Source organism: Saccoglossus kowalevskii, chromosome 2 (assembly GCF_978046115.1).
Source record: "Saccoglossus kowalevskii chromosome 2, keSacKowa6.1, whole genome shotgun sequence".
NCBI classification, from domain to species: domain Eukaryota; kingdom Metazoa; phylum Hemichordata; class Enteropneusta; family Harrimaniidae; genus Saccoglossus; species Saccoglossus kowalevskii.
Genome location: NC_140642.1, coordinates 26013051 through 26146594, shown reverse-complemented (window position 1 = coordinate 26146594; position 133544 = coordinate 26013051). Strand labels below are relative to the sequence as shown.

Below are 133544 nucleotides of genomic sequence, written 5' to 3'. Positions count from 1 at the left end.
GCTCCTACCGTTGCCCCTGAAAGTAATATACATCCACGTTTTAGTACTTCGCAAAAATGGCATCGGGAAAAGACTTCCAAAAATCCGTCACGCTACTAGGGGAACTGCAGGTGAACGGGACGGAAACAAGACCTGGAAGCAGCAAATCTGTAAAAACAACACAGAGACGTTCTTTAGATGAGAATCTCAGAAATTTAAATGTCAAAAATGTAACTGATCACAACGACAGGTATGTTTTTATTATGTTCACGTATGACTGTACATTATGATTATAGAGGTGTTGTTTTTTCCCCACTCCGAGTCGGTCACTAACCCCTGGATCCATGGCTTTGTTTAGTGGGCTTATTAATATTCGGTCGCTTGACTGCCCCCTCAACACCGACCGACAGTGGCGGATCCAGAGGGGGGCAAGGGGGCCATGGCCCCCTCCAAACGCATGAAAATGCATCTGGATTACGCATAGCATCGTCCGAATCGCACGGTCCCGTGTTTTCGACCTATAGGCCTGCCCCCCCCCCCCCCAATGCATTTTGCTGGATCCGCCCCTGGCGACCGATGTAAATATCGTCCGCTCGACACAACGACATGGGTCCAGGGCTACCCGGGCACTTGACGTAGTGATTCGCTTTCAAATTTCGCGTGAGGCCCGTATAAGTTACGTATAATACATACACGGGACAACATAAAACTAAGCGGTTGGTCACAGTCACATCAGATTGACCCAAAATACAGGACACATTTAAACAGTTTTCTTTGAGGTAGTGCCAGTATGGGTCACATAATTAGAATGCTCATTCGCCTCATCACATTCAAATTTGGTCTATTAGTGTTTTTAAAGGCAGATATGAACAAGTGTAAACATGCAATAATTCAGTGGGTGATGAAATATGTATGACCACTGAGTTAACTTGAGTTAATTATATGTAATTAGTAAATAAAATGAAAACAGTGATCATAATACATTTCGAGTACGAAAAAAAATAATTATCAGTATACAATTACTATGCATCAAGCTATTTTGATTGTTGATTTGTATCATTTTAATACCATTAATAAACCTACAAATTGTACTTATCTCACATATAATAATCGAAACACAACACAACACAAGCTAAATTAACATTTACATTTATGTAACTTTATTGCGTCTACAACGGTCGTTGGAGCGTCCAGGAAAGTGTCTGGGGGGGGGGGATGTTGCAAAGTCCCTCGGGTGCGGGACTTAGGTGTATGTAAATATCTTGCGTTCGCTGTAAATTTTTGAAACATTGGGCTGTTTGACCATTTAGTCTACATTTCAGCGTGTTTTGCTGACACATGGATAGTGAGAAGTGTCATATCATATGTACATTATCATCGATCTACAGCAAACTCTAATAATTATTGTTTACCGTCCTGGTATTTTTTTTCGCAGTTTACACTCAGGACAAACTTCAGGTGACACTCAGGCTGTCAAGAGAATTAATAATTGGGTAGATAATGTACTTGTCATGCCCGAAGAGTCAGACCATAATACATCGGACGCAAGTACAGATGCTGGGTAAGAGTTATTTTGATTATTTAAAAAAAATACTTTATTATGAGTACTATTAATAATGTTTCTGAATTGTATCATAATAATCTTACAATTAACACCGTGACTCCAATTCTAAGACAACAATAATGATCACGAACACACCGTCAGATTTTCCAATTGAATACAGAATCATTCGATAGTCAGTTTTACATGCTGTTGTTGACGCCATCGTCGTACATTATTTTAATATATGAGTTTTAACAGATACAAAACATGTTTCTTTTACGGATGTTCGTAACAGTGACGTGTTCTAGCTATTTTTAATTTCACTAGGGACGTTTTTTTTTGTGTTCCCGGCAATGCATCAGTTTACCCACAGTCCCTCTATCAGAGGGACTGTGGTTTACCCAACATCAATTTCTTTCTTCCCACATCACTGTAACTAGGCCTGAAGTTGCATCGCAAAAAAACTCCAGTAGTGGTCGTCGTAGGAACCGAACAGGCACTTCCCATGTCAGCTTTTAAGCCTCGGGCAAGGCCCGATGCAAAAGTTACAAAAGTATCCGAGCTTGTATCGCCTTTTCCTATTTTAAAGAAACAACATACCCAGAGCGTCGCCACAAATAATAAGTTTACAAATTGTACTAATTTCGCGTGTATATTCAAGCTAAGTTTGTATTTAACATTGTTGAAATATCGGAATGTTTAATACCACGAATCAATGGAACGATTACTTCTTATAAATTCTCTTCTATAGGCAGTGAATGAGTTGGGCTATTACTACGCATGCGTATGCGAAACGCCAAACTAATTGCAAAACAATGTACATGTGAAGACTGTTTTGACCCGGTATTTGACTGTCATCCAGGGGCGTCGATCCATTCTGAAAAGTGAGGGGGACACTTTTGTGTCCGCGTAAACGGCCAATGTCCGCGCTTGCGCGAACAGGGGGGTGTCTGAGAAGGGGGGACTGCCCTATGCTCCGACATCTCTATGTTCCGACACCACTATGTTCCGACACCCCTATGTTCCGACACACAGTATACTTGTGACAAACTTAATCTGACTAGCCGTGCGTGACCTTTTACTACCTTGATATAATCAGGATGTCCTGTGGGTTAATACTGGAAATCCAACTGTAGTGTAGTCCGGCCATGATGCTCGAAAGTCCGTGAAGGCGGGATCTTGCATAATGTTATCGGATAATTATCAGAGAATTATCAAACAATGTTGCCCATTGTATCATTCTAATACTTCGACAATTATTTGACAATATTCGTGTCTGTTGGACGTGGTTCCATTCTTAAATCCTCCGATTGCCTAACTATCGAAGTTTTAGATCGATAATAATCGGAGAATTATTTTACCTTTTTTATGAAAGTTGTACTTCGATATTCATCAGTCGCGGAATTGCAAGGTTGCCGTTTACATCCGGTAGCACCTTTCCAAGTTTATCTACATATTAATTAAAATCATTTATTTATTTATTATGCGAGAGATGAATAGGCACTGCATTTAGCATTCCGTAGTGTTTGCATACGTTTTTGAGATTGCCAAAAAATACAAAGGTTTCACACTATCTCTTTCCATTTCTATATTGTGTGTTTTCGCCGGCCAACATTCCTTGTTTACCTCCACACGTATTCTCAGAGAATTAAATCACCACCCAGCTGTAGACCCTGTCTAATATCAATCTAAAACATCGAGAATTATCAGATATTTATCCGATAATTCAAATGTACAATAGGCCGGCTTCCTCTAATGCGAGGATATTGCACAAGTTTACAGTACCTGCAAATTTGATGCATAATTCATCGTTCGAGGTTAAGGTCCATATTAGACAGATTTCCTTAAGGAAGTCAGAAAGCACTATTCTATTCTATTTTTCGTTGTTCCATTGCATTGTTCTGATATTCCTCTTTATTCTGAAAATATTCCCACATGTTACACTCATAAATTACAGTTGGTATAATACACAATTTAAATACTTATCCTTATATCTGCCAAAACATGTATATCCCGTATTTATACTTTACATTATTTCTTTGTCAATATCCTTTGTGTTCTGCAAATGTATTTGAAACTGCCTATTCGCTCCATTGTGCAGTCGTCGATTTTGTATTTTACGTTTGTGTAAATTACCCAAACTTCTTTGCTACATATGTTACTTATGTAAATATTAGGCCAGGCAACGTCTCGCCATCTATTTGAATTCCATTTTTATCTATATGTTATTTCTTGGCAGTGTAATAGCGTTCTCTTAAATAAACAAACAAATAAACAAATAAATAAATAAATAAATAAATAAATAAATAAATAAATAAATAAATAAATAAATAAATAAATAAATAAATAAATAAATAAATAAATAAATAAATAAATAAATAAATAAATAAATAAATAAATAAATAAATAAATAAATAAATAAATAAATAAATAAAATATTGAGAAAGCATAAAAGACTTATTTTCAAATAAATGAATATGCCATGACTAATTCATTTTATCATAGACAGGATTTTCCCAGAAAAAGCCATTTGATGATTTTGAATAACGTATAATAAAGTTAATGAATTCATAATGTCAATAAGTAATGGATTATACGAAGTAATATCCAACGTAATACTTGTACGCTACACCAATATAGCTTTAATTTGATATATAACATGATCATGGTGTTTGTCTGAGGTATTCCTATTTAATATGTGACAGGCTATTACGTAATTATATCTTTGTATAAAGTTGATCCCATAAAATTCCCTTTTATTTGACGCTGTGTATAATTTTTTAAAGCTAACATATTTACCCTGATTTTCGGGGGTAAAACGGCTCAGATTCTACAGCCAAAATTGACCAAATTAATTCCCATGTTTCTGTCTATTTTATGGCATGTAAATTTGACAGCCTTTTTTTAATTTTAATTGTACAGTCAATATTCTGTAACTAGACTGATCGCGCTGAACAGAGAAAAAACATGTAAATTGCGTCTGAAGCTTGATAGGATACATTGCGTCTCAATCTGATTAAAATCTGATGTAGTGTACGGACTTTAATTATTTTGGCTATAAACTTATTTTAAATTTATTACTTTTGTTATTAATGCCCTTTTATCTCATTATTTTACTTTGATTTTGATTTTGTGTTTTTTTTAATCCCGTAGGTAGGGCGGGATTAAAAAAAATCTCAAAATCAAAGTAAAATAATAAAATAAAAGGGCATCAATAACAAATATAATAAAAAATAAAATTAAAATAAGTTTATAGCCAAAATAATTAAAGCCCGTACACTACATCAGATTTTAATCAGATTGATCGCGTCTGAGAATATTGCCGACGATGATCACAAAAACACCTCCATGAAAGCCCATGGCCAGAAGAGTGGCAAGTATTATAATCCGGCATAGTTATTTTTTCATGTAAAGAAATGTAACATTGTGTTACAAAAGGTGAGCGTAGAATAATATTTGAAGAAGAATAATGATATTTTTTCTTATAGTAAAAAGATAAAAACGCAGTGAAATGTCAAAAACGTTTCTAAAATTTCGTAGGTGTCAGAACCTATTAGCATCTCAACATAGGGTTGTCGGAATATAGGAATGTCGGAACATAGGGGTGTTGGAATATAGGGATGTCGGAACATACGGGTGTCGGAATATAGGTGTGTAACCCCGAGGAGGGATGTGCCCCGTCAGAAGGTAGAAATATTTGAAAAATGAAACCAAAATGAAGTCATTTGGTGCATACTTAGGGATTTCCATTTAGTCTACATGGATAGAGAGAAGTGTCATATCATATATACATTATGATCGATCTACAGCAAACTCTAATAACTATTTTTTGATATTTTTTGTTTGCAGTTTACAATCAGGACAAACTTCAGGTGACACTGTCAAGAGAATTAAAAATTGGGTAGATGATGTACTTGTCATACCCGAAGAGTCAGACCATAATACATCGCCAGCTTTTAAGCCTCGGGCAAGGCACGATGCAAAAGTTAAAGAAGCGTCTTGGCCTACATCGCCTTTTTCTATTTTAAAAAAGCAACAGGCACAGAACGTCGCCATAAATATTACAGAGCCGAGAGTATCCAACCATTCAGTGACCTTTGATGATAAAACTCGCGTTTCAGAGTACGATACACAGGGTTTACTGAAATTAAAGTCATCCCAAGAACAAAGACAACAAAGCAAAACTACGATCAGAGATTTGTTGATTAGAAATCGTAGGTAAGTAAATGTTACTCTTACACTCGAACCTTTAAAACAATTAGTCTACCGATTATTACAATGCATGAAGTTTTAGCCACCGATTTTTTACCCGTGCCACGCGTTTTGCTGAAGGCCTGCAGACTATGTGGCTATGTGCATGTTTTAGAGAATTATATATTGATTTAAAACTACTGCAATTGGTAGGGCTTATGGATCGGGTTCCGTCCGTCCATCCGTCCGTCCGTCGCATTATCTCAAAAGGTCATAGACTGATGTCCCCCAAACCTCAGACTAGTAATACAATTACTAGCCTGAGCCTGAACGTGTCACATGGTTGATACATATATATACATATGTCCCGGATTCTTTTTTGTTTTGTGTTCACATTCAAAATGGCCGACAGGCGGTTTCGTGTCCGTTCATTCCCCTCTCCATATGTGGAGAAGGGAAGCTGGAACATTATACCTTGAAAATTCAAAATGTACGAATTAAGTCAGTATGTTGTCAAACATGCGCGTGGCGGACAAAATCCGCCTTCTGCAAAACGCATGGCCGAAAAGTCCGTGACAGAAACATCACAGCATAACATCTCATGGACCGCCAGAAACTTAGCCCCGAGTACAGTCCTGTATGTTGGCCTCCTTCCGCTGACAACCTACATGACTGTGCTCAGGGCTAATCAGAATCTATGCATACGGATCTACTCCTTCGCTGTGATCATGTTACCTTTTAGCCTGATATATAGGCGTGGTAGCGCCCTTGCCGGCCGAACCGTGTCTTGGGTTTGGAGCACCACGGAGGGCGCAACTCACGCGACTCGTCAAACTAGTTACCTTTCAAACTATGTAACATGTCACCTGTGTTGTTCTTGTCTTCGCCACATAGGGGTTCTGTCATTGGACCAGATAGCATTTATGGCGCCTCTTCCATTATAAACACAGCTGTGGGTCGTGGCAAACTTATTAATCTTACGTATCAACGCGGCACTGACTTCCATGCATGTCCCGCTTCACAAATAATTGTTGGTGACGAAAATATATCTGCAGACGATGAACGTAATGGTGAGTAGTGACTAGGAAGTGACTAATATAAACTCTCCCCAATGGGGTGGTAAAACAATCTACACAGAGAACAATTATGTTCTGTAAAAAATGCACACTAACATGATCCTTCCAAGAAGCATAAAAACTAAACATAAAAACACCCCTTCTATGGTCTCTAATGACCAACACTTTACAATACTGCAAGGTCTGTGCACCGAGTACAATCATACCCTACAATATATTTTTGGTCTATTACTGGTAGAACAAGTATGCGTTATTTATTGCAGAGAAAATTTCGAATTTGTTTGTTAGTTGCGATGTGCGTGGTTCATTTCACTCTGGAAAGTCTGCCCTAGCCTGGAGCCTCAAGCGGTCGGCGATAGTTATTGAGTCCCCCCGACGTATTAATTCAGACGCAAACCAGTTTGCGCCAGACTATTTCGACCCATGTTCAGGCAGCAAACCCCTGGGGCAAACCATTTTAAGTAAGCCGCAATCAGGACAATGCATAGTATCATTAAGTGTAATAATGTATACTGATCCTTCATTTTATTGTTTACATTATGCTCCATTTTACAGATACTAACCTGCAAACTGACAAACATGTAAGTCATAATATTTTCACACGCGTTGTATAATGTTGCATGGGACCCATGTCGATCACGCTTTACTAGTAATCAAATTCAAAAGTTTGTGTTTTGTATGATGGTACTTTGTCGTCGACCGATCTTATATGAATTTCATTATGAACACCAAGAACAAGCAGGTGTCCGCAGACTTTTAACACATTGTTGTTTCTTCTGTCAATTTAAAGCGGGAATTGAGTCCAGAGCGACGATAACAACACACGCTAAAAACGCAAAGGCTCATGGGCAGACGCGTGTTTGTAAACACGCTATGGCCATCTGGCGCATGCGCAGGTGACGACACCCCCGCTTTAAGTTGCGCTCTAACAACATTCATAGAGCTTTATTGGGGTCTTTGGATATTGCGCGCATTATTCCCGACATATCCAAAAGTGAGACCCAAAAAATTCAGACGCACAATCAAATAGAAAACCACTGGAATTTTAACGTTTTTTTGTGTACATTTCCAACAATTCGCGACACCAATTAATATTATCAAATATGTTACAAAAAATCTATATACATTGTGTTTGAGTGCAGCTCTGGTTTATTATTAAACATATTATCACGACTATAAACTCGTTCCAGCCAATCAACGAGCACTGTGCACAATGACGTCACGCTTTTACGAATATATATTTTATCATGTATGAGCTCAGCTAATCCTATGAATAATGTCTTCAGGTCACGTGGGCATCAGTGAAAGATATACAAATATTCCAATGTTATTCCACCGACCAATAGAAACCTTTCGTTTAGGGTTGAAATTCCTAAATGTTTATAAAAAAGAGTGTGTTTGTGGTCGTGGTAGTAAAAAAATGAAATCACAAAAAATAGGCGCTATTTTGAGAGTATAGTGTACTAAACATATTCTTTCCCCCACAGAATCCAAAGAATGACCGATATTTGAAACCGAATATAATGAGTGGCAAGTATTCAATAGGGGAAGGGGTCAATTTGTTCACCAAATAAGATAGGAAATCCTTGTTGTAAATGGCGAGCAACTTTCCCCACGAAACAAATACGGTTTTATACATTGAAATAAACGGCGTATGCCAGCTGCTACTGTTTAATACAAGGTAGACATTTCTTATCGTGAGAATTACGTGTATTTGTCTGTAGATTGAAAAAAGAAGTGTAAACAAACAGTTCTGGATGCATGTGTACGAGAAAACAATCCGCCCTGTTTGAACCCATTAATTAGAGAACTTTTTGCCCACTGTGATTTATTTATTTATTGCAACCCTGTTGAATCAGGAGTCACTATTTAAATAAATAAATAAATTGGAGTAGCATAATTTACAAATCAAATGCGGCATTACATAACAAATTAAACATTGACAAAAAATGTGTCTGGTTTCCATGTCATTGAAACGGCTTCCTTATCTGATTTGGTGAGCAAAATTTTGCTGACTACTTATCTGACCAGATATATCTTTAACAAAAATGGATTGTCTTAGGTGTCCAAAAATTCAGTTGGTCAATTTATAAACACCCGGACAATTGGTGGGGATGTAATGCTCAATCCGGTGTTAACCGAGAGCAACGACGGCACGCGATGCATCACTACGATAATTCATCACTCAAAACATTCAATTCTGTGTTTATTCCAGGCGTTGGTGGAGCTGGGACAATGCTGAATACTTTGAGAAAATGGCAAGGCAAGGCAAATGACAAAACGACTTCATTGAAAACCTTTGCAAAAGTGAATATACTATTTATATCATTCATATATATATATATATATAAGTTCATACAAGGGATTCTCTCCGGTACCTCTGCCCGATTATCCACACTTCAACATGTTCGCACAATCAGTTTGACCGTGTGACATGGGGATAATCAGACGGAAGACGTTAAGGTAGAAGCCTATTCATAAATTAAAAAAAAAAAAATGTATTCATTTTGCAATAAATTGTACTCCGAGGCAATATAAGGATATTGACCTAAAAAAAGTTGGGGGTCACCAGCCTTTTTTTCGAGAAATTGATGATTGTATTTTTAAAGTGGAAAGTCGCCATTTTGACACTATTATAACGATTTTACCACAGGTTTCTATGGCAGAGATATTATGCAATATCTCGAAATCTAGCCTGGTGACATAGGCTTAAAAAATCATATATTGTTAATGATGGAGTACTTTTTGTTGTTTTGAATTATTTAAAAAATTCGGGGGGGGGGGTAAAAAGTGTAAAAAAAAAGCAATTTTTCTTTAACATTGTGTTCTATGGAATTGTTCTAAAAATAGCAATTTTCAAGAAATATTAGGACACGTTTCTCAAAAAGCATAACTGCAACACACAAAATAATGCTTTTCCATTGTTACAGTACCATGAGACATTAGCTTCATCATTGTACATAATAAACTAATGAACATTATCATGTGATTTATGACCAATTTTGTCAAAAATTATGACTAGGCTTCTATGCTTACCAGACGTAATCTGTAACATGGTTCCAACTCGCGCACGTAAAGACTAAAGAAGGCATAATCTGACTCACTGACAGATATTAGTAAATTAAACAGTTTTAAAAAAAATGCTCTTCGATCACTCATTTGATTTCACGACATGTGTATATTTTAAAGGGCGGTGGTCGTCGCGCCACGCATGAGCGAGATATATGGGTCTCATATAAACAAAGATGGCGACTTTGACTGTTCAACGGGTACAACTGAAACTGAGACGTTACCAAGCTTTAATTAGACTTTTGTAGGTGGTTGAAACGTATCGAAGGAGTCGCCGACGGTAATTAGTGCAAGTCGCGCTCGGATACTTGTGATTTCTATTGTGGGAAAATCAATGTTTATCAACACAAATTTCGCACATGCGCAGCGCGACGACTGCCGCGCTTTAATTGAGATTTTCGCACGATTTAATATGAACGAGGATGGACAAAAACGGAGAAATCGATGACGTACTCTGACTAATCACTGAGGTCCTTAAATGAGTTGTCACTTCCCAAACTCACACATTGGTATTTGTTTTTACTTCAATCAGGATAAATACCACATGACAACCATTAAGAAGGAGTGGGACGACTTATCCTCGTATTTACCATTTCCCGTGATAGTTCAAGTAAAGAAAGAAGCCAAACCAGTTTTGCAAAATATCGTGAAAGGTACGCATGGCATCTTGTTTGTCACGTTCCAGTCAGTTGTGACAGTCATGTTATTATCCTTTATTACGTTTACATTGACTGAAAACTGGGTGAATAGACTACGAATTATGACGACACATGATTCTGGACCTGTCTTCTACATCATCTAGTCGCATCATGATACTATTAATGACGTAATATCACTATTTGTTTATGTTCATGATTTACAGAGTATCGGTCGGCATTTGGTCCAGAGCACAAACTAACACTGGAAGCCGAAGCAAAACTTGAACAACTCATAGGCGAGCTAAGTGGTCCGGATGTATGCGTGTAGGACATAGAAATGACCACGGCACATTTATTCGACAGCAAAAAATATTAGTATATTAGTTACATTGAAATATGTAATTAATAATAGACATACTAAAATAGAGAATATATTTTCTAGAATTATATACATAATTACATGTGGTATTAGATTTACTTTGTACGATTTACTACATATTCTTGTCGTTTGTGAACAATAATAGAAGCACAGACGAGTTATTTGCTTGCTTTTTTGTATAAGATATTTCTTTTTATCGAAATAAATTTTAACTAAATACATGTACATGCAGTGTACGATTTTTCATGTCCTGAAATGTATTAATAAAATGGGCACAAGTCATCTGAATACAACACAAAACGTAGTTCAAATTCAAAATCACCTAGTACACAAATCATGATGCAAATAGAACGCAAATGGCCGCCGAAGCCTCGTTGAGCGCGAGAGTGCCGCATGATCATAGTTTGTGTTTATTCTATCCCACCATCACGTCTCCTGCTCCAAACACCATGGTTATATAGATCTGGTGGCTCTATCGCACTCAACAAGATTTCGGCTGTCATATGCGAATACGGTCGTTTTATAAACAAATTAACCGTAGTTGTTTACGTGGTAAAAATGATGGTGATTACTCTAGTGTTTTATTAAAAAGGACACTTGACAATAAAACCAGCATGAAAGCCAGTTGTCCATTTGAAACATGAAAATGAGATAAACATAACCACCAGAAAAATCGGTCCAGTTATGCCTGGAAAACGGTTGATGATAGGGCACGGAAGAACAGAACGAAACGAACAGCATGTTGGTTACTTTGAATGGAATCCCGAAACAAAATAATGTGCATTAGTAACCCACCATGAGTGATGTCAATAGCAAGTTTGAATAAACTCTTGGGAAAAGGTTGGTGACATGTATTATTGTTCTTTGGTGTTTGATAATATGGCAGCCAGTCAAAGTTAACGTACCGATAAACCAAATGTATACAATATTTATTTTCTGAACATAAATGGTATGGGCATGTCCACGGAATTACGTCGGAGGGACGGGCGAAATCCGAAACATAAAGCCGTTCTTAGACTTCATAGGAGTTTCACAGGGAAATCTCTAAATGGTCCCCTTGAGCCAAATGGTCGTCGATTGTAGATCACATCACAAAGATTTTCGAAACTTTAATTTTTTGTTTAACAATTACTTCGGCAACAATATATAGAAAAAAAGATAGGTAAACGAACTAGTCCAATTTGAAGCGAAATTTTAACATCAACGTCAACCGTTTCTCGGACGTGCCTTGGCCAATTTATATAAACTTGATTTGAACATCGCACATGATTGGTTATTGAGACACATTAATCTCATTTCCCTTTTTTCAGCAACAAATTTTGCTGTCAGACGACCACAATATTATGGGACGATAATTGTCGCATTTGTCGTCGACATTTGTGTTCAAACATTGAGAATCCCACAATCGAATGCGCTTTTCTAATGAAATCACGAGTACGAGTTTTGACCTGGGTGCCACTTGCTGACACAATAGCTGTCAAATGGATACATGTTATCAATAGAAAATCAAAAATTGCGGGCATGGTATCAGATTTATTAAAATATATTTTATTAACTATTGTATTATTAATAACTAGATTTATTAAATGCACATGGAAATTACGACACTCGGTTAATAATATTATATCCAGTACTTACAAAATGAGAGAGTACTTTATAAACCCCCACCTTTCTAGATTGTATTTCAGAATGTACCTGTATTGCATTTCAGTGGGGTGATCATGAACCCTTTAAAAAAACCTCATCACGATGAAGAGTGCATTAGTACCGAGAATGGTTATCACTTTCTCCTTGAACGTATTTCAGTTTTTAATATCATGGTGTCCTATTTTCGTGCGAAATTTCTTCGTGTGCACTGCGATAGGAAACTTAAATGGAATATAAACCATTTCCACCTGTTATTTCTTTGGATAGTATAGTTGCAGGTGTGATTGAAAATAACCAATAGGCGCCCTCAATTCGAGATTAACGCGCGTCTATTGGGCGTTGTTTGAATGATCTTCCACATATAAGTACCGAAGGCCGGTCACATCAGTTTTGTTTTCTGTTAGGCTCCTATTATTTTCTGCCTGTCTCTGCGTTGTACCTTTTATTTTTGCTAAGGATGGCGTTGTTTTTTGTGTTGTTTTTTGTGTTGTTTTTGTCCCTAGCTGCCGTAATAGATGGAAACAATGAAACTTTACTAGAAAAATTGTCCGGATTTGTTGCAGATGTCAACACCGCCTATGCCGTGACGGAGAGCTTCAATGACACCATCGGCAGTCACTTTGTAACCGAAATGATCATTCAAAATCAAGTCGAAGAGAAACAAATGAAAGCTGGTGCAAAGGAAATTGCGGAAACCATTGTGCAACTGCCGAATATACAAACTCTTCCAGAGTACATTGCCACGTCGATGGACAAATTAAAGCATTTTGCTGAGCAGGTAAATTTTAGGAACATTTACCCTCTATAATTGTATTCCGTTTTGCACTAGATTCTAGAGTGTAATATTTTCATTTTCCATTAGAATAGTCAAAGGTATACACGGACTATTTGAGTTTTCCCCTGCATACCCACAAGATGCTTTCCAGGGAACAACGTACATTGCGTATTTCCTGGTTAGTTGTGTTGAGCTTTCCCCAGAATCAGATTTTGAACAGCAATGCATGACTGGATTTACTGTAGTGAAGACGATAACTTGGCCGATACACTGTACAATGCATCAGCTTTTGATCAATACAACTTAAAGATGCCTGCCTAGCCAATTAGTATTGTTGGATGGAATAGACCCTTATTATTTGAATTTGGTTCAATGTCGAAATGCCAGTCTTGCCAACCATACCGGTGGGAACATGGCGTTGGGATACTATTTCCAGAGATAGACTATCGTCAATAAATGTACACACAAATATAGCACATAGATAAATGCGAAAATATCCCTCTAAAACTAATTTCATGTCTGACCGAGAGCTATGTTATGACTCCACTACAACCTTTGTCGTGTTTTTACGATCGGTTTCACGCATAACGCGACATGCAGTTATTGAATTTCGAGAAATGGTCTATTCAATGTACTTAGCAGTGTGGTAACTATAATACACCAAGTAACGCAACTGTTTATTTTTCAGTTTCTTGGTACTGAACAAATGAAGATGCCTGGTTATGATCACATGAACAAAATATATTCTGCAATTAAGGAACTGATGCATGAACTAGTCAATACTGAACAACTTTTGATAACCGGCAAGTCCTTCTCGTATTGTAAAGTAATTCAGAATACTGAATATTAGTATTCAGAATACTAGCGATTCCGCTCAAGAGTAACAATAAATCCCTTGCTAAATGAGGTTTATACCGTTGCCCTAGTTTGTATTACTTCTCAAATTAACAATGAGCCAATGTGCAGAGGTGAAAACCAGATTTTTTTTTCTAAATTAGACAAATATTTGGAACTTGTGCTTTTAAAAACAAGTACGTGCGAGTGAAAAATTCTGCTCAAATCCCGTTCGTGATATTGTTCGTCTGAATGCTCGGACGATAACAACCTGCGCGTTTCGTTGGACGTAGATTCTTGGCATTTAAATACTGTACATGCGAACAAATGAAGAGATTGTACGTGGCGCAGCTTCATTGGCGCTTTGTCATTTCAGATATTTCATCATTGACAACGCAACAGTGCTTAATGTTCATGGGTGAAGACTATAATCGATTTAATGAGGCTATAGACCTTCTGTTGGCTAATTTAGAAGACGTGGAGAATCCAGTCGGAGACGAGTCATTGAGAGAAATTGGTGACGAAATTGACAAAATGCTGAGTGATTCAGGTTAGTGTACTGCTATACTGGAAGAATATCCCGAATCCCAGACTCCTTCACACAATCTGGTATGATAGTTTATGCGAACATGGTAGAACACCCAAAACAAGATGAGCTTCTAATCGGCACGAGCGTCAATATAAAAGTACCTACGATTTACAAATATTGTAACAATGAATTAATGACAATTGTGATCTTGGATATAAAGATAATGCAATTGCTGGTTCATGAGAAGCGGCTGATTTGATTTAGTCTAATCCTAGTTATGGGATGCATGATTTGGGATCTTGCGATATGCAATTTTTTGTCAAATCGGAAATGCATTACAACAATTTGCATTCTACTTCTTTCTAGTATGGAATTATGAATCCAAATGTACGTAGTTGTATAATTAAACGAATTCTGAGCGATACTGAGTTGTATTTTCAGTTGTATTCAATGTGATTATTTTCCTATAATGCACCAGAGTAGCTGCGTCAGATAACCAGTTCTCTACTCGCACAACAAACCCATTCTCGATTTTATACGTCAATATAAAATGGTTTGTTGTACCCAGCTTACCACTAACTTAAAAATGGATTATCTGTTTGCAGACCAAGCGAAATCGCTGCGAATTCAACACCAGTTATTTTACATGGAAAAGATGAAATCTACTATGGAGACTGTAACTTGTGAATCAGAGAATGGCCGGCGAGGCAGTCCACGTGAAGCGGCCAGCCAACGATCTGACATTTGCAATGGTAAATCCAGTTTCGACAAAGGGATGTGTGCACTAATGAATTCCAATATTCTTAGTTCTGCTGAAGGCAATCAACTTGGTCGTATTACAGGGGAAATCGAAAATGGAGCTTCTAAGGTGGTTGTACCAGATGACAAATTGCGTGTATTGGTTACATTACTACTTGGTGACAGCAATATTGAGGTGAAGCCAAAAGAACTAAGCCAACGATCTGACATTTGCAATGGTAAATCCAGTTTCGACAAAGGGATGTGTGCACTAATGAATTCCAATATTCTTAGTTCTGCTGAAGGCAATCAACTTGGTCGTATTGCAGGGGAAATCGAAAATGGAGCTACTAAGGTGGTTGTACCAGATGACAAATTGCGTGTATTGGTTACATTACTACTTGGTGACAGCAATATTGAGGTGAAGCCAAAAGAACTAAGCCAACGATCAGACATTTGCAATGGTAAATCCAGTTTCGACAAAGGGATGTGTGCACTAATGAATTCCAATATTCTTAGTTCTGCTGAAGGCAATCAACTTGGTCGTATTGCAGGGGAAATCGAAAATGGAGCTACTAAGGTGGTTGTACCAGATGACAAATTGCGTGTATTGGTTACATTACTACTTGGTAACAGCAATATTGAGGTGAAGCCAAAAGAACTAAGCCAACGATCTGACATTTGCAATGGTAAATCCAGTTTCGACAAAGGGATGTGTGCACTAATGAATTCCAATATTCTTAGTTCTGCTGAAGGCAATCAACTTGGTCGTATTGCAGGGGAAATCGAAAATGGAGCTACTAAGGTGGTTGTACCAGATGACAAATTGCGTGTATTGGTTACATTACTACTTGGTGACAGCAATATTGAGGTGAAGCCAAAAGAACTAAGCCAACACGCACGTTCAGATGACAGTTCCCAAATGTGAGTTAATGTGATACTTGGTCAGTGTATTAGATGGATGCAAGTCGGTCTGTTATTCCTTAGTATGCATGTGGACTGTCCATTGGATATGTGGTCCCAGATAGATTCAACAAAGTTACACCCACCCAACTATTGACTTGCAATCTGATGTTGGAATGTTTCAATGGATGATTGCCCATTATGGTATGCTCTGCTGACTTTATTTCTCTTTTTTTTAGGAAGAAACGTCGGTTCATTCGTGCTGTTGAATCGAGGAGATGTGGTTCACTGCATTCATATCTTGAGAGAAATGGCCATGTTGCCGGCGACATGGTTTTAAAAATGCAGCGTGCTATCAATGTAATGCAAAGAACGATAATGGTTTCATATGACCAGTTACTGGTATCGATTGGTAAACTAACGGACAAAGTTAGAGACTGGAAAAGTAATCTGAATCTGAAGATGCAATTTGACTCATTGATTGAGGATTGCCAATCTGCCATGTGAGTATACCCACCATGTTTACATTATATCATCAGTTTTGCAATGTACGAAAGTTTACATTCTACAGTGCCGGAGATGCCCATAACACTAAGTGATTTGTACTTGTATTGGTTGGTACGTCACCAGTGCAGTACATGCCTGTGGATACGTGTCACGGGTTCTGAAAATGTACATTCTCCAAATAGACTTGATAGGGTAGTGTCGTAGCAGAGAGTAAACCAAACTAACAATACTACTTAGTTCTTAGATAACCATGGAAATCTTAGTATCTCTGAATAGGTGCAACAAAAAAATGTGCTGAACTGCTCTCGGAGCAGCAAGGACTTTTTCTTTGCAAAGACATTGCATTTTGTGAAATTATTTTTTATGGGAAAAATGTTGTCAAACGTTTTGGTAAAGACGTCAAATTGGCAAGTTTTCCTGGCAAATTTATTATACGATCAACAGGTTGTTTTCACCACCAAATTAATGTCCATTTCCAATGGCTTCTTTTCAGATAATAATCAATTTCCCAAAATTACTTGTTTCTTGACCAGATTATTTTGTCAATAGCAATATATTGATCCTGACATTCTGAATTTATTTCAGGGCTGGACCATGAATGAATGTGTGTAGATTTGGACCCGTGGATTTAACTTTGTGGATATATGTATATACAAAATTTATGAAATAATTGTTTTTTAATGTTGAATATTAATTTTTGGTGTAAATAAAGATTTATATTTCTTTAATCCTGTGTTTCATAATCTGTTTTCAACTAACCCCATGATATTGACTGTGCCCCCCCCCCCCGCCCCCCGCACCAATGACACTTTTTAAATGCACAAATAATTCTTTTGCCTTTAGATTAGTAAACTAATGCATGTCGTAAATGTGTGGCCCAGTCCTGGTTTTTAGAAACTCGCGTTCCTAGTAGCACTGGCGTTACATTGTCCAAGTCCAGTTAGGAGTCTGGATCTTCTATGTTTAGCTAAACTTGTTCAGGATGGTCATGCCACAGCTCAAAGACAGTACATCAAATCGATTTCTCAGTGGCACTGGATCTGAAAGATGCTTGCACATTCCACTGCAACTGTTCAGCCAAACTGTTTTGATGTCATAAGGGTGAGATGACAATTCAAAGTTGTAGTCACTAATACTGTGACAACTAATGAGTGCAGTAGGAATATTTACATCTGTGTGCCTGCATACAACAATATTAATATGGCAGACTCTCGCAGCGACTCGGTTTTGATGCAAAAGAGTCATAAAACGTGACCTTAATAGCTATATTCTAGTTGAATCCGGGTGAACCCTGCTACTGCCAGTAGACAATCCAAAGATGCCCAATGACCTGAATCGTCTTCCATGGGAATATCTGCGGCTGATCTGCACTGGCTCGGAAGATGAATTCTGATTGGTCAAAAAAACTTGTGGCGTTGAATGCACGTTCATTGTCAGTATTGTTATGCAAATTCAAACTAGCTAATCATTTACAACCTTCCGAGCCAGTGCAGATTAGCCCAATATCTGCAATTGCAGAGCAGTTTCGTAATTTGTACAGGTGAACCTCTAGCATGGATTTCTAACCAAGCCACTGACATTCAGACTAGAGTTTTTAACAAAGTCAAAAAATATCAAATTTTCGTACCAAAGATGACAAAAAATATTCATCAAAATTAAAGATATAATCATGAAATGAACAAATCTAAGGGGTCTACCCAAGGTACATGTACACAAACTATCAAAGCAATCGGGCTAGTTTTCAAGAAGTCAAACTAGTGACTAGGCTGTCGAAATGGTCCGGTGTCCTACTAGGACATTGTGAGCAGCCTGCACTCAGTTAAGGTGTCAACTTCATCAAATTGTTCACAAAAATAACTGGCAGTGTACAAGTATTCAACTACAGAGAATAGATGTTGCCATCACAAAATGAACAAATCTGGCAGAGGTCTACTCGACGTACCTACATACAAAAGTATCAAAGCAATTTAGCTGGTAGTTTTCAAGAAGTCGAAAATGCAATTGACAATTAGTCGTATGGGAAAACGTACTTGACATGTTACAGTCACCATAGTTTACTTTGGAACACAAATGCACATCCACTGTATGACCCATGTATTAACTGATGAATGCTATTAATCAAAACACTTCAAAGATTGGTGTACACAGTGCATTTTATTTGAGATGAACTATGCGGCATTAATTTTCTTCTGTTATCAATAAAGAGCTATTGCCCAGACAGGCTAAGCATTTAGTTGAATATTTAATTAGGACAATGATTACCCAATACTATATCATATTGAATTGCATCATGGCAACCAGCAGCATGCATGTACCAGATTTGAGTCCTGAAATCCTGTTCCACAAAAACTTAATCTTGGTGCATTTTTATTGATTATGGCATCTGGAATCATGACGCGAAATAAATACATGTCTATAATATAGTATTGTAACATACTAAATACACAAAATTTGAATGCAATCTGAGCTTTGAAGCCTCGCTCATTAAAAGTAAATGGCCAAAAGTCGGTAAATCTGATCTGTGAAACAAAATGACGTGCATCATGTTCCCATAATGTATCGTGGTCCATCAGCACAGTCTAAATGAAATCTGTTTCTGGAATGGCAGAAATGCTCAAATTTGATGCATTTTCTGAACTAAAATGGCTGCCATTTTGAATTTGATAGTGAAACAAATGCTTGTCCATAATGTAAAATGCATGTGTGAACGTAATCTGTCAAAGCAAGTCTGAGATACAGGTGTGGACAAACAAATGACCATATATGGTCTGTAATGTTAATTACATGCTTCTCAGATGATATACGTAAAGCTCAATCTTTAAAATAATCTTGTACATCAGCATTTAAATTAAGCTCACAGAATTCATGCCCACCATCTTGATCAACTCATTTGTAGCAAAAAATTGGAAGGGTCAATACAAGATTCACTGGGCCACAAAATACATGTATCCTGTATGGTTTCACTCTGAACCATGCATTGATTTGCATAAAAGAGAAGGCATGTGGCAGGAAAAAAAAAACCTAATGCAAATATTTTAAATATAATGTAATCAGTTTAATATCGTACAAACACAATGTAATGGTAATTGAACATCATAAAAAAGATTTTTTCAGTGCTATTTGTCTTTGGTTGAATAATCGTCTTATCAGGAATACTGCTAGGACTAGAAAAACCATGATGATGATAAAATACAAAAGTTTTTGTTGGAACACTGGATGAAATTCAACGTGTGCATTACTGATTTGAGAATCAAAATCATCATAGGGACGTTCATTCTGGTCCTCTTCATTTGATTCAAAGTTCACTTGAAAACCAGGAGGTCCTGGATCAATGAAATAGCGTAAATATACTATCAATGCCGCTCCCGCTACAGACGTCATATGTGATTCGCAACCATCTATTGATAGAGAAAGATAAAAAAAAATGTGGAATGTAATTGTTTCAACACCAGATGTTTGATTTCTTAAGATAACGCTTTAATAAGTAAAGCATTGCAGGAAAAGTGTAAGTTGTTTCTTAGCATACGTTTTCACTAAAATGCTTTCATTTTATACCACAAAATTTACAATGATTCCAGACAGAACATGGAGCAAAAACTCAATCAGGTTTCCTTTAAAGCTGTTTTCTTTTAAAATGTAGAATTTCATTATCATATGTCCATTACCTTTCAATTCTTTTGTACGTAGCAACTTCCTGTCTTTTTTCACTTCTGATGACAACTTCTCACCAAAGCAACCATTTGAAAATTGCCAAGACAACATTCTTTTCAGCCAGTTGAGTTTAATAAAATCAATGTATCCCAAACTTCCACAAATAAATACTGTCAGAGGTGAAAACAAATTTGAATATTTTACCAGGTAAAACAAATAGATACTGTCAAAGGTGAAGAAAACTTTGAATATTTAATCAGGTAAGCATGTATCTTGTTTGTATTTGAAAACTTTCCATGAATTACAAAACAGTCCCTCGATCTAGAAATCAATATTTAAATTATGGTAGCATATGCCAGATTTAGAATTCAACATGTAAGCTCTGTACAAGAAGATTTCAGTTGTTTCACACACACGTAACACAGTCTCAAGTTGTAAATGGCTGAATTAACATTTGAGGACACCAAGTTATGTCTTGTCTTTGAACAAAATCTTTCGAGGCATGCCAGAAAAAGTCTGTTGATGACAAGTTCAATTTTTTATTCAATTGTATTTTCTTTTGACAAAAATGGGCACCATCATCAAAATCCGAAAATAACTGTGAGAATGTGTGTGGTATTCTGGGGTGGACCTGTAGCAAAGGCATGCACATGTACAGTACAATGACAAGACACAAACACGACCAAGGCTTATAGAATACTGACAACATTTTATTGAATTACATTTCTTTTATAGCAGCGCATGCCAGATGTACTGGCATACCAGGTGTACATTAATTAGCATATTAATAGTGTGTACAAATCACAACAACGTGCATCCTATTATGTTTTGCCCTGGTACTAAATTTTTACAAAATCTGTAAAAGTGGATCTAAGAAATGGGTAGAACACAGAAGAAACAAAATGGCTACCATTTGGTGATTTTTAACCAAATTGCCAAAAAAGCAAGTGATATCAATACCAAATTTGAATGAAATAAGTAAGTTATTTGAGTAAAAAGTACATGAAAGCCATGAGAGCACTTTCATTTCTAAGAAATAATGTGCCACTGTCTTCCGCCAATTTTTTGCCTTATTTTACATTACTGTTAACTTTGTTTTCTCTAATTTTTATCTAGCCTCCCTCCTCATTGGAAATAATGGTTCAGCCCACACACAACATGGCTACATACATCGTTTTTTTTAATACTTTTGTGTGCATTTATATGAAACTTTTCAACTCACATTGTTCCATGAATAAATCTTGTAGATGTAGAGGTATCCCTAGCAGTATGATTTTATGCACCTCTTTCAGCATAGATGAACACAACTCATGTTGAATTTGTAATATATCACCTCTACCATTTTGTGCAGCCATCTGATTCATACTCTCTGTGCAATACACCTAGTTGTAATTTACAAAATTCAAGAAAAAAATATCAAATCTACTATGGCTAGCTCCAACAAAGTGTAAACAGTTGTAATGACATATGCACAAATTGGTTTTATATGATGTAAAACATGGATGTGGTTGCCATGGGAACAGCCAATTCGATAGATTTAAACAAGTACCTGTTCAGCCAATGAGAAATATAGAACTTGATGCGTTAGAATATACATGTTTTGTTGGGGTGTCATCATCATCTGCCAGCATTTGTTAGTTATTGTGCACGGTGGATCATCAACGTCAGTTCCAATCAGCTTGGACATACAGATATCTATCTGGTCTTCATTTAAATCTACAGAAAAATCAAAAATATTTAATTTGGTAATCTGTGTGTGTGTGAGCACTCAAGTGATTGTAAGAATTCTGTTTGGCATGTGTACAATATCAAAAAGTATATGAAAATTATTTTAATAATAAATTTGTGACAGGCGATTGAATGACAATGCTTATAGCTTAAAAGGAGATTTCCAGCTTCTGACAGGGTCTCATGATCATGGAGAACAGGATTAAAATGTTCAGAATCTAGTGACAAATCAACACTGTCATTACTGACAGTGCTGTCATAGCGATCAATATTATTATCATTTCTTTGTACATTTCAGATTTCACCGCCATGGTCATTGATGAGTTGAAATTCAATATATAGTTGGATACAATTCACAGTTACATACTACCAGTAATCTAAGAAAGTTTCTTTCAAAATCCACTTTGTTTGAATAATGACTAAATTTTAAACAAATAAGAGAATACTTTTGAATTTCAGGATTTTGCTTTTGCATAACTAAGCAGTCAATAAGCAGTTACTAAATAGTCATTAAAGTGCCTGTGAAATGGCTGCTATTTTCATGCCTAAAATTATCCATTGATACATTATTAATATTATTAATTTTTATGTTTCTAAGCATGAATTATTTTTTTAAGTGAAAAAATGTGTTTTAGCTTCTCATTTGCATACAGAAATTCCCCTTGTGACGTCAGAAGGGGAAGTCGCATGGCAGCTTGCATTGCCGATAAGTGTGAATAAGGCAAATTTCTTGTGCAGTTTTCTCGTCTTTGACTAAATTGTCGCTTATGTACTTGTTCGTCGAGGAAGAATGGACCATAATGAACACATAGTATCAATTTTTGTTGCATGGGGTTGAGTTAGATGCGAAATATGTCCGTTCTGGTGTAGCTGGTCACCGTGATCGTCACCGACACCGGCACAAGTTTGTACACTGTCGCTGGACAAAAAAGAATTTGACGTTGGAATTATCTCGTGATTTAGCAGGTTACTAGGCACGTCACTACACTGTTTTATTTCATCGATCGTCTGAGTAAAACTTTCAAAATTAAAATAAAAGAGAACATATTTTGACATTCTAAACATTAGACTATAGTGGAAAACGACAAATCACAGTTACTAAATAAATGACAGCCGCGTGGAAATAAATTGACATTTTGTTGAAATAGGTAAACGCGTCGGGTCACGACGAGGGCAAGTGCGTTAAAAGCGGCGTTTAATTGGATAACAAAAATAATCGAGATCGACACACATACAGATAAATTCAGAGTGGATTCGAGTTAGCGTGATCCATGACGTGATTGTCATAATTATAACATCATATTAAAACTTTACTTGGTGGAAACACATTGACCAAGCCCGGATTCATATTTCATAAATTATTACGTAGATCAAGCTGCAAGCATGGAGGTGAAAAAAGAACAGAGGTGTGAATTCGACATTCAACACCAATCACCAAACAATTCAGAAACTTTTAGCCTTGGAAAATGAAAACAATTAGCAGTGTGTGTAAGGCTGTGTAATTTCCTGTTTGTCCGATGCTTCGTTTTCGTGTCACTGTCAAAATTATTGCTATTATAAAACGATAATCAGGATCATAAAAAAAGTCAACTCATTTGAAACACTTGCCGGACGTCTCTCTCTCTTTTCTGAAATCCGCCTCGGTGATCATGGGCTGGTCCATAATCTATTTCTTTCAAAAGTGTTGCGCCAGGTTTACGTTGTCGGCGTTGTTTTTTCATGGACGAGAACATTTTTTCCAACAACAAAAAAGAATCTGAGGTTTAGTGGCTTTCGTCCACTGATGTCGCACCTTCAGATCGACTAGAAACGGGTGAATACTTACACTATGACTATACGTTTCACTGCAACTGCCCACAACACAACATCTAAAAACTCCCTCTCAAAAAAAATAAAATAGACAAAAAAAAAAGAAGAAAACGCCGGCCGAAAAATGTACATGTATATCGTTTAAAAGTATACTGAATGACCAGTGTTATTACGGCTCAGGGGTATGACTTCCTCTCACATTTTGTCATTTGGTGGCGCACTTTCGGCGAGAGTCGGAAATCCGGAAACAGTCGACCATTTCAGGATAGATGGGCATGGCTACAACACGAGAAATATCCCAAATTTACTTGGATACAAGTAATCATTTTCAGCAAAAAAATCAATAACTGCCCATTTCAGTGGGACACAGATCTAAAATGGGAAACGTGAGGGTGGGCATTGCACAGGCACTTTAAGCAGTTAACCAACAGTCACTAAGCAGTTAACCAACAGTCACTAAGCAGTTACTCAACAGTCACTAAGCAGTTACTCAACAGTCACTAAGCAGTTACTCAACAGTCACTAAGCAGTTAACCAACAGTCACTAAGCAGTTACTCAACGGTCACTAAGCAGTTACTCAACAGTCACTAAGCAGTTACTCAACAGTCACTAAGCAGTTACTCAACAGTCACTAAGCAGTTACTCAACAGTCACTAAGCAGTTAACCAACAGTCACTAAGCAGTTACTCAACAGTCACTAAGCAGTTACTCAACAGTCACTAAGCAGTTAACCAACAGTCACTAAGCAGTTAACCAACAGTCACTAAGCAGTTACTCAACGGTCACTAAGCAGTTACTCAACAGTCACTAAGCAGTTAACCAACAGTCACTAAGCAGTTACTCAACAGTCACTAAGCAGTTACTCAACAGTCACTAAGCAGTTACTCAACAGTCACTAAGCAGTTACTCAACAGTCACTAAGCAGTTAACCAACAGTCACTAAGCAGTTACTCAACAGTCACTAAGCAGTTACTCAACAGTCACTAAGCAGTTACTCAACAGTCACTAAGCAGTTACTCAACAGTCACTAAGCAGTTAACCAACAGTCACTAAGCAGTTACTCAACAGTCACTAAGCAATTAAGCAGACTTTGCAGCTTTAAGCAAGGTGTAACAACTGATTCTAAGGGGTAAAGAAATTAGAAACTCTGAGGCCATGTAGAATTGAACAAAAATAGCATCAGCAAAATCAGGGAAACTAATTATAAACAGCAAATACATCATAGAAGAAAAACAGAACAAATACAGCACTCTATATACATGGTAACAGCATTGAGCAGAACACATACCTTCATTATTAATTTCTATATTAATTTGTACTTTTTGAATTGTGATATCAGCTATGCGATGACTGTGGAACACACGCCATGCACTGCCTATTAGAGGTGTGAACTGTTTAAAATAACTTGGGTCTTTCTCTTGAATATAGGGGAGTGCCATATTAGCTGTGGTTTTGGCTTCCAATTGGATCTTCTTTAGTTCTTGAAATAAATTATCTGGCAAGTGATTGTACAGACCTCTATTGTGTTCTTCTATTAGCTTTGAACAGAGTCCTGAAATGTGAGATGAGAACGAGTTACAGATATTAAACTTGGTGAGAATGTATGATATTACGCACACTAATAATAGACAGACTAGCAACACATATTGTTTATGGTGTTAATCTGACAAAAAAAGATCTGTTTCTAGTCTAAATTTTCTTTAAAAAATAATATGGTTAAGGCAACTTTATTTTTTCTTGCTTCCATGAACAAGATATTGTGCCACCAAAGGCAGACATATCTCCCCCACCCAGATTTTTTTTTTTCAATCAGAAACAGATCTAATTTTTCCAGCCTTATTGGAGATATTATGCCTTTGCTTCTTTTGTTTTACATTCTAAAGATGGACAAGCAATCCATTGAATGCAAATCACCAAACTCAACTTAAATGTATTATAAAAGCCTTTGAATGCTGTCACTACCAGTACTCAACATGTACGAATATATAATTAGGAAAGTAAAGTAATAATTTATCATGAATTTAAATTTTGTCAGACATTTTGAAACATTTTTAATGGAGGATGGAGGATGTTTGTCGTTAAGTCGACAGTGTTCACTTGTGTGGCATCATCTATCTTTTCTTAATCATAAATGGTGATGTATAATGTGATATGTATGATTTCAATAAACAAAAATATGTAGTAAAATGATTTCCACTGATGCACAGTGCACTGAGGATTTGAGTGCAGTCTAGACGAAGCAAATTCATGACGACCCACCCATCTAACTTGGACACAGTTACTAGTAAACTACTACCGGTAGTGCATAAGAAAGGGGCTGTATATAGTTATGCAACACGTATGCTTGCTGACTGATTATAGCCCAACAATGCTTGTTCCTCCGCGATTACAAAAACAAACTGTCAATACTTACCTTCGATCACCCGCAAACCAAACACGCCGTCTAAATTCATATTACGATATTCAGATCTATAAAAGTCCAATAAACCGTAAATTGCTTTTAGTGTCGTGTATACATCGATTTTCGATTCATCCAGTGCTACCGGGAAGGTGGGAATCAAACAAGAACAAATAAAAACAAACACTCCTATCTGCACATGGATCGCGGCCATTTTCCGGTCACAGGTCAAGAACTCCCGACATGCAACGCAGTAAATTAAACTTTTCAAACTCACATTGAGTCATTTCAGGGCTCATACCACTAATTGAAACTCAATAGAAGACAATGTTAACATGTGACGAGATTGCTTTTTTAAATAAAAACATGGCTCAAAAATGGGAAATCAACATGCCAGTAATCAGCCACATGAAAAAAACTAACATGTTGGCCAGCTCAAACTCTTACAAATCTCAAGACAAGACACACCTATATTACTATATTATGATTGCACCTAGAGAAATCACTGGAAAAACACCAAGATTAGAAAATCAAAATACACACAGAATAAACCCACAGGTACACAGCCACTAAGTAGTAAACAAAATACCACATGTTTTTATCTTTGACCCAGGTGATCACACCCTCAAACAGGGAGCACCTGAGAAAAAAAAAATATTTAAAAAAAGTCATTGGTTCTTGCAAGGCATTTAAATTGAGGGGCTATGAGCAGCCATTGGTTGATTAGTGGCATGAGACCTGTAAGGCCATGGTTAAGTAGACTCAAAATTTAATAATGTAAACTGAACTTTAAAAAATCAATTTACAATACCAGGTACTCTTGGAACAAAAGGAATTATTATTGGGTATATTTATTTTATATTTAAATTCTCATACCATACTATTCAGTAGTCAGAAAAGTTAAATTTGCAAAGTTTATTACAGCGTTTTCACAGAGAGGCTGACCCAATTGAAACATGTCTGTTCATGTTGAAAGATTGATTGAAGTTGTAACTAAAAGCAGGCGTAAAAGCAATGGGACCGACAACATTCAAGTTGATGGGAATGGGGAACAAGTTATAAAGCAGTTTTTCGTTGTCCACATCAATACAAAACTAATAACAATTGCCTAAATGCAATGTTTATAAATTTACTAATAAAGTTAAAGAGTTATACAGTGCATTTCATGAAGGCATGGGTGTGGCTTTTTTATATATAAATTAATTATAAATTCCAAATGACGGTTGAACACAACTTGACCAATCAAAATATATTAAACATTTAACATGTTAAACATGGTAGTAAAACGACCAATGATTGATGGGGATTACTAAATGGCTTCTATACACAAATGAAAGCATATTCTTTGGATTTCAATGAAGTTAGAAGGTCTTCCAGGGTAAATTTTTTAATAATAAATAATATTTTTTATAACAAACATTCATTCATGCATATATGAAATTTACTGCATGCATACGCTCATCTTTTAAATCCTTGGTTATAACAAACAAAAGACGCTAAAATTATAATTCCATGATTTATTAGCAGAACTCATAAAAAGTAATGTTTATAAATAGTGAATATTCCAGTGAAAAAGTTAATTGTATAAATTTACATAATACTGGATCAGTGGCAAATCCTGAAGGAACAACCTTTAAACACAGATTTAAATATTATATAATAATTTTTTTTGTGAAACAAAATACAAATAAAACAATGATACTTCATTGCATTTCTGAAACCAGAAACTATTATAGACCATGTATGAACAAACTCCTTCGGAAAACCACACCCCAATATTTCTGCTCACGTTGTTTCATCGTTGTTTTCTAGATGTTGTTGGAACGTGTGGGGTTCTTTTCTGTTTTTTATATCAAATGGTACGCTACGCAACTGACTAAAACTATGAAGTTAAAAAGATCAAATTGCAGAGTGTATGTATTAAACGGCAGTGGTCGTCGTGCCACACAGAGATATTAGTCTCATATGAACAAAGATGGCGACTTTGTCTGTTAGGCAGACTAACACGTACAAACTGAGTTTTAACCATGTAATTTCTTTCGTAATTGGAAGGTATCAAAGTCTCTGGTGGTAATTACCAGTAGTGCATTGTCACGCCTAGGTCATTTACATTAGAAGAAGAATGCATTGGATTGTGGGAAAATCAATGTTTATCTACACAAATGTCGCAAACGACCACCGCCTTTCAATCATTGAATTTCATGGTTCAACCAAAGTCTGTGTTCTGTAAAAAACAGCAACAAGAATTATTGCCTTGATCTACAGATAACAAGGGGTTGCATTCATTGGTTAAATATCACAGATCAAATGACATTATGGCTGTTTGAAGTGAAAATGAGTAGCACAATGAATGTGCAATTATTTTTTTTTTTTGCATATGAAACACCGCCTGTCATCTTTGAATAAATAATAAATATATAACGGTAATAAACACAAGAAAGTTAGAAATGCTTTTTAGCATTATCAATAAGCTATAACTACCACAATCTGATTAAAATCCGATGTAGGTATGAGGCTCCAATTTTTTTTTTTTTTTTAATACTTTTTTTTTTTTTATAACTCTTTATACTATATATATCTGTATTTATTTTGAATATGTCGATTTTTTTTTTGGTTTTTCTTGCCATTAATCAGTTCTTAAAAAATTGTGTCCCAGTCACCTCTAACTAATTCAAACTAAAATACAAATAAATATAATATAAAGGGTTATATATAAAAAAAAAAATATTTAAAAAAAAAAAAAAAAATTGGAGCCTCAATACAGGGTGCCCCAGGGATCAATATTAGGGCCTTTACTTTTTCTTCTCTACATAAATGATATTAACCACTCTACTGATGCTTTTAATTTCCGCCTTTTTGCGGATGACACTAATTTATTTAAATTCCTGCAAACTAACTCTATTGATCTTTCTAATATTAATAATGATTTTGAAAATGTTGTACAGTGGTGCAATGCTAATAAATTAACAATTAATGTAGAAAAAACAAACTATATGATCCTGAAAACCCCGCAAAGAAAAGTAAAAGTGGAGGGACAGCTCACAATCAATGATACGTTGATAGAGGGCGTGTCTAAAGCCACTTATCTGGGAGTAACCATTGACCCATGCCTAAATTGGAATTCTCATATTGAAAAAATTGTGAAAACCGTTAGTCCCAAAGTGGGCATTATATCTCGCATTCGTCACTATGTTCCAAGATCAATTCTCATCCTACTATACAACACACTTATTCTCCCACACTTAATGTACTGTATTGAATTCTGGGGAAACACATACCCAACACTTCTTGAACCAGTTCTGCTCTTACTTTGTAAATTACAAACCTGCCTATTTATCTTTGACCTTAAACACAACAGATATGCACATAGCCTCAATAAGTATGTTAATGATTACCCACATTGCTATCCCACAAGTTCAGTGTCTAGCGGTAACTTGTCAATTCCTGTTGCTCAACTTACAGTTTCACAACATAATTTTAAATTTGCTGCAGTAAAACACTGGAATTCACTTCCAGACTCCCTCAAAAACATCACCAACAGAAACAAATTTAAATATGAAATGAAACATTATTTGCTTTGTTAAATTCCTCGATTACCTCCCATTTCCCTAAATTTTTTTTTTTTTTTTCTTTTCTTCTGCATAAAAGTTTGTTGTACCAGCAGTTCGATTATATTATTATTACACATAATTTTTTAGTCATATTTATATCTAAATCATATAGATTACCTTTTAATTTTCGTTATGTAAATAGTAATTTTCCTTTCCTTTACCAGTAAATTGTAAATATCTACTTGACAGTCTGGGCCATGGACTGGACTAGTCCATAAGGACCATTTCCATGGTCCACGCCGGAATTACTACTATTGTATTTTGTTTATGAGTTCTGTTATAATGGTCATTCTGGTGAAATAAAATAAATAAATAAAAATAAAATAAAATACCCACATCGGATTTTAATCAGATTGTAACTACCATAGTCAACTGATCTACATGTAACCCCCAAATAAAAGATAAACATGTTTCTTTTCAGCTTTTTTTTCTAAACTCTGACAAAAAAAACAAGCAGTGACCGCATAATTTTAACCGATGACCAGAAACATGAATATTTTTTGTGCGAGTCTGAGGGTCAAGTGTTAACCCCTCACTACAGGAATTATTACAATGTAATAAGGATTATTAAATATAAATATGAATAAATTTTAAAAATTGTGATTGAAAAACATTAAGATTAAATGAAATCAACTTGATCTGATAATTTTTTTGAATCTACAAAATATGTCTTGAAAAATTATTTAATTATGAAATAAAATGATGTACATTGATAAGAAACACACACATGTATTACTGTTAAGTTTTTACAAGTTTGATCCAAAGCACTCTGATATGTTTGAAAAAAAGACACATTCTAACATCTGAGTTTTACGGCCTTTCAATTATCATCAGTTGGCCAAATATTTATGTGCATTTATCTTTGTCTTTGTGTCAATAAAAGAACAAATGAAGCCTAACAACAGTTGATGACATAGTCATGTTTTGTTGTGTTTTTTTTTCAATGAAAATGACCAACAGTTGGTCAAAATTTAACAAAAAATAATATCTTCATTCTTTTCTTTTTTGAACAACATTCAAATAGAATAAGTGATAAATAAACTAATTGATCTATTGGTGCAATACTATAATAAAAGTAATCAATATTGCTGTCCCTAATTACTAAGCTTCATTCAGTTTTAATTTTACTTCTATATTTCATTGACTGATCATTTCTCTTTTTTAGTGTCACTGAGAACACCTACTTTCACATCAATAGGTGGCGACAAATTCTTGGAGAACGTATCTGATACAGACTGTGGTAAAATGGAGGAACAAACAGAAAACAAGTTGTACAGTCCTCCACATCGATATTTAGCTTTGGGTTCCGTCGACAGCAACGCTTCAGTCACGGCATCAGATAGCAATATGAGATCATCAGTGGTAACTGATGGTGACGGTTTTGCCAAGGCCGCATCCATCATGTGCTTTAGATATGCTTCGCCATAAAGCTCTCTTTGTTCAATTGTGGCTTCTTGAAAAATCTGGCTCTGTAGGCTACGCAGTCCTGTCTTGGATAACATATCTGTGAGACAGAATGGAATTGATTGGTCAGAAGCATGCATATATACAATGTTTTATCTAATTAAGAAATTGTAGTAATTTATCCTTGCACACGGAACATAATATTAGAACAGTTGTGAAATTATTGTGATATAGTAGAATCTAGAATAATTATGTTAGAAATAATAATGAAGTAAATGAAGAATAGAGCCCCATACAAGATATACAATACAACTTATTAGCATATTTGATTATATTGTTATGCAAATTTGTCTGAGCACAATCCCAGTTTCCTGATATGGCAATATTCAATACAGATTGGATTCTCTTCCCACATAAGTGATTTTCTATAAATGTCATTACCTTATATTGGCATTCGTTAGCTCAGTGTAAATTTTTTTTTTTATGAAATTTGTTTCAAGGAGTTTTTTTTATGAAATTCCATGTGGAAAACTGCACAAAACAAGTTCACACAAGATATATGCAAAATAAATGTTGGTAAAATGTTAATACCTGTACCACTGAATGGTGGCTGTACAAGTGATACATAAACGCCCCATTTCTTCATTTCTAGCCTTAAGGAATGAGTAAATCCTTCAATAGCATACTGAGACATAGCATGGGATGAGGTTCTTTCCATCGGGAAATTACCTAGGCAACAATAGATAATGTATAATGAGTGCTGGAATAATATTTACATATTATTATTGGTACCATGGTAACAAATATTGCTAAGCTCAGTAATTTGACATGAATCAAAAAATATTTTGTTACCTAGGCAATAGTGTCCATGATAAATAAACAATGATTAAAAGTTTTTTATATTTTTAACATATACTGTATAACTAGACAATTAAGACAACGTGTAAAATTAGCATAAATTAGCATTCTTTAGACTTCAATCATGGCATCTTTGGCTATACTATTCGTCTTTGTTTCATGGATAATACAAGCCACCAATGACGTGATTTGTAATAATAATCATCTTTATTGTTATCGTATCCTCTATGGGACTTTGATTATAGAATTTAATAAAGGTATAGCAATGAAAAAAAATGAGATTAAAAGAGTATAAAACAAAGTTATTAATAAAATATAATAAATTAAAGTAAATGTTTTTTATTACTTTTGAGGCAGCTGGTAGTACTTTTTTCAAGTTGTTCTCCCTGATTTTAAAACAATCATCTATGTACTTAGCAATTTGAGGAGCTAATTTTTTACTACCATTGTTTAGTATTGCAACTATTTTTTCTTTGTCAGGAAATTTTGGAGGTAGCATCAAATTTTTGAGAAGCTCATTTCTTTCTTTTTTATAGAGACCGCATTTAAGAAGGAAGTGCTCTTCATTTTCTATTTCATTTAATTAACAAAACTGACATTTTCTTTTTGAAATGTCAATGTTTTTACGTCTTCCAGTTTCTATTCCTAACACATGAGCTCTAATTCTTAGTTTGGTCATGGATGACCTGTGGAAGGGATTTTGCACAGTTTCTAAATATTTTTCAAAAGTGAATTTTGTTTTTAGATGTCTGTATGTGCGGAGTTGTATCAGCCAGCTCTATAATCAGATTAGGCGATAACCCTATACCCCAGTACATTGTCTATCATATGATCAATCTAGTAACAAAAATATTAAGCTTTATTATAATGTACATAAATTGTTATATCAGCAACGTTAATACACTTGTTATCTGGGAAATTGCGTTACGATGACAAGTGATGTAATTTTAATGAAAAATAATTTTTGGTTCAGTAATTTACCGAGCTTGTAATGAGATATATTTGATGTGCAAAAATACATGTTCTTTTGAAGCATTTTTTATTCAGTGCGTACATTTTTTATGCTTGACGGAATCTAGTTTCATGTGAGGTTTAAAATATTTAGCAATAATTAATACACAATTAGGAGCTTTTTTTCAATTATTCACACAAGATATGCCCCCAGTCATCAATGATACACAACCCACAGTACCCTGCTTCAAGGAACCCACGTCATCACTCACTCAAACATACAAGCTCCATCAATCCTTTGCTTCAAAGAACACATACCACTCATTCAAACAAGCTCCAATAAGCCCCCGAAAAAAAACCTGCTTCAAATAACAGAAATATTTGCTGCAGTGCTGTACAATAGCAGAAATGTGTTCTGTGGTATTTCACACATACGAGGGGTGATCACTAAGTTGTCGGCCTCACCATGAAACAAGGGGCGGAACTCCTATTTTGGGGTATAACTTTATTTTTTTTTTATACTATAATTTTTAATATTTTAGCACGTGGTGCCCATTTAAAATCAGCAGGTGAGACAAAAATCACAAAATGGAACAGACAGAAGCTTGTGCTGTGATCAAGTATCTCTATAGAAAGGGGATGACTCCCAAAGAAATCCACAAAGACATGGTCACGACACTTGGTGAGGACTTCCCTTCTTATTCCACTGTAAAGAAGTGGGTTGCTAACTTTAAGCGAGACAAGGAGAGCACGAAAGACACCCAAAATCTGCCACCACAGACAATCAGGTTGACACCATCCATTTCATGGTAATAAATGACAGACGTGTCGCTATCCGACATATCGGGCATTAACTAGGCATCAATTTTGGCGCAGTTCGAAATGTTTTGTTGAACACCTTGGGAATGGCATGCTGTCTGCAAGGTGGGTGTCCATCAGAAGTTGGACAGGTTGGAAGTTTCAAGGACGCTTTTGGCCAGTTTCCAGTCAAATCCTGACAACATCCTCAAGACAATTGTGACCCAAGATGAGACATGGGTTCACCACTTTGATCCAGAATCAAAAGAGCAGAGCAAACAAGGCGGCAAGGTGATGGCTACTGTGTTCAGGGACAGCAAGGGACTCATCATGATTGACTACTTGCAAAAGGGTCAAACAATCAATGGAGAGTACTACGCTTCAGAACTGTGACAGTTAGAAGCAGCAATCAAATAGAAAGGGAGAGGAAAGCTTCAAGTTGTTGTGCTGTTGCTCCAAGACAATGCATGCACCTGTCCACACAGCACAGGTAGCAGTGGCAGCAGCAACCGAATGTGGCTTTGAACTCTTACCTCACCCTTCCTGTTCATCTGACCTGGCATTGTCGGACTTCTATTCTACCTGTTTCCTAAACTGAAGTCCCACTTACGTGGTCAACGTTTTGAGACTGATGATGACGTCATCCAAGGTGTTGAGGCTTATCTAAAGGATCAAGATGAAACCTTCTTCCAGCAGGGGATAGGAAAACTGGAACATCGATGGACAAAGTGAATTGAACTTAGAGGGGACTATGTTGAAAAATAGTGTAAGAAAAATCTTCCTTCTGTAACATTTTATGAGGAAGGCTGAGAACTTATTGATCACCCCTCGTATTATGATTCAGAAAAACAAAATGAATATTAGAAAGTTAAAAAAAATAGAAGAATGTATTATCATATATAAAAATATTTTGTGTGTGGAATATTTATCTAAAAATCTAACCTAAATTATTTCCAATAATATCCCAATACTTGATTAGCTATGAATTACCAACAGTTCAGTATTTGTGAATGTAAACACACTTATACTAAACTACCTGAGAAAGCAACATTGATGATTCGTCCTCGTGTGAATCTCAGTAATGGAATAAATTCTTTACAGATATTGACATGTCCCAATGCATTGATTTCAAATTCTTGTGCCATACTCTTCACTGGCAGGAGCTCAAAATCTGCAAGCTGAATAATAGATGCAGCATTCACAACTCCCCATAGACGAACTGCAATAACAAAATATATTGAAACTGGATATGCATCAATGAAAGCCACTTTCTTTAAAATGTGTTATCTCTGGAAATCATTTACCGGTAGTTTAGGGTGGTTACCCATTGGTATTCTGTATATGCCACGCCCATCTGCATGAAGATCAGTGATTTACCCAGTTTTTTATGATGCAGAGTTACAAAACATTACACAAAATATCTATGTTCACTTTGGTACATTGTAGTTGTTGGGCTAGAAACAAATTTGCAAAAATGAAAGAAACAAATTATTTTCATATTCAAAATTCAATAAAAAAAAAAAAATTATAAATTTATAAATTATAATTGTTATTCCTGTCAGTATAAGTATCAAATTTTAATGTGTCCACTAACCAAATGTATATAATTTATGTTCATAAAACAGTCTTTCTACAATAGTACAGGAATGTGTCATGAGTAGGGAAGAGGGAGAGTCGCAAAGGATTTGCATGTATACGTAGTCAAGTGTTCAAAAATGAAAAACAAATCTCACACTTCATTTCAAATGGTACATCACTTACCTCCATTGTCTAGATCATCAGTGATAAACTTGATTGACTGTGCGATGTCTTCCCTACTTGTAACATCCAATGGTAGAGTAACCAGTCTGTCAGAACACTGAGATTTCAGTTCCTTTTCACTGTCTCCACCATGACACACACATCCTGCATACACTTTGAATCCCATCCTGTCCAGATGACAAGCCAAAGAATATCCCAGAATACCGCTGTCACAGCCTACAATGACACACAATTCACATGCTTATTATATCATATTATTATTTTAATTATACATGCAATTGTCAGAGACAACGGTGTTGGAGGGGGGGGGGGGTTAAAGCAAATACTTTCGCTACTGAAGTGATGTACATGTTACACATATTTTATTTCTTCTATAATTATGCAAGATAAAAATCAGCTAGGTTACCATTGATACATGTGAGCTGGAAAGTAAGTTCCTAGAGTTCAAAGTCATATATCACACAAGTTTTATGACAATTTGTGATGTTTGACAAAAAATGAGAGAGCATGTTTAAAATCATTATGTTCTTAATAGACAAATTTAAAGGTTATTGGATACACATAAGATATGTGGGTCTTACCCGGTATATTAAGGAAAAAAAGGTCTATACTCATTTTTGAGAAAGTTGGTCATAAATCATGTGACAATGTTCGTTGGTTTATTATGTAAAAACTCATGAAGCTATTGTCCCATGGCACCATAAAATAGCATTATTTTGTGTGTTACAGTGATGTATTTTGTGTGTTACAATGATGTATTTTGTGTGTTACAGTGATGTATTTTGTGTGTTACAGTGATGTATTTTGTGTGTTACAGTGATGTATTTTGTGTGTTACAGTGATGTATTTTGTGTGTTACAGTGATGTATTTTGTGTGTTACAGTGATGTATTTTGTTTGTTACAGTGATGTATTTTGAGTGTTACAGTGATGTATTTTGAGTGTTACAGTGATGTATTTTGAGAAACTAATATTTCAATCCCATAGAACGCAATGTTATAAAAAAATGCATTATTGACACTTTTTAAAACTCAGATTTTCAAAATGTTTCAGGACAACAAAAAGTACACCATCACTAACAAGATATGATTTTTCAGACTATGTCACCTGTCTACATTTTTGTAAAAGTGTTATAATAATGCAAAAAATGCAACTATCCACTAATAAGATACAACTATTATTTTTTTCACAACATTATAAAAGAGTATTTTTCAATACACCACATCTTGCATGTACAGGTTGACATTTTAGTTTAAAATTGGAGAATTTCAAGTAGAGCTGAAATATATCTACAAATGCTCATTTTCCAGTTTGGCTATAAAAAGATACAGAATCGGTCTGAAAAATCATGGCAAGGTCCGGTTACCAGAAAAATAATATTTTTTGTATTTGGCTTCACATTCTGAAACACCCTTTCTCCATCACTGCAAGAGAACACACAGAGGAGTGGACTTATAATTGTATAGAAAGTGAAACCCAACGATACTAACATAATCTGCTAGAACACTTACCAGTGATAACTACAGCTTTATTTCCCACAGGTAGAAGAGGTCTTGGTATCTTCCAATAAACAGCTACACAAACTGCTCCAAAGATAGCCATTCCGATGAACACATTCAATACGGCGGAACATGCCACCCCTACGATACATATCACGGTTATAGATCGAGTCAGAGTCTTCCTAGAGAGTCGTATCTTGCCTTGCATAAATTTAACGAATAAGTACATTACAAATATCGTTCCCAGCGATGCATATATGTTCAGTTTACCACTCAACAGCTCCAACGTTACACCTGAAATATCGAACAAAAGTCACGTAATAATTATAACAAGTGGAGTAATATCATTCATGAATACTTGCCTCATCATTGTTCTGTTGAAGAAGCTGACAATGGATATATTAGTAAATTAATGTAAGTGAAAGTACGATGAGTTCTTCATTAGTGCTTCAAATACAAACCAAAAGTGCAATATTATTCACAATGAAAAATTATAGAAAAATGCAAAATTACAGAAAAAAATGCATCAAGAAATGAAAAAAACTCACTCATGTTGAATGTTAGCTGAAGCACTAAAAAAAACTGTCTTGTATGCTGTGATCAGCCTTTTAATTAATGCAGCAGCATTTCTATATGAAAATAGAAATTCAGTGAGGTTCCTGCAGCAATTCATGCATATTATAATTTAATTTTAATTTGTAAATTAATCATTCAATTCTACATCTACATTACTTGTAGATGCTCAGTTTAAAAATATCATATTGTAAGCCAAATCAAATATTCATGAATGCACACTCACTTCAGTCAAATTATTTTTTTCTTTGTAGTTTTAGATTTAAGTTATGTCTTTAATAAAATAATACCTGATATCCAATTATATTATTTTATTATCATTGTTAATTTGTCATAATATAATTTTGATGTATATAGCCTAAAAAATGGCGTGTTGTCATGGAAATATGATGTGACATAAATTACTTGCAGGTATACTAGTACATAATTAAAATAGCACTATTATGTTCTGTTCATTTTTAAATCGTTGCCATACATTAATTATATTATTTTTTATTAGCTGTTGTCTACAACATATGTATTCAAAATATAACGATAATGTTATTACGGACTCGAGAAATGCAACAACAGATATACATGAAAATATATGTACTACAAAAACGATGAATATCGATTAATCATAAAACGATAACAGTGGTACGAGGTCTATATGACGACGTCCTGCGCCCGGTCCTTCGCCCCATATCGCGATCTCGCGACGGAAACATCGTAGTACGGAGGTTACACTCGTCGTTTCCGTGCCAACGACTGACAACCCCGGGAACCAATGTGATTTTAACATAGGGATACTTACTTGACATAGTTGCTCACTGGTGGATGGCTGAAATATCGTCAAATTATACAACTCGGCACAGTAACAACACCGTAGCGCTAATTCCTTTGCTGCTGACCCGGCCATTCACACCGAAAGAGAAAGTTAATACCCAGGACGGGAAGAGGGCGCTGCACATAACCTAACAAGGAAAGCCATAACCACCTGTCACTGTCGGACTTAGTTCCACAGGATATACAAAAACAAACGATAGAAGCTATATATAAACTAAATTGCGCCGTGACATGATTTTTTTAAAGCGGCAATGTACACAAGAAACATGAAAGTGTGAAAAAATAAAGACATTACGATGCATCAAATTACAAATCATTCTCTTTGAACATATTGGAAAAATTTTATCAGGATCAAAATCATTAGAATAAATGATTTGACTTTTCTTTAATTGTTAACAATATTTGAATTCATAGTTATAATGAAATTCAAGGGAATTAAAAAAAAATGCCTAATGAACATAGAAAGTGGGCAGAAACGACATTTACATATAATTTTAAATTCAGACATCGTTAGTAAGTAAAACATTTCCCCTCTGTCCATAGAAGCTATGGTTCATGGTCCCTTGTCTGGTCGTATTTTATTTCAGGTTACTTGGTTGTGGGTATGAATCATAAGAACATTGTTCATAATATTACGTTTAACACCGTGTTCTAAAGTTGTCGTCGACTTCATTACGATCTTTCTGTTGGTATACCCACGGGTGCTTGCAACAGGATTTATGGTTAAGGGAGATAGGCTAAGGCTAGGAGATATGGTTAAGGGGATAGCATATAACCCTACCCAAGCCTATCTCCCTTAACCATGAATCCTGTTGCAAGCACCCGTGGGTATAACATGACAATTCCATTCAATACTCATGCTTCCGTATCTAAACATTGAACATTTAGTATAACCATAATGACTACGGACATAGTAATGATTTCAGTCTTCCAGGGTCCAAATAACTACATTTTTGTCACAAAGAAGCGAAATATTTGGTTTAATTATTACATCGATTAGCTTGATTAACCCATGGAAGGTAGTACCTTCTATGATTAACCCAAATCGCTCAGTATTGTCACCTGCCACCTTGTGACACAGGTTTCTTGCTATCCAAGACAAGTGTTATGTAAGCACACATTTGATCGTTATTATTGAAAACACTGATTATTGTATTATCGAAGTTTTCTTAAATACTGTGTTTGAGTACTTTTATATATTTGATTACATGCACCATTTTTGTTTTGAACCACGTCTATAAATAGACATGTTGTTGACAAGTGCGAAAACACCACTTTATTACGCATTTCTATAATGTTAACTTTCGACCAATGAGGGACATTCCCGCCTAGTGTTCAGTATCCTACGGAGCCTATAAATAGGATGCGCAAGTATTTTAGCGCCAGTCTTTACCGCGTTGTTGTGTTCAACGTTTGTTTACATATCTCTTTATGGTAAATTCTCCGGTGTATCAGTGGATATACTGTATTGACGTAATAAACTACTCTTACATGTTTATTACTTACGTACTGTAAAATGACTAATTTTCACTGGGCTTAAATTTCACTGATCTACCATTTCAGACATATTTAGTGGGTTTTAAATTCACGGTTTCGTCACTTAGATAATGTGTTCTATGCTAAATTTTACATATTCACTGTGTTTTAATTTAGCGCATGTTTCCAGTCAGCGAAATAAGCTAAATTAAAACACAGTGAATAATTACCCCCTTTACAGTATTCGTTTCCTGTGATTGATTTGTTTGCATAGCCTGGCATTTCTTACTTGTTTTGAATATAACCCAGTCACGAATCATAACCCCCACAACACAAGCCCCATGCCATGAATTGACAAATCGCTAATCGGCTTAAATACGAACAAATTACAGCAAATGAGAAAAAAATATTTTTGCTAAACTAGTTAGTTAACCATCTCGAATAAGCCATGGTCTGTTGGTCTATGAAGCAGCACAATTTCAAGTTTATCCAAAATTACATACAAGTTTCACACCAGCTTTATAAAGTGCATTCCCATGAGGTTGAATTTTGGAACAACTCTTTCATTGCATCCTCTTTTATATTTTATCCTTAGAGTATAAATTTAGTGAAAATGGAACTATTATGCAAATACTTGCAGTCCAGTTTGTAATGTCCTATATCAATATTTATGCATGACCTTTGACATCACAAGATATGTTACTATAGTGATGACTCTGTAGCATTATGGGATACCTAAACGGCATGGCCGCCATCAGTTGTCAATAAATATACGTTTATCAATACAGACGTTACATAGTTGTGTTCTATTCTGTTTCAATTGTCAGGCATTCAAATATGATAAACACATTGTTAAGTAACAGAAGGCGCTAGACATAGACAGAGCCCTCTCTAGGTCACCATTTCTTTTTACTTTGTTTTAATTATCATGTACTCGCGGGAGTCCAGTCCAAATCTGTAACAATGAACAAGAAAAAAAGGTTTCTCCAGCAAAAGGAAACCTTACAACTGTAGCTATGAAAATGAAATATGAAAGTAAGTCCCCGTCCAGCTTTTAGTGACTGACAATATTAGTGCCAAATAATTATTTACACTCATGTGATAAACATGATACAAAGTAGAGCCAGTTTTATTTGGGAAATTCCTTCCTTTATTCTGTCGATGACAATCGTAATTCATTTTAGCACGAACATTACGATCAGCCATCTTGAATCAGAATCTTAAACAGACGCCAGTGTTACATGATGTAGGTGTACACGCGATTGAATCCATAACTAAGAAGCTCACTTTTGTTGGTTGAAAATCATTACACCAAGACGCATATACATAAAAAATATTTTTTTTTATTCAATGTGACTGGAACACTTCATTGTACAATTATATAAAATCTGTGTGGACTGTGCTTATACAACTCATTATAATCTGTTAATTCTGGGGAAACAGTCACATTTAGACATTCTTGACTGACAAATTTCTTGAAACCAGCCTTGAACAAAATGACACATCTTCCCTATGGTAAATCTTTTTTTATGAGACAAATTTTCCCAAAATAGAAAATGACAAGTATTGTAATGGTGAATATTTAAGACTATGGTTTAAGAAACTTCAGAAGAAAAATTCTTCTTGATTGCCTTTTAAATCCAACAGTTTATTGTATTTGAGTGACTGAATATAGTGAAAATGCATCAGTGTATCAATAAATTCTTTATAATTCGACGTTAATTCTTAATTAATAATATACATCAATCATCACAAATATACGCCAAATTATTCGATAAAAATCTCACAACAATCTCTAAAAATCTATTTGTACATATAAATTTTTTATTCTAATGTTTGAATTTCATCAAACCATACAGCTCAAATTGGTGATCATTTTGGAATCTCTTGTTTCTATAGAAACCTAATAAGATAATAAGAAATAATCTAATTTAGTCATAAAATGCTAAATATAACAAGCCATGTATGGCACATTTTCCCATGGTTAACATTTCAGACCTACAGTGAGTTTGAAAATGAGATTGCATATGTGCGAAATCTAGTTCAAAACATTTCAAAAAGCCAGATTGTAGTGCATTTTAAAAACTATAATGGTGTCAGTAGCTACCTTTGATTGGATGACTGAATGTGCACGTGTATTTCATGATATAAAAGTACAGGAGGCAGAAGTACTCCTCTAGACATGTTTCAAATATAATGTACAAAAAAGCATTCTTCAAAAACACAAGAAAAAGTTGGCCTTTTTTAACCAAAACATGGAGAGAAAAAACTATGCATCAATAACTCAGCATGATCAACCAACATACCATATCTGCAGAAATTGATCAATGCACGTTCGTAAATAGTTTGGTGAAGAACTCAAATTATTATTATTTGTCATTTTAAATTGAGCTATTTAAATTAAAAAAAAATTATGATTGTCACTGTACCAACTTTGACCCAAATTGGTCAAAGCATGTTTGAGAGACGACTGGGGAGGTGCAAAATCATGAAACAAAATGGCCACCAGTCAGCCATTTGAAATTGAAACTCAAAGAAACAAAAACAGAACATACATACAGAACATACTTGGCTGTTCTACCAGAAAACAAGTTGGAAAAAGCATGTTCAAAAACAGTTTGAAGCACCGAAATTGTGATTTTTTTAACATTTTCAATGGCTAAAATGGCTACAATTCAGGTCAAAGAATGATCTGATCAAAAAAAAAATGTTTAACATGTGCAAATATGACCTAATTATGACCTGTCATAGCAAGTTTGAAACAAGTCTGTCAAAACCATGAAACAAAATGGCCACCAGTCGGCCATTTTTAATCAAAATGCAAAACAAAACAGAACATAAATCAGGGACCAAACGTATAAGACCATCATACAAAGTCTGAAACAAATTGGCTTTGATAACTGCTTTCATAAAATGTCCATTTAGGTGCATTTTTAGATCCAAAGTGGCCAGTGGTCGGCGATCAGATCATGAAATTAATGCAAATGCATATGTACCAGATAAGGTACTAGCTATGCGCAAAATTTTGATAAGAATGTCCAAGATCACCATTAGTCCCCTATTACAGACCTTGTACAGGGATTAAAAATCAGTGTATAACACAGGTGTCTACAAGTAAATAAAGTGAGACTAGAAATATTCAAATAAAGATAACATTTAAAACAACAAAAATCTTGCTGAGATACATGGCAGTTTGTAGTAAATTTAACAATCTACACTAATAACTCAGAAATCCCATGATTTATCAGTTTTCTTGCTGTGAATGCAGAAGAGAACACCTTTGGAAGATGCAACTGTAATACGATACCATAATACAAGTTAAAAATTTCACACTAAAAATCGTAAAATTCCAATTTAAAATCTGAAATACATAAAAATATTCCAATGATTTGTAAATTCTTGATTTTATTAAAAACAAACGTGACATCTGGTGACAAACCAGGATATACTTCCTATCGAAAATAAATCAGCACCACTATACAAACAGAAGTCTTATTGATTGTGTTGCGTTATCTAATTTCCCATTTGCTGACACTAAGGTGGTCCTCGCTTGGTATATTCTTCCTTACGTCTACATTATCGGATTTCCCATTTGCTGACACAGGCTGGTCCTCTCTTGGTATATTCTTCCCTACTGATACACATATTAGTAAATGCATTGAGACTTGCAAGAATACAAGCACCAAGGTAAGCTGAATGGTATCGCTCGGCAGCTGCATGCACCTGTGGTAGCAGAAAATAAAATAATGATCACGTTACAGATTGCCAAGTGCAATTTGAATTTGTCTCTTGAGAAAACCACTTTTATTGTTTTATGAGGTGGAGGAGTTCAGAGAGACACAATCATACACTGTATTTAAGAAATTGATCAATCTCAAATACAGATATATTTAAAAGAATTTCTTATGCTAATTGATTGCCAAAGTCACTTTTCACAAAATAATTCTACATAATAATCCCCCTCTCTCCAAAAATTGTGATCCAGATAAACATATGTCAATTTAATCCAAAATCAGGAGGTTATGTCATAACATGAGTTTAATAGTAAAAAGCACTGAAACTAGTCGGCTATTTTGAATCAGAACAAATATTGGTAAGTGTAACATGATGTAAAATTTTTGTGTAAAGTTTGATTGCACTCAGTCAAGGCATATCAGAGACATGGCTCTAGAACAGTATTCGGTAATACAAAATTTCTGTTATTCAGCCATTATCTTCAAGGACAACAAAGATAACAGAAATAAGCACAAAATGTAAACCATGCCACACTCGCATGAATTCACACACATTATGAGTACAGTAATATATCTACAACAGGCAAATTTCAATTCAGTCACTCAGTTAGTTGTCTGATGTTACCATATAAACGTAACGAATATAAACATGCAAGTTATGGTCAGAAAACAAATCCAGACATGAAAGCAGTAGTGGTATTAAAATACCTGTATGACCAATGTCTTTGGAAACAACTTGACAAGTTCAGCCTGAAGACGCTCAGCAAATCCAGGAGTGAGTGTGACGCCTCCACTAAGGTAAATACTCCTGCAAGACAAAATAAAAACCTTGGTCATTATAGCCAGGAACCATCACTGCCGGAAAAGTCTATTCACCCATATCATTCGCACCTTCGAACTGAACATTAAAGTCTATGGATTAAATGTCGCCAATGTTTTGACACAAGTCATAACATGTGATACCACCCCGTGTGTAAAGGGCACATCGATTGTTTACAGGAAATTCAAACACGTGCTACATGACAACTCCTCAAATAAAAGATATTCCAAAGAATATAATGATTGAATATAAATGAAATAACACACTGTTCCATGAAAAATAAAAATATTTTTATCAAATTTGCTTTTAGGTTTATATTTGGCAAGTCAGGTAGCCAAATTCTTTAGTTTATATATATGTTGATATATTTATTTTAACATCTTGTTAAATAAATTGAATAAATTTTATAAATAACTTTGTTTCATACTCTTAATTTAATTTAATTTATTCATTGTTATACCTTTACTGTATTTTATAATCATAGAGGATGCGATAACAAAGATTATTATTACATTGTTGAAATAAAGAATAACAAGCAGCCTATCGGCTGAGATAGCTCCGCTGTTAGCAAGGCACATTTCAATTAAAGAACTGAAGACATCATTAGAAAATGAACAATATGACTAGTATCAAAGCAATCGGACTGACAGTTTTTAACAAGAAGTCGAAAATATCACTTTTTACCAAAAATTACAAAAATATTCACCAAAATAAATTAGAGAATTGAAGATATCATCACAAAACGAACAAATCTGAGAGAGGTCCACATGTAGTACCTATATATGTAATATCAAAGCAATCGGACTTACAGTTTTCAACAAGAAGTCGAAAATATCAGTTTTTACCGAAAATGACAAAAATATTCACCAAAATTAGAGAATTAAAGATATCATTACAAAATGAACAAATCTGAGAGAGGTCCACATGTAGTACCTATATATGTAATATCAAAGCATTTGCACTTGCGGTTTTTAACAAGAAGTCGAAAATATCAGTTTTTACCAAAAATGACAAAAATATTCACCAAAATTAGAGAATTGAAGATATCATCACGAAATGAACAAATCTGAGAGAGGTCCACATGTAGTACCTATATATGTAGTATCAAAGCAATTGGACTTGCGGTTTTTAACAGGAAGTCGAAAATATCAGTTTTTACCAAAAATGACAAAAATATTCACCAAAATTAAAGAATTAAAGATATCATTACAAAATTAACAAATCTGAGAGAGGTCCACATGTAGTACCTATATATGTAATATCAAAGCATTTGCACTTGCGGTTTTTAACAAGAAGTCGAAAATATCAGTTTTTACCAAAAATGACAAAAATATTCACCAAAATTAGAGAATTGAAGATATCATCACGAAATGAACAAATCTGAGAGAGGTCCACATGTAGTACCTATATATGTAGTATCAAAGCAATTGGACTTGCGGTTTTTAACAGGAAGTCGAAAATATCAGTTTTTACCAAAAATGACAAAAATATTCACCAAAATTAAAGAATTAAAGATATCATTACAAAATTAACAAATCTGAGAGAGGTCCACATGTAGTACCTATAGATGTAATATCAAAGCAATTGCACTTGCGGTTTTTAACAAGAAGTCGAAAATATCAGTTTTTACCAAAAATGACAAAAATATTCACCAAAATTAGAGAATTAAAGATATCAACATGAAATGAACAAACCTAAGAGAGGTCTACCCAAGGTACATATACACCAAGTATCAAAGCATTTAGGCTTGTAGTTTTCAAGAAGAAGTCGAAAAAGTAAAACATTGACACGGACGACGACGGACGACGACGACGGACAATCACTCATATGATAAGCTCCGCTCGACAAAGTCGACAGCGGAGCTAACAAAGAAAAGCACATCTAATATAAGAATTGTATAAACACAGCTGGAGGACTACTAATTCTGATTGTGCCATGACTGATGCATGTCATTGGTATACAGCTGTGTTAAGGCTATATTTATAAGTCATGTATGAATGATGAATGCATTGTACATCATGATACTAATGAATAATCCACTCAACAGCAGCTGTGAAAACAAGTTTTTATAGGCAAATATACTCTTACTTTGAAATTATCCACAAAAAAAAAACACCCACACTTGTGGCATTAAAAATGTATTAATATATATATTCCCTTACAATTTTAGGGAGAAAAATAATAATAGTTTCAAAGTGTCCAGATGGATTAATTACTGTGTCTGCTAGCAATGTTGACTTGTATATATTACTGCCCAAATATGGGAGTTTGTGCTCGAGTGCAGGTGATCATTTTTTGCCCTCCTAACGTCGGGCAAATGATTTCATTGAGCGAGGGCACTAATGCCCATATTTGGGTTGTAATACTTTTATTACATGCCTTTAATAACATCCATGGGAAAACTATAATCACTGAGCTTTGAGTACATTTGAATCATGCCTCAGCATTTTTAAATGAGCTGAAAAAAGTTCAATACCACGGTACAAGAGTTGCTTAAAAGATAAGTTTCAAAAATATTCCTTTACAATTATTAAAATTATAATTAATGAAGCAATGGGTTAAATAGTGTGTTTAAAGGCTCACCTGTACAATACTAGCTACAATGTACCTTCAAGGATTAGAACACACAAGGAAATGTCCCACTTCTCAAAGTTTTAAAACTATTCACTGAAAATGACAGTACTTTCTTCAGTACTTTGTCAAAGTAATCTTCTATGAGCTAAACACCAGACAATCTCAAAAAGGGGGAGGATTACGTGTCAAATGAACAATTTCATGCAACTGGAATGATTTATTCATGCAGAAATGACCTATTTAAATGTGTCAATTGAATTTAATGAGGCTAATAAGATGGTAGATTACATCAGTAGAGTGGTGTTACAGTTGATGCTGGTGGTATGACAGCTGATACATTTCTTTACTTTATCTGTTACGAATAGACACTCATGACAGACATGATCGAAATAGAATCAGCTATATACTGGTATATGCGATTCATTCCTTTAATCTGTACATGACATTCATAGCACTAAAACTGCTGCCATTCAGCCATCTTGATTCGGATAATAAAACAAATGCATGTGCAAATGTGTGACATGTATGTGTGAAGTGTGAAAGTGGTTTAGCCATGTCAGAAATCACTCTAAACCAGTATTCATTGAAACAAAATGGCCACCAGTCAGCCATTTCAAACGGGATCTGAAAACAAGGTTTCATGATCCTCAATGTACATACTAAGTTTGAATGAATTCAATCCATGAGGATTGTGAAATGTTTTATTTTGATGCTTTTTTAGCACAAGCATGGCTGCCATTCAGCCATTTTGAATTTGATTATTAAATAAATAAATAAATAAATAAATAAATAAATAAATAAATAAATAAATAAATAAATAAATAAATAAATAAATAAATAAATAAATAAATAAATAAATAAATAAATAAATAAATAAATAAATAAATAAATAAATAAATAAATAAATAAATAAATAAATAAATAAATACAGGTGCTTATGTACGAAGTTTGAATGTGCTTGGTCAAGAGATAAGGCAAGGAAACTGCATTTGTTAGAACAAAATGGTTGCCAGTCGAACATTTTCAATCTGATCTGAAATAAAAATGACATGCACCAAGAACCAAATATATTCAATTGACATATGAAGTTTGAATGGCTGTCAGTCAGCGATTATGAAGCCGATCATGGAGGGAAAAAGGATGTTTCGTTGAGGACCCATTATTTTTGTTTAATGTACATATTGAGTTTGAATGAAATATGCACGACTGAGACTTGTTCCGGAATTGCAGAAATGCATTTTTAACATTGAAATGGCCGCCATTGATGTGTGATGCATGTGAAGTTTGTACATAATTGGCCCAGGTATGTCAGAGATACACGCACAGGCGGTTGGTTGGATGGATGTATGTATGCATGCACAAACACATGGTAAACTAATAACATGGATACACATTGCTTCTCACATATTAACTATTGAGGACCATGTCTATAAATCACCATGTTGTGGGTACTACACTACTGTACATTGTTCTCCTGTATATAAAAGGTTATTGGATACAAGACATACAGACAATTATAAAAACATGCCACCTTTTTCAACTTCAATACGTGAAGCCACATTAGTAGCAACAAAAGTTGAGGTTTATGCAGAAACTTGTTTTGAAAATTTTTTCATGATTTAAAAACACATACCAGTACAAATCAAATTTAGTTTGAAACAAATAAGTGAAATAAATAAAGATTTTTTTTTATGTTTTATTGTGTCTCACCTTTGCCCCAATTTGTTTCCCCCTCTCTGAAGCGAGCTATGTCACATATGCCAAAAGTTTATCAAGTTGTAGCAATGATGTTTAAAAATAAGACTACCGGGTACTTCAATTGTTTCCTTCTTTAATCACACCTCTGACTACCGGTAATTCACATTTGTTTTTGTTTACACTGACACCATATTAAACCAGCAATCTGCATGATCAAGCAAAACTCAACAAATCTGTATTAAATAACTATTAACAATTTAAACTATGAATAGTGGTTCAATGTTTGGTTAGACGACACATGTACCATAACTAAAGAAAGAATGTGAAGATTCAGATATGAGTTGTACATACCTACACATCTGCTTCCTGACATCAATACTACACGTCTGCACTGCTTTATGTACAAGCTTCTGTAATCCTATATTGTCAACACCCCACATCTCAGGATTAAATAATCCCTCTGAACATCGGAATCTAGCACTGTCAAATTTCATAACTCTATAAAGAAAAAGAGCGAAGTAAATTTAATTAAAGCTGTAAACAGCATCACAGAAATCCGAGTCCTATAACGGTTAGGGTAATATTGATTTGTTCAAACAAATGGAAGATACATGACAAACTTTTTAATTAATATTCATGTTTATATCATTCAAGATCTATTTACGAAAAACGTCAGTGAATTATAGCAACCTAGTCGCGCGACTCATCGCAATACACTTCTCTATATTTGATGCAATTGGTACAAATTTTAGATCAGTGGGGAAATCAGGTTTTGAAAGTGAAAATGATTTTCAGGTACAATGTAATATGGATTTTTTTGTTGAAAAATCCAATATGGCAACAAGTCTAATGAATTCTACAGTGTGTATTCATGCTATCATCCAAGATGGTGCCAAAACCACATGACAAATCATAAAATGATCTGCAAACTTTAATGGATTTGGTATACATATAGGTCAAATTTTAGATCAATGTCATTAATGGTTCTGAACAAGAAGCATTTTGTCATTTTTTGATAAATTAATTATGATGCAAAAAGTCTGCAATGCCCTGAAGTTTTTTTTATTGGTGATATATTTCAATGATTCTACAACAAAAGTTTTAAATCACCGAATCCCCCAGTAGTACGAGATACTTGAGGGTTTTCTTAAATCCAAATGGTCTCCAAAACCACAAGACCAATCTTTATAATTTTATCGAATTAACAATCGCAGTTTAACAGGTTGAGAGGTTTAATCTGAATTGAAGAATATATGTATTCTTTTCATTCTTTTATTATTAACAAGCAGCCTATCGGCTGAGATAGCTCCGCTGTTAGCAATGCACATTTCAATTAAAGAAGTGAAGACATCATTAGAAAATGAACAATATGAATAGTATCAAAGCAATCGGACTTACAGTTTTTAACAAGAAGTCGAAAATATCACTTTTTACCAAAAATTACAAAAATATTCACCAAAATAAATTAGAGAATTGAAGATATCATCACAAAACGAACAAATCTGAGAGAGGTCCACATGTAGTACCTATATATGTAATATCAAAGCAATCGGACTTACAGTTTTCAACAAGAAGTCGAAAATATCAGTTTTTACCGAAAATGACAAAAATATTCACCAAAATTAGAGAATTAAAGATATCATTACAAAATGAACAAATCTGAGAGAGGTCCACATGTAGTACCTATATATGTAATATCAAAGCAATCGGACTTACAGTTTTCAACAAGAAGTCGAAAATATCACTTTTTACCAAAAATGACAAAAATATTCACCAAAATTAGAGAATTGAAGATATCATCACGAAATAAACAAATCTGAGAGAGGTCCACATGTAGTACCTATATATGTAGTATCAAAGCAATTGGACTTGCGGTTTTTAACAAGAAGTCGAAAATATCACTTTTCACCAAAAAATGACAAAAATATTCACCAAAATTAGAGAATTAAAGATATCATTACAAAATGAACAAATCTGAGAGAGCTCCACATGTAGTACCTATATATGTAATATCAAAGCATTTGCACTTGCGGTTTTTAACAAGAAGTCGAAAATATCAGTTTTTACCAAAAATGACAAAAATATTCACCAAAATTAGAGAATTAAAGATATCATTACAAAATGAACAAATCTGAGAGAGGTCCACATGTAGTACCTATATATGTAATATCAAAGCAATTGCACTTGCGGTTTTTAACAAGAAGTCGAAAATATCAGTTTTTACCAAAAATGACAAAAATATTCACCAAAATTAGAGAATTAAAGATATCATTACAAAATGAACAAATCTGAGAGAGGTCCACATGTAGTACCTATATATGTAATATCAAAGCAATTGCACTTGTGGTTTTTAACAAGAAGTCGAAAATATCAGTTTTTACCAAAAATGACAAAAATATTCACCAAAATTAGAGAATTGAAGATATCATCACGAAATGAACAAATCTGAGAGAGGTCCACATGTAGTACCTATATATGTAGTATCAAAGTAATTGGACTTGCGGTTTTTAACAAGAAGTCGAAAATATCAGTTTTTACCAAAAATGACAAAAATATTCACCAAAATTAAAGAATTAAAGATATCATTACAAAATTAACAAATCTGAGAGAGGTCCACATGTAGTACCTATAGATGTAATATCAAAGCAATTGCACTTGCGGTTTTTAACAAGAAGTCAAAAATATAGTTTTTACCAAAAATGACAAAAATATTCACCAAAATTAGAGAATTAAAGATATCAACATGAAATGAACAAACCTAAGAGAGGTCTACCCAAGGTACATATACACCAAGTATCAAAGCATTTAGGCTTGTAGTTTTCAAGAAGAAGTCGAAAAAGTAAAACATTGACACGGACGACGGACGACGACGACGGACGACGACGACGACGGACAATCACTCATATGATAAGCTCCGCTCGACAAAGTCGACAGCGGAGCTAAAAATGTGTATTTTTGCACTGCTTTCTGTAGTGAAATTCTTTCTTCATATTTTGAAATTTTGCACAGTGACATGGAATGAAAAAGTCATACATTGTATTTGCTCTATAGAAACACTTCTCTAATAGAAGAACATAAAAAAAATGTGGTGTCTACTCAAAATAAAACAAACTTATGGTCACAAAAAGCTGCATGCACTACTAATAGAGCAAATACAGTATCATTATATCATTCCTAAAACATTTAATTAAATTGACATTTAACTTATAGAAAGTTTAATGCAATGATTAGTTTTCTATTATATACAATGAGACGTTCTCTCCCATAATGCATTGCTCATATATGCAATTCAAAATTGGAATTTGGAGCTTAATGTCTTTAAAGACACAGTACAACATACTTGTTTTTATCTGGTAAATCATAGGGTTCCAAATCAACACTAGCGGTACATAGCCCCACGTCTTCACTGCACTTTCTCATTTCAGCATCATAGTCTTCAGCTACATAACACACCTGAAAAAATATACAAACAAATTAATTTGGGAAACCACCCCTCACCCGCCTCCCCTCGGGACATCATGATGCATGTGACCAGCTATGCAAGCCACTGAACTACTAGAAAGAGTACCAGCAATTTAAAAAGTACATCTAAACCATAGGTGAGTGATCACAAAATAATATGATTGTATACTAGTAAAATCAGTTATGAGCTTCAAATTTCCTGCATAATCTAGATAATGTGATTTTTAAACAGAACATAAAATGAATAAAATCCATCCCCTAAATGGAAGGTAATCAATAATGCATGCATTCCTCATCCACTGCACGGAAACACACTATATGAAATCAACCAGCATTTTGTGTTGTTTATTTCAGGAACACACTTGCACATTACCATATGGTTATGTAAAATATATTGGTACACATTTAATTATACACATGTCATTGATTTATTATTTACTACATATTTATTTTATTTTGAAGGTTAGATAACCATTACTTAAGGTTTTATTGCATTTATTCACAGTTTCTGCATTTATTTTTCGGGTTTTGAATGTGTTCAATGAAAAAAGACAAAAAGCTGGTATTGAAAAGCGTCACAAATATAGATTAAGGAAAGCAAGTTACCTTCTCTTTCAGAAACCTTGGAATGAATGTTTCAATTTCAGTTGAGTATCTAGAATATATGATATTATTAATTATTATACATCTGTCACAATAATGCCACAAGTTACAGCATGCCATAATTTTGCGATAGTGAGTATTTTCATCCTACAATATTAGATAACGTGAATTCCAAATATGGAACGATTATGTGCATAAGCATCCTCTAATAATAAAAACATAGTTGAACTCTGGTGACCTTGCCCTTTGTTATATAATATAATTCCCCTTATCATAGTTTGTTTCAATATAAATATGCAATGTCATAATTAATTTTGAATACAAACAAGTTTTGGGGTTGAACCAACAGTGGGGAATCAGTCTACCGAATGTCCTTAAAGGATGTAAATATCTTACAAAAACATTGGTGCCTTATTTGTTTAATTATTTTAAGGGACATAATTTCCAGCTTTATTCAAAGTAATTCAAATATTTTAGTATAAAAACAAATGCCTCATCGCAAAAAAGAAGTGCTGCATTTAGACGTGAATAGATTCATAAAACATGCAAGATAACAGAAAATCTTAGCTGGCTTTTGTCCAAGTATTTTGTACAGGTGTCTGTCAAAAATTAATGATTCACTGAGACAAATATGAACTGCCTCATTGTGTAACTACTGTATTATATGAAAAGTAAAGAAAAAACACCCTTTATGAATAGCTATCATGTTGCAAGCTCTGCTTTGTATGCAAGTCAACTTAAATAGTTAGTTGGTGTCCAGTGGAGGGAGAGTACTGTTGCCTCCTGAGAATCTACATCTTCAAACACTGCAATCTTTGAAGTGCGTTCTAATAGCTGAAACATATTCCGCTGAACTGTCTTCGTGCATATCCTCGTAAAAACCTCATATTATTGAAAACGTAATTTTAACACAATGATAATTACAGAATTATTACTACACAGGCAACTGTTATTTTGTGATAAACATCCACCAGTCCATTCCTCATTTGAACTGGGCATGATTGTTTTATCAAAAATCTTCTATTTCCTCCCAAATTCTCTCATAAAAAGGTCAAAAACAATTACTTTTGGCAAATTTTTAATGTTGCAATTTTGCTAGGATGAGCAAATTTTTACTGGTCTAAGCCTTGAGTGACAAAAATATCTCAAAAAGATCACCTAAATAGAGTCAATTAATGAATGGAGAATGTTCATTCAATGTATTCACAACTTTAAATTAACCTCTGAATACAACTTAGCGATTGATAGCTTTCAACCAGATAAATCATCTTCACATCTCGGTGCAAGAAAACAGAATAGTTTCGTTTTCAATGACCTAAATACTGTAAAATGACTAACTTTCACTGGATATTTCAGGGATATTCAGTGGGTTTAAAATTCATGGTTTTATCATTTAGATAATGTGTTCTATGCTCAAATTTACATATTCACTGGGTTTTAATTTAGCGCATCTTTCAGTCAGCGAAATAAGCAAAATTAAAACCCAGTGAATAATTAACTTTTTTACAGTAATTACCCCCAAATTATCAAATTTTTAAAATAATCTTTGTTTCAAACAATGAGCCAAAACTAGACATGCAACCTGAGAAGAGAGGACATGGTCAGTCCAAAATAGATCAAGTTTTATTTCAAGTTTAGAAAGTTGTAAGATGTTATTGTTTTCTGAGTTAATGACATACATATGATAAGTACTGACTTTTTATCTGAAACAGAGCTTAAAAATATGTCGACTGATTAACAGCAGCAAAACAAAACAAAACAAAACATATCACAGACTCCTCAAAGATAAAACTGGTCAATAGCTATATAGCAGAACTTTTGCAGGCATGGCAATACAATGGCTGCAGGGATGGACCCACACCAGGGCTGCCAGGTAAAACTGGTATATGTTAACACAATGAATACATACTTATAACTCTTGTATCCTGTCTCAGTCAGCATTCTATTCAAGTGATCAGTAACATCGCGACCTCCGTAAAACAGTCTGCTCACACCACCTTCCAATACAAAGCCATCAACCACTGGTACTACATTCACATGTTCACCAGCATCCACTACAAGACAATCAACGCAAATAAATATTTTCAAAACATACCAAGGGATTCAAATTGACACATTTGGTGGTAAATCACAATAAAAGTCGGAGCAGTAATGGTTGAGAACTCCCCTTTTATTGATCAACTGGGGGCACACTGACCTTTTCTGGAGCACTCAATGTCAAAACCAGGTGAAGGTTATCTACTCAATGTTCAGTATGCCATAAATATTTGATTTATGGTTGTTTAAATGACTGTCAACAATGATGATGTGTTCTCATAAGGAGTAGGGCGGATGGGCATTTCTATCAACTCATTGATGATTGCGGCACCATTTTCATTTTTAGAATAATCACCCAAGTGTTAGAAGTCAAATACAAATGTATATTAATCTAATCATTTTCAGAATAATAAAAGCTTGATTTACCTATGATACCAGTTGTTGTGTTGTAGGAATACAAAGCAAAAATAGACTGTTCTTGAATGTAAATACCAGCAACATTGAAATGATTAAATAAAATATCTGCAAGTTTCACCTGTGAAAATAAAACTAGACTTTACTTGACTTAAATAATAATAAGAACTAGTACCACATATGTAGACATAAAAATGGTTTACTTTACAAATTTATATACGGTATATGGTTTACGACTAGGATAAATCATGTAATACTATACAAAGAAGACATATTCCTCAAGACATGCATGTGATATACATCCTAGCATTTGATTGGTTCAAGAGTACATGTAATACAAATCCCAGTATATGATTGGTGCATGGATGCATGTGATGTAAAAGTAGGTGTGAAATCTCAGCATACTACTGTCCAAATAATTCTCAGAATCACTGTAAAAATACAAAAAGCAGATATAACAGATCTAAAATTTGCAATGCCATAAAATTGTAATTGATTAAATCTTGTGGCTAAAAACAAATTTGGTTCCATATTGTCAAGTTTACTATTATTATTGTTAAAGCAGCCCAGGTTATAAATAAACCATGGAATTCATTTGTAACGACAGTGATAACTGAATTCTTTTTAAATTAATAATTAAGTTTCTTTCACTTACCTTTCCTTCAACTCCGAGATTTCTATGCGTTACCATGACAACTGTAAATCTGGAAGGATCAATACCAAGCTCATCAAATACTTTCTCCAGGATATCAGCTGTGGCTTCCAGATTTAACCCAAGCTGAAAAATCAAAATGTAGTAAGAATTGGTTTATTATCTCGGGTGAAAAAAACACAATGATTGGTTTATTATTTCTAAAACCCCATCACGCCAGATTTCATAAGGACGTGAATCTGCTTTATATAAAATATTTATAAATTTCAAATGCCAGTTGAAACCAACTTGACCAATCACAAGACTAAGTGGATGAGCACTGCCCACATAGAACTCTCTTGACACTCCTGGTTGCTTTTGTCAAACAATAATGGTGCTACCGGTACTTGTATTTGTGTTCTTTTAAATTTATTTCAGTGATTCCTTCACTAATTTCGTGCATTTCAAACAAATTTGATGGGATCTAGCTTTTGCGTTCATGGCAGTAAATCTACCAATGATTGAAAGACTTGTAGTTAATGGGCGTTACCAAAAAGTTTCTTTAGCTGAAGCATAATCTTTATATATAAATGAAGCACAAGCACTTTGGGGATAAAGTATTTTATGAACATTTATAAATGTCCATGAAACAAATTCACACATAGTATTTTTCACCAAAAATTACAAAAATATTTGCCAAAAATAGAGTATAAATGATATGGTCATGAAAAGAACAAATCTGACAGAGGTCCACTCAAGGTACCTACACACTAATATTAAAGCAATTGAGCTGGTAAATTTTTAAGAAGTCGAAAATGCAATTGTTGGCGGACAGCGGACGGACATACAACCATGGACAATCACCTACAGTATATATGAATAGCTCCGCTCTGTCATTTATGATGACAGCGCAGCTAAAAAAACAAAGATAGTACAATGTAGTGAATAAGATGAAATAGAAACAAATTACCCGATCCATTTTAACTGAATTCCTTATAGGAAAACTGATAGTTGAATTTTCTCTGACATGCGGTGATAAAGCCTCATATCCGTATAACTTCTTGCTGGGGTCATGTTTGTTTTTCGCACATATTGTCGGAAAGAATATCTGAGGTGCCGTGATTGGCCCATCCCCTTCTGGTAATAGACCAGCTCGTACAGAGCACGTACCAATATCAACTATTACTAAAGACTGTGTGCAGGAAAACAAACAAAAAGGTGAGTACACTCTTGCACAATGAACAGAGAGATGAGAGATATGTCAACACCTTGCTTCTCATAAAAAATTGGTGCATAATACATACTGCCAGTAGCGATGTCCATGCCACTTTTTACAGCAATTCAAATTGAACATTTGGTGCTACCATATTTTCTCTATTAGTGAATAGTTTATTAATAAGTAGCTCATTGAAACATAAAATTCCTTTAACGAATTAAATTGAACAATAAAATGCACTACAAGAAAAAATATCTGTGGTCAATGATTGCCTGCATGCTTACGTGTGCTTCTATTGGAGATGAGCTTCTAAATAAGCAAATACAGTATAATATAACTTTTAGTTTGTTTTGCTTGTAATTTTTAAACTTTTGTTGTTTTTGTTTTTTTGTGTTTGTTTTTTCTGATCTGTATCCTTACCATACAGCACCCATCGATGGTGCAGTTGTTATTATTACAATAATAGCAGAAATCTGAAGGATTATTTTAATTAAGTTAAATTAATTAATTAAATTATATAATATATAGAACTACCATAGTAAATATTCTGTTATAAAAAAAATAAATGCGATTTCTATTACAAAAAAGATTTAGGAATATCAGCAAATATACAATCTCCATGGAAACCAAAAAGGCCTTGACAAGTTTTAGTTTCATTTGCTGTGTGAAATCATGTATGTTTGCTAAAAAAAAAATTACTGCTACTATTTTACTGTGGAAAATGATTGATATTATTTTAATGGTTTAATTATTAAATACATATAACCCCCCCCCCCCATGTAAATAAATATAATTGAATTGTGCACACAAACTGAAATAATACATGGACATAATAAAAAAAATCTCTAGGATAAAATTAAACATCAAATTTGAAACCAATTTACAAAGATATCTGATTTACAAAAAATATTTATTAGTATTTAGGATCACCGAAAGTATGAAATACGAAAATTTGAAACAGAACATTTTGCTATGATCATGATAGAGGGACTGTGGTTGGACACATTGCATAGTGATTATAATTTTCAATTATTTATCTGACCTTGAGAGTTATTTTGAGGCTTTTTTTTTGCTTTTGGGATGCATAATACATTTACCTTTGTAGGAGCACTTGAAGCTTTCCAGTCCCCTTCTTTACCCTCTGCCAGCAGGGCCACTTTCCAGTCATCCAGTTCAGCTGTACTGCCAAACTTTAGAAGAATCATTCGGCCATTCTATAAGCACAAAAGCAGCAGTATGAATAAAGTACTTTGAGAGATTTGTATATAAAAGGGTCAGTGGAGATGCACAATTGAGGTGACAATTTCGTTAACTCATTGTTAAATTGACTACTGGTAATTTCAATTTAAATCCCCATTAAATAAGGCATTGATGTTACATACATCAATCTAGTCTATCGATTTTTTTTGGTGCGATAAAAACTTTCCCGCAAACAGAATTGAAAAATATTAAGGGTCTCATCAAAAATGACCTGGGGGGGTTGAAAAAACTCTGGAAAACTCGTGTCATACCTATGAGTCCAATAAAAATTATTATTATTATTACCTAAACCTAATATAAAATTCATGGAATGAAACAAAATTTTTCTGAATGAAAACTGTTCTTCAGTTTGAAATTAATCGTCTTGTACTTGAACTGTTATTCTGACACTTACATATTTTATTACAGAATTAAATGTACATGTATTTCATTTAGGTTATCTAAATCTTCACAGCTTGTCACAAGATTTCCCACTGTGTGATGATGGGAGTGGCATTCACAGACTATCAGTCATGCATACCAAGCACAACTTGTTGATTCATTCAACCATGTGTTGAAAGGTAAGTGACCTAACCCTTCAATAAGTGTACATGAAAACATCCAGTTACCTTAACTGAACTTTTTAACTGATTCTCCTTATTCTGTAGAACTCATTTTGATGGGTTATTTTTTCTAAGTTGCTACAATATGCTTTAATATTTTAACCCATCTTAATTTCACAAGCTGTAAATTTCGCAAATGCAAGTCATGGAAAATTTCACATTTCCAAAGTTTTGTTCAAACTCCTACAGTTAGTACTTACCAAGTCTCTAATTTCCAAAGTTTTGTTCAAACAATCCACTACAGTACTGCCCATTAGCTGCACAAATCCTAAAGGCTTCTTCTTTTGATTGTCCTTGGAATAAAAAACACCATCTTAGTTAATCTACTCTAAATACTATTGTAAAAAGGCCTTGAATACATGTAAGACTAATGCTGAAAACAGTGTCATTGATATACATGTATGGACCTAAAACTAGATTGTCGGCAAGTTATTCCATTGATAGTACCACAGTCCAATACGACTGTGATAGTACGCTGTCTTTGTGAAAAAAATCAATTGAGGAACTACTTTTTTAAGCAGAACATGTGCTTTCAAAAACGTTGTGTGTTTTATGTCACACTGTGATGAATGCCATTGATTCAGGTGTTTTTTGAAGTAATCTAACCCTAAGAGACTATTACATATGAAAGAAAGACAACATGGGTAAATATATTTTGAAATACTGAATTTGAGCGGGGGTAAAAATTTTAATGAATAAACATGTTTAGGGGTATGATTTACCTATAAATTACTAAGTTTTTTTTTGAAAAAAAATTAAATGCATCAATCTCAAGAAAAATTCATTTAAAACGTACTATACAAATTTAGGATGTCAAATTACACATACATGTAGCAAAGGGACTTTGGGTAGAAATTGAAACCCACTTTCAAGGTTGGGTACCCAACTTTTACCGAAAGTTTTGCAACATAAACAATTCTTAGGTTACTCGTGGTAAACATATACATGTATATATAAAACTCATTCTCATCTGTTCATAAGTTGTTTGAAAAATCCATAACTTTTGTTTTTCTATTTTCACAAATTTTGCAAAACATGGAAGTTGTAAAATTTTCACAGGGGTGCTTAAATCGGCAAGGATAAGGCTGGTGATAATGAATTTGGTAAAATTTAGTCCGATTGCGAAGACATGAATATCAATCACTGTGAATATCCATAGCACAGACATGCTGATTTATTATTCATCTTTTTCTTTTGGTATAAATCAACAAAGTTAAAATTTTTAAATTAAAATACATGTAAATAAAATAATTGCGATAATGAATGAGACAGAACTAGATATTTAGCTATTAAATGACCTGAGCTGACCTCTCACATGCATGAAGCTGATACCCCAGGGAGAAAAAACATGTGAAAATTGCTGTAAGTAACTCAATACAAGTCCCAGGTCAACCACTAAGATGATACAAACATCTACAAATATTTTCAATATGAGCAGTTTGTGTAGGAACCTGCATGCTAGCTTTACATTATAAAGCTGCATGACAACTAATAACGAAAATGAACCAGAACAAAGTGATGTTTATTGATGCATGTCTAAAAACCAGCCACACAAGTGTTGACTATACACAACCTTCACCCATACCTAATCACCCTCAGTCAGTGTTCTTGTATTTGCTTTCCAAAGTCAATCCAGACATGCCCACCCTTCGAGCAACATGCAGTAAAAATCTTGCATCTTTTGTCAACTTTCTCAAGTTGTTTTGTAATCAATTTGACAAATCCATCATCATCTTGATCAACATACTATGTTTGTCCAATATACTTGAGCATTACTGAATTACAAACATATCACATTTCCTTTCAGAGCATCAAGGGAATTTAGGAGGATTTAAAATAATAAACTATTTTTATAGATAAATAATTAAGCGCTAATTGTATATATATTTACATATATATAACTTCAAGTTTTTCCAGGTTTTCTTGGCTAAGTATATCAGTTAATTTGCATACCACTTGAATATGTTAATTACCTCTATTGTTGTCATTGTAATTATAATCTATTGTTTATCAACAAATTTTAGGAAAATGTTTTATATTCTGAAAACTATTCTGTAACAGGTAATAGGTCGACTTTAACTGTTTATAATAAAGTAAATGATAAATATATTTAGAAGCATCATTTAGGTAATTATTTCATTCAATACAATTTTTTTTTTAAATAACCAAACATCTCACAAGAATGCACTATTAAAATATGTCAATAAAAATTGAATAAAAAATAATAATAAAAAATGAAAAGAATTGAACAGCACATGACTATATTCATTAATAAATGCAAAATACCTCATAATAAAACAAATTTCCTTCTTTAGCTCTGAAGTATCTCCTCTTCCATCCTTTTATCAGTGACGCTTTGGTCTGTCCAACTGGTAATTTCTCGATATAACCTTCCATTCTACACGTAGTTGTAATGTCTTCTGACAATTCATGCAATTGTTGAGTCTCACAGTACATGTCACGAACTAATGGAGTCTACAAAGAGAAATAAGTCGATTTTATAAACAATTCTTTAGTAACCCCGATACTGTCTACTTCATTAGAAAAATGCATCATCACAGAATTTTGAAATATTAAAAGAAATCGAAATTTTCTACCTACTGTTTTCCTAGACTAAACCAGATAAGTTACAAATTAATATTAGTTTTTTCAAACCTTCAGTAATCTGATTCCATGTCAATATAGCACACAGAAATGAAAAGTTTCGAGCATTTTTATCGAGGCAAAGAAAAATTAAAAAATATTTGCATTGGTATCTATGGTGGAAGTATTTCAGTATAACTTTGTACAGTGATGTGGAATAAAACAGCAAAAAATGTTATTGCTAGGAATCACAATACAGTGAGTTTTGAAAATTAAAATAAAATATTTAAAATATCTTCATTGTATAAATTCTCAGGAACCAATTCCAATGGGTATAATTTCTTAATGACTATGTACCCCAAAATATGTATAAATCACTCAACTCTGATTAAGGTAGAGATGCAGTTTATTTTGCAAATTTTGACAAATTTCACTTTTTTAAATTTTTTATGGCATAGTATGAACATCTGTATTCTGTGAAAATTTGAAATTAAAATCATTAGTGGAACTCTGTTAAATCCAATGGTGATGTAAATCAGCATACATTTTTAGTTAACTATAAAATATGCAAATTAGCAATTATCTCAGCTTCTTTTTAGTGCACATCCCAGAACTTTAAAAAAAAATAGCTCCCAGATGCTTTGACCTTTTCTTTTGAAATTTTCACAAATGATTGACAATGTGTTTATCTTCAAAATGCCGTTGGAGCATTGTTTTTGGTTGAACAATGTTACAACAATCATACAGACAACTAGCTTTGGTGTTAATTTATGCATAAACTTGAATCAGTGAAATTTGAGCTGCTGCCCAGCAAAATTGACAACTGGTAGACAGTTAAGCTTTCCGAAAATATATAGTTTTGAGGACAAAGGAAGTCATCTTGGTTGCCTAATTAACATAATTAAAATATGTTTTATTCCATGATTTAGGATGTAAGTAAATTTAGTCTTGGTGTGAAAGTAACAATTATAATCCATTATTACATACATGTGAGAAACCATTCCTTTAGAATAATCAAAACACGAAATATTTTAAGTTCTTGTTTATAAGCCACTACGTGTTCTATTACAGCTGTACTTGTCATGGTACAGTAGAATGATATACAGCTGCGACTTACAGCACTTTACTGCAGAGAATGTAAGATCAATCAACTCGACACTATAAAAGAATTCCCAATTAAGCAGTACACCATATCTAATGGTGTGGAATTTTATAAAAGTCTTTGTTATTACACACACATGCCTCACTAGCTTTGGTATTAACTGGCAGAGATGAAGGAAATTTTAGTTGAACGAGTAACAGTTGCTGAGCAGGCAGTATTCGAGTTGATAATTAGAAACCAAAGATGGACAAATAAATGCAGGATGACATTTGAGAAGGACACCACTAAGACCGACTCATCCATTTCTGTTAGTGTATTTGCTTTAATAGAAGTGTCTAACATTTAGATAACGGTGCCATCGGTATGTTTCAGTTACAGCCTGGAGCTTTTGCACTTTCATTCACATTAATTTGAGATAATAAAGTAATTACGGTAAGTGTACTTTACATACATGTCTTGGTTCAGACACTTTGCAGACTAACAGAAAGGCAATTATTATTAAAAAGACATTTAAGAATCTGATAATGAAACTATTTTCAGACAATATGTGTCTGGATCAAAATAGAGACTAATTAAGGATTGTCTTGCAAAAAAAAAAGACGCAACAAGATTCCAACTGCCGTCCAAGGTTCTTATAATTATTGAAAGATAAAAATAAAATCTGTTGATAGCCTAAGCAGGTTGGTTAATACATAACAAGTGACGCCAAGTTAGGTATGGTATTGTGTCTGTAGGTTCAATATGAATTCAAAACAGAATACCAATTACCAGTAACATCACTAGAAAAATGCCCACAAATGCACGCCATGATTATTTCAACAAAAATGTCAGTCCAAAATCACATTATTATGTATTCTAAAACATATTTGTTAATTGTGTTGGCATAATTTAAATATCCAATTTTGCAAAAATAAAATATGGAACAACTTGTGAGTTTATGTTGTGTTGACAGATTGGGGCGCATATGGATTCTCATGTTACTGCTATCAATGGTTAACATGTATAATAAATGTATATTTATTACAATCATATAAATTTATATTTTTTTTATCATGATCTGATATTGATGACTAGGATATCCTTTTTTATAAGTCACTCCATTATTCAGATTACAATAACAGTATCCTGCTGTACCCTGTGGAGTCGCAGTGGATTCTGTGAATTCAAACTGACAATTCCACTTAACCATTTCCTACCATTAACTTGGGACAGCATTATTTGCATGTAAAATTGGAACCAATCAGGCAGAATTTAATATTTCCAAATATTCATGTGTATTTTTTTAACACAACAAGCTGATAGTAAACAAAACTATTTTGTAGAAAGTAATTAAAATAGAGCCGAAAAGAAACAAAATAATTAAATTAATACTCACGGGATCCCAGTTCTTGGCTCGTTCTTTTTCACTGAAATCAATTTTTACACCGCCTTCACTAAGGTCATTTTTATCAAATACCATTGATCCATCATATTTGTATACTTTATTTGCATCATCCTCATCATCAACCACTGTGGTAGCATTCAGCGGAGAAAAGTTCATGTCTGGAGTAGCAGTTTCATTTAAATACAATTGTGTACCGTCAGTAATGTTAAAACTTGGTACCCATTCATTTGATGTTGAGGCACTGCCATTCCCAGCTGGAACAATCTGAGACTTGTTGACTTTAGCATAAATCGGCTCCTCTTTAGGTTTGGAATCTGGGGTCTCCCATGAAACAGCATTAATTTCCGCATCTGTGTCAGCTGGTTTATCCCAAGAAATTGGAGCAATTTCAGCAACAGGTTTATTCCAGGATACAGGAGCACTCTCGGCAACAGGCTTATCCCAGGAAATTGGTGCAACATCCACAGATGGTTTATCCCAGGAAATTGGTGCAACATCCACAGATGGTTTATCCCAGGAAATTGGTGCATCAACTGGAGCAGGTTTATTCCATGAAACTGGTGCTACTTCAGTGTTTGTGTTTGGGTTGACGTTACTTGATGGTTTTATATCTGGCTTCTCAGTTCCAAAAATGTTTGTCCCTATACCCCCATCTCCAGCACTACTGGGTTTAAATACTATTTTTGCCTTAGTTTTAAAACTTTGTCCCTCCACAGTGCCAGGTTTCACACCGTTTGAGGTAGATAACTGCCCTACTCCTTGAGTAACTTGTTCCACCCCATTTGAGTCCGACATGATGACAGGGCCTTTATAACGGTCAAACTAAAATAAGGTCAATCAAATGAACATGTGCTCAAGGGAAGATAATATATTGGTTATCAGTGTCAGCTGACGTCAGGCACGCCCCATATCGATGGAATCAAACGAGGGTCAGTTTAATAGCACACCTGGTGAAAAAGAAAAAGCAGACTTTTATACATATAAAACACACGAAAATAAGGGTGCATAATACAATTACTTGTGGTGCGTTCACTTCCGTAAGTTCTCACCATGAGTCACCGGGGCTCGCATGAACAGACATTGTTTTCTGCTGACTGGTTAACCGTTACGATAAATTCGCCTTGTGACATTTAATTAATGCATGTGTATTTTATCTTTTCATGCAATTTCCTTTATATTAAAATGTCAACTCCTGGGTTCGATAAACGCTATTGTACAGTACTCGGGGGTTTAAGGTACGTTATTTTTAAATTCGAGAAACTACGACCGTGAACCCCCGTCTCTGTGACAGTGACAACCGCAGAGCAAACGTCAAGTATGTTTATTTATACGACAAATGTCACGCCGTGGTTAACCACTGTGTACACATATTGTAATATAATATACTGGATATTCGTGACAACCGACAACCAACGTCGTATAAGACTGGCTGGAACTTGCAGCGACAGAAGAACACGCTAAACTCACTATGGTATGGGGGATTCCAGTACGAATCGGTCATCGTCACAAATCGGACAAATGTCTACTTTTTTTGTCCGCACTGGTTGTATTCTAGACTGTGGCTAACAGCGATTTGTTGAGTTAAAAACAAATTCGCAGAAATCTAAGGCGGAAAAGCTAAAGTTTTAATGACAACTTACCAGTCTTCGACGAGAAAACTTGACAATACCTTCGCCACTTCTTCTGTGTCTTGACTTCAGTCTGTTATGACAGTTCACTGGCCTGTCTGCCAGCGTCAGGAAGTGCTTTATGCCAAAATCGATGGGGGCGCTGTGGTCTCAGGGCGTGGTTTTAGTCTAAGAATAGGATGACCAGTGTCCAATATTGATATTCGCAAAAACGTGATTTACTACATCACGTATTATGCGCCTATAGTATCATACTTAAAACTCATTGGCACGTGGAAGTAAGTGGGGAAAATTCTGTAACTCGCTGCCTAAAATATTTATTGCCAAACTAAAACTATGACCAAGATGAAATGCCTGAACAATCTGTTTTCCGTATCGAGTTGGAAATGTGTCCTGTCATATTAATTCATATACATATTGAGTCTCCATATAAACAATAAACTAATATTTAACGATTTTCCCGAGCATCATTGGCTTTCCCGAAATTACAAAACTGTCGACTGTACTCCACGTTGTCAGGGGAGTTAATATACAGGCAGTCTATTTATGTTGTTATAAGAATCACGATAAAAAAGTTAGTTTGTGATGTGATAATAGTGAGATTGACAAATAAATAGTATTTGTAAATAGGTTAAAAGATTTTTTTTCACACTGGTCTATGCTATTATCTCGATTAGTAACCGTGTTTGAATTGAACATTTCCCATATACGGTTCATAGTGGTGTGATGAATCATCGTCTGAAAAACTCTATGGCTGTATCACATTACCGTTACTTTTACCATGGACGTCCATGCTTTTACACACATACCATGTAAAGCCCCCCCCCCCAATGAACGTCGTGCACATACTCGGGGGGGGGGGGCAACTGGTACAGTTTTACGGGAAATAAAAAGGGCTTTTTACAATTTACACGGAAAAAAGACGTTTTTACAGTTTACATTGAAAATTAAATTTTGCAGTGAATTGTGCCATCTAGTCGTTTTGCAGTTTCGAAATTTCCCTGGATTATTCTTTACGACTTTTTTTATTTGGATGTGAATTCTTGTACGTACCGAGAAAAATGTCACATTTTTACAGTGTTTGACAAAAATATTTGATTGATTACGTTGTACGTCTAAGCCTGTGATTACAGCATTACGGAATTTATTTGTTTGAATTTACGTTGTACCAAAGACACTAGAGAAGAATGTCTTTGGTTGTACGCACAAAAAAATATTGCAATTACGTTGAACGAAAATAACCCTTGCCCCCCCCCCACTCAATAAGTGTGTTGAAAACTTTTATGACGTAACTCAGTATGTGAACCCTGCAAGTAAAATAATATCCTATCCTACTAAACATACAACCATTTATAATTATACTTGTATAGTTTTTCAAATACAAAAGAAGCGTCCGTTCACATTATATCAATCACGTTGTGAATTCTCTGCGCCTACTGGTTGGTCAAAATATATTTGGTCAAAATATATTAGTCTGGAAAAAGAGAGTTGCGACTTTAGAATTACGTTTAATATTCAAGAGACACCATTATTTGATTCAGACATAGAATTGATATGAATACATTTTAAAGTTGACATGGTCAACAAGAGCGATGGTTTGCGACTGAATACACAGCCCGTATGGACGTCCGTACGAGACTAATACTGTACGTGATTGCGCCCTCGTCGGTGGACTTAAATGATTATGAAGTTGGTTTGAGAGGGCACAGCATGGAGTTCACTACTGCTACGATACTTGTACGTTTGCAAAAAAGTTGGGGCACAAGTTTTGCAGAAACTAAATATATATTTGGATGATAACAGATGTCTGCTATGTTCAAAATTATGTTTAATATAATACATTACAATTGGTAACTTGTTTTTATTATTATTTTGAAGCAGTTAAAATTATTAAAATGAGCTACATTACCATTAGCTGTAATAACTTGTTCCATATTGGTACTAGTTATTACGTTCGGTCAGGTGATATCTTGACTTGCCCCGTAATCTGATAAACAACTCCTCAACTTGTTTTTTTTTTTCAGTTTGACTGGCACTGAAACAACTTCTACAACCACACTGACCAATCACCTCAAACGTGTAAATGTCAGACCAAAATCACATAAAAAAGTAAATAATTAACATAAAACCTTAAATTCTGGAATCAAATATTTGTATATTTATTGTTATTTGGATCTACCGGCAAAGAACTTAATTACAGATTTGAAAGCCTCAGCTTTTAATGAGGGTTAGCATAAGGAAAAAAATCTGCTGAAATCTGCTATTTTCCATGCAAAGAGAGTGTATGGGAAAATTTAAGATGCATTTAAAGCATTTATAGAGCTTTATTTGGGTCTTTGGTTTATTATGTTAAATATTTGATGGTCTAAATTTATGCAAATTGCAGTAAATAATAAATATTCAAAAGGTAGAATTTTTGAAATCCTAATATTTTTACCACAATATGGACAAATTCAAATCACCAAATATGTCACATAATAGTCCCAATACTTCAACTAAGCTTTATGAATGCTCTCAGAATGCATGTTCATGATTTTAAGTAAGTGCAACTAAAACTAATTTGAAAAATACAACTTAATATTGCACAAAAGAAGAAAATACATAATTTTTCAGATATCCGATATCGAACAGCTGGTGAAAAAATCAGCACCTGCATTGAGTGAAACTTAAATATAACAGTATCAGAGAATTAAGATTGATATTGCAAAAGCATTATTCCTGCATTCAATTTATAATGTACGTCATAAACAATGCCTCCCCTCCCCATTGCTTGTAAGCACGAGACGTCACTGAGCTCCAAAATATTCAGTCTGGTGCGATCAGCACACAGTCAAGAGTTTAAATTTTTTGTCTGCCAAAATGGCCAACAATTTGAATTTTCTTCATGGCAATATCATACCATGCATAACAAAAAAGTGGGAACCCAGCCATTATGTTTAGAGCACAACAGTCATTGCATAATGTGTATTTACATTTCGTGAAAATAAACAATTTATTATCTGTTTTTTTATATGTTGCATGGGACTCACTTCAGACAAATGACACAGACTGATGACTGTCGGGGAAGATTGTGCTTGACATATGAAATACAACAAAAGTAATTAACAGGCAGTTTACACAATCAGATTTATCGGATGCCAAAGTTTGAGTTCGTCCAATTTTTTAAAAATCTGATCACGCATCAGATTTTCTGGTTTCCACGATGTGAATATTTGATCTGATCTGACAAATCTGCTTGTGTAAACCCACAAAGTAGTAAACTAAGAAAAAAAAAATAGAATAAATTCCTCTATATGCATAATACAGGTTGATTAATAGTTATCATGAACTCATTGTTGAACTGTTTAGTTGTCCCACTGTAACCAAAACCATACACAACCATTAAAGGGCGGTAGTCGTCGCGCCGCGTCCTGTTTGATATGGGACTCATAGCGACGTATACAACGCGTGTAAAATACATTGTTTATTTACATGAAATTGGAACACGTGCTGCGCGACGACCACCGCGCTTTAAGTGAGTATTAAAACTATTTTCTTTGTAACCAGGACAATCCCCAAACTATGATAATTGTGTTATATATATATATAATATATACAATCTTCATGAAAGTATTTATAATTTCTCTGATGGTATATCTGGATTATTCAGCTTTGTTTCTGCCTTTGGTGTAGTATCACTGGTAGCTGCTTTGCCAGTTTTGTTTGTCTTTGTTGCCTCATCTTTTTTCTTCTTTTTCTCTGCATCAATTCTAGCATGTTCTGTTTCCACCAAGTTCAGCAGTTCATCCTATGTGAAAGAAATATGTATGAAAATCACATTGGTGAAATTTGTATATGAATGTTGTTCAATACAACAACAAAATAAACGGTTTAAACTTTTCACCACCAGTTCCCTCTTTTTATCACAAATTCACAAAATAGTCCTGTTTATAGTCTGCACTTTCCTTCAGACGATTGGAACAAAAATAGCCAAATGTTTTGAGCAAAAACTCAAATTTTGTCTGTTGGCTTCAAAATTCGGGTTCATTTCCTGAAATATTGAAGAATATAAAGAAAAAGTGCAGAAAAATTTGGGCAAAAAAGTCTGGTGGTGAAAAGGTTAAGCCTGGCAAAAAAGGCTGCTCGCAATTTTGGATCAGTTTGATAATATGAGGTTATCATTTGATATCACCTGTGAGTAAAGCTGGTTAATACAAATGACCATTCGGGCTAGTTTTATCCATGAACTGGATAATACAGTCTACGACGCAATGAGTAACTAGCATCTCTATGAATAAGTGACATCATGACAATGTTTTTATCACGTAATTCCATGGAGGAAGGTAAGCACAGAATGTAGCATGATTTTGCAACTAAAAAAAGTACATACTGCCAAACAAATAATCTTAAGTCACTGGCATATGTACCAGATTTGCTCCATTAGGAGTTCATGTGCTTATGTAAAATATAGAGATTTTTCTACAATAAATAATATTAAATAAAGTAAATAATATTTTTATGATTCAAGTATAAAGTTAATGAGTTTTTTAGTTCATATGAGCTTCTATAGCAAATGCGGTAAAATCAATAACCATTTTAACATTGACTGTCTGGAAAGATACAACTACCATTTTCCATGGAAGTACCACCATCCATCATTAAATAGAAAAATACAACAGGGATCCTCACCTTCCAGCCAAGTAATTCAGCCAATCTGACACATCCATCATCACAGGTACCTTCAAATGCAACATCACTGAAAATGAAAACAGAAACAATTGTTACCGTAATTCTGTTATATCATTGTTTTAATTCACCACAGTATTATACATATGATTAATAAAAATAAAATTCTAATATGAAATATTAATAAGTAATATGAAATAAACAACCAATTTTATTATAAGATTATTTTAAGATTGGTAAAAAACAATAATAGCTTCCACTGAATCAAGCTTTGAGAATTCTTGCCGTTATGATGGATTAATAACTTCCATTATGAGGTTATCAAAAATACCACAAAGTTTTGTCTGTCTCTGAGGGAAGTCATGTTTTAATAAAGTTACATCTATCCATAAATAGAAAACATGTTTTCCAAGGTCTATGACCTATCATAAATCTTCTTCTTGCTTGTAGTAATAAATTAAATTAATGAGAGGTAAAAGCGAAAAATCACAGTGAAAAACATTTTGCACCGTGCAAACATTTGCATTCTGTGACAAAATTCTCAATTTAGGTTTTTGCATCCATTGTAACCACAAGAAAGTGTTACAACATCAATAATCTGGAACAAAATGATGTTTCTGTTGATGCCTTTATATTGCATGTGTAGATAGATCTGACCACAAATATATTTACCGATAGTTATTCGGTGAATCAAAGTCCATGCCTCTACCAAATCCCAACATCTGCATAAGAGGGTCAACCTGTTGGAGAAAAAAAGTTAATAAATGAAACAAATCGGCAAATGTCACTTAATCAACAACGGAATTGGAATAGTGGTCAAATTATTAGTCAGTGGTGCTACCAGCAGTAACACATAATGAAAGTTCTGGGTATAACTTTGGAGTGCTTGCTATGAGGGAAAAACTAGAATTCCTATATCCATGGAATTGAGTCTAACTAACCCTTTTTTCACATCTAAAATATCGATATATATTAGGCTCAGTAAAATTTAAAAAATTTTTTATCCTTTAAATACTCACTTGGCCACTTTTTTCTCTATTAATCAGCAATCTAGGACAGTCTTCAGGCACCCTAAAAACACATGGCAAAGTTTTAAATTCTCTGTGACAAATTGCGTAAATGTACATGATAGTTATCAAATAAAAGGCAATGGTTGTCATATGTTCATATATGGGTCCCATGCAACATATACAATGCATACAAAAAACATATTTTGGTTACACAAAAATGTGCAATGTTCATTTTATCCATGGTAATTCATTAGTAGTTAGCGAAACCTTACTTCTCTCACCGATGAGATTGAGACACCAATATTGTCAATTAACTCACAAAATTTATTAGCAATTACCAATGTTGCTTTTCAACAAGTTTGTTAGTTGTTGCATTGTGTTGTTAAATGGGAGCCAAAACAAAGTTGCAGGCTTCGTGTTTCCTGCCAACTCTCTTGCGAACTCCTCTGATTCATTAAAATTGTTCCAATTTATGTATGTATTGAATATTAATAAAAAATTTAAAAAGCTTGAATATTCAACCAATTGGATGACATACTGACGTCTGCAAAGATAATTTATGGAAGTAAAACAACAAATAACATAAAATTGATAAAGTTGACTCTCCGGCACCAAGCATAAAAATTTGTAAAATTTAAACCAGGTTAACTTGTGAAGTTCCACGTCATCATCTGGTTCATCATTCAGTGTCACCCTCTCTATGCAAATAGTATGCTTTGTGCATGCCAGTTAAGACGGTGCGCACGTGAAACGAACATATTGGACATCAACTTTACTTATCAGTAAACAGTTTTTCAAACTAATCTGCAGTTCTGGTGTCTCAATCTCACAGGCAATTGGGTACAAGAGTACTGACTTTGAGAGTAAAATAGAAAGGTATGAACAAATTATTCTGTATGTGAGATCCAAACAGAGTACTTCACAATCAATTTTAATCAATTTTCAGACACCAAATAGTTAAAAAAATAATTCAATATCATTATTTTTTAGTTATGATTGGGAAGGTTGTCAACACAGAAAAATACAAATAGCTGTAAAAGAATTCAACTATTCTGGACATAGCTTTAATTTGTTATACATTCACTAAACAACAAATAGTCACCTGTTAACAAGAGATGCAAATGGCTGTACAACCAATGATGTTCCCATTACCAGGAGTAAATCACACTTTGGAAAATCCTACATTAATAAAAGTAAAGGGTTATTTTTTAATCTTCTGACAACAAAAGTAAACTTTGTCACCATCCCTGAAATGATTTAAATATGTTTTCAAAACTTCTAATTAAATACGGTTTATTACCAGTATGTCTATTTGGGTCAAAACTAACTTAATCAACATTTTGGTGGAAAAAATACGATGTTTTAAAAGGATAAAAGAAACTTGCAAGCACAACAAGGCATGGCAAACAAAGCTGATATTTAAAAAAATCTCCATTCATTTGAAGTTTGAATTTTGAAAATATTTAATTTTGTAACACATTACCGGTAATATACTGATTCAGGATTGAAAATAAAAGACATAGGGTACCCGGGTATATGCCAACTTGTGCAAATCAAATGTTTCTCACTTAATCAATGGTAGTCCAACATTTGCAGTTAATAGTATTTGCATGTTCCTGGCATCTGCATACTATATGCAGTATTCGCAGTTTGTTGTACTGTATACAGTAAGGAACACAAGCTACCCGGTACTAACCAAATGTTCACATGTATCGCAATGGAGTAAGAACGCTGTTACTAACAACAAATTTGTATAGCATGTGTGGAAATCTGGTTGTCCTACAGTTGCCATGGTGTAATCAAATAAGCATAAGATTTGAAGACTACTTTGGAAAATTAAGCCCAGGTATGTAACAAGAAAAACTCATAAACTGTACCTTCTGTGTTAGTGAAAAGAATTTAAACGGTAAAGCTTCACCAAAAAAGACAATATCTGTAAAAGAACAAGCAATGCAATGCATGATGGACTTATATGGAGATATTACTGGAATAATGATATATTTGCTGCGAGGAATCTTGTAAAGAGAATCAATTTATGTAAAAACTAGCGGCATCAAAAGCTTGTACGCATTTCTAATGGGGCAAATCAGTCTAGTCAAATGAAAATATTTATTTCCCTATATAAAACATGGACATTTTACGACATACCATTGATAACAAATTAAGTCATTTCACTTTACTGTTTTCAGTACTATAAATACCCTACAGTGATTTATTGGCCGATTATGCAGTCATATGCTACGTTCACGTTACGAGATCTCGGCATGTGTCGAAATTGTTAATCCTTCATGTTTGGAGAGGGATTGCAGCAGTTGCGTCAGGACCCACTCGGCTTGGGTCGAAATCACGCCCTCATTCGTCGATCTGTTATTTGACCCAAACATGGAAAACGATACGCATATGATAATAATAATAATTGCTATACTGAAATTGTTATCGCGCACATGAATGGCAAAGAAGATTTGAAAAACAATTATTTTTTCTCTTTGATGTAGCATTGCATAAAAAAATTGTTGCAGCAGCATATAAATATGAGTTGTTGATGTCAGTTTGCATTCAATTCATTCAATACTAAAGCATCCGAATATATATAGCTTCACTTCCCTCCATCTTCATGTTATACTAATATGAATCAGTATATGTTCTCTTAAATTCACCACTGGCGTTGTGATTTCGGTTTGTGCTGAGCGTTCAGGTAGCAAATCTCGGCACGTGCTGAGATTCGGGCCGAAGCATCTATCGGGATAGGGATTCATGCACAAGTTTTAGCACGTGCCGACTCAGCCCTGAGTCTCGGCACGTGCAGAGATCTTTAACAGGAGCGCCACTAATGGCAATGTTATGTAGGATTTTACTGTATCACTGATAACTTACCTGGTTTCACAACACCATCACAATCAGGACATTTAGGAATTCTATCTTGAAATATTTCATCTAAAAATATAAATTTTTTCAGAATCATAATTGGTATAAATATTGCAATTTTTGTTTCCAAAATTCACTGCACATGAATTACAATCGTATATTACAGGTTTATAAACTGAAATATTTGCAACAAGTCAAATCCTGTTGTTCAATAGTAAACGAAACTGAAATGATTCAGCCATTTAATCAAAACTTAGATTAACTGTAGGTCATGTGTGACATGACATATATGCAGGTGTGAAGTTCAGTCAAAGCATGTCAGATATATATGGCACTAGAACAGCAATTGTTTATCTGTCACCAGCTATTTTGAATCTGATTTGGAAAACAAAACAAGGTGATCAAGATCCCATTACGTTTAATGTATGTATCAAGTTTGAATGGTACTATAGCAGTTGTCCATTTATAACCCAGATCCAGGCCTGGAATGGCAGAAATACTTCATTCTGATGCATTTTTAACATTAAAATGGTGGCCATCTTGAATTGGATCTTTAAATGAATGCATGTGCATATGTGTGACATAATGCATTTAGGAAAGTTTGAATATGACAAGTTTGAATATGACAAGTTTGAATGTCAAGTTTGAATATGACAAGTTTGAATATGACAAGTTTGAATATGACAAGTTTGAATATGACAAGTTTGAATATGACAAGTTTGAATATGACAAGTTTGAATATGACAAGTTTGAATATGACAAGTTTGAATGTCAAGGCATACATCAGAGATTAGACCCCCTTGACAGCCATACCGAATCCGATCAAATTAACATGCATCAATGTCCTATTATGTTCAATCAGAGGTACATTACTTGGTGTTTGCAACTCGCATAGTACTGTATGGTGACATCATGTCAAGATCCCATTCAAGTCTCTTCTCGTAGATAGCGAGACTGAGGCTACGACCTTCTGACATGACACATATCAATGTTCAAGGTTTGTAATGAAAAAATAAAACTTTTCTTGTCACTATCATAGTGAAAAATGTAATACATCAAAAATTTACAGAAAATATAGTTCTCGTAATCCGTCATATCGTGAGCAGCTATTTTGATCCACCTGGACATCCCAGTATCCTAGTTACCTCGGGCATGCGCATTCGCATTTTTTCTGAGTTGGAACGCTTATGCGAGAGCGAGATTGTGACGGGATCTTGGTATCATGTCACCGTAGTTACAAACCCCAAGTAATGTACCTCTGGTTCAATATATTTACTATGTGTGAACAATGACAAGATTCAGTTCTGGAATGACAGAAATGCTGGATGAATTTCTAACACAAATATGGCCGTCATTCAGCCACTATTAATTGAATTATAAAACAAATAGACAGGTATATATACATGTATCAAAAGATGCATGATGTGTGTGTGAATGTGATGAGTCCAGGCATGTCTGAGATACAGCACCTGTGAGGTCAATTTCATTCAGTCCCAGTTTTTCAGAATGCTTCCACACAGGAACTTATGAACTCTCTGTATTAGCCCACAATCGTAAGAAAAATGAAAAGTGGATTGACACATTTTGTGTATGAATGCATCATCAATCCATAAAATTGCCCTGAGATGGACCCCCAATGGTAAAAGGAGCAAAGAACAACAGGAACGGAAAAGAACTGTTGAAAAGGAGATGAGAATGCTAGTTGGAGTTAGCGTCAACTTGATCAGATCTTGAGGCACAAATCCCAGTGGAAGGCTATAGTGGATACCTTGTGTTCCTAAGAGGACTATATATAATATTAACCCACAACTGTTACTGATATTATAGGCTATTAAAGTAATGCAGTAAAACATGTCTGAGATGAACATAGCTTATTTCAACTGATTTAATTATTTTTCTGAAAATGGATACATACCCCTCATCCATTCATGGGTGTATTCTCTGCGACATTCTCCAAGGCAATGGCCTGTATGGAATGTACCGTGAGCCTCCACCATCTTATCACCGGGAACTCCTGCAATTCTTTCCAGTGAGTCAACATTCTGAAAGTATCAGTTGAAATTTTGGAGGAAACATGATTTTTGGTTACATAGGAGAATGCTAGTGGGTGATATTAATCATTATTAATCCACAAAGATTTCCCATCATGCAAAACAAAATTCCCCATCATGCAAAACAAAAATTCCATACCCATCTTGCAAAACAAATATTTCCCATTATCCAAAACAAAGATTCCCCATCATAAAAACCAAAAATTACCAATCATCCAAAACCAAATTACCCATCATGCAGAACCAATGTAATACAAACTTTTTTACGCATTTAGCTGTTCATGAAAATAATTAAATGTCACAGTTTGCTGTGATATTGATTCAACTTGAAAGAAATCTAACTTTTAAAATTTTTAATTTACTCTGATAAGATTTAACATGCAAAATTATGCAATAGTATTTTTAATTATCTGTACATACAAACCTGTGTATAGTTACGTAAAAGTAAGTTCTTGTCAGAGAGCAATTTAATAAAATAATGGCAGATAGTCGGTTTGAAACTACCAGGATATAACTCTTTGGCTAATGTAAAGAATGGTTCTGGATTTTCCTGAAAAAAAATTGAAATGTGAACAAATTTACAACAGAGCATGGTTCTGATAAACCATAAAGCATTATTTGGTCTAATGCAGACTGGTAGCCAAGCATAGATCAGCTACATGCAGTGTGACAATTTCACAACAGAACTCTCATATTTTCTCTATTAAAAGCGCATCTCCAGTAGATGTGTATGTAACCCAAAATTCACATTTTTTTGCATACAGCATCATTATGATTTATTTCGACCATAGAAACACCCCTGTAAGTTACATAAGCAAATGCACTAGTAAGAGAGCAAATATGGTATGCATGTCTCAATGTCCATATAATATATATCTATTGGATGTTACCGTGTGACCATGACAACATTGATCACAAGGTAGCCATCTTTGTTGTAGCATTGGTATAATCTACTGATTATAGATTTGTAAACCAGAAATGACAGTTAACAATTTTAGTGTCAAGAAAATTAAAAATTAATTTTTACCTTAAAATAACCAATTTCAAATATAGCTTGTGGATTTGGTAAGTTATATTTCTGAAGGTTGTCATAGAGACCACTTTCTGGACTTCGGAAATCAGGAATTCCAGCAGCTAAATGAAAGTACTAATTGGTGATATATTCAACAACTGTACAAATATTGCTAAAACAGGTCTTTAATATGAAAGTCTAGAAAGTGTTCATAACTATATTTATTTTGGTGGTTATAGTCCTTTTGAATGCCAAAGCAACATTTTGTCTCCTTTGTTGTCCACCTTGCACAAAATTAATGAAAATGTGTGAAATGTTGCATCAAAGTCTGGCAGTAAATGATTGGCTGTTAGAACAACTTACAGGTAGATATACCAGCTCCAGTTAGTACCACAATATTTTTGGCTGCAACACAAAAACGTATTTATTATTTGTAGTGAAATAATACACCAACATATTGAATCCTGAGGTGGGTGGAGTCGGGGTATTATACCAGTGAGGCCAAAACATTGAATTTTGATTAAGGTGGCTCAAGGTATTACACGTGTAATACACTATTGAGATGAAAGGGGCACAAGGTTTACTCTTATAAATTGTAGTTGTCAGTTGATTTAATCAAAGATACTAGAGAATAATACAGACAATGGAGAAAAACGGAAATGGAAATGGAATAATATTTTATGCAATGTCTTTTGGTGCGTAATGTTCTGTTACCAAACGGCATGGATGCATGCAACAAGTTCACAACTGCCATATCACACTCTTCACTTTAATAATTCATGTTATCTGCTTTTAAAAACAGGCTGTATCAAATAATTTCACAGCAGAATTATTTTGGTACTAAGTTTCAGATACTATAGAAAGTATAAAGATAATGTATTATTGTTTACAAAAATAATACTTCCATCAAGCAAGAAGATGTACTTCAAATTGTGTTCTCTGAACAATTTATTTTATAATAACCTATTTTTGAAAACAAGAGTATCAAATTCTTTCAAAACCTACTAAATTCAACCAAACAAAAAATGTCTAGTATTTTTTTAAATTTTGTACATGTGTGGTGTACCGGATAACTTGTCTTGGAATAAATAAATGTAATATTGCACATCATTGTTCTGAATCACTTTCAAATCTTAAATCTTTGTATTATCTAGTGTCTTTAATTTAATTATCCATTTTACTTATTAACATTCTTCATACAAATTTGCAATAACCTACCATATTTAGTATACTGGTATAAGGTACATGCACAAAGAAATTCCTCTTCCCAGAATTATTAGTACATAGTAAATAAGCACAACAATTGTGTCTCAAATTTGGCTGGGCTAAAAATTTATTATTATTGTTAATAACCTTTTTTCTGGATAATGTACTGTGCAATTCCCTGAAAGGATACTTCTTCTAGTACTTTTAGTTTCACTTCTGGCTCCTCTTCACCAAGAGTTAACTTAGTAGCTTTTTCAATTAAGCTTTTCAAAAAATTCACTGTAAAGAAAAAAAAAATTGGCAATATGTGACATGCCTTTGAGAAGATGACATTTCTTTTTTGGGCTTGATTATTAGAAATGTTGGTGAAAAGAAAGAAAAAAAATCTGCACAGACAAATTAAAAAAATTTAAACTTAAGTACATAAATATTTATAAAAAATGTCTACACATATATGATAGACAAAAATCAAAAACAAAAATGTACAGCAACATCATCATCATCAAAAATCTAGTTCATAATAAAAATATAATTTGCGCAGAAATTCTACACCACACCCTTCTGCATTTCTAATGATTAAGCCAAAACTGTCCCTATTTTAAACATTAATACTGTTATAAAAAATATCATACAAATGGTATTTTGAAGTAGTCTGATATTCTGATTATAAACAGTTTCTACAGTGATGGTTTCAAACTGCTGAAACAAGATAAAATATTTCCACAGTGGATCCAACATGCCATCAATAATATCAGATGAGAACATAGAATATTTAAAACGGCAATGGTCATTGCACAGCTCATGCTTCAATTTTGTGTAAACAAACAATGTATTTTTACATGCTTTCAATGTATACATCATTATAGGTCCCATATAGAACACAATGCTGCATAACGACCATCACCTTTTAAAGATACTTGTAATCAAGAAATTGGTACTTTACTGTGAATTATGGGTGAAAACATGGTCAACAGATGTTGCAAACCATTTCAATATTGAAAAAACAAAGTTTCGTGAGTCAGTGAAAGTCATGATATTTTGTAATAGTGAAAAATTTTCTGTGGTTCTATGACACAGTGTCGTGAAATTTTGCTATCATCAAATTGCCAGAAGCAAAATCTAAAGTGTTTACAGTAGTTTTTATATAAATAATTTATAGAATTGTTTTTACTTTCTGAATCACTTTGAGCTTGAGCACCCCAATCCTCTGTATCATCAGTTGCCTTGGTTACACCAGCTGCTTGTGCTTCTTCAGTACTCTCAGGAGAAGATGATTCTTGGTCTGGTTTCAATTCAGAATCTTGCAGCTGCGAGTCTAAAGAATCACACACACATAAAAAGTAAATTATATTTAATATTACTACTCCCTGAAAGTTTTTTTTTACACTTTGAAATAAAAGGAGTGGGTGGAAGAGGTAACTGCTATTCAATATTCATCTTTAAAAGTCAGTTCTATATAAAATAAAATGTTAACAACGTCACGCGTGTGTAAAAAAAATCACCTCGATTCCAACTTGGTGGTTACTACCGCAAATTATCCGCAAATCTGTTTCGATACAAAATATTTCTCATGGTCGACTTGAGTTCTTTAATATTAATGTCTAATTTGGTGAATAAAATGTTGCTGATTTGCGTAAATTACCTCACTGAACTTCGCTCACTATTCGTTTATGTATACTTTGACCTTATATTAAAAACCTTTTCATACAATGATAATAAAAAACTTACCTTTATGTTCAGACATTGGAGCTGTTTTTGGTAATTAAGTCGTCCTTAGTACCTCTGCTTCACTCGTCCAGTGTGAAAATAGACCCTCCCACGTACAAACAAAAACACCCGGCTAAAACAACACATTTATGACAACTTCCTTCTGAGCTTGACCTTTTGACTTTTGACTTTCCGGGCAGGGTCACTTTTAAAGTTGCGAAATGTCATCTTACATCAACAAGTTTTAGAATGTTTTTGCAAGAAATACTAGTTTCATTAATTCAATCTCTTATGAATTATTTAATAAATTCATTTTAGAATTGTTCGTTCATTTTCTATTCCCCCATTTCACATTCAAGGAGTTTGTATACCGGGTTTGTACGCCCCGTTGAAAGTCCCCACTTCCGTGCACTAGTGCATTTTGGGAATGACGGTGGATAGCATAATGGCGGCCAGTAGCGTAGATCATTACGAGCGAATGCAAAAATTGCAGGAAATCCAACATGAAAGGTAAAATCTATATTAACTATTTACTGCAGGGTATGCATTTAAATCCCTCTATCGATCGGTCACAAACTATTTGAAATTAATTGGTCTGATATCGCGTATGCATGGAAATTAGTTATTGTTTACAACTGTCATTTCAAAACATGTTACATCACGAAGGCCGTTAACCTCGATTTCAACTCTGTGGTTACTACCGTTAATTAATCTCTTTTTAAAAAAATGTTGCTCATGCACGAAAAGGAAGTTATTATTTGCTACCAATGTTGACACACACTAAAAAGTGGAAGGGAACTTCAAGTTGTCATTGACTTGTTTCATGATCACAATCCCATCCAACAATAAGTACAAAATCAGGGATCTCCCCAGAGCATGAAAGAAAAGTGGCCTGACTATTTTGTATTATTGAGAAAAAAATTGATTGCCATAGTATAATCTTTTCTACCTCCATGGTATAATGAATGTAATAAATACAATTAACATATTGTAATATAATATGCAAATTATTCACTACTCTTGAGCATTTTATCTGCAGAGTCAGCGTTTCATCAAATGAATACTTCTTCTATGTATTGCTGGAAAGTTTTTAGTTCATGATAAATCAAAAGATAGTGTACGATTAGATTAATCAACATTACCTGTTCTCGATAATTTTGCTTCTTTAACATGTACTGAATATAAAACTTTATTTACTGCCTAACAACATTAATTCACGGTTTGTTTTTGACTAAGTACAGTAGTTTTAATCTGTTTGTTATTTTTCAGAGAACATCAAAGACTTCTTCTAGAAGAACAACTGAATGCCTACCTCAGATCTAATGACAGACTGTGAGTATATTATAACAGTTCAGTACAAGTGGTTATCTGGGTCATGACTGAAATCCCACATGTCAGATACACCTAGAATATAGTTGATCAACTGTTCGTAGGTTAAAACAGGGCTATTATTCATTGGGTTTTATTTTTCTAGCTAATTGTGCAGAAAGCCATTAGTCATTGTAACATGTGCATGAGAGAGGCTTTCAAAAACATGAACATTTACATAGCGACCAGTTTTTTGGAAACACAGCCTGATGCACATTTACAGGCAAGTAAGTGAATACCGTTAAAGTCCTAATATAAACCGCATACGTAATAGTAACCGCACCCCCAATTCCGGCTTCGGGGTTAAAGAGTTCTTAACAAAAATTGAAAACTTGAAAAGTACCTATTACTAACCGCACCCCCAATTCAACAAGACCGTGACTGTCTTCATTGTTTCAACCAGCTGTTCCAAAACGGCATTGTTCCTAATCCTATTCTTTGTTTCGACAACATGCCTAAAAATATTCACACCTATTTATTGTTCAGCGGTGATAAGATGTCAGACAGGCAATGAAACTGCTTTTGTTCTGGCGGCGACCTCTGTCAATACTCTTTCTGAATACGTCTGTGTTTCGTAAGTTTTAGACAATGAGCTTTTATCACCGTAAAAGTGTTAAACTGAGCATTGAAGAATAATTTATCTTTCGAAAACAAATAATTTCTTGATTTAAAAAAAAAATCATGCCGTTTTCCCATGGAAATCAAAGGAAAAAGATCGCACTACATTATCGGTAAATCTCTTCCGTGTTGCGTTCACCATGAGGTCGCTGAACTGTCATTAACATATTTAAATGAGCTATGTAATTTAGACACGTGGGCACCATCCAGCATTTTGATTGGTTAATTAGCGACTTGACCTATCCGGTCAATAATACGTCACGTGAGCATTCAAAAGCATGGCGGATATCGTATCGGCTGTTTACATGTGACTGAAATCATTCGCTTACGGGGAAACTAAGTTGAATTTTACTTGCATTTTATAACAATTCAACGAATTTATTTTTCGTGCGTTATTGTAATCACTACTAAATAATAATCACCAATATCAACACTTCGAAAACAAGTAAGTTATTCACTTGAGACCAGCAGCATGGCCGGATCGAGCTACCGTTATGTGATCATTTGCTACTAAGCAGTGCATTCGTGTTTTTATTTGAAACTTCTGTTAGAATATACTTTTCGTTACCAAGAAAGGCACAGATCTAGAAGCAGTACCTACACACGAATTGGTGACGTCATAAAATACATGACCTTCAATCGGGGTCGTTTCCTCGGTATATACGAATTGGTATATACAAATTACAATAAAGATACTTAAGACATTACACATAAGGTAAAACAAATCACGTGACAATATAATGATAATAACGGTAATAAATCCTAGCTTAACAGTTGAAGAGAACGCTCATATAGTCAGTCGGGTGACGCCGAGGGTCACGAACTGTGTTGCAAAATGGCCGTGTGGTTGAAACTGGGTCATGGCGTGACGGGTGAGGAAGACATCATTAAACACTCAAAATCACAATAAAACGGGGAAGTGGTTGCATATTACGGCGTATCTACAATGGGAAATAAAAAAACGCCCAATACAAACGACATGGGTTCGAATCACACTAGATACACACTCACCAGAACCGAAGCAATCAGAAACCAGCAATCGTTTTGGCTTTTCCGTTCAACTCATCGGAACACTAGAGTAGTTAGAAAAATGAACACCACTTAACGACCAACGTCGTAGCGTGGTACACAAGCGTGCCATCAAAATAAAACAAAATTAGCTTGAAAAGACAGTGGGTTCGAGTCCCGCTCAGAGCTACCGTAAAAACGTAAATCAAATAAACTGAAATCTCTCAAACCGTAAACAAGTAAACAAAGAACGTCGCAAAAAATAATAAACCTCACAAAACTGCACCATACAAAACTGAATGAATAAATAATAAAATAACTAACGTCTTAAACTGGACGACGCGCAATTTGTTCAACAGTTTCCAGATTGTGACAAGAGATAAACAAGACCCAAGTCAAGGTAAGTTTTGTTAAAGTGTCGATGGCGTTCCCTACCTATATTACGAAAACAATTCAGGCAACAGACGAATATCTTCTGTGGTGTTGTTGAATTTATACCGTGTCTGCGGAATTGTTGATTGAGGGTTCGAAGCCAGCAGTTAACGTTTTGTTAGAAAGTTTCACAATTAAATCAAATATCCAATGATACCAGTATATTTATTTCATTATTTTAACAACTTGCAATGGTGGAAGTTGGTCAAACACGAGTTCTTACACCTAAATAAGTATCAAATATTTGTCGACGCATTTATTCTCTCAACCTTGTAGAGGTGGAAATTAATTAAACAACAGGTATTTACTCACAAATATAATGGTCAATATTTGTCCATACATTCATTCTGTCAATTTAAGAACTAGTAATTGTTGGAATTAATCAAATGAGAGTTGTCTACACCAAAATAAGTTTCAAATACTTGTCCATACATTTATTCTCTCAATTTAACAACTTGTAATGGTGTAAAATAATTAAACGAGAGTTGTCTACACCAAAATAAGTCTAAAATATTTGTCCGCACATTTATTCTCTCAATTTAACAACTTGTAATGGTGTAAAATAATTAAACGAGAGCTGTCTACACCAAAATAAGTCTAAAATATTTGTCCGCACATTTATTCTCTCAATTTAACAACTTGTAATGGTGTAAAATAATTAAACGAGAGCTGTCTACACCAAAATAAGTCTAAAATATTTGTCCGCACATTTATTCTCTCAATTTAACAACTTGTAATGGTGTAAAATAATTAAACGAGAGCTGTCTACACCAAAATAAGTCTAAAATATTTGTCCGCACATTTATTCTCTCAATTTAACAACTTGTAATTGTGGGAGTTAATCAAACGAGAGCTGTCTACACCAAAATAAGTCTAAAATATTTGTCCGCACACTTATTCTCTCAACCTTGTAGAGGTGGAAATTAATTAAACAACAGGTATTTACTCACAAATATAATGGTCAATATTTGTCCATACATTCATTCTGTCAATTTAAGAACTTGTAATTGTTGGAATTAATCAAATGAGAGTTGTCTACACCAAAATAAGTTTCAAATACTTGTCCATACATTTATTCTCTCAATTTAACAACTTGTAATGGTGTAAAATTATTAAATGAGAGTTGTCTACACCAAAATCAGTCTAAAATATTTGTCCATACATTTATTCTTTCAATTTAACAACTTGTAATGGTGTAAAATAATTAAACGAGAGCTGTCTACACCAAAATAAGTCTAAAATATTTGTCCGCACATTTAGTCTCTCAATTTAACAACATGTAATTGTGGGAATTAATCAAACGAGAGATGTCTACACAAAAATAAGTCTAAAATATTTGTCCGCACATTTATTCTCTCAATTTAACAACTTTTAATTGTGGGAATTAATCAAACGAGAGCTGTCTACACCAAAATAAGTCTAAAATATTTGTCTGCACACTTATTCTCTCAATTTAACAACTTGTAATGGTGTAAAACAATTAAACGAGAGCTGTCTACACCAAAATAAGTCTAAAATATTTGTCCACACATTTATTCTCTCAATTTAACAACTTGTAATGGTGTAAAATAATTAAACGAGAGCTGTCTACACCAAAATAAGTCTAAAATATTTGTCCGCACATTTATTCTTTCAATTTAACAACCTGTAATTGTGGGAATTAATCAAACGCGAGTTGTTTACATCAAACTAAGTATTAAATATTTGTTGAGACATTTATTCTCTCAATTTAACAACTTGTAATGGTGTAAAATAATTAAACGAGAGTTGTCTACACCAAAATTAATCTCAAATATTTGTCCACACATTTATTGTCACAATTTAACCACTTGTTAATAGTGGAAATTACTTAAACGCGACTTGTTTAATCAGTTGACATCAATGCAACTTACTCGCAGACAGTGCACAACAGAGTATCATTGTTGAGCAATTATAAACAGGAACGTGTCTTGGCATTAGGGTAAGGGTCGGGTCAGGTATGGGCAACGGAATTATTAACAGGAACGTGTCTTGGCATTAGGGTTATGGTCGGGTCAGGTATGGGCAACGCAAATGGCAAACACCCAATTGGCAAGATGTACACTAACGGGTTATGGCATGCATATAGTTTACACAAGTAAAAACACAAAATTGGCAATTTTTTGGACAATTGTAACTCAATAATAGAAATATGTTGTATTTCTATATATATACACACTATATAGTCTTATCAAATGCAAATACATCCAGTCAATACATTGTGGTCTTGTGGGTCAGTCCTCTACATAGTGATCAGGAGGACCTGGGTTCAATTCCCTTGCCTGCCCATCTTTTTTTCGCAAACACCATTTGGCAATAAAGCTAAATATGTCAACAAATTATTTAATTTGCATGACTACCCACATAGCTCAGTTGATTTGTACTATGTCAGCAATGTGAGCGATCGCTGGTTCGAATCCAGTATGTTTAGTTAGATTTTTGAATGCTAGTGAAGACAGTGTCCTATGAATAGGACTTAAATCCTAACTCCTGTGTGAAGACACTCGTGGTACAGTGGACAAGACAGTGCGCTGGGAACTCAAAGATCGCAAGTTCGAATCACGGATTGGACACTCCTACAAAAGACATGAAAGACGTTAAAATCATAAACAGCGGATTCAAAAACTCAAGTCAGGAAAACAGAACACAAGAATACTACCCCACGTGGAAGCCAGCCGAAGTCGTTGAAGAACGAACACAGTCGAAGAACGAACACAGTTGACAGCTGTAGGTCACGTGCAACAACAGACACGAGGAGCATGGCTGCTCTCCAAATGGGTCCCTTCTTTTGTATTGACCCCCTAAGGATTGCTAATCCCCCTTTCTAACTCTTCCCCCAAAAATAATATATCGCCCCTTTTAAAATGTAATGACCCACAAATTAATGAATATTCATGAGCACAGAAACTGCTACGTCATGAATAAATTAGCATAATTTTTAAAAAATTTGCATAAAGTGTAGGTACTCCTTCTGGAGCTCTGCCCCAAGAAAATTAAAAAAAATAAATGCATATTACATTAAAAATACTGAGTATTTTTTGTATCATGTAGAATTTTTTTTTTATTGTAATTTTTCAACATTTCGTAACGCCTATTTTAGAACCAAAATAAGGCCTTTCACTCTTCCCCGACGCCTATTCAAGAGATTGTACGGTGTATTGTTTGTTTTGTGCATGTGTTGTGGACAAAAAATGACCACGCCCATTTAGTGATTGCAATATGTACGTAATAGAAACCGCACCCCGAACTTGAGCTTTTGATCCCAATTTTTAAATTGATACATTGTAATATAAACCGCGGTTTATAATAGGACTTTAATGGTACCAACAATTGAAAAACTAAATGGTTAATGCACTGACACGTGCACTGACCGTAAATTGTTTGTTTTGCATATTAATTATGTCAGCTTCTGTTTATTTTGCTTGTTTCTTGATTAAATATGTCATAATTCTTAGTATAGCACAAACCTCTGAGCACTACTAGCTTCTCCTTTATTTTATCGTGTTCAATATTTCTTCACTATAGATCCAAATTGAAAGCATCCAAGCTGCAGAGTTACTGGAAAAAAATCTGTGAGGATGAAAGAAAATCCAGAGTTCGCAATGAGCAGCTTTTGCGAGACTTCAGTCGACTTGAATCCTACATTACCGCAATGTCCAAGAAAACAGATAGACTCAGGACACTGAAGGTAAAGTGACTTCCTTGCTTTGTGCATTACAAATATCTCAATAATATTTTTTTTTTTGCTGGCTTGAGGATCTACCAGTTAGCTGAGAAATAACAGATTAATTAATCTTGTATAAAATTCATGTCTGATGTGCCTTTGATTTATTTTATGGTAGCATACTATGTCTCATGCATCTTTCAGAATGATTATGAAGCCCATATAGAACGATTATATCCTAAATGGAAGGAAACACTAGAACAGCAGTACATGTTCAACCATGTGAGTATAAAGTTTACATATGCCAGCTGAACTGTCTGACATGTAGCATTGGTTGTTGCTGTTATAACAGAATTATCTAGAGACACAGATAAGTAATCAATAATGTCTTTGTGGTTTGTTTTGTTACTGCCATGTCTCATCTCATGAACAGTGCTTCATAGGAAGTACTCAGTGTAAGGTGTCAACCACAGTTGATGTCTGCACGAAAAAACACCCTTAGTGCATGACAGGTAATCCCACATCACTAGAAATGGTCACCCAAGTAACCAGCATTTAGCCTTTTGTACCATGTGTTAACTATGCATGTACTAATGCACAAGACTTTTTTTCAGCTTCCACAAGGAATCCCTTCAGGGACACCAAGTCAACAATCTTACATCAGTCCAAATATCCCTCCAAACCAAGTGCCATCTTACCCCCAGCAGCCGATGTCCCAGCAGTTAATGCAGCCTGCTCCAGGCATATTCAGCAGTGCTCAAGGAGTCAGCCAGCAACTTCCTGTATATGGTAATTATGGTTTTCCTGGTCAGCCAGTTGCTGCTCCTCATGGTTTACAGGAACAGGGACCTACTGGAGTGGCTCCAATGAGACCACCAGAGATGCACACCCAGCCTGAGAAGTTACAACCTATTAGAGAAGCCAGTAGTGAAGCCTCAACATCAGGTGGTACATCACAGAGAACTGAAACGCAACAGTCAAGTGTTCAGCCATCTGGTTACTCAACATCATCTGATACATACAGCAGAGAACCAGAAAAGATGCCAACTTATCAACTGCAATCACATGGCAGCCAAGATGCTCAAAAAACTAGAGTAAAGCCAGTACCCTCCAAAAGAAGTCCACGGGTTTCCCAGAAAACATCACCCCCGGTCAAGGAGGTCACTCAGCCTACAAGAATGGTTATCACGTCTGAAAGTGATGAAGATGACACAAAACCATCTGAGGAGGAAATCAGAAAAGCTGAGATTGCGGCAATAAAAGAAACTCCTCCCCCTCCTCCACCTGAGTTCACCGACCAAGAGGAAAGCATTTTAAGTTTTTCAGAAGATGTGTCAGGTTAGTTAATCAGCTTGTATGCTTACAACATCTTGTACAATTTGTTTCTGTTACACTCAGTGTAATAGGCACAGGACAAACCCCACTTTTTAATGATTATTTAGCTTCACAATCGGCTTATTTATTTGCCATAGACAGTTACATAATATTTTGCATACAAATAATGATAATGTCTACGGTAGAAGGCAGACATTAGTTTGTGTAAAGCTATTTTAATCAGCTCCCAGTTAATTATGTAAATGACAGAGGTGTATTTGATGATTAAAATAAGTTGTATTTTAATAATGCAGCATAAAATGAATGTAATTTTATGTGTATGTGCCCTTATATTGAAGATGTGCGCCTAATTATGTTCTCTGTTGTCCTGTAATTCTATTGGAATAAATTATGTTTTGAATGTTGAGATTTAGAAATACTTTGCATGTACATGTATTATGCATGTTGGTTGATATCACCCAATAATTACAGTTCTGTTCTTCCAGACCAATATTTGCTCACAATGATGCACAAGATAAGATAATTAATTGAATTATACTTTCAGATTTTGATATCAGTGCACATCTTCCTGGAACAGACATAAACGAAACGTTCAAATTGGAAGAGAAAATCTCCTCTCCAAGAAGAGCTAGTGGTACTGATCTTAGTAATGCTTATCTACCGAGGGATGAACCACCAAGACAGCCTTCACCAAGGGTAGTGTCAAAGATCCCTCTGACGAGGGAACCGTCAAGAAGGTAAACTTACTTTTACAAAGACACTATCTACCTATAGTCCATTTACTAGAGTCATAGTTAGAGGACAGGTCTCAGACGTGCACGAGAACCTCAACTCAAACATATTGTTAAATACTGTTAGCGTCTTAGTTACCATACTTTAACGAAGTAAAACTGCAAATTTGGGTTTTGGGTGTTGTTGTGTATGTGTGTTATGTGTTCATAACTTCTTTTGTATAGAAGGCCAATAACCTGTAGGAAACACACCTGATTCATGTACACATCATAGCAAACTACATGTTGCATTCAACCACAAATCACTTTAGCTCATTCAGTAGAGAGACCATACATTCACACATAGCTCATTGATCTGAAAATCGTTGGTTTGAAGCTAGCGTGTTGCTCCAAAAATGTCCCATTTTTAAATAGTGAGAGGAAAGCTTTTTTGTGAGAACAAGATCGTTCTGAAAAATCGTTCAATTTCTAGTAAATGGGTAATTGGTAAACATGTACTGTTTGAAACAAAGATAAAGTACTTTATTACTAGTATTACTGTAATGAGAGGTACTTTTGTGAATATAGGCAAGATAATTTCTCTATGTATGTTGGTAAATGGTGGGATGGCCACAATTCAAATGTAAATTTTGAGTGTGCTGGATAACATTTGAAGTCTGAATAATTGGTAATATGTATGATTTTGTTTTTGGTTCATGCAGTAACAGTGTTACTAGTGATACCACAGGGCCATCTGTGACAAGCCATGGATTCTGGGTACTGGTTAAAGCTGTTGAAGATGACTTGAGGGAATGTCTGAGTCCACACAAGATTTACAGATCACAGAAATGTTCACCGACAATAAAAACTGAAATAGTCAAGTAAGTGAATGTGATCAGCATAAATCAAGCACATCTTTAAATTTTAATACGACGATAAGAGAAAAATTACATCAAATGTAACTGAGCTGTTTTTCTGCTGCAATTTGCAAAGAATATCTAAAGTTTAATATTAACTGCATTCTCTTCAGGTCAGCCAATGAAGGTCATACTTTGGAGCACATTGACCCGGCTGCTGTTAGTATGGTTATGTTAAATGAACTACCGTTGCTAATACATGATATGCCAGCCGGCTGCTTGCTTCCTGATACTGCATTATCCACAAAACAAACCAATGTCACTGCATCTAACATCAAGTAAGTAATTGTATATAATCTTATTATGATGTTGCACTAAATTGTATACATATAATCAGTTATACACAGTTCACATCTGGTGCCAAACCTCTTATAGAAAAAATACATGCAAAATGATATTGTCAATTTGCAACAGAGCATGCATGCTGTGATTTGTTTCTGAACATTTCTGTATTCAGAGAATATTTGGCAACAGTTTCTATGAACCTTGATTTTGCTGAAACAGAATTGAGTTAAATTCATACTGACCAATGTACCCCATTGGAGGTCTGTGATTCTTGAATGCCAGTACTGCAAATCTCTGGTATGAACTTTCAGTATTTATCATATCAGTTACAATCACCAAGTAATACAAGTATATCTTGCCTAAAACTCGTCAATGTTCATTGTCATTGTCATACCTTTGACATATTCAATTAGTCCTATCCATGGTACAAATACAGCAGCCTTGCAGCATTACAGTTACAGTCTGTCCCATTTTCTGCAGGTCCTATATGTATTCTTCTTCCCTTAGTTTTTGGGAGAAACTCCTGGGACACTTCTCTAAATTAATGGAGCACTCTGTCATGAAACCTGCTGAGATTGCGTCAACATTTGCACCGGTGTTGATCAGTTCAGATTCAGTTATGGAAAATGAGGTAAGACATCACATATTGTAATACAAGACGTTTTAAAAGGACAACAGGATGTGGTTATCAGCATGTTGATGTCTAGCTGTTGAGCTGTGCAATGCAGCACCAACCTCCCTGTAGTGTCACAACTTCCACTCTGTGTTTGTCTCACAAATTATTTTAGCAATGGTTTCATCTTTTCAAAACAATACAGTAAAAACTATTGATATTTTTAGCAAGATGGATGAAGTATCCTTACTATGATATTACGAATTTGATTAAAGCGGGGGAGTTTTCACCTGCGCATGCGTCAGATGGCCATGGCGTGTCATTGTTTACAAACAAGCGTCTTACCCATGAGCCTTTGCGTTTTTAGCGTGTGTTATCGTCGCTTAGGGTTCAATTCCTGCACCCACGCAGGTGACGACCCTCTCACTTTAAAGCACCATAGTTGTTGCACAGTGAGCTTTATGAATTTTGTTTATTAAATGCACATGTTATATGTATACATCACATAGAACGATAGACCCTCTTTTAGAGGGTCTATGATAGAACCCACTGTAAAAGTTGCATTCCTATTCTGCATTTTGTAAAACATCAATTCCAGAATAAGCTAAAAACATAAAATGTGTACAAATAATGCTGATTTTGAAAAAAAAAATATGATATTGGTATATTAAAAGTACATGTACTGCTCTTACTTTTGATTTGGATTTAAGATTACTGAAGGTTCTTATCCTATAGACAAATATATGTACTACGTAACTGACCTTCAACAAAAAAACAATCCTACAATCTCTGTGAAATTCTATTTTTTACAAATAAACTATTTATTTTAGGAGGCTTGTTTCAGATTCTGAAGTTACTCATCCGCAATTTAAACATTTCATGGTGTGATATAGTGGGATTGCACAAATTTGCAATGAATGCAACTTTAATATCTCCAGTTGTTAAGTACATGCATCAAATTTTGTTGTCTTTAGGCTGTACAAGTTTTACAGTCAATTCTTCAGAATATGCAGAGAGAAAGTTTTCTGAGTGATTCTTCATCAACCTTACAATCCACTCCTATGTCTTCACCAATCAGACAGCAACCAGGCTCAAGAAACACTGTTGCTGCTGCTTCCTCCAGGAATACTTCCAAGGGTAATTTTTAGTTTGTGTTACTTAGAAAATGTGTACAATACTAAAGCTGGAAAATCATGTTATATAACAGTAAATTTGTTGGTCTTGATTGATGGTCTCGAGCAAAAATTATTGCAAGCGCAATTTGAATTATTGACTTGGATTTGTCTTTTAGTTGAAGATATTGACCTTGATTCCGAAGATGGTGATAGCTTTTTTGAAAATAAAGTTAAATTAACAGGTGAGTCTACAATGTGTTCTTTAGTAGTAACAACATGTATTGATGTAAAAGTACTGCCTCATCTACAGCATTATGTTGAAATTGGTGTAATATAGGTTTGTACTATGACTATCATGAGTTAAACAATTGAGTGTTCTCTAATTGCTTTTGTTATTTGCTGTATTGAACTTGTTTATGGCATGGAATACAAGATCAGAGCTAAAGATCAACCACACTGTGTGATTGACCGAATGAGCCGAGTTACATTTTCCTAATGATCTGAATAATAAATAGTAGATAAATACTGCCTAATACAGATTTGATAACCATTTAAACATAATATACCTTCTTCAGAAACTGCTGCTTATCAGAAGATGATAGGAAGTACTCAGATGTCCCAAAGTAAGAATGAGTTTGATGATGATAATGATGACGACGACGATGTGTCTGCATTAGAGAAAACTGAAGGTGATGAAGACATTGATGAGATTGAGAATGAAGCCAGATTAACACCAACATCAGGTACATCAGAAGGAAAGTAAGTATTATGTTAGAAATAATATAAGGTTTTTATCAGAATACTAAAATCTGATATTTGGTTCCTGATTAGGCATCACATAGTGAAGGCTTTGTGAAGCTACTCATTATTTGTCAGGGGTATTTAAATTGTCAATGGTCAGGGAAAATGTTTGCAATGTAGCCCCCATAAATTCCACCCACCCCCTTCCCAAGTGAAATACAATTCTTTTTAGGCTAACTAAAATGTCCTCCATTAATTGCTTTCATATATTGCAAAGACAATTTTTTTTTTGCTTTTAAAACTATAAAGGGCCTACACACTATTTTTCCGTTAAAGATACACTAGCTGTAACGACCTAGTTTTTTGTATTGCAAACGTGTTCTACATGAATAGCAATTATTTCCGTTCTATTAGCTGAAACTAGTTCAATTATTTGGTACCGGGCCCTTCTGTATGCTTTATAAGCTCGCTAAAAGCACTGAATCAACATCGTGAAGTGTTTATTGTACGTACCCTTAGCTCCGTTTGTTAAACCATCATACGTCATTACTGATTGTTTGCGCGTGCGCAATTGCGAGTACTTCGTTGTGTCGTCACTGGAAGCGCTGTCCCAACACAAACCTGTGTCATATGACGCCTTACTAGCCGATTTTGGTTAAAATTCCGCTCCGCCGCCTCTTTCTTTATACGCGGAACTTGATATTGCTTTTTACAATTTGGGTTGCCTTTGAATAACATATTTTAGTGAAATATTGTTTATAGAGTGAAATATTATTGTCATACATAATTCAATCTTTGAAACAACAGAAACTAACACATAATAACGATAATCAAATTTGTGTTTGAAGTTCGAAAGTAGTTGCGTTATTTCCAGTTTCAACTAGTTCGAAAATAGAACGTCCTTGAGCGCAATCAAATCACGCGTAGAACTCCATCCGAACCAGCGTAAACTTATTGCAATTTGCGCGATTTGGGCCCAGTTTGTTCTTACAAGCTTTCTAAGTTTCATTTATCATTATTTAGTAAACAGCCTGAGGTCTCTGAAACGATTTAATATATCCGTAAAATACGTGGCAATCGACAATTGACTTCGAAATGTTCGAAATTTCGAACACACTCCCGGCACACCTAGCGCGATATGCGTCAGATCGGTGTAGAAGACGCCGAACTGTAGCGTCAATGATTGTTGGAGTTCTTCATCTCGTGATCAGTCAGACCACCTAGAAATATGGCGTTGAGTTCGATCGTGAGCATTTTCTCCGCATTCGTATCCGCACAGAGATCGATGTAAATTTTATTATAACAGGAGATAAGCAATTTCAAAGATAAATGCAACAAGTTTTCAACCCAAAATAGTTATTTAGAACGCCGTTAGAGACGTTTTCATTACAGCTACTGGGCCTTTAATAGTCTCTGAATATAACGATGGATTATTTGCATACATATTTGGTACCATAGAAATAATTAATATATCAGTAACCGACTATAGCTTTTCAGTTGCCAAGCCGGGTAAAACCACTGTGCTTAAAAGATGTTGCGAGAACACTGATTAGGTTTTTTTTGAATTTACAGCGATCTACTTAGAATTTATCTATACTGCTCTCAGTAATGTCCCTTTTCAATGTTCCATACAGAAAAAAATCACGAAACCTTCTGTCATCTTTGAATTATGCTGATGAAGAAGAGGATAAAATAGAAAACAAACTATCATCATCTTGGAGATCAGGTCATGTGACATCCCCTGATGAGAGTTCACTTATCAGTACCCCATCAGCAACGCCGAGATCACCAGCATACATACCAACAGCAATGACTGATACTGGGTGAGTGATTTCTCTTCTTCTGCAATATACGGTGGGTAGACTAAACATACTGGAAGTGATTTATTCACCAAGTTGCTTAGGAAACCCTCCCCTATTGGTGGTAGTCACTGTGACATGCATGCATGTCACATATTTACTGCTGAATGTTTTCAACTGTATTTTATAAATAACCTTATGTACTCGTACAAGCCTAGAATGTCACACTTTCTGAGGGTAAAGTCTGCAGCCCTATGACATCATGTGATCACACTTTTTTTCCCATTTGGCATGCAATGTTGCTCACTGATCAGCACTAGCTCATGATCTGCTGTGTCTACCTTAACAGACACAAATATGTCCATTTAATAACAACAGCAGTCAACAATATTTTATCTTCGGGTGTGAATGACTGGTTCTCCCAACTACGCACATACACATGCATGCAAAACGTAAACAAGTGCGATGACATTTTAGTTCCTATAACAGCAAGGGCAACTTTTTTCATTATTGGGGGAGGGGGGTCAGGAAATTGTTATTGATACTAAACTTGTCCTTCCAAGTGTGCGACTGTTGTTGTCATGCATAAAGCATTATACATGCTAGCTCTGGGGTAGATTATGTTCTTATTTCAAACCTCATTGGCTTATCAAGTTATATCTATTGTTTTTAGGAACCAATCCAAAAGTGAATCTTTTGCCAAGAGATCAGCTGCTTTTTGGGATGGATCAGATTTAGATGAATCAGATTCAATCGCTCTCCCCATGGCAACTGGAACAATCGGAAGCACTCAAAAAACTGTTCAAGAGGAAGAAGAAAAAGATGATTTTGATTTTTATGATTAACAGTACCTTCTGAATTTCATGTCAACTCAATTTGGGCTGTGATAATTTTCATGATTTTGTTTTTCATTTATCAGCAATTTTTTTAGATATTCAAATAATCACTCCAATTATTCTTGAAAAGATAGATTATAAATAATATAAAGGGCACAATCTCAATTCATGTTCAAAAGGGTGGATTTTGTGACTGTAGATCAACTACTAATCAGTTTGCGCCAGGAAATAAATAACTGCGAATTAACATTTTTGGCCTAATGTGAACAGGATTAAACGATGTCATTTATTACTGTGATTGCAGAAAATGGCATAAAGCCTTAGGATTGAGACAAAAGAATTGGCTTTCATTCTTTAAAATGAGTTGTACATGTGTATTTTTAAAAAAAATGACAACAGTTGCAGACCATGTCTCTTTGAAGAAGAATATATTGTTGCTATCAAATGAATTTACATGCGGTAATCTACTAAGACTATTATAATGATAATTTATTTTTATATTACTGAATCTATTCCCTCCAGAGACAATAAGTATGAGACATGTGATGCTTGAAAGTCTATCGGTATTTAATGCATAAAATAAACAAATAGTTGAAAAAAAACAAATCTTGGAATTGCTATTTCTTTTATCCTGTTGGTCATAACAACCGCATTGTTTATGTTGGGACAATGTTTATCTTCTACTCCTGTTAAGTTATGGCTGCTGTATTTAAACTCTCTCTCATTTGTTTCTTCTTTAAAAGAGATTCATGTAGTTCTTTCATCCTCTGATCAATGTCTGCAATGCTCATGTCTTGCCTCTCTCTCCTATCTTTGTGCTCACTCTCTGTTCGATGTCGTTTGTACGATGTACTCTGTATAATTCAATATACGTGCAGGGATAAATATGTAATTCTCACTGAACACTGTTCTACATAGTCAAGTAAATAACATATTCCTACTTACCGCAGCACTGAAGTACTCTGGAGATAGTCCTTCCAGTTGTAATATTTTATCTTCCAGTCGTTTTATTCTGCTATAAAAGTCTTTAGGTACAGGTTGTCCTGCAAAAATAAATGGGGATAGAGCAGTAATGGTGGACCACAACGCAAGCGTACTACAGAATTAAAGAAATTGGCCAAAAAATAGGGATGATTACGAATAAAACTAACCTGTTTCAAGTTTAAGATGTTTCTCCATATTGTGTAATCTCTCTTCCACTCCTTCAGTTGTCTTAGCAGTATTTTTAAAACTACTGGCAGGATTATGTGGTCTAATTTTCACTGGTGATATAGCCATCCTCGTCTGTGGTCCATATGAGTTAACAACTCTAGATACTGTGCAGTGAATATCAATATACAGAACTTGATTGAATGACCAATATTAAACTATCAATAATACAAGACCTGAGGTCCATTTAAATTAAAATAATACAGATTATTGTTTATACTTTCATTAATCTATACTAAGAGTATGTATGGAGGTGAATTGTGACCAATTTAGACAAAGTGACTAACAATGACACACATTCACACATATAGACATAATTTTCATGTGACCCATGCTCCGAAAAAAAGAATAAAAAGAATCCACGTAATTTGAAGCCAATATGATACTATAAGGTTATCACCTGGTACCAGTGGAATGATACAAGTGATATCATGAACTGAATTATCAATGAACTGACATTGAGCCATAATGATATACAAATAAGTAATAAACTTGTTATAACATGGCCAATTAATAGTCAAATAGTGAAGCAGAACAGTGAAGTGAGCAGTGGCCATCATCAGCATTTTACCAGTCTAAAAGAAGTACAAAAAAATGTCCCAGAAGGGTTTCTCACAAAGACAGTTGGTACACATCCTCCCATACAAAATCATATGGAATTTGACATTTTTAATTAAAGTGTTTGAGGTATGTCTTTTTTGGCAAAGTGAATCATAGACCCTCCAGTCTACTGGAGGGTCTATGAGTGAATGCATGTTTTTAAAAAAAATCCAGGAAATAATTTTCCAGTGCATGTATAGTCTGTTTTGAAAATCTTTGTAGAACTTGAATGCCTGATGTAATCTGAAATAAAGTGTAGACAAATCAAAAGGTTTTACTTCGTACCTTTTTTGTTAATCATATACTTTAAAAAGTGTATTTTTAGCTAAGATGTTATTTTAGCTAATCTGTAATTTTGCTAACTCAAGATGTTGCTAAATAAATAAAAAGAAAGTATCTTCTCACAATGATTGTTGGAACTTGAGCTAAATTAAGATTCTGTTAATTTGTGCCTTGAACCAAATTTGCTAAAATGGCATGTAGCTATTCTAACATATTTTATACATTGATCCAAAACACAAATAGGGTGTATTTCTGTTGTTCACATAATTGAAAAAAATGTTTTTTCAAAACCCTGTTTGGAACCAACTTTTTTTGTGAGTGAGCTCTCTGGATAGAATGGATACCTTTTACATGACTTTTACCACCACTTCTTGCCTTGAAAATGGCATCAGTTCTTGCACAGCTATCTTCCTCTGTCAAGTCAATAACACCACAGAACTCCCTTTTATTGTTGTCATTTACCTCAAGCTGTTTTCTTTCCATAAATGCGGATATTCTTCTTTCAATCTGTTGAATAATAACAATAATGATTCTACTGTAGTTAATAACATTGTGTCTCTGAATGCATGTATTGTTGAATAGTAGTAGGGGTGTACCGCCAGAATCTCCCTGGGTACCATTCAGTTTATACTGGTCTATATGGTCCCTGGGTACCATTCAGTTTATACTGGTCTATATGGTCCCTGGGTACCATTCAGTTTATACTGGTCTATATGGTCCCTGGTACCACTGAGTTTATACTGGTATATATGGTCCCTGGGTACCATTCAGTTTATACTGGTCTATATGGTCCCTGGTACCACTGAGTTTATACTGGTCTATATGGTCCCTGGTACCACTGAGTTTATACTGGTCTATATGGTCCCTGGGTACCATTCAGTTTATACTGGTCTATATGGTCCCTGGTACCACTGAGTTTATACTATTCTATATGGTCCCTGGGTACCATTCAGTTTATACTGGTCTATATGGTCCCTGGTACCACTGAGTTTATACTGGTCTATATGGTCCCTGGGTACCATTCAGGTTATACTGGTCTATATGGTCCCTGGGTACCACTGAATTTATACTGGTCTATATGTTTCCTGGGTCTATATGGTCCCTGGGCACCACTGCGTTTATACTGGTCTATATGGTCCCTGGGTACCACTGAGTTTATACTGGTCTATATGGTCCCTTGGTACCATTCAGTTTATACTGGTCTATATGGTCCCTGGGTACCACTGAGTTTATACTGGTCTATATGGTCCCTGGGTACCATTCAGTTTATACTGGTCCATATGTTCCCTGGGTACCATTCAGTTTATACTGGTCTATATGGTCCCTGGGCACCACTGAGTTTATACTGGTCTATATGGTCCCTTGGTACCATTCAGGTTATACTGGTCTATATGGTCCCTGGGTACCACTGAATTTATACTGGTCTATATGGTCCCTGGGTACCACTGAGTTTATACTGGTCTATATGGTCCCTGGGCACCATTCAGTTTATACTGGTTCATATGGTCCCTGGGTACCATTCAGTTTATACTGGTCTATATGGTCCCTGGGTACCACTGAATTTATACTGGTCTATATGGTCCCTGGGTACCACTGAATTTATACTGGTCTATATGGTCCCTGGGTACCACTGAATTTATACTGGTCTATATGGTCCCTGGGTACCACTGAGTTTATACTGATCTATATGGTCCCTTGGTACCAGTTTATACTGGTCTATATTATCCCTGGGTACCATTCAGTTTATACTGATCTATATGATCCCTTGGTACCAGTTTATACTGGTCTATATGGTCCCTGGGTACCACTGAGTTTATACTGATCTATATGGTCCCTTGGTACCAGTTTATACTGATCCATATGGTCCCTGGGTACCACTGAGTTTATACTGATCTATGTGGTCTCTTGGTACCAGTTTATACTGATCTATATGGTCCCTGGGTACCATTCAGTTTATACTGATCTATATGATCCCTGGGTACCATTCAGTTTATACTGATCTATGTGGTCTCTTGGTACCAGTTTATACTGATCTATATGGTCCCTGGGTACCATTCAGTTCATACTGATCTATATGGTCCCTGGGTACCATTCAGTTTATACTGATCTATGTGGTCTCTTGGTACCAGTTTATACTGGTCTATATGGCCCCTGGGCACCATTCAGGCTATACTGGTCTATATGGTTCCTGGGTACCACTGAGTTTATACTGTTCTATATGGTCCCTGTGCACCATTCAGGTGGCCTATATGTTTCCTGGGTCTATATGGTCCCTTGGTACCATTCAGTTTATACTTGTCTATATGGTCCCTGGGTACCACTGAGTTTATACTGGTCTATATGGTCCCTGGGTACCATTCAGTTTATACTGGTCTATATGGTCTTTTTGTACCATTCAGTTTATACTGGTCTATATGGTCCCTGGGTACCACTGAGTTTATACTGGTCTATATGGTTCCTGTGCACCATTCAGGTGGCCTATATGTTTCCTGGGTCTATATGGTCCCTTGGTACCATTCAGTTTATACTTGTCTATATGGTTCCTGGGTACCACTGAGTTTATACTGGTCTTTATGGTCCATGGGTACAATTCAGTTTATACTGGTCTATATGGTCCCTGGGTTCTACTGAATTTATACTGGTCTATATGGTCCCTGGGTACCATTCAGGTTATACTGGTATATATGGTTCCTGGGTACCATTCAGGCTATACTGGTCTATATGGTTCCTGGGTACCACTGAGTTTTTACTGCTCTATATGGTCCATGGGCACCATTCAGGCTATACTGGTCTATATGGTTCCTGGGAACCACTGCGTTTATACTGGTCTATATGGTCTCTGGGCACCATTCAGGCTATACTGGTCTATATGGTTCCTGGGTACCACTGAGTTTATACTGGTCTGTATGGTTTCTGGGCACCATTCAGGCTATACTGGTCTTTATGGTCCCTGGGTACAATTCAGTTTATACTGGTCTATATGGTCCCTGGGTTCTACTGAATTTATACTGGTCTATATGGTCCCTGGGTACCATTCAGGTTATACTGGTATATATGGTTCCTGGGTACCATTCACTTATACTGGTCTATATGGTTCCTGGGTACCACTGAGTTTATACTGGTCTATATGGTCCCTGGGCACCACTGAGTTTATACTGGTCTATATGGTCCCTGGGTACCACTGAATTTATACTGGTCTATATGGTCCCTGGGTACCATTCAGTTTATACTGATCTATGTGATCCCTTGGTACCAGTTTATACTGGTCTATATGGTCCCTGGGTACCACTGAGTTTATACTGATCTATATGGTCCCTTGGTACCAGTTTATACTGGTATATATGGTCCTGGGTACCATTCAGGCTATACTGGTCTATATGGTCCCTGGGTACCACTGAGTTTATACTGATCTATATGGTCCATTGGTACCAGTTTATACTGGTATATATGGTCCCTGGGTACCATTCAGGCTATACTGGTCTATATGGTCCCTGGGTACCACTGAGTTTATAATGGTCTATATGGTCCCTTGGTACCACTGAGTTTATACTGGTATATATGGTCCCTGGGTACCATTCAGGCTATACTGGTCTATATGGTCCCTGGGTACCACTGAGTTTATAATGGTCTATATGGTCCCTGGGTACCACTGAGTTTATACTGATCTATATGGTCCATTGGTACCAGTTTATACTGGTATATATGGTCCCTGTGTACCATTCAGGCTATACTGGTCTATATGGTCCCTGGGTACCACTGAGTTTATAATGGTCTATATGGTCCCTTGGTACCACTGAGTTTATACTGGTATATATGGTCCCTGGGTACCATTCAGGCTATACTGGTCTATATGGTCCCTGGGTACCACTGAGTTTATACTGATCTATATGGTCCATTGGTACCAGTTTATACTGGTATATATGGTCCCTGGGTACCATTCAGGCTATACTGGTCTATATGGTCCCTGGGTACCACTGAGTTTATAATGGTCTATATGGTCCCTTGGTACCACTGAGTTTATACTGGTATATATGGTCCCTGGGTACCATTCAGGCTATACTGGTCTATATGGTCCCTGGGTACCACTGAGTTTATACTGATCTATATGGTCCCTGGGCACCATTCAGTTTATACTGGTCTATATTGTCCCTGGGCACCATTCAGGCTATACTGCCAACTGGTCTATATGGTCCCTGGGTACCACTGAGTTTATACTGATCTATATGGTCCCTGGGCACCATTCAGTTTATACTGGTATATATGGTCCCTGGGTACCATTCAGGCTATACTGGTCTATATGGTCCCTGGGTACCACTGAGTTTATAATGGTCTATATGGTCCCTTGGTACCACTGAGTTTATACTGGTATATATGGTCCCTGGGTACCATTCAGGCTATACTGGTCTATATGGTCCCTGGGTACCACTGAGTTTATACTGGTATATATGGTCCCTGGGTACCATTCAGGCTATACTGGTCTATATGGACCCTGGGTACCACTGAGTTTATACTGATCTATATGGTCCCTTGGTACCAGTTTATACTGGTCTATATGGTCCCTGGGTACCATTCAGGTTATACTGGTATACTGTAAAGGGGTTAATTATTCACTGGGTTTTAATTTGGCTTTTTTCGCTGACTGGAAAATGCGCTAAATTAAAACCCAGTGAATATGTAAAATTGAGCATGGAACACATTATCCAAATGATAAAACCGTGAATTTTAAACCCACTAAATATGCCTGAAACACTAAATCAGTGAAATTTAAACCCAGTGAAAATTAGTAATTTTACAGTATACATTCCCTGGGTACCACTGAATTTATACTGGTATATATGGTCCCATTTATTTTATACTGGTATATATGTTCCCTGGGTACCATTCAGTTTATTCTGGTCCATATGGCTCCTGGCTACCATTCAGGTTATTCTGTTCTATATGACCCATGGGTACCATTCAGTTTCTACTGGTCTCTGCAGTACTGTACTCACCTCGTTTTTACTTGCATTGATTTGTACAAGTGATGAATCAATTTTAGTTATATCAGGTTTACTGTCAATCATATCACCAATCTGGTTCTGCTCAATTTTCACTTCCATCTTCACATCATTCATAATTTGCTTAAAAAAATTAGAGATGTATTTTCACCAAACGATTCAATTTTGTTGTGATCAATGTCTTGTGCAATTTACCGAGATATGAAAGATGCTAGCACAACTATCATGCGCTGTTTATGAATAATTAGTTGAAAGATGTGATTTTTTCATATAACACAAAAAAAGATGATTGATTATAACAGTTGAAAATATGCTTTCTGAAGCATGATCATCTTCTGCCAAGTAAGTTTTTGTTTAATTACAATAACAATAAATATCAAAAAAGTAAGTAATATCAGACACGTGTGCAGAACTTGCATTTTGTTAATTTTTTTTAGGTCAGGTTATGGGTCAATGAATGAGGGCATGATTTTGGCACAAGCCCAATGTTTCCTAAGTGGGTCCTAATGAAGGTGAACGCAACTACAGTAATCTCTTTACAAACATAAAATATTCAGCATGTGCTGAGATCTCATAGCATGAACACAAATATTTGTCAAGTACATGGCTTGTGTTGAGTAGGATAAAAGAGGAATACGACTATAGATTTTTTTGAGCATTTATAAATATAGCATACATGTATAGAACAGAATCCAAGCTACCCAAAGTATTGTGACAACATCACATGCATTTCACTGATGGATCTTTATTAAAGTCATTGTTAGTGCATGAAATCTAAATTTTTAAATGGCAAAAAGACAGTATATTATTAATGCCAACTATTAATTCCACTAACTCTTCAACAGTCACCAATGGTGAATTTTATTTAGATCTGGCCTATGATAAATTTTGTCCTTTTCGCCTATGATGGATATTAAAGTCTAAATTAAAACTATTACTGGTGATTATTCTGAGAAAGTATTATGTGTTCTAATATTATATATACATATTTGAACAATGATGAATGACCCGCCAACCCATAATGGGTGAAAGCTTAATGGGCAAGATGTGAGCAAAGTACATATATGGAGCGCAAAGTGTGCTTGATTGCAATACATTATCGCAAATAATTTGCTGCAATGACGTCATAAAATCCACTGATATTGATAATGCTATAATATAATATAAGGTTATTATGAGAATACCTCAAAGTATACGCGAAGATAGTACAGCTGGATTATTGACCAATGCGCAGCGGAGGTCGATGCATGTCGTACTGTCCGAGTGCATACTGAGTGCGAGTAATCATTCCATATTTGGAATTCGCATTTCCTAATATGGTAGGATGAAAATACCCCGTAAAATACCGCAAAATTACGGCACGCTGTAACTTATAGCGTAATGGTGATAGATGTATAATGTAACATATGTACTGTAACAAATGAAGCAACTATGGTATTCATAAGATATCTGCCTTGCCAATGACTAAACATCACCAAGCAATTATGTAGCTTTAGTTGTAATTCAGTTCTCAGTATATTAGAGTGTCATCAAATCACGGAATCATTTGTGGGATTCTCTCTTTGACAATTGAAGATGGACTAAACTACAGAATCAATACTTTATGTGAAGCATTTTCCAATTTTTCCAAGACCAGTCTGACATCCACACCAGACTTGATTTGTTGCATGAATATCTATTTGGTCCTTCTTTTCAAAGGGCAATTTTACTCATATTACCTCTACCTGTGAGTAAACATTGAACAGCAAACATTACATACTTCTTAGGTTAGTTGTGTTTAGTAAATACCTGAACTAGAATTTGAACAGCAATGCATGATGGGATTTATTGTAGTAAGGACAAATAATAGCTTAGTTGATAAACGGTGCAACACATCATGTTTAGGTCAGTATAACATCGTAACTTTCAGATTTGATTCTTTGGCCATATTACTCAAAAGAGCTTTCAACTTTAAAAGCAGGTTTACAGAAATGTAAATTAATCATCAAGAAAGCATACAGTAGCATATTTCAATTTGCTATGTGAAGGTATTTCATTTCTCTTTTTGTCACGTCACATGCTTTATAGCGTAAGTCCATATCTGTTTGTTGATCGATTTAAATTCTTACCTGTAAATTAGAAACTAAGTCATGTACATGTCCACAAAGTGAGTTGAGAGAAGTCAACATTGTTATTGATGTTTGTAGATGTTCTTGATTAATGGAGAAACTGCATACTTTGTCTAAATTAGACTGCAAGAACAAAGATTATAGATTATAGATATTTCTTCATATGGTGCATTCAAATTAATACCACCCACCCTGACATACACTACTCATCCCTCTATGGACTGAGAAATATCTTCAGTGTGTGTGGGGGGGGGAGGGGGGTTATGAACTAGTAACCCCAAAAATATTTAAAGAAAACACCTTTGACTATTCAGAGAATCTCTTGTAAGTACAAAAAACAAAATTACTTAAATTGTTGGGGGTCACCAACCTTATTTTTGAGAAAATGATGGTTGTATGTATCAAAAAGGCTACTAGTAATCACATTATCTCATACATCCTTGGTATAACAATATGTATAAAATATGGCAATCTAATAGTACACATACTAAAATACTAGGAATAAGAACAGGCAAGTTAAATCATATACACAAAGGGGTTTACTCATTTCACATCCGGGGGTAGAGGATTTTGGAGAAAAAACATTGTTATGGGTGAAGGGAAACCAAAAGTCCCACGAACACATAATGTAAAAAAATGAGAAAAAACGTTTAAAAAAATCGTCGTCTAGCACATGTAAATAACATATTTGCAACCAACCAAATTCCTCCACCTCTTGATTTCAACTAGAAAACACATAACCCATATATCACAGTCCCTTAACTCCGGTGTTGAGGGACTGTGCCCATATGTACTCTAATAATACTAATTCCTGATTCAAGTGCCGTGCACATTATATAATCCACAGTCTCAACTACCATGATATATAAAACATATATTAATAAAATGTCGTTACTTGTCTCAGAAAGCTTTGCATCGAACCGAGGACTCGGGATGACAGCAAAAGCTCCGCCATCTTACACTAGGAAAGCCCTTTGAACTTTGACCTCGTGATTCCCTTTTCACGTTGGCGGGGTGATGTTTTATCGTAATAAAAGTGTAGGATTTAAATTATTGATTCTGCAGCAGGATTTCCACGGCAATTCCACATATGTCAACATTTACCCAACAATATTTTTCACATGTCGACAATGATTAGAATAATTATTTGTTTACATTCTATGTAATATTTGCGTTCGACTCAGACTACGAAACGGCGCGCGCAGCGCGCGTTAAATAATAAATTAATTCTATTTGAATGTTCTACATAAATTTCGTTGTCGGTTCTAAATCGATGCGCGTGTGGATTTTCACTCAATTATTGACAGTTGTACACCACTTCGCTGTTAAAGTTAAGTTATCACAGCACATATTAGAAATCACTACTGTCCGATCGATTTGTTTTACTCACAATGGGAGCAGGACCGTCAGTTTGTGGAAAATGTTTCTCAAAAGTAAGTGTTATACGCAAAAGAATGAGATTTTCTAGGCTTCATAGCAACTTTCGTAACTGTGTCATGTATGATTTTAATTTGACCTTAAGATTACGACAATATCGTATATACTATTTATTTACTTTTTTAAAGATTAATTGTATGACTTTAGGAGTGACAATTTCTTATTGTTTTCCATAACTTCAGACAACTACCATATCTCCTACCACGTCTTGTGAAAATGTCAGAACCATATCAGTAAAGAAAATTGAAGAAGATGACTGGACGGACCAAGTTCTTTCAGTCAGTGCAGAAGATGATTCTCTCACAGAAAATATTGATGGTAAACTGGAAATAGTTGGAGTTGGATATGATAAAATATATAAAAATATGCAGGAAGCCCGTGAAACGGCAAAAGCTGCAGCCCCAGAGCCACTTCAAAATGAAGAAAATACCTGTGTCATGGAAAACATATCAGCAACGAAGATACCTGATGAGGAAGAAGATACGGGTTACAATGGGGTTTTGGGAGAAATAAAAACACTCTCGTCTGACATCCCAGAAGAAAAGGATCATAAAGATACTGGTGAAACTTTGGATGAGCTTCTACCGTTGTATAGCGGTACCGACCCACAAAATAAACCAAGTAAGCTAACAGGTGCTACAAAATCTTCCAAAGCGAAGAGTACGTCGTCCTTCTTTGCAGTTTTCAGGCGAAAGAAAATAAACCGACGTTGCACTTCTGAAGGTGTTATTACGCCAGACGCCAGTCCGCTTGTGGCGAATAAAACAGATGACGAAAAATTTGAAAATGCAACGGAGCAGCAAGCAGATGCGACTGAAGCTAAAGATGACCAAGCCGACAATGACTACTTTGAGGATGCGACCACAGAAGTCCATGGGCCTGCTGGTGAAACTGAAAAACGGTTGTCAGATATTGACGGCGCCCATGGGGATACAGCTGATGGAGAAATCAACGACGAAACGAAGGATAAATTGAAAGACGTCGGTTCACCAATAGATAACAGAGTATTCGGAGGTATACGCGATGCTGTCGCTAATAGGAGCCCGTCAAACTGGGTGCCTAACTGGATGTGGGGATGAAAATGAAGCCACTCTAAGCGTTCAATCGATCAAAAACTCAACTTAAGGTAGAAGCCTAGTCATAATTTTTGACAAAATTGGTCATAAATCGCATGACAATGTTCATTAGTTTATTATGTACAATCATGAAGCTAATGTCTCATGGTACAATGAAATAGCATTATTTTGTGTGTTACAGTTATGCTTTTTGAGAAACATGTCCTAATATTTCTTGGAAATTGCTATTTTTAGAACAATTCCATAGAACACAATGTTAAAGAAAAATTGCATTTTTTGACACTTTTTAAAACCCAGATTTTTTTAAATAATTCAGAACAACAAAAAGTACTCCATCATTAACAATATATGATTTTTTCAGCCTATGTCACCAGGCTAAATTTTGAGATATTGCATAATATCTCTGCCATAGGAACCTGTGGTAAAAGTGTTATAATAGTGTCAAAATGGCGACTTTCCACTAAAATACAACCATCAATTTCTCGAAAAAAAGGCTGGTGACCCCCAACTTTTTTTAGGTCAATATCCTTATATTGCTTTGGAGTACAGTTTATTGCAAAATGAATAAATTCTTGGTATTTTAATTTATGAGTGGGCTTCTACCTTAAACTCTAACAATATTTTTGTTTAACATTTCTAAACGTTCACCACACACAGACACAGTTGGCATTACGCTGTACCGTTCATCGCCAATGTAGATGTTACTTTATTTTAAATGTTTTTATTGATTACTAGTATTATAATAAGAAACATTTGATTTTAATTTCCATGGTCACCGACTGCATTGCCAGGTATACCTTATAATTCTAATGTTATCCGTCAATTCCGTATACCTTCAAGTCGGGAAATTCGGAAGTGAGCTGATGAATCCACATCCGAGTTGCTCTGAACTCAAGGATGTGACAGTCTACATCAATTAAATACTCATTGTCTACCGAATACCGACGCGTGAATGAAAGATTCCGGTATATTTAAAGAGTACAGCCGGGAAGCAGCAAGATGTAAACTTTTTTGTTGCGGTCAACTTTTTCTCCTAGAGTATTTTCACTTTGTAATGTAATGTATTCATTATTTTATGAACAAATATATATATATTACGTATTGCGTCATATCCAATTGGTCTTGATTCGTCGTATTCCACGTACCACAGAGCCCCCACCCCGCCCACATCTCCACATCACAGACGTCTGGCATATTCCCGTATGTACTGCATATACATAGTAATCATAACCGGGCTACACCAGTGTTACCGGTATTTTTATAATCCATCCAGAAAATCCAGGTAGTAGGTATGCTGATCGTTTTATCGTGTGTGCAAGTCTAAAAACTGTTTCCGAAAAACATGATACATTTACTTGGTGTACGCGTCAAACAATAATATACGACTCAAACGTATGTGTACCCAATGACAATAGAATGGAGGTTGTCTTTGGTTACCAATATGTGACATTTGAAACTCTGGACGAGAGATGGTGAAAAAACCGCGCAAAATATTTTTTCTTCACTTAGTTTCGACTGAGTTACATTTTTTTTTCAGGATGTGTAATTTGTGTTGCTACTCCTTTTAATTGCTATTTTTTTTTCATAATATGTTATTTATTTGCTGATGGTGTTTTTTCAAGATGATGTTGCTGTAATTTGTGTTGCTATCTCCTTTAAAATCATTTTGTTCACATATTTTATTTTATTTTATTATTTATTTGCTGGCGATGTTTTCCTTTCACTTAGCGTAGGGTTAGATTTGTTATCAAGATGCCGTAGTTGTAATCTGTGTAGCTATCTTCTTTACATTTGTAGTGGTCATAAAGGTTCAGTTAAAATAAATATAAGAAATAAAAAATATAGGCTGTACATCACTGAGATTTTAATCAGATTGTTTTGAAAAATTCTGAGAGTAACACATGTTTTGAACACAGTTTCTCCACTACGGTTTTTGAACCATAGCACTTGTATTTCTAGATTGACCAGTACTGTATATGTATAACTAGTAAATCAGTATCAGTGAACCATAGTTTTGTAACACAGGTAAAACTTCCACCAATTCTCAACGACGACGAGGGCGCTGTGGTCAAATCCTGTTGTAGAGTGCCCTCTATCTTAGTCCGAACTCAGTTGTCTGAGGACCGAACTTACTCCTTCATGCAGCTTTTCGTGGTGTTCTGTAGAAATCGATCGATTAACAAACCACAATATTCTAAACGAACATATTTAGATGATATTGGATCTATGTATGTACTTTCAACTTGATTAAACAAATAAAAAACAATTTAGTAATAAATTAAGGTAAGTTAAGTGTTCTAATAGTAATACTCAACAAAAACAGTCGGTTCGTACACGATGGACAATGACCTTGGGCGAATGGCAAAGAAACATTTATTTCATCCATGTAAACAATATTTTCATATGCTAATATAATATCCATGTATATCTTGTGCATTATGCTTATTCTAAAATCGTTTTAATATCCCAAACATAAGTACGAATTGCCACAACACTTCGAATCGACCGCGGACATGTTTGTTGCCATAGGATTGGTTTACCAGGTCGTCAAGTCGGATCATCTGATGGCGTTCCAACCAATCAGATGAGATGACCTGCCACCTCACAGGTTACACGCCTTGTCATGCCAGTTAATACTACAAATTACATTCGATCATGATGTTTGCGGTAAGTACTGCGCGTGTAACAGTGTTTTGACGATGTTACCGTTTCTAGTATTCCTGTTCGTTGAGAGAAACATTTTGTCTTTCACATGAACCGTTATTACCACCATGGAGCTAAAAAACGTTTTTACCACAGGGGATTACGGCACGTTGAATCCACATACATATAGCGTATATGATTGCACACAGTGTCGTACACTACATACGTACGTCGTGGTATCACCAGCGCTGTCCATTACCGAAATATATTTATTTCTCTTATTGGACTAGAGTCAGTCTGTACTATAATGATAATTTTGCATTCGATGTACCCCCGGGATATAAATTAAAGTGTATTTGAATTATATAATATAATAAATTAAATTAAATTATATATTATTGTATTTACACTCATGTGCTATTCACCCAAAAATAGTTACTGTAAAATATTTTATTTTATTTTGGCGGAAAAGACTTTTGAGTACACACTGTTGTAGTGTACTACGTTTTAAAGCAGAATTTTTCAACTGTGTGCCGACTTCTACCAATAGAGCAAATACAGTAATAGCTATTTTTATATTGTATATCATTTGGCTGGTATAATTATAGACTTGTATATCACATACTTGATTGTTGCAGTCAAAACTAAATTTTGTTTTATAATAATTCATACGCGCATCTAGAATAATTTTTGCTTGTTGTGCTAGTTGATCACACTGTCACCTGAAAGGGCCCTGCATTGTTACATTATCAGTCATGCATAGTTCGTTGACCTCCATTGTTAGTTGTCTTGCAAATGCAACTATGTTTCATTTTTTATAACCTTAGATAATACAATACATGCAAGATATAATTTTGTATTTCCTCTAGTGTTGAAATATGGAAAATATTTTTACTCTTTCTGAATTATTTCTGGCAATACGTTCCAATATTCATAAAATATAATTCATTCGGTCACTGACCCACAACTACATATCATGTTTAATTATAAACTTTTATCCACATCTCACATTTTTATCTATCTAGCTATTCAACTGATGTGCAGATTGATCAAAACACAATGGAGGGGTGGACAGCATTCATTTTATTTGTGACAGTCACCTATTTCAATAACATTTTTAAATAAATAAAAATTACTGTAAAACAAGTCTTTTTAGCTAGCATGTTATTTTAGCTAATCTGTAATTTTGTTAATCCAGAATGTCGCAAGGTCAAAATAAAGTATATTTTCACAATATAAGATTGTTGGAACTTGAATTAAATTAATATTCTGTTAATTTATGTATTGTATCAATTTGCTAAAATGGCATGTAGCTATTTCAATGTGTTTTACAGTATACAGTATCATGATTTCTGCTATCAATTACAACGTTAGCTCATGTCAGTATGTCATTTACAATATCAATACAGATTCGGTCTTGAAACGGCTATATGAGATGAGAATCACTTCAGTCTGAAAGTTATTCCATTGACATGCATGAAAACAAAATGTCACCTATTTTTCTGATCTATTTTTAATAGTAAAATCCTTAAATCTCATCTGTTCTAAATTAAAACTTGTGTGAATCTATCATTTATTTATCTGCGACAAAGAAATCCAGTCAGTTTCGCAACCATTCTGCAGAGAGACTGTGGATGAACACGCATACATTGGTCTATATGCATACATTGGTCTAGTTTGGTCTAGACAAAATGTGCTGTGAAAACTTCATTAGCTGCATAATACAATTAGCTGTATTATCGCAGGGTTATTGTGCATAAACATTCATGCATACTAATACATTTAACATTTGTTATTGCAGGTTTTTGTATTTATTCTGTGAAACTTGACGTAACTAAAAAACTTTAAACAAATTTGGTACAATGGCTACCCAGAAGGAGAATTTGGATGACTTTCTGGCACCAAGAAGAAGTCAGGGTGAACTTTGGTGGTCTCTCAGGACAAGAGAAGGCATTCCTGAATACAAGTACGCTAATAAAATTACATCAGAGGGTATCAAAAAACAAGTTCTTAACTCACCAAGAATTGAAAATGAAATCAAAGAGGTAAGATTATGTGTCATGAAACCAAAGATGGAGGATTATATCAGCTTTCATTGAAATAATAATTATAATAATAATATGAGGTTATTACGAGTATACTGCAAAGTATGCACAAAGGCAGTACAGCGAGAGTATCGACTGATGCGCAGTGAAGGTTGATGCGATCGCGTACTGTCTGAGTGCATACTTTGCAGTACCCGGTATCCTCGTAATAACCTTATCGTTATATATCTTTACTCCCCGGGAATACATCATGGGAATGACAAAATTCAAATGTTTAGATCAGATTTAAGTTTTTAACTTTAACTGTGCTGGGTCCGGTCAAACCCTGGGGGCAGCCATTTTTGTTTTATCATTAGAGGACGCTTACACGTGTAATGCAGCACATCAGTGGGCAAAGTTACTAATGTTGCTTTGAGTCAAGCGTCTTGTACTTTGACTATGGCGTTGATAACATGTAGGTATTTTTATATCAGACAGTGGATATGAACTGTACAATAACTTTTTCATAGAATGACCAGCATCCTAGGGCAGGCTAAAACAGTAATATTATTGTTCCTCTTGTCATTTTGAGAGATGTATCCATCTTGACTATATAACTTGACACCGAAATGTGTTTAGAATAATGCTGGTATATGACTTACACGTAATGTATGTATGGGGGAACAGTTTGTAAACATTTCAGAATAAAATTCCAATAACAAGAAAATTACATACTGTTTATTATCTGGTTTCAAAAGGGTATAGTGGTTTACACCTCAAAATAATCTCTATTAAATGACATGTTTGAATCTGTTGGTGGGAGGAAATCATGTAGTGGTGTTTTAAAATTTAAAAGCAGGTTCTGGATGCTTGTCTGACTAGCAACTTTCTTTGCTAACAAGCTGCATTGCAAACTGCTAATATGTTCTGTACACCCAGGTGTGCTTGACAAAGCTATCCTGATTCATCAATGTACATATGTATCTGTGTCTGTATCTTAAAAGGAACACATTTTTGCTTTTAGATGTGTGTTGCAACTGGACAAGATGAAGGAGAGCTATTAAAAGAGACCAAAGCCATGCTAGATGAGATGGGTCATACATCCTCTATGGGCTCTGTACGATTTCTGGCATATGTACTACCAAAAGTATTTAAATCAATATTCAGAAATATTTATGTTAATACAGATGGAATTGAAAAGGTGAATAGTTGTCTCATTTGTATTTTTTCTCTGCTATTAAAACCACTGCAAATTTAATAAAAAAACCTGATTATTCGTATTTAAAATTTAATGTATGATGAATACAAAATGTTTAAATTGTAATTTAAATTTAAATTAACACCTTTACAATTGTAAATTTGAACTTTGTGTGCTTGTGGTATTTGTTGTTACTAATGGATTATATAGATATAACAGTAACTTTTTTTTATCAAAATCAACATTATAAGCTTTTGTCTTGACACTACAAAATTTTACTTTTTAATAAAAAAAATGTTTTGCGAATATCTTAAAATAATTCATTCAGCCAGGAGCATACATGTAAGAGTTTTTTATTTCATTTTTATATCAAACAATAACAAATTGTCGTCATGGATACAAAAAATAATTTTTAGCCCAAAACAGGGGACTAGTGAAATGAGCCATGTCCTCAGGTCGGTAAATGTGTTAGTGGATAGGTAATTCTAATCAAATTTAGAATGAAGAACACAATGGGTTTTTGTGGCACGTTCTTTTATTTAACAATTCAGCATGCTTGTGATTTTCACTCAATATAACCATTCAGCATATGGTACTGTACACATGGCTTCACATGTAGTCCCCTCCCCCCTCAGCTAAATACAAACATCAACTATATATATATATATATATATATTGATAATGACTTGTTTTCTTTCTATAACATTAATCCGAAGATTAGAATTGATTAGTTGACTAGGGCTTTGTTTTTTTTGATAGATACGAAAAACAGTAAAGGATACACCAGTTGTATTTTTACCAACTCATCGTAGTTATATAGACTTTATAATAATGTCATATATATGTTTTCACTATGACTTACCAATGCCTTGTATTGCAGCTGGACAAGGTAATGATATAGACTTTCAATTGTTTTCAAAATTTGGTTAATTTTTTATCTCACTTATAACAATTACTATTCTTTTTACAAAATATCAACAAATTGCTAAAACTAGAATGAAACTGTAATCTCAATATTGAGTTTTGATAGAAATTGTATCATTTGTATATTATAAAATATTTACTTTATATACTTATAAATGCTGAATTAATTGCCGTAGTTGTACCATGTAAAATTGTGTTTGAGTTATAATCCGCATTGTGTAAACTTCGAAATAGATATATACAGTACGGTTTGAGCATAACTTTAACGCTTAGCTGGCTGAGCTTGCTTTAAAAACTGACTCGTATCTAAACGATGCAGAGTAATCTGCCAAAATATGTCATGGGTGACAAGGGTGAATACTACAAAGTTGATAGCAATGATACTTTTTATAAAAAGTCAAAGCCAGCAGAAACCTAAGTTATGCCCATACTGTACGACATAACCGTACATTTGTGTGGGATGAATTATAGTCTAAATCGGCAAAGTTAAGAACGACAATTAAGTATTATAATTTTATTTGTAATTGTTCTGCATTTATTAATTTTGTTTTTTCCATTTCAGATTTCATGTTTATGAAGTTTGTAGGTAAATTATTACGAAACTGTGGCGCTTTTTACATGCGGCGTTCATTTGGCAAGGATAGACTGTATTGGGCAGTGTTCACAGAGTACGTTCAGCTTTTGATACGACATGGAGATTATCCAGTTGAATTCTTTTTGGAAGGAACGCGAAGCAGAACTGCTAAAAGTTTACCACCAAAACTAGGTAACTTGAGTGTTGATTTTTCTTACAGATGAAAGTCCAGCCACCTAGAAAATAGGTATTCCTGAAGCCATCTCACCACCATTTTAATCAATATTTTTTGTGAAAAGTTACAGAAATTATGCTTAGTGGGAGTTGTATGTATACAGAAAGTAGTATCGTAGTAGTTAATCATAGTCCTTTGTAATTTTTTCAATATAAGCTGACATTTTGGGCAATAGCTTTTTATCAACAATAAACCTTAAGACAATACTAATGAAGGGCTTGAAAGGCTTGGTTATTTTGAATATTACCGTATAAAAGACTACTATGACTACCTACTAATTTCTTTGCTCCTAGCAGCAGTTAAACATTTTCAATAGACCATTTTCCGTTCACTGCGAGAATCACGCGTTATGCGTGAAATCGAACGTAAAAACAGGACAAACAAAGGTCATAGCATCGTAGTGGCGTCAAACATCGCGTGGGATTCGACAAACGCGAAGTATTTTGGGGGACATTTCCATGCTTAATTAATAATGTGCTGTCCACATTTGATGATAGGCAATTTTGATTAAGTAAGGGTATTCGGAAGCAATATTCCTCTGTCGAAGATCGGCCGGTCGATGTGAGTTACGAAATAAAGAAATTATAGTTCAAAATCAAATCGTTCGATTTTTGCGGCAGACGTTCAACGCGCGTTTTTCATACATCTCGCGAGATCTCGCAATTGTACGGAAAATCCCCTATTGTCTTTGTATAAGACAAATATTTTAATTTATATTGTAAACCTAATTCTAATATTTACAGTGAATTCTAATACTGCAAAATGTACAAACAATGAGAAGAAAAATGTAAGAATATTTTCATCTCTTTTAGATCGACAGAAAAATAAATATGTTGAGGGTATGAATAGTGTGTTCAAGAAAACATTTCAGTTTGTATTAATACTTTTATTTCTCTCGGTAGGATTACTGTCTATTTTAGTGGAGCCTTATTTCAATGGAAAAGTAACAGATGTGGCTTTTGTACCGATTAGTATAAGTTATGACAGAATATTAGAAGAAATTTTGTATGGTAGAGAAATGCTCGGAATACCCAAACCCAAGGAATCTACTTCTGTAAGTAATTGGTTTGGTTGTGATTTTAATAAAATAAGGCTTGTTGTTTTGGCTTCTTTTTCCTTTTTTAAGCCTCGCTGTCGACTTCTCCTTGAAAACTGCTTGTCCAATTGCTTTGATATTGTATTTGTAGGTGTATCAGGTAGACCTCTGTCAGATTTGTTGATTTTGTAACAATATCTTCAATTCTCTAATTTTGATGAATATTTTTGTCATTTTTGGTAAAAAATCATATTTTCGACTTCTCCTTGAAAACTGCTTGTCCAATTTCTTTGATATTGTATATGTAGGTATATCATGTAGACCTTTGTCAGATTTGTTGATTTTGTGACAATATCTTCAATTCTCTAATTTTGATAAATATTTTTGTAATTTTTGGTCAAAAACGTTATTTTCAACTTCTTGAAAACTGCTAATCCGATTGCTTTGTAACTTTATTTGTAAGTACCTTGGGTGAATCTGTCAGATTTGGTAATTTCATGACGATATCTTCAAATCTCTAATTTTAGTGAATACACAAATGTATTTGTGTCATTTTTCGTAAAAATTTTATTTTCAACTTCTTGTTGAAAACCTCTAACCTGATTGCTTTGTAAATTTATTTGTAGGTACCTTTGGTGGGTCTCAGTCAGATTTGTTAATTTCATGACGATATCTTTAATTCTCTAATTTTAGTGAATATTTTTGTCATTTTTGGTAAAAAATGTTATTTTCAGCTTGTTCTTGAAAACCTCTAACCTGATTGCTTTATAACTTTATTTTTGGTACCTTTGTTCACTTTCTGTCAACATCTTCAATTCTCTATTTTTAGCAAATATTTTCGTCATTTTTTCATCAAAAAACATATTTTTGACTTGTTCTTCAAAACCAGTAGTCCAAATTCTTTGATACTTGTACACATGCAGCTTGGTTAGACCTCTATTAGATTTCTCCATTTCGTAAAAATATTTTCAAATCTCTTTTAGTGAAATATTCTCTGCAACAAAATCAAGAATGTTGGTGTCTTGCGATATTGAAGCAGCTAGCATTAAGTTTAAATTGCTTCTTAGTCATTGCTTTCAGAGCATGCATCACAAACAGCGGAGTTATATCAGCCGGCAGACTGCTACGGTAGTTATTAAAATTGTATAGTTTTTCAACTCTTGCAGTGCTAGTGCAAATCAAATTGCTTGCATTATCTGAATGTGCACAAAGTTGTTTAACCTTGTAAGATGATTGGCTTAATTTACTCAGTTATCAAGAGTTGAACTAGAATTCTTTTTTGTGTTGGTCTGATCTTTTCCCATTAATGTTAAACCATGCGTTTTATTGGAAAATGGGCAAAAATACATACAATTGTAATACCGTACATGCAAAACCTTTTTCAGGTTCAGGTACCATTTTTCATAAAAAAATTTTTTCTTTACACGACCAACCACAGAGAATAATTTGAATACAAATTCGTAGCTCAGTAGTGTGTTAGCCGATATCCCCTAGCATTCTGATTGAAACAACTCACAGAATATCACACTGGACTGTGTTTTTTCAATACTAACGTAAACACATCACTGATGCTAACAGGATTATATACAGTACTTAAAAATTGTCCTGTTTGATGTCTCTGTAGGGTCTGTTCAAAGCAAGAACCATACTAAATGAAGATTATGGTCGGTTTTATGTTCATTTTAGCGAACCGTTATCACTCCGGAGATTCAGTGAAGGTCATGTAAATAGAAGCAAGCATAATTTATCACCAAGGTAACAGAATAGATGAATTGTCGGGCCAAAACACATCTCTATCCACGTAAATTGTGGATATCTTTGTTTATACGTTCTGGAATTCTGAATAACTGTTCTGTCTGGATATATTGCAGTATTTAAATTAAGTTGAATACATTAGTTGGTGCAGACTTATGAATTTGTTTTCAAAACATTCAATTATTTCATTTTGTGTGTGGTACTATATAAAAAGCTGCGCAATGTGGTTGTCACTCCACAGCATGTTCAATGTGGGACCCATACAACGTATACAGTTATAAATTTAAACATATACCAGTAGTGAATGTACAACAGTTACCGGTACAATTCTATTCACATTAAATTCAAACTCGCGCTTTATGATGACCACCTCCCTTTAATAAATGGAGTTGATCAAGTTGGATAAATCTTCATTTTCATCATACATTCTATCAAATAAATATGTAATTTATAATTCTATTCTGTGTTTTTACTTGAATGATGAATTAGTATGATTTATAACATCTTTTTTATTTCTTATTATTTAAGGTTTAAATTTTCTCTGACTGAAGAAGAGCAAGAGTTTGTTCATGGGTTTGCTCATACACTTATCTTACAACAACAGAAGTATCTTGTCGCTCCAGTGTGGAGTCTGATATCCACGTTACTTTTAATGAATCATGGTGAAATGACGTTGGAACATTTGTATCAAGATCTTCAGTGGTTATATGAACAAATATCGGGATTTGGTTTTTATGTTGATTGGCCCGGTAAGTTTAATTAAGTCTATTATCTGTAAAATTACTTTAAAGCCTTTAACATGTGTTTAAAAATGAGCTCTGGACTGAAATTATTAATTGCGGTGTTATGCAAATTATGCATATGATGGCTTGTATCTTGGCAACTGTTCACAAACACCAGATCATTAAATGTAAACAATGATGGCTTGTATCTTGGCAACTGTTCACAAACACTAGATCATTGAATGTAAACAATGATGGCTCATATTTTGGCAACTGTTCACAAACACCAGATCATTTGAATGTAAACAATGATGACTCATATTTTGGCAACTGTTCACAAACACCAGATCATTGAATGTAAACAATGATGGCTTGTATCTTGGCAACTGTTCACAAACACCAGATCATTGAATGTATGGTAAACAATGATGGCTTGTATCTTGGCAACTGTTCACAAACACCAGATCATTGAATGTAAACAATGATGGCTTGTATTTTGGCAACTGTTCACAAACAGCAGATCATTGAATGTAAACAATGATGGCTCATATTTTGGCAACTGTTCACAAACACCAGATCATTGAATGTAAACAATGTTGGCTCATATTTTGTCAACTGTTCACAAACACCAGATCATTGAATGTAAACAATGATGGCTCATATTTTGGCAACTGTTCACAAACACCAGATCATTGAATGTAAAAAATGATGGCTCATATTTTAGCAACTGTTCACAAACACCAGATAATTGAATGTAAACAATGATGGCTCATATTTTGGCAACTGTTTACAAACACCAGATTATTTGTATATATATATTAGTATGTTGTATAACCTGATTGTATATTTGTTGTTTACATTAGCACATCAACCAATCCAAGCTATTATCCACTCATGTCTATCCGTTCATCATAATGTTGCCTCGGTAACTAAGGATGGTAGACTGGTTGTTAACCTTGATGTTGATGGCACTAATCACAGAAAAACTACTAACATTGAAGAGATGACACAACAAGAAATAATGAATATGGCGACAGTATACATCGTACTTGGTCACTATAGAAACCAAATAACACATGTTTTTGTAAGGATGGCTTTAGTATCGCTTTGTCTCGGAAGTCGAATATCATGCTTTAAAGGTAATGAAAAATCTTTTTTACACCATATTTTTGTATGTTTTCCCAATAACTGCCTTCGATTTTTCGTCGATTTTTTTTTATTTAACACTATATAACTAGCTCTGAAAGTTATTCGCCTGTCAACCACTGACTTTATAATGCTATGTTTAAATGATGCGACCAGAAATGGCAATTATTCCACATGTTTGTTTTCTATCTTCCAGATCAGTTATTTACAGAGTACAGTTATTTAGTTAAAATTATGTCTTCAGAGTTTATCTTTCATCCCAAATTAGCTGAACAGGTAAACTATGTTTTCATCTCTTTCTTCTTCAACACTTTTATTTTAAGTTCTAACATTCTAACACCACACAGATCTAGATTAACAATTGATATGAATAGAGGAACAGTTTAACTGCAAAAAAACTTGATCAGAACTTTTTGAAAACTTTGAATGAGTTAAACTGAGAATTGTTGATGTGTGTGCATATTTTAGCATATACAACAGTAATAGTAAAATATGTGCAGTCTTAGAAAAGGTCTGATTTACATTGGCGGTTTACAAGTTATGTACAGTTTACTGTTAAGTATTAGACTCTACAAATGAATAAAGCTATCTGCATAAAAACATGTGTGGAATGACAGGAATAAAGGTACAACCAGAGCAATGCAACACATGACCAAAAGTGGGATAATATAATTAATTTTCTAATTTGCCATGGTAACGTGACCCAGAAATAATACAGTACATTTCTTCCAGGATTTTAATGGAGTTTTAAGGAAGTTTCAAAGTAACGGTATCATAAGCATTACTGGTAATGAGATAACGAGACAACCTAACGGGGAGAAACTGTTGACATTCCTACAGCAAATGTTCCATCCGTTCTTGATAGGTTATTGGGTAAGTCAATTAGACAGCATCATGACTTTTCTCATGACTGCTCACACCTGTTCACACAGGAATGCTTTGACATAAATTAAAATTGACAAAGGAAATAGGGTAATGTAGGATACATAGTTTGATATGTGATGCCATTATGAATATACCTCTGGTAAGAATTATTTTTTAAATAATAAGGGGAAGATCTGTAAATGAAGATGTAGGTACTTGTTAGTGGTGCAGATGGTGTGAAATGAAATATGTTATAAGCCAATCAATTTGAATACTGATAAACACTATTTTAATATTGTGGCTGAGAAGACCAGGTGGATGTTTATATTTATTTTTATATGGGGGATGTGAACTAGATTTTTAGTGCCAACTTCTCTACTACACTGTCTATGTAGAAATTTTCAATAAGATCTCTGTCTGTTCATGTCTGCCTCGCTCCAAATTAATTTGTACTCTGGCATATTAGGCCAGACTTTTATTATCACTTGTTTCACGAACCCGCCAAATGAACAGGAGCCGAAAATGAAATAAAAATACAATTTTATTTCAGCGTAATTTCTCGCGCCCGCCGACTTGTAAGCACAAAACGTTGCTAAAAAAATATTATTTTTGTCTTCATTTTTTTACCGCCTGCCGCATGACAAATCCAAGTTGTATTTTCGTAGGAGTAGCATGATCAAAGTACCGAAGTCTCGCGCAAATGAGAAACAAGGTTATACATGGAATAAAATTTTATTTCATTTCTTCTCTTCGATCAATGATCTCACTTACAATGCTTCGAGAATCACACCGATGTAATAAAATAACAGAATTAATTATATTTTTTGTCATGCCCTCCTTAAAAAAATTGCCTCATAAAAACTCGAGAAACAAGGAATAACAAAAGTCTGGCCTTAGGAACACTGCAGCATTAGTTTATAATTCTTTCCTCCACTAGGTAATGTGTCAGTATCTATTAAGCATAAATCAAACCAATGGTGGCGGTCAACATTTGAAAGAAATTACATTAACAAGAGGATCTCAAAGTATGGTAGCAGAAATGATTAGAACTGGTAAGTTCACTATTACTTATACAATGGTTTTGTACAGATTTCTTTAACTTGCTAAGAGTAATTTCAAAAATAGGAGAAAGATTGGAGATAGTGAATAAAAATTTAAATGTTGTAATTATTATACAAAGTGAAGCAATAATGTGATTATAATAAAGAAACTTTATCAGCTTCCAAAATCTATACATTATGATGTAATTATGAATATTAATGTTTTGTAACATTTCCCGCATCATTCCTCGCAGGTGATATAGCAGTGTTTGATTCGCTCTCGTTGAATCTGCTGAGCAATACAATGAATTCATTGGTCAATCTGGAAGCAGTCAAGAAAATCAAAAGGTATTTATCACTATGCAATGGGATTTTTAATTCATTTATTTGTTCATTTGTTTTTTCATTCGCATACATAGTTTTTCCTATCAGCTTTATATTGTTTGTTTTTAATTATTAGAAACAAGGAAATCTTGCTGTTGCCACTGTCTGGTGAAATTTTGAAGATATCTGATAGAATATGTAAGTGATAAATGTAAATGATAACCACGACTAGAAGTCTCTTCTACTTCATTACTTCGTTCAGGAAGTTTTTTGAGAATTTAGGCATAGCAAGTTTTCATGAAAAATCATAATACAAACATAAATTTAATCAAATTTTTAGAATAAAATGATGCTCTCGCGCATGTGTTTATATTACAGCAAGTCTCAGAAGTATTGGGGCAGCCAATTTGCAAACTCGCTAGCGAATTGGCTAACTGCTTGGGTTTTGACTAAACAGTTGGCTTTTGAATCTCGCTGGCGCCGACTCGTGTTCGCGTCCACTCCGGGCGAGTCTATATTGCATTAGGGAACATAGTATGCTTTTACGTAGCATGGTACATGTCTGGATTCCCCTGAATGATTTGCTTTGTGAGGTGTGATAATGTGAAAGTAGTTTCCCTGGTCAGCCTGAGAATGGCCACAGTCAGCTGGCGTACAAGTGATAATATGATAAATGCAATTAATCCACCGATATTTACTTAATTAAATGGGGGTAGCCTTCTTGAACACCAATTGAAACTAAATAAAGAGACAAGTTGAGAAACAGTTGCCTACGAATCGGTGAGAAAATCAATTTTCACATCTAACCGATTCGTTGGGGTAACATTAAACCAACCGCTAATACAATTTGACTACATTCATTGTTTTTGTGTGGGCAATCCCTTGTATACGAACACCTCATTACACGAAAAAAATCGAACACTTTCCCTGGTATATTTGAAAGGGAAATCGCCATCCAACTAAAGTGAGACGATCGTCCCCTACAGTTATATAGATTCACACAGAGTGGGCGTAACCACAAGACGGCGCCAGCGAGATTCGAAAGCCAGTCGTTCAGTCAAAACCAAAGCAGTTAGCCAATTCGCTAGCGAGTTTGCAAATTGGCTGCCTCAATACTTCTGAGACTTGCTGTAATAAAAAAAGACCAGAAACTTTAATGATGGCCTTATCAATGAATTTTGATTTTGGTATGTTAAATAATTTTACTAAAAAAAAAGGACAAAATACAAAACATTTTTTTCGGCCTTATGAAGTCCAGTCTGCCAGTCTTCAGTGTAAACACTTCGGCCTTATGAAGTCCAGTCTGCCAGTCTTCAGTGTAAACACCTAAATATGTACCAGGAAAATATCTTTCAACTACAATTTCATCGATTTAAGTGAAAAAGAGGAAAATCCAGATATGTGATGATTGCAAGTGTTGGTACTGCAATTTATAACATGCACAACAATAAAGTGGACTAGAATTCTGTTTTTTTTTTTTAAATCATTTGTCTTGGTTAATTCAATCATATCTCCTTAGAAACCTCAGAAAGCTTTCTTTCAGGGGGACCCTTTTATTAGAAAACTGACACGATGACTTTCATGTTGAGTTAATTAATAATTCCGATTTTTACTTTTGACACAGCTGATTTGGTAGAGGTGCCGCTATTGAGAGCTGTTCATTCAAGACTTCATAGTGTGATACCATCTGAAATGAAGGCCAAGCTTTAAAAAGAATCCAACATGAATCTGAATTGTAAACTATTTTAATTCGAGGATAGAATTTGTGTTGTATATTTGTTGTGTATATGAAACCAAGGGTCAATAAGATAAGGGTATGCAACTGGTGTGATATGCGATGAAGATCCAAATGAACAAGTTTTTGACTTTTTGACAACTGCGATAGTCTCGCTCTTTTCTGTTAATGCGTCAATAGCTGTAATTCTGAACATTTGTTTAAAGCGGGAGGGTCGTCACCTGTGCACGCTTGGGAATTGGTCCAAAGCGATGATAACAATACACGGTAAAAACGCAAAGGCTCATGGGTAGACTCTTGTTTGTAAACAATGACACACTATGGCCGTCTGCCGCATGCGCAGGTGACGACTCCCTCGCTTTAAACATAACCACATAAAGATAACCAAGTCTTAACGAAATATTATTTTCCACACAATTGCATGGGCAAAGTGTCCCTACACATGAAATGTGAAAAACTAAAGGTTGAGTAGTCACCATTTCGTCACAAGATGCACGACACACATTATTATGGGAAACATCACATAAAATAATCAATCAGAATATGCTTTCAGTGTCAATATTTCGGTGATGGTCGTTAAAAACTGGCAGTCATGTTTTTAAAAAATAAAAATCAGCGAAAAAAGTTTAATAATGGCAGTTATTGTCGCTTTAATATTTCAGGCATCCACTGGGTTCTGTGATGCCATTGGTTCAAATAGATTTTTAATTGACACGCACATGTAACTCATGTGAAATGGAATCGTCATAGCTATAAATAGATATTGTAGTTGCAAACCACTCATTGAAAAAAACAAAAAAAAATGCTACACTGCCAGTATCATAGGCTCTTTCATGACATGCACAAAAATAATTGCAATAATCTACCATAATCTCATTTATTGAAAGTGTTGGATTTGTTTTTATCAGTATTGAATATAATATTTATTACAATTTTTCACTAATAATTTGATAAAAGTAAAAAACGTTATCGGCTCGAACAAAATTTTATATTGGTTGTCAATCATGTAATTTAATACGATATTACAATTTATTTTTTCTGATCATTGAATTTTGTTTCTCTTGTCTGAAAACTGGCAATAATTTAATCTTGTGTAAAACCTAAAAATAGTATTAAAGCTGTTTTAAGCTTCCATAACAATTAAGAATGATTTTTATTCTATTTAAGATGTAAAAAAATATATAACACTTGTATTGCATCTGTAATTTAATGCTAGCAAGTAATGGCATTTATTGAGAATTTTTAATTGTAGAACTTAATGAAAATGAAAAAAACACAGGAGGGGGGAGTATGACATGCTGAAAATTCACGAAATGCAATCATTGGTGTTTTTAATACATTGTAAAGAGGGAAATGTTATTTTAAAGCGGGGGAGTCGTCACCTATGCATACGCCAGTAGGCCATGGCGTGTCATTGTTTACAAACAAGCATCTACCTATGAGCCTTTGCGTTTTTAGCGTTTTTATCATTGCTTGGGACTCAATTCCCACGTGTGCGCAGGTGACGACCCTTCCGCTTCAACAACATAAATGTGTATTTACATGTAAATGTTGCAATAAATATTAGTTTATAAGAAAACTTCAAATCTTACTTAATATATTGTTTCAGTTATTTTCATTATACCTTAATTAATAAAAAGACTTCATACACTTATATCTGAAAATACATTAGAATTTGGAAGTAGAGCATTATGAGCATGCAGGGTTTGATAGGTCTTAGATGCATGTTGTGTTTACTTACTGGGTTAGTATATTTGTCTGTTTTTAAGGTTAGCAGGTATATCCCATCATTCTTCTATTTTCTGCTACACTGCAATGCCCCAAAGTGTGAATTGGTGTGGAGTTATTTTTAACAGCGCCCTCTATTTGTCAGTGTGCTGTTTCATTCACTTTTGAGCCGGAATTATACTTCAAAATACGGAAAGGAAATGTCTACGTGTGTGGATATGCTATGCGTATATATGTCTAACATTTACGGTGTTGTACGTTATTACGTGTACTGAAATTGCTAGAGTGATTGTCGACGCGAGTTACTGTGCCATCGCGACGGATTCACTGTAGTTTGCGTTGGAGTGAATCTCGAGAGAAACCAGTAGAGTGTGAGGGCGCAGTCGCTCGAACAGACCATTTCGCATATGCTAAATAGGCAAGGTGTCATTTCAGCTTTCATTACGCTTCACCTTAGCGTTGTTTTAGTAAAAGTTGTGGTTTTCAGAAATTTGTGCTATTTTTCGGCCGGCCAAATAACCGATATAAATTAAGTCTAAAGACAATTTTTCTAACTAGTACTTTTTTCATTGTCCATTCGGAATTATACGCAATTTGTAGTACACACTTTTTTCCTTCGTAAAAACTTACAATATGAAAAAATTGGTCGGAATGTTGTTACCTAACTAAGTACTAGTGAAATTATGGTTTAATATGGCGGCGTTTAAACAATCAAGTGACCATATGAAGATTTAACTAATTTGTACCAAGACCTTCGCGAAATGAGGAGGCTTCGGCCATCTTGAATTTTTTGAATTGGCCAATGGGCGTTCAAAATTGTCCATAGTTCAGTATACTAGTATGCCGTAACCTATACGAGATCACACTATCTGCAACACCGAATATGTGACAAATTAACTACACATTGAGCTACGCCTAATAACAGCAATTTGATTGGCTGAAACTTGCCCAATTCGCGACAGCTGTTGTATAAATTAGTTGAATCACTGCAACATCAATGGTTCCGGTACATAAACCATGACTTAACTATTACATTTAAGGGTTCTCAGTGCGTCCAAACGTTGGCGACATTTTCGGCTTTCCGTTTATTTTCAGAGTACAATTTTCAAGAAGAAAAAAATAGATCAAATTTAAAATGCGTTTTTATTATGTAGAAAAGGAAAACAATAAAATAAAAACTCTTCTTTGAAAACCGAGCCTGTATAAAAAGAAAAAGGTGCAGAAATGAGACACTAAATACGTGAGATTTAGACTGGCGCAGTCAGGGCGATTAATTTGTTTTTGTAGTTTAAATGAAATAACAAAATTCGCGAAATGGAGGTGTTAGCGCGAAATCCACTGTAATACCTCCATTTCGCGATTTATTTTATTTTATTCAAACTACAAAAACAAATTAATCGCCCGACTGCGCCAGTCTACGCGAGATTATGCATCCGTTAGTACCATCTTTCACCGATAGGAAAAAATACCCGTATTGTAGGTACATGTACATATATGATCAGCAACAGCCAATTAAAGTGCCTGTGCAATGCCCACTCTCACGTTAACTATTTTAGATCCGTGTTCTACTGAAGTGGGCAGTTATTGATTGTTTTTGTCAAAATGGTTACTTCTATCCAAGTAAATTTAAGATATATCTCGTGCTGTAGCCACGCCCACCTATCCTGAAACGGTCGACTGTTTCCGGATTTCCGACTCTCGCCGAAAGTGCGCCACCAAATGCCAAAATATGAGAGGAAGCCATACCCCTGAGCTGTACTTATATAACACTGCGTGATTCAACATACTTTTAAACGATATACATTTTTCGGTCGGCATTTCTTTTTTTTGTCAATTTTTTTTTTTTTTTTGAGATAGAGAGTTTTTAGAAGTTGTTTTCAGAACAAACGTTTGTGATGGTTAAACGTTGTGTTGTGGGCGGTTGCAGTAATACGTATAGTCATAGTGTAAGTATTCACACTTTTCCAAACGATCCGAAGGTGCGACGTCAGTAAACGAAAGCCGTGAAAACAACGAGAAAAGGTTGGGGTGGACCTTCTCCTTACAGCGTCATATGTAGTGTCCACTTCACCTCAGATTCTTTTTTCGAAAAACTGTCCTCGGCCGTGAAAAAACAACTAGGTTTTAAAGAGAAGCGCCGACAACTTAAACCTGGCGCAATACCAACAATTTTGAAAGAAATAGATTCCGAACCAGCCCATGATCACCGAGGCGGATTTCAGAAGATAGAGAGACGTCGGGTAAGTGTTTCAAATCATTTGACTTGTTTTGCCATCCTGATTATCGCTTTATAGAGACAATTAAGTTTGCGTTATGTAAAGGTATCAATAATTTTTTATAGTAACACGAAAACGACGCGTCGGACAAACAGGAAATTACGCAGTCCTTACACACTGCTAATTGTTTTCATTTTCGCAGGCTAAAAGTTTCTGAATTGTTCGGTGGTTGGTGTTGAATGTCGAATTCACACCTCTGTTACTTTCCTTCTAGCTTGATCTACGAAATAATTTTATGGGGGCACTGGACATCTCGACCCCAAAAAATCCCGACCCGTTTTTCATACCTACAGCCAAAACAAAGTCAGCTTGGACTTTCAGTTATGAGACATGACAAAACAAACGCTGCCAGTGATAGATTTCGCGAATAAAAAACAAAATTAACGCAATCAAAGGCGCCGACCACACGCGTTGGAAATACTAGTAGATAGTACACGATGTTTCGAATTAAAAGATGTCGATCAACGTTGAACTAGATAGAGGTTCGCGTCGCCACATTGAGACAGGGTCGCGTCGATGCGGTGGGTCGAGATGTTCAATTTGGGTCGAAATGTCTTGGGTCGAGATGTCTAGAAATCATTTATGGAATAAGAATCCGGGCTTTGGCTGTCAATGCGTTATCACCAAGTAAATAAGTATGACAATCACGCTAACTCGAGTCCACTCTGAATTTGTCTGTATGTGTGTTGCTCTCAATTATTTTTGTTATCCAATTAAACGCCACCAGTCACGCACTTGTCCTCGTCGTGACCCGACGCGTTCACCCATTTCAACTGAATCTATTTCCACGCGGCGGTCATTTATTTAGTAACTGTGATTTGTCGTTTTTTTTAGTTATTTCCCTATTTTATTGATCACTATAGTTTAACGTCTAGAATGTCAAAATATGTTTTCTTTTTATTTTAATTTTGATGCTTCTACTGGAAATGTACTTCAATAGAGCATGTATGATATGATTCTTTATGGTTTTCTATCTACTATTGTTGAATCAAAATGCTCTCATTATAATTTACAGATTACGTAGAAGAGCTCTTCAATACACTAGACTTGTATGTTGGAGGAGATTGTGTATTACATACACTTGATGATGCACCCCTGCCACTCAACAGCCAGTATGCCCACCCTGACAAAGTCTCGGCAGTTCATTGCCACACTACAAGATTCACATAACAGTGTAAATACATTTCCAGATGCTGCAACAATTATGCTAATAAAAAACAGGCTACGTTACACAGTTCACAAATTTTATTTAGACTTGTGATGAACAAAGAAATATGACAATGTAAACATTGGATTGTCTGTACATGTATGTGAGGAAAATAATGTGAATAAAATATAATTTGTACATGGATTACTATTACTATAGTATATGGTTTTAATTGAGTGACACTGTGTGACAATGAAAAAAGGAAACACATCTTCAGATTTTGGAATCTATGAAAAACCAAGATTTGGTAATTTAAGTCCTAAATAATTCTCTGACATAAATATTGATAACTCTGTTACTGCTCACTCTGGTAGTACTGTAGTCTTTTTCAATGAACTTCAAGTATCCCCTCGTTAACCTGTGGAGGTTTAGAAAATAAATAAGGTCACAATCTTTATTTGGCATTTGTTTATACGTAATTCATTCGTTTTATGATGCATCTTTTTTTACTATAATAAAGGCAACTATTATTATGTTATATATGTGTTTGAATTATGGATGAAAAAAATATTGAACACATTTACAATTAGTACATAAGTATAAGCAATTGCCACCCAATCCTCTCAAACGATTATTCAAAAATTAATTAATTTTTTTTTCTTCATTTTCTTTTCATAATAATATGTCAATTTTATTTCACCAAACATTTTTCAAATTTACGTTTAAAATTTTGAAACTTGCGGATGTAATGCACACCCGCGCTTCGTGTGAAGGGAAGCCAGGTCAAAACATTGGGCATTTTACGTGTGTAGAGCAGCCCACAGAGACGTCGGCCGATCCCAACAACCATATCAGAAATTGTTGATGGTGGAAAAAAATAAGAGTTTCATTTGTGCAAAAAAAAATCAAACGTGATAAAGTAAAACGCCGATGACATTCGGGCCACACGAGACACTCACGCCTTCGACCATGAACGAAAATCCAATATATGGATGCCAATGCACGTTTGAACGAAGCAGGCAATATTTCTGAGGAAATTCGCGATCTAAGTTTATCGAGCATAATAAAGAGTTCACACATACCTCTTTGAAATTATCGATAAGATATTTTATAAAGAGTAGTAAGCTCAACTAGAACAAAAAAAACTAGAACTTCTTACCGACTCGAAAGTTGTCCAGTGCCGAGGTTCAGCGATAGTTTACAAACGTGCGCCGGGGACGGTGACATCACTGCGACCAGCCACACCAGAACGGACATATCTCGCATCTAACTCAACCCCATGCAACAAATTTGATATCCAAGTGTTCATTATGGCCCGTTCTTCCTCGACGAAAAAGTACATAAGTGACAATTTAGTCAAAGACGAGAAAACTGCACAAGAAATTTGCCTTATTTACACGTATCGGCAATGCGAGCTGCCCAGCAACTTCCCTTTCTGACGTCACAAGGGGAATTTCTGTATGGCAATGAATAGCTAATGAGGAGCCTCGTTTTAAAATACAAAAAATAAAGTTGCTGTAGACTGAGTTTAAAACACATTTTTTCACTTAAAAAAAATAATTTATGCTTAGAAACATAAAAATTAATAATATTTATGTATCAATTGATAATTTTAGACGTGAAAATAGCAGCCATTTCACAGGCACTTTAAGTTAAAACAGTAAGTCAAGGTTATTCTATATATTCACTCGAATGTCAAAATAGGAGTTGTCGAAAATGGGGGAAGGGTCTTCCTAATTTGAGCGTTCTTTAGTGGCCAAGTCTGCGTACTACTGAGATATCTGGGATCTATGATTCTACTTAACTTCTCTCAATATTTTTTCAAACCAGTTTCTTGGTGTTTGGATCTTTTTGTATGCAGTCAATGACTCTCCCCATTAGGGACCACGCCAAAAGATCGATGTCGGATAACAAACTTATTTGCTTTAGTTTGGGGGTGAGGGGTTTTGACCTAAAAAAAAATCCATCCTACAAAAAACGATTTTATTATTTAATGAAGTCAAGAAAATCTTGGAGTATTTGTAGTTCATTTTTTGTTTCTATCCAATCATGGACAAAAATAAAACAAAATAAAAAAACAAACAAAAAACATCCAAGACGAGAAAATGGTTTGGTCCGAGGTGTAAATATGTGCGTCAAATGAGGTAAATTTCAGGGCATGGAAATAGAGCATGCGCAGAACCCAGAAAAGTCTTTTTACATCCACCGACAACCAACTGCTATGCCACACTACTTTCCGATTATCAATTTGTATTTAATGGTGAATGTAGTCTGACGGCATGATCAATATTTATCAATTAAGTTTCAGTGGGGTTGTGGGGGGGGGGGATAAAGGAATTAATGCGCGGTGGTCGTCGCGCAGCGCGTGTTCGAATTTCATGTAAATAAACAATGTATTTAACACGCATTGTATACGTCGCTATGAGTTTCATGTCGAACACGACGCGGCGTACCCCAGACCATTCGTCCTGGTGTTATCGCTATCGCCACACGAGACTCCAGCTTGTCTCCTATACAATTTGACTGCGCACATCCAGAAAGTAGATGTAGCTGTGATTGGTGGAATACTAATGAGTTGAGTGTCAATCAAACGCCCACGCTATCTTTAGTAAACAAAGTCACGTGACACGCGCCATTTTAGTTTTGGCAGGCGATTTCAAGGCAGCACGCTTAACCCTTTCGTTCACAGGTTGGGAGATATTAGAATGACTGACAATTTCACGCCACTGTTTTACATTATTGGTGGATTTTTCTGCGCTATCAATCTTTCTCTTACAAACTAGACATAGATGATACGACAGAGTCGCTCCTTTCACAACGTCGCACTGGATCAAATTGGAAAGACGATTTCCATAAGTTATCCCTCCTGCTTTTCCTGGCTTGAATAAATTCACACACGACTTTAACTGTCCACAAACTCGAAGACTACACGAACACAGTCTACAATAGTCGTCCGCAACAATATGTATGTATTTCTTCGGTGTACTGATGCACGAATGCACCGTGACACGGTGTTTCTCGGGTGTCGCCATCGCTGAGAATGCCGCCGGCGCAATTTTTCACCCAACTCGCGATTCTGTTTTGCAACATTTTATCAATATTCCCTTTGACAAAATCGCCGACAAAAGCACCGCTTTGTTGATCTTTTGTTCTATAATTCTTAATGCAAACACCGACCCTAGTAGTAATTAGTAACGTCGCCTAGTACGTATGAACGGTCGTCATTGCAAATCGAACATCCTTTTGAAATTTGGACGTCGGGCAGGCGATTTCAAGGCACCGCACTTAAATATTAGCAACATATTTTTCTGAGCGGTTGTTTATTCTCTTTCAAACGAGACATAAATGTGACGACATAGTCGATCCCTTATCCACCGCTAAGAATGCCGCAATGTTTCGTTCGTTTTGCAACATGCCACAAATCGTCGAAAAAAACACCACTTCGACGGAAGCTTGCGTAATAAGGGGGTTAAAACAAGAAAACAAATGCCATGTTTAATACATATCGACCTGTTTTACTTGCGAAAGATAACGGAACATGAACTCGTTCCGTGCGACTTCGGAACCCGAAGGAACACACCAACAACGTTGAATTTACCCGCTATCTTCCAAATATGGTATATTAATTTATTCAGTTGTTTATTTAGAGTGACGTCCGCAGTCGAATGCGATTGGCTATCGATGTCAGTGCAAAGGTCATATGAATATTAAAATTAAGTGGGCGGAAGGAAAATTGTATAGGAGACAAGCTGGAGTCTCGTGTGGCGATAGCGATAACACCGGGACGAATGGTCTGGGGTAGACGCGGCGCGACGACTGCCTTCCTTAAAGTTTTTTTTATCCTACATTGAACTTTTGATTTTGACCCTATTAGTGTGTTCATGTGTTCTCATGCGGCGTTCTTAATGTGAGTGAAGCGCCCCCATAGTCATACTACTGTACCAACGGTCATCATCAAGTCACTCCCCCCCCGGTCACAGACGTCTTGACACAATTGTATTAAAATATGCCAATGAAAGATAAGAAAATTATATTTAGTAGCAGAAAAGTTAATTTTATTAAATTTTACCCAGAAGAGAGGTAACTTTGCACAATGCACAATAACGCGAATGGAATACTGAAACATTAGCAAATATTTCCATAGCAACAATATCATGGTAATCTGTATCATATACTACATAAGAATAGAGGCCACGGCGCAGCATTTTTTTTCCTACGCAGACGGGTGTTATTTGACGTGTCCCGTGCGTGTCGAATCGTCTTCCACCGATTGGCTCTTATAACCAGACGTTATATCCGCTACTCAGCAGACCCGGACGACTAATAAAGTTTGTTATTAATCTAACAATTTCTAAACCAAATTTTTAGAGAACATGTGATCATTTTATGTATATATTTTATTGTGACATTCTTGTATTATTTATTGGCTAATTTTGTCAAGAAATATTGGTTCTTTCAGGTTTCTGAACGTTTATTATTCCAAATAAGTAGATTTTCATCTCAGTATTTATTATGCTAAGCAATAACGAATAGTACTATAGAATAGAATAGAATAGAATAGAATAGAATAGAATAGAATAGAATAGAATAG

General features: G+C 34.9%; 8 protein-coding genes and 1 long non-coding RNA gene across 10 annotated transcripts; 3 read left to right on the top strand and 6 right to left on the bottom strand.

Moving 5' to 3' along the window:
* The first annotated feature begins 12898 nt into the window (after window positions 1-12898).
* On the top strand, window positions 12899-17536 carry LOC102809709 (uncharacterized). The gene is made up of 6 exons (XM_085493661.1): window positions 12899-13300; window positions 13986-14100; window positions 14508-14681; window positions 15266-16322; window positions 16541-16804; window positions 17394-17536. The coding sequence occupies exons 1-6, from the start codon at window positions 12980-12982 to the stop codon at window positions 17404-17406; spliced, it is 1944 nt and encodes a 647-aa protein (XP_085349787.1). The 5' UTR covers window positions 12899-12979; the 3' UTR covers window positions 17407-17536.
* A 2305-nt stretch (window positions 17537-19841) lies between these two features.
* On the bottom strand, window positions 19842-26622 carry LOC100372646 (UPF0764 protein C16orf89 homolog). Its single transcript, XM_002741715.3, has 6 exons — window positions 26411-26622; window positions 25286-25549; window positions 22009-22175; window positions 21682-21841; window positions 20474-20629; window positions 19842-20206 (listed from the first exon to the last, which is right to left on the bottom strand). Exons 1-6 carry the CDS (start codon window positions 26607-26609, stop codon window positions 19902-19904), a joined length of 1251 nt encoding a protein of 416 aa, XP_002741761.1. The 5' UTR covers window positions 26610-26622; the 3' UTR covers window positions 19842-19901.
* A 1275-nt stretch (window positions 26623-27897) lies between these two features.
* On the bottom strand, window positions 27898-38751 carry LOC144343445 (retinol dehydrogenase 16-like). The gene is made up of 6 exons (XM_085493658.1): window positions 38643-38751; window positions 37289-37570; window positions 35779-35994; window positions 35054-35236; window positions 32002-32139; window positions 27898-31510 (listed from the first exon to the last, which is right to left on the bottom strand). Exons 1-6 carry the CDS (start codon window positions 38647-38649, stop codon window positions 31155-31157), a joined length of 1182 nt encoding a protein of 393 aa, XP_085349784.1. The 5' UTR covers window positions 38650-38751; the 3' UTR covers window positions 27898-31154.
* Window positions 38752-41473: 2722 nt separating this feature from the next.
* LOC100370090 (uncharacterized) lies at window positions 41474-66000 on the bottom strand. The gene is made up of 14 exons (XM_085493649.1): window positions 65911-66000; window positions 64262-65217; window positions 61488-61676; window positions 59402-59494; window positions 58437-58553; window positions 57094-57315; window positions 56148-56270; window positions 55505-55613; window positions 54951-55095; window positions 53045-53093; window positions 52317-52429; window positions 49328-49474; window positions 44593-44692; window positions 41474-43873 (listed from the first exon to the last, which is right to left on the bottom strand). The coding sequence occupies exons 2-14, from the start codon at window positions 65063-65065 to the stop codon at window positions 43727-43729; spliced, it is 2358 nt and encodes a 785-aa protein (XP_085349775.1). The 5' UTR covers window positions 65066-65217; window positions 65911-66000; the 3' UTR covers window positions 41474-43726.
* A 2033-nt stretch (window positions 66001-68033) lies between these two features.
* On the bottom strand, window positions 68034-80591 carry LOC102808754 (NAD-dependent protein deacetylase sirtuin-2-like). The gene is made up of 14 exons (XM_085493643.1): window positions 80436-80591; window positions 79879-80022; window positions 78855-78986; window positions 77865-77906; window positions 77517-77623; window positions 76914-77039; window positions 76354-76480; window positions 74448-74507; window positions 73451-73506; window positions 72676-72752; window positions 71583-71634; window positions 71236-71303; window positions 70567-70633; window positions 68034-69685 (listed from the first exon to the last, which is right to left on the bottom strand). The coding sequence occupies exons 1-14, from the start codon at window positions 80449-80451 to the stop codon at window positions 69512-69514; spliced, it is 1248 nt and encodes a 415-aa protein (XP_085349769.1). The 5' UTR covers window positions 80452-80591; the 3' UTR covers window positions 68034-69511.
* Window positions 80592-80836: 245 nt separating this feature from the next.
* LOC100372498 (uncharacterized) lies at window positions 80837-96479 on the top strand. 2 transcript variants are annotated; one of them, XM_085493635.1, is made up of 14 exons: window positions 80837-80924; window positions 81684-81746; window positions 87384-87546; window positions 87727-87804; window positions 88137-88860; window positions 89402-89594; window positions 90290-90448; window positions 90598-90762; window positions 91277-91400; window positions 92357-92519; window positions 92674-92739; window positions 93073-93256; window positions 94873-95061; window positions 95711-96479. In XM_085493635.1, exons 1-14 carry the CDS (start codon window positions 80842-80844, stop codon window positions 95880-95882), a joined length of 2526 nt encoding a protein of 841 aa, XP_085349761.1. In that variant the 5' UTR covers window positions 80837-80841; the 3' UTR covers window positions 95883-96479. The 2 variants fall into 2 exon arrangements, with proteins under 2 accessions (XP_085349761.1, XP_085349756.1); XM_085493630.1 differs by having other exon boundaries at window positions 91250-91400.
* On the bottom strand, window positions 96420-106051 carry LOC100372348 (MAP3K12-binding inhibitory protein 1-like). Its single transcript, XM_002741713.4, has 7 exons — window positions 105965-106051; window positions 105070-105192; window positions 102956-103084; window positions 98309-98471; window positions 97025-97189; window positions 96819-96916; window positions 96420-96727 (listed from the first exon to the last, which is right to left on the bottom strand). The coding sequence occupies exons 1-7, from the start codon at window positions 106022-106024 to the stop codon at window positions 96563-96565; spliced, it is 903 nt and encodes a 300-aa protein (XP_002741759.2). The 5' UTR covers window positions 106025-106051; the 3' UTR covers window positions 96420-96562.
* Window positions 106052-110170: 4119 nt separating this feature from the next.
* On the top strand, window positions 110171-125398 carry LOC102808986 (dihydroxyacetone phosphate acyltransferase-like). The gene is made up of 15 exons (XM_085493625.1): window positions 110171-110249; window positions 112027-112270; window positions 113274-113450; window positions 114207-114336; window positions 114934-115137; window positions 116083-116234; window positions 117841-117971; window positions 118500-118720; window positions 119557-119832; window positions 120036-120115; window positions 120572-120712; window positions 121641-121755; window positions 121998-122091; window positions 122204-122265; window positions 123692-125398. Exons 2-15 carry the CDS (start codon window positions 112088-112090, stop codon window positions 123775-123777), a joined length of 2052 nt encoding a protein of 683 aa, XP_085349751.1. The 5' UTR covers window positions 110171-110249; window positions 112027-112087; the 3' UTR covers window positions 123778-125398.
* Window positions 125399-129033: 3635 nt separating this feature from the next.
* LOC146748618 (uncharacterized) lies at window positions 129034-130390 on the bottom strand. The gene is made up of 2 exons (XR_014927411.1): window positions 130113-130390; window positions 129034-129371 (listed from the first exon to the last, which is right to left on the bottom strand). It is a non-coding gene; the product is annotated as an uncharacterized LOC146748618 (long non-coding RNA).
* Window positions 130391-133544: the final 3154 nt, after the last annotated feature.

Bases quoted from the DNA above. Each gene is read 5' to 3' on its own strand.
- LOC102809709 (XM_085493661.1), top strand. From the start codon at position 12,980: ATGGCGTTGTTTTTTGTGTTGTTTTTTGTGTTGTTTTTGTCCCTAGCT. The intron at 13,301-13,985 runs GTAAATTTTAGG...TTTATTTTTCAG, and splicing joins TAAAGCATTTTGCTGAGCAG to TTTCTTGGTACTGAACAAAT. The intron at 14,101-14,507 runs GCAAGTCCTTCT...TTGTCATTTCAG, and splicing joins TGAACAACTTTTGATAACCG to ATATTTCATCATTGACAACG.
- LOC100372646 (XM_002741715.3), bottom strand. From the start codon at position 26,609: ATGGCCGCGATCCATGTGCAGATAGGAGTGTTTGTTTTTATTTGTTCT. The intron at 25,550-26,410 runs GTAAGTATTGAC...CTCACATTTCAG, and splicing joins TGGTTTGCGGGTGATCGAAG to GACTCTGTTCAAAGCTAATA. The intron at 22,176-25,285 runs GTATGTGTTCTG...ATTTTTCTGTAG, and splicing joins TATAGAAATTAATAATGAAG to ATTTAAATGAAGACCAGATA.
- LOC144343445 (XM_085493658.1), bottom strand. The intron at 32,140-35,053 runs GTAGTTTAGTAT...ATTGTTGCCTAG, and splicing joins CATCAATGTTGCTTTCTCAG to GTAATTTCCCGATGGAAAGA. The intron at 31,511-32,001 runs GTATTAACATTT...TCTGTCTCACAG, and splicing joins GCCACCATTCAGTGGTACAG to ATATGTTATCCAAGACAGGA.
- LOC100370090 (XM_085493649.1), bottom strand. From the start codon at position 65,065: ATGTCGGACTCAAATGGGGTGGAACAAGTTACTCAAGGAGTAGGGCAG. The intron at 56,271-57,093 runs GTAATTTGTTTC...TTGATTTTTCAG, and splicing joins ATTCAGTTAAAATGGATCGG to CTTGGGTTAAATCTGGAAGC. The intron at 55,614-56,147 runs GTAAGTGAAAGA...TTATTTTCACAG, and splicing joins ATCTCGGAGTTGAAGGAAAG to GTGAAACTTGCAGATATTTT.
- LOC102808754 (XM_085493643.1), bottom strand. The intron at 73,507-74,447 runs GTAAGTTATCAG...GTTCTTTTACAG, and splicing joins TGATGGTGTTGTGAAACCAG to ATATTGTCTTTTTTGGTGAA. The intron at 69,686-70,566 runs GTGAGGATCCCT...TCTTTCACATAG, and splicing joins CTGAATTACTTGGCTGGAAG to GATGAACTGCTGAACTTGGT.
- LOC100372498 (XM_085493630.1), top strand. From the start codon at position 80,842: ATGACGGTGGATAGCATAATGGCGGCCAGTAGCGTAGATCATTACGAG. The intron at 81,747-87,383 runs GTGAGTATATTA...TCTTCACTATAG, and splicing joins CTCAGATCTAATGACAGACT to ATCCAAATTGAAAGCATCCA. The intron at 87,547-87,726 runs GTAAAGTGACTT...TGCATCTTTCAG, and splicing joins ATAGACTCAGGACACTGAAG to AATGATTATGAAGCCCATAT.
- LOC100372348 (XM_002741713.4), bottom strand. From the start codon at position 106,024: ATGGCGGAGCTTTTGCTGTCATCCCGAGTCCTCGGTTCGATGCAAAGC. The intron at 105,193-105,964 runs GTAACGACATTT...TTGTTCTTGCAG, and splicing joins TGCAAAGCTTTCTGAGACAA to TCTAATTTAGACAAAGTATG. The intron at 97,190-98,308 runs GTATCCATTCTA...TTCACTGCACAG, and splicing joins TGGTAAAAGTCATGTAAAAG to TATCTAGAGTTGTTAACTCA.
- LOC102808986 (XM_085493625.1), top strand. From the start codon at position 112,088: ATGGCTACCCAGAAGGAGAATTTGGATGACTTTCTGGCACCAAGAAGA. The intron at 117,972-118,499 runs GTAACAGAATAG...TTATTATTTAAG, and splicing joins AAGCATAATTTATCACCAAG to GTTTAAATTTTCTCTGACTG. The intron at 119,833-120,035 runs GTAATGAAAAAT...TCTATCTTCCAG, and splicing joins TCGAATATCATGCTTTAAAG to ATCAGTTATTTACAGAGTAC.